This window comes from Tachysurus fulvidraco, chromosome 12 (assembly GCF_022655615.1).
Source record: "Tachysurus fulvidraco isolate hzauxx_2018 chromosome 12, HZAU_PFXX_2.0, whole genome shotgun sequence".
NCBI lineage: Eukaryota > Metazoa > Chordata > Actinopteri > Siluriformes > Bagridae > Tachysurus > Tachysurus fulvidraco.
Window position 1 is genome coordinate 8,945,985 of NC_062529.1, and position 113,153 is coordinate 9,059,137.

The 113,153-nt window shown below is 36.5% G+C and overlaps 11 protein-coding genes across 19 annotated transcripts; 7 read left to right on the forward strand and 4 right to left on the reverse strand.

The window, feature by feature from the left end:
* Positions 1–8,119: 8,119 nt before the first annotated feature.
* Positions 8,120–25,599, reverse strand: rpap1 (RNA polymerase II associated protein 1). Of its 2 annotated transcripts, none has more exons than XM_027172724.2 (25): positions 25,513–25,599; positions 24,545–24,739; positions 23,674–23,816; positions 23,501–23,593; positions 23,234–23,366; positions 22,330–22,485; positions 21,957–22,166; positions 18,514–18,629; positions 18,282–18,380; positions 18,052–18,153; positions 16,472–16,639; positions 16,192–16,371; positions 15,541–15,675; positions 15,103–15,273; positions 14,825–14,979; positions 14,216–14,386; positions 13,909–14,104; positions 13,590–13,699; positions 13,271–13,454; positions 12,898–13,044; positions 12,347–12,489; positions 10,388–11,156; positions 9,371–9,547; positions 8,476–8,532; positions 8,120–8,390 (listed from the first exon to the last, which is right to left on the reverse strand). In XM_027172724.2, the coding sequence occupies exons 2-25, from the start codon at positions 24,729–24,731 to the stop codon at positions 8,253–8,255; spliced, it is 4,140 nt and encodes a 1,379-aa protein (XP_027028525.2). In that variant the 5' UTR covers positions 24,732–24,739; positions 25,513–25,599; the 3' UTR covers positions 8,120–8,252. The 2 variants fall into 2 exon arrangements, with proteins under 2 accessions (XP_027028525.2, XP_047677671.1); XM_047821715.1 differs by lacking the exon at positions 25,513–25,599 and adding an exon at positions 25,023–25,041.
* A 1,981-nt stretch (positions 25,600–27,580) lies between these two features.
* Positions 27,581–32,707, forward strand: si:dkey-13p1.4 (transmembrane protein 151B). The gene is made up of 2 exons (XM_027172234.2): positions 27,581–27,775; positions 31,151–32,707. Exons 1-2 carry the CDS (start codon positions 27,671–27,673, stop codon positions 32,705–32,707), a joined length of 1,662 nt encoding a protein of 553 aa, XP_027028035.1. The 5' UTR covers positions 27,581–27,670.
* A 2,244-nt stretch (positions 32,708–34,951) lies between these two features.
* Positions 34,952–41,988, forward strand: heatr4 (HEAT repeat containing 4). The gene is made up of 15 exons (XM_027172577.2): positions 34,952–35,700; positions 36,303–36,490; positions 36,593–36,751; positions 36,939–37,145; positions 37,740–37,889; positions 38,127–38,303; positions 38,898–39,067; positions 40,138–40,242; positions 40,331–40,449; positions 40,541–40,721; positions 40,809–40,875; positions 41,057–41,246; positions 41,466–41,544; positions 41,671–41,825; positions 41,898–41,988. Exons 1-15 carry the CDS (start codon positions 34,952–34,954, stop codon positions 41,986–41,988), a joined length of 2,787 nt encoding a protein of 928 aa, XP_027028378.2.
* haus2 (HAUS augmin like complex subunit 2) lies at positions 41,435–44,400 on the reverse strand. Of its 4 annotated transcripts, none has more exons than XM_027172573.2 (7): positions 44,186–44,397; positions 43,786–43,937; positions 43,606–43,701; positions 43,427–43,496; positions 43,212–43,344; positions 42,978–43,086; positions 41,435–42,368 (listed from the first exon to the last, which is right to left on the reverse strand). In XM_027172573.2, the coding sequence occupies exons 2-7, from the start codon at positions 43,870–43,872 to the stop codon at positions 42,267–42,269; spliced, it is 597 nt and encodes a 198-aa protein (XP_027028374.1). In that variant the 5' UTR covers positions 43,873–43,937; positions 44,186–44,397; the 3' UTR covers positions 41,435–42,266. The 4 variants fall into 4 exon arrangements, with proteins under 4 accessions (XP_027028374.1, XP_027028375.1, XP_027028372.1 ...); XM_027172574.2 differs by having other exon boundaries at positions 44,085–44,349; XM_027172571.2 differs by having other exon boundaries at positions 43,786–44,397.
* A 242-nt stretch (positions 44,401–44,642) lies between these two features.
* On the forward strand, positions 44,643–50,458 carry adprs (ADP-ribosylserine hydrolase). The gene is made up of 6 exons (XM_027172570.2): positions 44,643–44,984; positions 47,117–47,213; positions 47,299–47,506; positions 48,937–49,124; positions 49,568–49,668; positions 49,825–50,458. The coding sequence occupies exons 1-6, from the start codon at positions 44,798–44,800 to the stop codon at positions 50,181–50,183; spliced, it is 1,140 nt and encodes a 379-aa protein (XP_027028371.2). The 5' UTR covers positions 44,643–44,797; the 3' UTR covers positions 50,184–50,458.
* Positions 50,459–55,964: 5,506 nt separating this feature from the next.
* Positions 55,965–58,127, forward strand: LOC125138375 (cyclin-dependent kinase 2 interacting protein). Of its 2 annotated transcripts, none has more exons than XM_047821816.1 (5): positions 55,965–56,112; positions 56,750–56,909; positions 56,987–57,116; positions 57,329–57,458; positions 57,767–58,127. In XM_047821816.1, exons 1-5 carry the CDS (start codon positions 56,106–56,108, stop codon positions 57,967–57,969), a joined length of 630 nt encoding a protein of 209 aa, XP_047677772.1. In that variant the 5' UTR covers positions 55,965–56,105; the 3' UTR covers positions 57,970–58,127. The 2 variants fall into 2 exon arrangements, with proteins under 2 accessions (XP_047677772.1, XP_047677773.1); XM_047821817.1 differs by having other exon boundaries at positions 56,990–57,116.
* Positions 58,128–58,312: 185 nt separating this feature from the next.
* LOC125146068 lies at positions 58,313–65,380 on the reverse strand. The gene is made up of 4 exons (XM_047821814.1): positions 65,357–65,380; positions 63,179–63,938; positions 61,383–61,552; positions 58,313–61,240 (listed from the first exon to the last, which is right to left on the reverse strand). Exons 2-4 carry the CDS (start codon positions 63,914–63,916, stop codon positions 60,244–60,246), a joined length of 1,905 nt encoding a protein of 634 aa, XP_047677770.1. The 5' UTR covers positions 63,917–63,938; positions 65,357–65,380; the 3' UTR covers positions 58,313–60,243.
* Positions 65,381–67,509: 2,129 nt separating this feature from the next.
* On the forward strand, positions 67,510–69,789 carry LOC113659311 (cyclin-dependent kinase 2 interacting protein). Of its 2 annotated transcripts, none has more exons than XM_027172005.2 (5): positions 67,510–67,667; positions 68,305–68,464; positions 68,542–68,671; positions 68,885–69,014; positions 69,323–69,789. In XM_027172005.2, exons 1-5 carry the CDS (start codon positions 67,661–67,663, stop codon positions 69,523–69,525), a joined length of 630 nt encoding a protein of 209 aa, XP_027027806.2. In that variant the 5' UTR covers positions 67,510–67,660; the 3' UTR covers positions 69,526–69,789. The 2 variants fall into 2 exon arrangements, with proteins under 2 accessions (XP_027027806.2, XP_027027808.2); XM_027172007.2 differs by having other exon boundaries at positions 68,545–68,671.
* Positions 69,790–69,828: 39 nt separating this feature from the next.
* Positions 69,829–76,777, reverse strand: LOC125146069. The gene is made up of 4 exons (XM_047821815.1): positions 76,720–76,777; positions 74,766–75,513; positions 73,023–73,192; positions 69,829–72,878 (listed from the first exon to the last, which is right to left on the reverse strand). Exons 2-4 carry the CDS (start codon positions 75,489–75,491, stop codon positions 71,882–71,884), a joined length of 1,893 nt encoding a protein of 630 aa, XP_047677771.1. The 5' UTR covers positions 75,492–75,513; positions 76,720–76,777; the 3' UTR covers positions 69,829–71,881.
* A 5,677-nt stretch (positions 76,778–82,454) lies between these two features.
* On the forward strand, positions 82,455–87,437 carry c12h1orf115 (chromosome 12 C1orf115 homolog). Of its 2 annotated transcripts, XM_027171972.2 has the most exons (3): positions 82,455–82,821; positions 86,540–86,677; positions 86,708–87,437. In XM_027171972.2, the coding sequence occupies exons 1-2, from the start codon at positions 82,519–82,521 to the stop codon at positions 86,675–86,677; spliced, it is 441 nt and encodes a 146-aa protein (XP_027027773.2). In that variant the 5' UTR covers positions 82,455–82,518; the 3' UTR covers positions 86,708–87,437. The 2 variants fall into 2 exon arrangements, with proteins under 2 accessions (XP_027027773.2, XP_027027774.2); XM_027171973.2 differs by having other exon boundaries at positions 82,456–82,821; positions 86,540–87,437.
* A 14,419-nt stretch (positions 87,438–101,856) lies between these two features.
* On the forward strand, positions 101,857–107,326 carry alkal2b (ALK and LTK ligand 2b). 2 transcript variants are annotated; one of them, XM_027172073.2, is made up of 6 exons: positions 101,857–102,664; positions 103,184–103,507; positions 105,419–105,472; positions 105,581–105,661; positions 106,016–106,089; positions 106,572–107,326. In XM_027172073.2, exons 2-5 carry the CDS (start codon positions 103,240–103,242, stop codon positions 106,078–106,080), a joined length of 468 nt encoding a protein of 155 aa, XP_027027874.1. In that variant the 5' UTR covers positions 101,857–102,664; positions 103,184–103,239; the 3' UTR covers positions 106,081–106,089; positions 106,572–107,326. The 2 variants fall into 2 exon arrangements, with proteins under 2 accessions (XP_027027874.1, XP_027027875.1); XM_027172074.2 differs by having other exon boundaries at positions 103,189–103,507.
* The last annotated feature ends 5,827 nt before the right edge of the window (positions 107,327–113,153 follow it).

The window sequence follows — 113,153 nt, forward strand, 5'->3', positions numbered from 1 at the left end:
CTGGATCAACGTTAACAGGGCAGCATTCGCCTAACAGACAGTTCTGACCACCGTGTCACATTTTTCCTACTCGTTAGCCTGCATTAACCCCACGCCTGTAGGCAAGTCCTAACAGGCAGATGAGGGTGCTGAGGAGAAAACGATGTTAAACAATTATCCAATTAGCAGTCTCTCACCCAAAAGATTTTCTTTGTATTTGTAGATAAGCTTATAAATGTCACCTGGAGTGTACTGTTGTTAGCAAATAGGAACCTGAAATGTGGATCCTGGCATGTTTTCAGCAGGGTGTTTGTTTGAGTATTTGTGTCTTTGCACATGGGAAATTAAATGGGAGTTCTGGTGTGAACGTTGTAAGGATTCTCACAGTAATTGTTGACAAATAGGGCTTGATATTGCTAATCCTGTGATGGCTCAATAACTCAGAATGAAGTCTTTGGCTTGTAAAGCAAAGCACATATTGATTGCACCGTGACTTAGACCATTAAATCAGAGTCACAGTTCTGGTGAGTTTTCGCATCTGATTGGTCAGAAGGTGAATAAATTGCTTTAATTTAAATCACAGGTTTATTTTAATTCACTTGTACTAATACATTATTATGTCTATAACAACTCAGTCACTTTTAAGGTGGATGCTACTCGCAACTCTCTTGCTAATAATAAATATGATCTGAAAATGTGTTATTTTTGGACAAAGTAAAAATGTCTAATTATTGATACGGTAAGGTTTATTGTAAGAAGCCATTATTTAGAATTTCTCAGCCATCGTAACAGGAAGACAGAAGACATTTTGCTTTTTTTCCTGGATAACAATCTGCATTTTTTTTTTTTAATTATAAGAAGAAGAAAAAGATAGAGGCTGGTGAGTAAATTACTTTTATACATGACATATTGCACAGACATTCCACAATATTAAATGTAACTATAAAGTATTAAAGTACATCAGACATCAATAGTCTAAATTCTTATTGCTTTTGTATGAGCAGAATAAATATACCAGGATTTATTTACACCACAAATAAATGTTTCGTTGATTATTTTTTTACAGCAGCATGCCCTGTTAAGTTTTATTCATTAATTAATGAACAGTTTAAGCTGCAGATGTTTAGTTATAATTAATATTATTGACTGTCATAGACTCAGATGAACAAAATGCATAATTTCATGTAACCTTGGTCTCAGCTGTGGTCCAAGTTAACGCTATGTATAGAATGATTCACCTTAATGCCAACATCATAAAATCATGGAAAATTTGGATAAGATACTCTTTAAAGATGTCATGTAAAGTGCTGCATTAATTTTCACTTGTCATATTGTAATCAATGATGCAGTATAAATTAGCAAATGACCTTTACTGCCGGTTCTGTTTAAGATGAATCAGTGTGCTCGCTTACTCTTAGTAGGACTCAGCTTTGAGCATTTCTCCTTCTCCTTAAATGTCACGAACATGCTCTAACATAACAGTTGGCCTTTGGAGTGGCTTATTTAATTATTCAACTCAATTCAATTCAAATTTATTTGTATAGCGCATTTAACAATGGACATTGACTCGAAGCAGCTTTACAGAACATAAGAAACACAAGTTCAAAAATGTAATATTATATAAAGATTAATATAATACACAAGTTCCAGACTAATATTAGACTTATATTTATTTGTGTTTGTATTTATCCCCAATGAAAAAGCCTGAGGTGACTGAGGCGACTGTGGCTTGTTCATTGGGGATAAATACAAACAGTAATAAATAGAAGTCTAATATTAATCTGGAACTTTTGTGGAAGAAGTTAGTGGAAGACACCTTGAGAGGAAAGAGACCCAAAAGGGAACCCATCCTCTTTTGGGTGACATTGGAGGGTCTGATTATAAATATACAGTCCAACAATTGTGTATTGATTAGGAGGTTGTTATTCTCAAAGACCACATGCAGTTGGCATCTCCTCTTAGAATGTCTCACCTTACCTGGTACATCTTAAGATGCCTCAGGATCCTCACAGGGTCACATCTCAATGAAGGTACAAAATCTTCATGCCACCAAACACTACTTGAACCGGTACAACTTTTATTATACGTATTAAAGTAACTACATCCATCTCCAGTTAAAAAATGTCTATATTTCCTATATATGAATGGCTATGTTTCTTTATAACAGTTGTAACTCCACAAAATCAGATCAGGCTAGTTCTATCAGCAGGAAACCATGTCAAAGTCTACCATTTTGCTTCCTATAGTCTACAAATCCACATTGAAAAAGTAATGAGTACACACACTCTAAACACAGAGATCCCAAGCCTGATCCGGCCTGCCAATGTCACCCACTATAATAATACTAGTCGGTGTGGAGGAGCTCAATTTCTCTGAAGTCAGTGTGTTGAGATAAATGCTGTGCAAGACACATCCTTTAAAATGGAACGGTTTGATACCTGTATGACAAAAATAACAAAACCTTTTATTTGCATTTAAACCAAAAGGAAAGAGTGAATGTGAGAACTTGTAAAAAGTTTCCGTGTATTCATGTGAAGGAATGGCTTGTTTTGTACATATACAATCCTGCAAAGATCAAGGTGTCTCAGTTTGAGCTGTAAACTGTGTAGTAAATGGAAAAAATCCTTGATTATGGTTAACCAGTGAAACAAATAATATAGATGATAACAACAACACATAGACTTTCCCAGGTTCTCCCCATGTCCATGTAGATTTCCTTCACGTTTTTCAGTGTCCTTCTACCTCCCAAAACATGCCAGTTGCCGAACAGGCTACACTAAGTAAACTATAGGTGTGAATGAGTGTGTAAAAGTGTGTATGGTGTCCTGCAATGGACTCGAATGCGATTCTTGTCTCATTCATTGTTCCTGGGATAGACTCATGGATTCACTGCAACACCAGATCATTACAGAAGATAAATGAATGACAACCAGGGCCAAGATGTTGAAAATCTATAAGAGGCAGATATTTCAAAGGACTTGAATTGAATAAAATGACAATACAGTTACAAGCAATACAGTTTTTATCCTTTAAGAAAATGTGCAAATGTTACTATACAGAACATATTTCTATTTTCAAAAAGTGAACTTACTTCTATTTCTAAATAATAATGTTTACTCATTAACATTCCTTATAGGATATATAAAACAAATACAAGTTGTCTGAGTGCTCTCAATTTCCATTCCATTTCCAGTTCCTATAAGAAATACTTTCAATATTAAACATGTTCAAATAAAGCTATACAACCCTCCAATGTGTTTTGTTCATTATTTGCTCCTTTTCCTGAAGGGTGTTAATCATTTTGGAGCTAAATGTAACTCATTCATGTTATATTTATGGGTTTCTTTATTTGCTGACCTAGGCCAACAGGCCTTTGTGTTACATGTACACTTGATAAATAAAGTGCACGAATAAGACAAAATCTATGAAACACATCTACAGAGGATAAGGAAATCAATACAATACTAATAAGATGTCTAATAGTCAGTCAATAGGAAACCACAGCTCCGCTCTCTGATTCACTTCCTCTTCTTTTTCTGGTAGTGTTACATGACCAGGCAACTCGACCCTCAAGTTCTACTTCCTTAGTCGAATTGTATTACTTTTTGGCTCAGGCTAATAATATACTAGGGCAAACACCCAGAACAAGATGTCTTTTTCTACTTTCCACACACTGGGAAGAGACATTAGGATACGTTTCTTCTTCAAACACACTTGTGTGAAATAGCCTGCAGATTCTGACAGATGTTATATTCTCTTTGTAGTTTTGGTGGAAAAAACCCCCCCCAAACAAACAGAATTTCATCACATTATAACTTGCAGAGCTGTGTGATCCGCCTGCATGTTCTCAGAGGGTTACACAGGTAAATACTTTCAGGAACATTTTGCTGCCAGCACATTTTCTTTGCCTTTACGCTTGTTGTTACTTTTATGTCAAAATGTTCTGCACTCAATGTGGGTACTGTCTGTGGCTCGAAAAGTCTCCAGAGTACCATGTCCTTTGTAATGTAATAAATTTCACTGAATTACTGCTACACATAATGACATTACAACCTGGTGACATCAATTTAGTTGCTTTAAGACAGGGATCTCATTCTACCAGCACTCACTATTTGTCACAGCTGCTGTTTGGGGAAACTCACAGGGCACCTCAACAGCGCCTCCAACTGCTTGCACGTTGAATTGTTCTGTTCTCTGTTCCATATCAAGCCATCGGGCTTCTCAACACCCAGAACTGAACTGCATCAAACTGACACGCATACACAAACACACTCATTCCATAAATATATGTTTACACCACCACCTAAACAACCACTGAAAATGTCAGACACTTTAGTGCTGTTTTGCAGAAAAATTCAATGCTGTTATTGAAAGTGTACATATGTTTACAGCCCTCTTACTGTTGGTTTACTAATCTCTATTTGCACAACGCTAACACTCTGGTTAGCGCTATATTTTATGTGTCTGTCATGTAACGTATTGGATCTAGCGTATCTGTCTTGCACTGTTTTATGTAGCTAGGACAATTTACTCTTTAGTCTTTAGACCTAGGCCCTGTGTTGTTTATGTAGCTCTATGGTTGAAATGACAATAAAATGATTATAAAAGCTTCTTGACTTGACTTGACTTGATTATACCGAGACAGACAAAAGGCATGTCTTCCAAACCATCAATGTTGGTATTCTACTAATCCACCTGATGGAAAAAAGGAGAAAGCATAGCAGATCAATGATCAATCACTTTAGGTGGTAGAGCCAGAGCCTATCTGAGGAATAATGAGTGTGTGGTTTGAAAATTCTCCCTGGATAGGATGCCAGTCCGTTGCAGGGCACCATGCACACACATTCACACCTATGGAAAATTATACATAGCCAGTCCAACTAACAGCTAGTAGGGAGGAAAATGGAGAACCCAGAATAAATCCATGTGAATAGGATGAGAACATGTTAAACTCCACACAGAGAACTGAGCTGGGCTGCATAAATAGTTGTCCGAGTGATATGGAAAAAAGAAATAAATAAAGGATATGGATGAGAGGTAGGGAAAATGAGTCGGCTAGAGACAAATAATAAGACATGACATGACAAAGCTTCTAAAAGATACCATCCCTCTATCTGTTCATGCTGCATCATCCAAAGAAAATTCAAACACCTTATAATGTTTTTTTTTAGGTATCATTTTCGCTCTTAAGGTCTGATTTCAATTATACACGAGTGTCTGTTATTAAAGTGGCCCTGCTTTTATTTTTCTCAAACTCTTCACCCTGTTTTAGTAGATGAATCAGAAATGATTCATATGGAGCAAATGAAACACATGCGATTCTGTAACATTTAAGATCTATTTTTATCCAAGGACAGGAGTGAGTTGGAGAGTGTAGTTGATTTCCTTGTTTTTTATTTATTTGCTATAAACCTTTTGATAAAAATCTAATAAAAAAAATTAAAAAGGCCCTGCCCACAAGCTCTCCTCATAAATATAGATAAAGTCAGATGTGACGTGACACACAGCTAAGTATGGGGACCCATACTCAGAATTCGTCCTCTGCATTTAACCCATCCAAAGTGCACACACACAGCAAGGGCACCACAGTCGTGGCTGGCCCGAGACTAGAACCCACAACTAGGCCACGACTTCCCCCTGACACTTCCTGCTGCAAATTAACTGTGTTAAAGAAAAATGTTTAGTGCAGATTATGTGCAGTTTGTTCAGTCATGATTTACATGATTTACTTGGAATATATTTAAATATTTTAAGGTAATACTTTTTCATATGGCAACAAACCGGTGTGTGTGTGTGTGTGTGTATTATTAAATTTGGTGCAATTTCTGGCACTACAGCTGAAATTTAAGTTTTTTCTTTTTTAACATGCAGATTAGTAAAGTAAATGAAATAGTTGGATTCTTGCTCAACATGACATGGGTACAATTGACCACTTAAGCTCATGTTTCATTGGGTTTTGAGAGATAAAAAATGATTCAGCTTGCTGTGGAAATTAACATTATTGTATTATCCACAAAAGTAAGAATTCCCTTAGGTGCAAAGAATTTGTTTCTGCCAGCTTTAACAAAGATTATAGTCATAAAAGTTAAGGGAAGTGGGTATTAATCTCTACTGTTTCTTTGCAAAATGGTAACCAAGTTAGGCTGGTAGGCTGTGTAGTCTGTTTTTAAATCTTTAATTGTTGGCTCTTAGACATGTGAATCTAAAAATAAATGCAATATGAGTGTATGTATAATTGTATGTTTTTTAATGCAGCTGTGATTAGTTCAAGAAAAATTTCCCCCGAGGCAACCATAAAGCTCTGTTGCATGAGGGTTGAACGCATTTCACACAGGAAAAACAATGCTTTCTTTACTTTATTTCTTCTTGGGTTTTCTGGATATCACTGCTGATTATTTTTGCTCCTTTGGTTAGAGGGTTTGTATGAATTCATACATGATCTGGTGGGATGTGGCTCTAACTGAGGTTTATGCATTTTATGGTCTGGATCTGAGGGTGAGGGAAATAATGAACGCAATCTTGTCTATACATGTCCAACTGAACTGATGGACCTTTGGTTTCATTTAGAAGCTGGTGCCGAGGATAGAAAATCAGTACAATGGTCAATGTTTGTGCTTTGGCCTTTGGGATGTTAAGGGATGTTACGGGATGTCCAAAAGATAGGACAAATTCAGATCATTATCCTATTCAGAAAGAAAGAAAAAAAATTTGTTTCAAATAATCAATCAGTATAAAATTTACAATACCTAACTGTTGTGTATTCCAAGAAACATTAGAAATGCTGGTCAGAGTTGCATGGCCTAAGACAACTAACAACAAAATCAGTTGCTAAAAGGTTTAAACAGAAATCAGACACATATGGAAGCACTTGAGTGCAGCCTGTGCTGCAGTTTATCTAAACCTTAGCAATTGGGAATAAATCAAAGGCATGCCAATGTCCAAACACACTGTCCCAATCTTGTTTAGAAATATTTTCTAGTCTATAAAATCAATTTCACAGCAGTTTATAACGTGTAGCATCTGACTTCCATTAGGCCTAAAATGAGTTTATTCCCTGAAAGATTCAGAAACTAATTAAAAAAATTTGCCTAAATGAAATTTGAAGACAGAAAAAGCTTTAAGAAAAAAAGATTTTTGGATGGTTAATATTCATATTGTCCATATAAAATAGCAAGAAACTTTGTGCTGCTTTCATACAAGACACTGTTGAATTGATGTTTGCTGAGCAATGCTTAACACCAAGTGTGTTGAAGAAAGAATACAAATGGTATCTAAATAACAAATACGTGTAAAAAAATGTTACTGTCCAAAGCACAAATACATGAACAATTGATGGAAAATCAGTTAGAGACCATGTTATGCTTCACTTATTCTATTTATGCGAGATATATTAGAAAAAGTAGAAGAAACCGGCTATATTATGTTTCAGAAAAAGTTCTATGTGCTGGAGAATGAGTCATATCTACATCATCAGAAGTCCCAGAGCTTTGGATTCAAGAGCAAACAATCAATTAATAGAAGCTGAAACTCTGAGCAGTAAAGATGGTGTTAAAATTACCCAATGATCAGTGGTGTAATTTATGTCTTTTTGGTGTAGACTTTCATATAAAAGTATTTTCTTGCCTTGGCTTCCTGGTTGGAGAAGATCCAAAGACAAAAAAAGCCATGGTGTGAAACACAATAGACACATGGCCACGATTTTTTTTTCTCCTGAAAAAACACATCTTAACACAAGACCAGAATAGCTTTAGACTGACAAGCTGAGAGCTTTCTTTGTAACACCCTGTGGCCATGTTCTAAATATGTTTGTCACAGGCAATGGTCTAACCTCCAGTTATAGCTTAGCAAATTAAATCAAGTCTTTGTGGCGTTTGGCTCATGGGGCACCAATAAATGGAAAGAGAACATCGAACTGATCATGTCTCTCCAATGGATTTTTTCATTAACGCGATATATGATAAATCTTCTACGCTGTCCTGAATCAAAGCCACTTGTCTACAACAGGGAGATCTTTATTTCCTTGTTCAATTCAGTATCGCTTGTTTCACCACAATATCAACTTCAATCTAAAATAACGAGCGAATGTGTGATACCACTTCTGAACAAAGTCCACCTGACTTTTAAAGGAACAACTCTGAGATGCAATTAAATGACCTTTTTTAATGCGAAATTCAAAACACTTTTAAAGAACTAATTTCAGTCTTAATTTGTCACAGTGCCTTGAAGGCTATGGATTTGCACCACAGAACTGAGCCTGTGCTGGCTCATCTGTCTTAGTCATTTCCTTCCTTGGCTTTTATCACGCTCTGGAGCCTGCCGGCACGAATGGACGTCAGCTGCTCGTATGTGCTGAAGCCCAGCTCACTGTGTTGCTGGGGTTGACGGAAAAGCAGCAGGTGGCTCCTCAACACCTAGACCAGAGCAGAACATTGTATCAGAGCGATAAAGAAACATACACGCACATAGATGTGGAGATAAATCACAGCAGGGATGTACCTCGTCTGTCAGGTAGTATGTCTTTCTCAGCAGACTCCGGCGAGCAGTCTCTACTTCCTAGAGGAAAAAAGGAGAAGAAGACCGATGACCCGTATGGTCATACATCAAGCGCTAAAAGATGCAATCCATCAAGTTCACCTTGGAGTAAACATAAAAAGAATCTACTCTGTTAGGAATAATACACTGTAGCTCAGTCTATGACTGTTCCAAGGTCATTTTACTTACAAAACGTACAACACACATTTCAAGTTCAAGGGAACTGGCTAAAATATGTGCGTTGTTCACATCTGGATCTGTTTTGTCAAAGAACATTCTTAAGTGTTGACAAGAACCCGCTACTCCTTAATTACAGAGCATAAACATCAATCAGCAACTATATGGCTCGTATGATCTCACCCTTCTAGTCAACTGGTGGAAACTGGACATACTTTCACCAGATGAACTGGTAACATTTTAGAATTGATCCAATGAGAATTTCAGATGTACAAATTAGTACCAATAAGGACTTGACTTGCAGGCAAAGGAGGGAACCCGGTTGACAGCATTGCTGGTGGGTTCTACTTGTTTTGTTAAATAACAATCTGCTATAAATCCATTAATATTAGCAACAGATTATGTAGTTTGGCTGTCATACAAGTCTCAATGAATGCACTGTTACAACAGAATTACAACAGAACTATTCCAAACAACAACTGTAAACAAATCTGTCAAGAAATTAATTGACCTTCAAAAGTAACCATGATCTGTCAGGAAATGAATTGACCTTCAAAAGTAACCATGATGAACAATGACAAGTTTTCCAAAACAACGGATTTAGCATAAAACCAAAGCGGAATGAGGAATTGTTAAGTATTCGTTGGATTGGAACGGCGAGCTACTCTTAACACTCTCGTACCTGTGGAGCAGCTTCTTGGGAGAAAATAAAAGCATTGAGATGGGCGACAGCGACAGCGTACAGTACAGGGCACCAATCCCTCCTCAGAGCTTTTGTCACCAGAGCTCGGAAATACAGCCGCAGCAAAGGCAGCGAATTCTCAGCAGGGGAAGTAAATTTCTCCAGAGCAACAGGTAGCTAAGAAGAAAAAAAAACACAAATCATGAAAAACATAAATGTGTGGGTGAAAAAAAATACACACAAAAGTTTAGATTTTCAAAATAAACTTTGATACTAATTTCTGCTCTCTGAGTTCCTCCAAGTTCTTGTTCAGAAGCAGCTAATATGGATATGGTAGCCTAAGGGTTAAGGTTTTGGACTACTGATCGCAATCCCAGGTCAACCAAGCTGCCACTACTGGGCCCCTGAGCAAGGCCCTTAACTCACACTTGCTCAGATGTATAAAAAACAAACAAACAACAAAAAAAAAACCGCAAGTTGCTTTGGATAAAGGTGTTTGCCAAATGCTGTAAATGTAAATAATATTGCATTCAATTAATCAGATTCTGTAAACCCGGAAACACTTAGTTTTAAGGTTGTCTCCCGTATCTCTGTATAAATGTAAATGTCATTGCAAAAGCATAGATTTGGCACTTCTGCACAGGGAAAAAAGTTATATGTAAGAAAAATGACACGTAGCAGACCAAAGTATGATACTAATAAAAATCCATAGGCTTTCTACAGCTGTTTCTGTCTGCAGCCGAGCGTTTATCCATCATGTTTTTGCAGATTTCAGATCCGTACATTTTATTAAATTAGATGTCTTAAATGTTGTCACTCTTTTCATTATGCCACGTTGATTATCTCTCTTTAAAATATAAAATTTAATCATGGAAACACACAGCACTTCGTTTTAGGGCCCTGCTTCTAAACTTATACACATGTAGATGGAAAAAGAGCTTGTATACAGTATGTGTCAGAACTACCTCACTGCATTCCATCACATGACAGTTATACGAGTGTGCATTGGCTCCCCACCTGCTCCAGCGAGACCCCGAGTGAGCGCAGAATGGAGACATGCTCGCCAAACACGGCCAGTCTCATAGACACGCTGTACCGTCTCTGAAGTGGCAACAGTATGAAGCAGCCAAAGAGCGAGTCGCCGAAGGACACGGCCTCATACTGAGCCAGCAGTGCGGAGTAGAGGTCATGGAAGGAGGCTAAACCTGGAGGCGGTAAACTCAGGTCCAGAGCTTCTAAACGTCCGGGTCTAGTCATCCCATGCAGGAGCGCCCATGTGAACTCCTTCACTGGTCTCTCCAGAAAGATATCACTAGAGCACAGGAAGACGCAGGCCAGACGTGCCAGTTTGGCCACAGGTGGCACCAGCTGCAGCGCTCGCTCCCTAAAGTTCTCGAGTACAAGAAGCCACTGCAGGCAATACGTAAGTGACTGCACTGAGCCAGGAGGTAGCGATTCGGCCCTTAGCCCACCGCCGTGAGACACTCCTACACGCTCGTAAAGGCTGATGAGAGGCAGAAAGGCCCAATCAGAAGGCAGTGAGGGGCCTGAGAGTTCAGGGAGGAGCTGAGAAGAAAGCCAAGGGTTACGACCAAGGTGCCGCTCACGGGACGTGATCACAGCAGGCTCCATGTAGGCAAGCTGGGTGAGGTAGCAGGCACGGATTGAGGGAAGCTGGGCTAGGGCTTCACGGAGGAGGGGACCAGGGCTGGGTGAATGACTAGACGTCTCCTGAAGATGCAGCTCTGCCAGGGTCACTGCTTCTGGACCTCCACTACCAGCCTCACTGCAGAAAACACACAGAGTTACACTTAATATCTGTATCTAAATCTGTTATTGCATTTCTTTTTGCTTGCATACTGAATTTAATAAAATATCAGATAGACAGATACCAGTTTAACTATTCAATCCGTTTTTATTTATCATATAACATTAAAATAAGGGTCCAAATGTCCGATGGTGAAAAAAATAGAGACCACACTGATTAATTTTTTTCCATTTAAAACCGAAACCGAATATTTTACATTTTTGAAATATTTTTAAAAAAAGTAAATGTTCAATATATCGCATAAATAATATTCAACATTTTGCACTATTTCTAGTTCCCTGTTTAAATCCACACAAATGTCTGATATTAATCATGTTAACTGCTTTTGTATAAAAGGTCAGATCTTCCTCGTGTGTTTTGAAGACAACCCGATGGATTTAATCTATAATGGGCCAAAAGGTGTCCATGATAGCTCAAGTGCACTTAGACTCATTCAGACCTTCAGCATTAAAACAAAAAAGGGACATACCGAATACCAAGAAACTCTGGAATCCATATAAATATTTCAAATATGTTAGAATACTTCTGACTAAAGACTTCTGATCCCTAATGAATGAGTACTTTACACACATAATTGAACAAATAAAGCGCACAGCCCCACATTCTAAATGGTATTATTTAAAAATCATATTCTGGCTTACTGTCATGATTCTGAACCATGTTGTAAAACCTACTATAAACACAGAGACAGTAGGAACAATGTGAAATAACTGCTAAGAGAAATGTCTGCTACAAGAAGTATAAATTGCTGCCCTCTTGTGGAAATATTATGTACCTGCAGCAGAGACAGTGACTGAAAAAAATGTTTGTGCCTATAAGTAAAAATGCTCTAGATTAAAAATAACTGTTTAGCTCAAATTTCTTTATAGAACGCTGCAAAGAATAATAAAAAAAAAGCTTTAGCTTGAGTAAAAGAAATGATCACACCAGATGTAAGTTTCAATGAATGAATTTAGTAGGTGCGCTAAACTCTAGTATTTATTTAAACTGCTTACTCGATCCTCTAGCATTATAATTCTACTGTGAATTAAATTTGATTAAAAGTGATTGAAGTAAACTGTATACAGATTGTTATAATAGTGGTTATTGATGTGTTGATCAGAAGGCTGGCTAAATAGAGGCATTGAATCGCTAACAAAAAAACTCACGGAAAGAGATCGTGATTGAAGATCATAGTAGACAAAAGTTCATGTGCCAGATATTCGCTTCCAGGCAACAGCCAGGAGATCAGAGCCAAGGAAACTTGGTGAAAAAGTGAAGCATGTTTCTTCACCTCTGGATGAGCAGAAACCTAAACATTTTAGCCACAAGGGAAAAAAATAAACGACACAAAAATTAGCCCATTAGTACTGACACCCAAACTCACACATGCTTCTTCTGTACTTCCAAGAGTCTATACTCAATTAAGATCGGACAGAACAAGTCAATATGAATAATTAAATATTGTCATTAGGAAAGTATGAGTGCTAAATAAAAGTCTGGTGGGACAGTGTGTGGGGGCATATTTTTGAATCTTGTAGGAGAGAAGAACAGGTTGTGACCTTGTGAGGACATTTGGCTGAGGACTAGAAAAGCTAAATTAAAAAAAGCCACAAAATTTGGCATGGCATTAATTAGGCACATTGCAAACTCTCTGTCAAAGTACAGTTCTAAAAAGGCTAAAAAGACAAATGTTTGGCAGTGTAAGAGCTGCAGTTACCAGCCTGTGAGCCAGTCGGAGTATCCGATAGAGAAGGTGGTGCTCATGGCGCAAAATCCAGGCGCTGGTATGAGACACTGAGGGTGTTGCTCCAACACAAGCCTTCAGGTAGGTCAGAATGGAGTCCGAGAGGATGAGAGAGCTGAACTAAACAGACAGGTATAGATCATCATCAGCTCTGGAAAATGAATTCTCATCCAACTGACATCACTAATCTGAGCGCATTTAAAAACACCACTTGAGAATATATTGTAGAATCATTACTATATACAATTCTCCTTATTCAAATGTAGATATGTTTACAGTAATGAGGCATTTTCCCTGCTATTAGTGTGCAATAATTTTTCATATTCAGGGTCTGAAAGTGACTAACACTCTTAGTTAAGCCTCGATGGATGGTCACGATGATGTCCAGGAGGTAGAAGAGTGCAGTGCAGAGAGGGAGAGGAGATTCAGGTCCTAACAGGCTGGTAAACCTGTTGCCGCCCAACCCTGGCAGACTGGGAACATTCTGGTCTGAAGTGCTCATACCAGGCTGACATGTTACTGAACTGGACCTGCAGCATGCACAATTTTTATCAGAACAATATAAATCAGCACAGGATCATTGGATAGAATAATGCTTTATATTTTTTCGAATCTCTGCTCATTAAACAAGTCACTGCATTTGAATATTCCAAATAAAGACTTACCTGAGGCTGTCTATCATGCAGTGAAAGACCTGAGTAGACACGAGAGGCAGGAGCACCTCTTTAGACAAGGCCTCTAGTTCCTCCAGGCACTGCACCGACTGGAATGAACTCTGTCAAATCACACAGCAGTGCACGTCAGGTCACACAGTTAAGATCACGTCACCTCCTCCTGACGTTATTCTGACCGGTGCATCACAAACAAAGCTTTTACTCTGCATTGTTATATCACAGTTATATTATATTTTCAAAGACACATCAGTGTTAAAAATGATCAATGGTGCAAATTTTAAAAAAAATTTGTTTGCCGTTTTTTGCCTACCTGCAGTCTGAGCTGAGAGTAATATGCTCCCATGTAGATTAGGAAAGATGGCAGGAGGTTTAGGGTGCTTGACCGATGGCTTGGGTCATCCAGCTTTCCCATGCAGCCTTTCAGTATGCCCATCACAGTGGGCTGCAGCCCAGACACATGACTCCACATCACTGGGGGTGGGGGGAGACACTCAGCTCCCTGAGAGCTGTCAAACAAATATACTTCTCAGAAAAGGCTTGAATTAAAACAAACAAACAAACAAACAAACAAACAAATAAATAAAAGTCTCTTGTCTGTCATTGTAGTGTGTTTTTACCTCAGCAGTCCACTTTGTATCTCCTGGTGGCAGCCAGCAGTGTGTGTGACCTGAGTGAGCAACACGAGCAGGGACTTGACTCTGTAGCGCTCCAGGACCAACAGAGACTCAGAGGGAGCACAAGGCTTATGTGCAGCCTGCAAAGCCTTCACCAACACCGGGTACAGGTCTCTGGAGACGCAGACAGACAGGGCAACATTATTACAACAAACTTACTACATGTTTTCATTGTACAATCCTGTCTCAGTATCTTGATATTATATATATACGTATATATATATATATATATATATATATATATATATATATATATATATATATATATATATATATACACATATATATATATACATACACATATATATGTATATATGTGTATGTATATATGTATATATATGATGACAACTATAGCTGATTTTACATGGGGGGATCACGGAGACTCTTAAAACTGACACAAAGAGTGGCGATGAAGGTGATACTCTTCATGGCTATTTTAATATTTTATTTAGTAGTCCAACGCCTTAACCACTGAGCTACCACTTCCCTACAATTAATACCATTAAGCTACCATTAATTCCATAGCTACACATCAGGAAGAGTCTCTCTTACTTGTATAGGCTACAACCCTGGCCATAGCTTGCAGCCACAGCCCAAAGCCTCAGAGCCTCGGTGCTACAGCAGATATTTTCCTCAGACTCCAACAAAAGCTCTGAAGGTTCCACTGACAAAAACCGAGACAGACGCTCCTTTCCACATAGATTGAGCTGAGACAAAAAATAAATAAGGACACACTAATCTTCACCCACAATGCGTGCTTGAAATATAATTCTGTAATATAATTGATTGAGTTCCATTAGTTCAGGTTTACTGAGTCAGACAATACTCACTATTCTCGCACAGGTGTACCTGCCGGTGCTTCCCAACACTCGCAGGAGCTTCATTGCCTTAGAAACAGGCAACCCATATAAAGAAGGTTTGGTTGATGACGTCTGTACGCTCCATGAGCAAGGCAGGAAATTTGCCATCACGGTCGCCATTAGCCGGGGGCAATCAAGGATCTAAAAGTTGTAAACACCATAAGCATGGGGTCATACAGAGGACTGCAATGTCTTTTCATTTATATGTCACAGACCGACACTGGGGGAAAACAGATATTATTGAGATTATTTCAGTCGCTAAAATTGAAATTACTGAAGAGAATTGTTTTCCTATTTAAAGTAGCAATAAGCGAGGCATGTCCACATAATTAGATATGAATAGATAAAAAGATAACATCTCCATAACCTTAAGTAAAGGATTTTTAGCACAGTAAAGTGAAGGATCACCTGTGCAGCTGCAGAGACGGAATGTCGAGCGATTCGGATCAGAATCTCCAGAATAGCGAGAACTGTTTGGGGTGAAGGTTGTACCACCTCGAGAATATAGCGCATTCGCTGCAGGAGCTGCATCTTCAACAATCCCTGAGATCAGGAAATATAATAATATTAACCATATAGTAATAAAGAGAACTCTGATATGAGAAAATGCTTGATAAACTGATTCGTGCTACATGGTACATTTATTAACATTAAGAACATGTGGGAGTGAATTTATTTCTAGTGTTTTCATGTATAGGCTATTACAGTATAACTCTAAGGGTCATTTTGGACTTTGAGTCATGTAAACCTGTTGTAGCCTTCAAAAGATACTTTATTGGGATACATTGGATTCACTTTTGCCAAGAAATACTGTTAACAAATCAGGATGGATTTAGTGGGAAAGCACTGCATGAAACAGCCAGAAACTTTATTTCTGAACTGGTCCAAATTTTGGACGTTTGTCCTGTTCTTCATCTTGGTTATTTTAAGCTTTTCCTTCCCTTGTTGCTGAACTGTGTTAATGGTCTAAATCCCTCAGCTTGAAAGGTGTTGCAAGATATATTTCCTTCAAGCTGTCATCTCCTTTATTCTTTTAACTTTGCACCACTTTTTTCTCACCTTGAGAACATCCTGTTGAGCGACACTGTGATCTAATTTTCTCTCTTCTTTCTCTTTCTCGGTTTCCTTTTTAGACTCAATCAGACCTTCGTCGTCTTCATCATCCTCTTTTTGAAGCTGAGGAACCAAGGGGAAAGCTGCCATCCCTAGCATCCAGGAAAACAGATTGTCCAGATTCTCCTACACAACACAAACACAATCCAAGATGTTGACTTTTTTTTTTTGCCCTTTTTATACATGGCATTTTTATTTGCTTAAAAAAATGTAAAAAATTAAAAACCTCATCTTCAGTGGAAACTAGCAACGCTCGCAGGGCACGCACAGCTGCAGACATTACACTCTCAACGCTGTCATCCAGCGAGAATCGCAACAGAAAGAGAAGTCCAGCATCGAGCAAGGAGGTCAGCACATTGCCTTTTAGGCATGACGAGTACTCCCCAGCACGAGCCTCGGGAAACACAGGCACGTTAAACATAATTTAACTGAGAGAAAATTTCAATTTCAAATATAATTTATATCCTGAATTAATATTTATATACCTATATATTATATACTCCTGTAAAGCAACAACGTCTATTATAGAAATACAATTTACAAATTACAACACAGCTAGATTAGGTTAAAAAATTATAGCACAAATTTAAAATAAATAAATAAATAAATAAATAAATAAATAAATAAATAAATAAACCACAAATTCAGACAACTCACATACAACAAAGATTTTTGTGAAGAAAGATCTTTTATTCTATAACATTAACACCGTTGTACTAAATCCCACTGTACCCAATTTATATAAAACAGTTCTTTTTCCTGTTAAAATCAACTCTCATGATTATAAAGAACGCTCTTCATTCTTTAGCTTTGTTTAGCTGATAAGGTATATGTCATCCACGCTGTTTTCACCATCAGAATCGGAAGGTGGCCTAATGGTTAGAGAGTCTGAGTCTCGGACCGGACACGAATGAGGTGCTCATCCCCCCCAGCCCACTGCTCCAGGTGTGTGTTCACAGTGTGTGTGTGTTCACTGCTGTATGTGTGTACTATGGATGAGTTAAATGCAGAGAACAAATTCTGAGTATGGGTCACCATACTTTGCTGTATGTCACATCACGTCACCACCATCCGATTATATGTTTAAGCTTTACTGCATGTGCTTACACGGTCATGTCCACATGTGTCCACAAACACAGACTTTGGCAGGGTCACTAGTTGGTGTGTACAGACGTAGCGGCTCAACGCTCTCCCTTTTAGTGCTCTTTAAGTGTGTTTTTGCCCATTTTTTATATTTATGTGTAGATATTTTTCTTTTTTACTGATGTATCATTCCTTTATCATTCCTTATGTTTACCTTCTGCTCTATGTTTATGTTCTGTAAAGCTGCTTTGAGACAATGTCTATTGTAAAAAGCGCTATACAAATAAACTTGAATTGAATTGAATTGATGTACGCACCATAAAGACTGACACTTAATTTTGTAATAGTAGACAATAAAACATCCATCCATCCATCTACCCATACATCCATCCATCCTTACTTCCTCATGGCCAGTTTGCCCCTGAATGCAACCTTTAAAAGTGACTAATTTTTAAAAGCGCTATACAAAAAAAAATAAAAAATGAAACTGAACCGAATCTTGGCAGTTTTCAGGGTCAGAACAGCACATTTTGAACAGCGCTCTGAAGACATTTATGACATATGATTCAATCACAGGGACTCCTGCTGCTTGTTTTTCTTTCAGTAAAAAGGAAGGATGTTTTACTCCCACTACATTTTGTCCTGTTTTTGATTTGTAGCTGTACTCTGAAACAGCTGAAGGCAATTTAAAGAAAGTCAAGTGAAGTGACTTTATTGATTTACCTTTGACAGGATGTGGGCCAAAGTGTTCAGAGCCAGACTCCTCTGCTGGGTCAGCTGACTGCGGGAAAGGAGAAAAAGCTCCTGCAATGAGTAGCCTGCCAACTAGAACCCAGAAAGAGAAAAAAGAAAAAAGTTTGTTCTGATTATGTTGTGAACATGAAGGCATTATGACATGAGCTGAAATTAACAGAACTGAATGCACAAAAACGAATGTTTGGGAATTAAATGACCTCTGGCTCCTCCCCATGATGATGAAGGCCAAGATGAGTGGGTAAGTCTTCTGTGGGGGGAAGAAGGGTGCCAGAAAAGTCGAAGCGTGCCTGCATGTCCTGGCAGACAATACAAGACTCTGAAGTAAACTTTTGTACAAGCTAAATAGAACATACAACATTTTTTGCTCTGTAACATCCACAGCATGACCCTAAAGACTTGTGTTATCATTTCTCAGACTAGAACTTTTACCTTTTTGGTGGCCTGCTTTCTAGGGGCGGGCAAATCTCTCATCCACTCCAGTTTCTCCGGTTCCAGTTTGTCCATGTGTAGCCACTCTTTCTCAGGCTGGATCGGAAGCTGTTCCGCTGCATAGACATTACATTACAAACATTGCACACATCTGCACTTTATTCCCAATACCTCCCCATAAATGTACTGTTCTGCAGTAATCTATTCATGCTTCTTTATATTTTCTATATACATTCCCTTTGCTTGTACAGGTAATTCGATTCCTATTTTTATTGTAACTATATTTCTTCGACTTTTTGAACCCAGACAGTTGCTAAGTGTGTATGTGAAAATAAAATCTGAATTTGAGTTGCATTCGAATCATCATCTATCGTGTGTCTACAACACTTGCTGACTAATGTAAACATTAACACTGAATAAATACAACAAAACATGTAGCATGCAAATGTATAACCTGAAATATGACCATGCTAAGTTTCATAACAACATCGACGTATAAAAAAAATACTAAACCATTTTGTGCATCCAGCATTTCATACGGCACAAATACGATATTATGGATGATATGTAATAAGTCAAATAAAACATATAGTGAATAATACGTAATAGGTGCAATGCAGCCAGAAAAACTAAAACGGAATAATCTTCTGTCCACGTCACACATACTGAGGCTTATACTTGTGTTCTGCAATCCTTCCATTATCTCCAATCCTTGAAGACATATAAGGGCATGCTCTGGCTTGCTTGCACTAATCAGGCTAATAGAAATCGATGACTGTGCACTGGCAGGCGGTTCTTGCAGCTCAGCCGAACTCTCTCTGCCAAATGCACATTAGTGCATACATGCAGTTATCTTTTTTGCTAAGACAAGGAAAATAAGAGATGGAAATCCGCCAGATCGGATCGACCGACCCTTTGAAACTCGCTGGAGCCGAGAGAGGAACATGAATGGAGTATGCAATGTCGTGAACTTCTGCTCCAAATACTGGGTGAATCTTAAGGAGTAGGGTTCAATTTACATTCTCTCTACTACTTCACCAAACCGGAAGCAAGTTTGAAACAACTATGTAAAAAAAAAAATTAACTGCACACTTTTAAATTACAAGTAAAAATTGGTAAGATGATGTTTTTATGGTTAGGTCTTTAGCAAAGTACCTACTGAAACATTCTTCATATAGATGTTTCTTTTATGACTCATATAGATTAAGATCCAGCCCATTTAGGAGAACGTGCTAGTCTAATGATCAATCTACAGTACAAACATCTTAATTCAAAGCATTAGGCTATAATAAATTGAATCCCAGTGAAGCAGATCCACAGCTTTGCTGGAATTCATCTGAGGGTATTGATTTTTCCCTCATCATCGCTTTTACCCAGTTGTCCTCATACGACTTCTTTGAACTTAAAAGCCTCTCAGACCATTTCACTCGCAGTGCTATAAGTCAAGACTGCATGGCAGGGCATCTCCTCTCTTTATAAAGCCTTTTATGGCTTCCTGTTGCACTTTTGGCTGTCTATGGCACATTCAGCACTACGTCTGAAATAAGTTCCAAGATTTTTTTCACCTCCCCTGAACTGTGAACTCAGCTTGAGCGTTTTTCTACAGAAGCGTGAAATGAAAATGGTTCAGTAATCGTCCAGTTGTATACAAACCCAATGTATAAAGAGCAGTAAAATCCCATATAACAGGGGTGTCATGAATTTCAGGCCACTATAAAGGTTCTACTCCAGCCCATAACATTAAAATTGGGTCACAGACACAAGAGTTAAGCTTTCCTATTGCATTCGGGAGCAAAACAGCGCAATAAATTCAGGGCTTTAAACATAATAAACAACTCATGTATATCTGATAGAGAGATTTAATTCTTCAATAGCCAGATGAATATTTGATGCTGTAACTATGTCTTCATCCAAAGGAACTAATTTAACATACACAGTAGGGTCAAAAAGTCTGCTCGCACATTGAAAATTTGGGGAATTGAAGGAAAAATCCTAAACATAAAGAAAATAAGTTTGCATACTGTTGCATATCTGATATTCAAAATTTGCATAATTTCTAGGTACGGATTTAAATGTACACAAATGTGTAATATTTATGATTTTAACTGCTGTGTACAAAAGGCCAGATTTTCCTCATTCCCAATATTTGGTACTGAAGTGATTGTTCAGTTGATACCAGGATAGATTTGATCTATAATAGATCATAAGCTTTTGCAGATAAGTGTGAAGTCCATGCCAGCCCACATGCACACGGTCATTAAAGGTAAAAAGGGACATACTTTGAGATTCAGCTTTTTATTTCAATCAAGTTACCATCAGTAATATAATTTGGAATGAAAATTCATTCATTCATTCATTTTCTACCGTTTATGCGAACTACCTCGGGTCACGGGGAGCCTGTGCCTATCTCAGGCTTCATCGAGCAAAAAGGCAGGATACACCCTGGATGGAGTGCCAACCCATCACAGGGCACACACACACACACACACACACACACACACACACACACACACACACACTCTCTCTCTCGTTCACTCACACACTACGGACAATTTTCCAGAGATGCCAATCAACCTACCATGCATGTCTTTGGACCGGGGGAGGAAACCGGAGAACCCGGAGGAAACCCCCGAGGCACGGGGAGAACATGCAAACTCTGCACACACAAGGCGGAGGCGGGAATTGAACCTCCAACCCTGGAGGTGTGAGGCAAAAGTGCTATCCATTAAGCCACCGTGCCCCCGGAATGAAAATTTTTGTAGTAAAATAGAAGCAATTTCACTAGTGAGCTCAATCTTTTGGACCCTCACAATGTTCTGTTGGTTTCTGCAATCAGACCCTACATTTCAAATAAACGCAAATGTAATATAATGTTCGGCTGCCCCCTATTCGGTGTCGAACATTATACTTTGACTTTACACAGGTTTGATGCCGGATACCTGTCCTGATTCTTAGGACCAGCTAATCCTTCAGTGGCTGGGTTGGTTTTCCATGCACAAGGAATCAAACCTAGGCCACGGAGATGTGAGCACAGGAGCTTGCTGCTGGACCATCAGAGATTTTTAGATAAAAGTAAATAAGTGAACATATTTAGGGAGTTGCTGCTGTATTATTAGTATGCTAAATTGTTCTTGTACACTACTAGTGTAAAAATTTAGGTTAGGTCAGGTGAATCCAGTCTTATCTACAAAGAGCTGCCAACCAATCAAGCTACATCAGGGTCCACCTATTTAATCAGATTATCCTGGCATTCATTTAACTGAATTCATTAAGGTGTGGCTCTTTGTTAGGTGTAACAGAACCTTCAGCCACTCGTGCCCTTTGCAGATAAGACTGGTCACCCTTGTTTTTTCTAAGCCAACATTTTTATTTTTACAGCTAGAAAAGAGAATAGAAGTGTTTTCCTCGATTCAGGGCATGTAGAAATTAAATAGAGTGCACACCAGTGATTGGATGATGATTAGCAGGTTTAGTTTCATCCTCTTCATCAGTATCCATTGCCACCTCCTGCGAGTCCTGTGCTGTGTCTGAATAGTGAGGTGCTGAAGCTTTGTTCTCGGTTAAAGACTGGACAGGACACGCTGATTTATCGATAGAAGTCAATGAGGCGTTCTGATTTTTCTGTGACCTTACAAAGTCCACCAATCTTGAATCTGGGGGAAAAAATGAGAAAAGGATCTCAATAAGACTTAATTGCAAATGATTACAATGAGCAAAACAATCCTGCAAACATGTTATTCTGTTAAATTATATGCAGGTAACAAAGTATATTAAATTAATAAAGTTTTTTTTTTTTTAAAAAGGAGTTAATTTCACCTAGTTGGGCCAACAGCAATTTCTGCTCCTCCAATATCTCACTCTGGGACATTCCTTGGAGCCTGGCTTGGTTCTCCTGGTGGATCTTTAGTGTTTCCATGGTGCTGCCTGGACCAAGGCCCTGACCTGACACCAGTAAGGGACCCTCAGCAGTGCCTGAAACACACACAGACACACACATCACAATCACCTCTTTTGACTTCAGGCCTTCTGTTAAAGATTGTAATAAAACCTAATGTACTACTTAGACGATATACCACAAAAACTATTGCTTGATGTGCTAATATGCAGTTTAGAGCCAATAAAGCTCCAGTGAGAAGTTAACAAATTTAAAGTTCTTCTTGATGAGGTAGAACTTTAACTGTCATTTGAGAGTAGACAGTGACTCAACTATTCTGACAAGTTCAGAATGTAGATGCATTCATGCATGTCCTCCTCGTATCCTGAGATATGGCGGGTCCAACTGAGCTGTTCTAGAGGATCAGAGGGATCATGGCACAGTAAGTGCTTTAACGTAGTTAAACAATGGCCCATTTTATTTTGGATTTTTTTCTGTTGTGGGCAGCTACAGGAAGCCAGAGGTAGGAGCATAGCAATGGGGTCACATGGAAGAACTTGAGGAGAAATCTCAACATCCATGCAGAACAATTTATCTAGGTGATTTTCACTATCTCTGGAGGTTAGGAGGGTAAAACACAAACCAGTCAATATCAGACATCAGTGTGTGTGTGTGTGGGTGGGTGGTGGTTGGGTGGGTGGGGTCCTCTTTATATTTTAAAAAATCAGTTAACACTAATAGCTTTTTTATTCTCAATAAAATTAATTAAATGTATTTATCAACTGGAAATAATTCATATTGATAATTAATCCCAACACTTTCAAAGACATAAACAGAGACACCAACCATGAACAGGTCTGGATTCAGATTTCTGTGTGTTGCCGATTTTTGCCTCGTTCCTCTCTCCAGGTCCTGTTTTAGCCTTCTGTGCAGCAATATGTCGCGCAAAAATACTTTTCCGACCTCCGGGTGCTGTTTCCTGTCCACGGATGCAGAGAAAACACATCTCAAACTGTACTACCACTTTCTCTAGGAACAATACAGATTGTGTGTGATCCAATTTCAGTTAGAAACCAAGTCCTATTAGAAAATAGCTGTGTGTTGCAATCATACCTGCTTATTGACTGTAGAGCGATGTAGGACTTTGGGGAAAGCTGTGTTTGTGAAGGCTGGGAGTAACACAGGAACAGCACTAGTGTCTCTTTCCTACAGTCCAAACAGGGCTCAATGTAACCAGATATGTATTGTGAAATAAAGTCTAGCAAACTAACAGGAATATAACTTACAACAATCTTTGAGAGAACGGCACTGATGTGAGTGTCATGCCTGTCCAGAAGTTCCTCTGGATCTTCATTCTCAAACCTCACTTTTTTGGAACAAGTCTTCTTGGGTGGCACAGGAGTCAAGTCAGGCAGCTCGTCAGAAAGATCTGCACAATATGTGGCATTTCTTTCAGTCAGTAATGTACTGCACAGTAGATAAGGCTGACATGAGCCACGTTTACTGGATCCTACTTACATTTACACATTAGATTTTTACATCTATTAAACTGTACCTCTACTAAATTGGACCAAAATTGTATACATGATCTATCTTTAAAAATATAAATAAAATACTAACAAATTTATGTAGTGCTTTTCAACACAGGATTAACCAAATGTCAGTTCCATATGACATTTTCATATCAAAGTAATTACCCAAATCTTTATTAGAACGTCACGGGATGCCTTCAGATACTTCAGCACACAACTCTTATTAGACTGCATTTTAGTCATAAAAAAACCTTGGCATGAAAACATATTCTGCAGCATCTGAGGTCATTAATATTCAGCTAGTGACCTGCAGGATATAGTTAAAGGTAACATTCCATATGGCTTTCTGGAGGCATGTATATTTCTAAAGGGAAAAAATAGTATTTAAACTTAGTTCTAGTGAGTTTTATGTGCTGCCCTTAAGATTGTAATAGCCTTATAATAAATCATCACTTTAAGTTATTCTAGACACAGAGGGCTTGTATTGTCTTGTCTGTTGCTCCAGGAGAGAGACACATAGTAAAGGAACGTTTACAAGCTTAGTACCTGTTTATCTGAGACTGTCCTAATCAAGACAACACAATCAAAGAAGGGTTCAGTAGCTGATTCAGTCAGAAAGACGCACCTGCTATCGTCACAACATCTCTTGGATTCACAGGAGAATCATCACTGTCTGCTGAAGCATTGTCCCCTCTACGCTTGTCTGCCCTCCGCGTCACGGTGGCCGCCGGTGTGCTGCCAGAGGCTAGAAAACACTCCTGCTCCTGGAGCAAGTCCACCTCTGAGTCTGTGGGCTTGGGACGCTGCAACATCCCCAAACCTGTGAAGAAGATCAGTTTATGTCTCAGGGGGGAAAAAACAAAACACAAAATAAAAAAGAAACAGAAGCACAAATTTCATGTGCTGTAAATACATTCTCAATATGAAATAATAATGGAAAAAACAATAAAACAACAATAATAATGACATCATTATTAAAAGTAAGAGAATTCGATTATAATCAGTCGTTGTGATTCATAGTGTCTTTAATGTTTGTTTTTTTTTTTTTTCCAAGAAACACTTTAAACATAGGAATCTGAATGCAGAATAAGATCCATAATGACCAAGTCAAGAAGGGACAGGAGGAGAAACCTGAAGAAGAAACGTTCAGAGGAACCATGTGAGACACATTGGGCAGCTGAATTATAAATCAATACTCATTATAATTCTTCTTCTTATTATTATTATATTGCACTGTCTCCTGTAAAATACGTGCAAAATAACAAACAAAAACTACTCAGAGATCTACATGTCAGTTTCAGCTCATTAGCCTTCATCTCTATGTATCTAATATAGTGTGTGTTTATCTTCATCTCTATGTATCTAATATAGTGTGTGTAATATAGGCTATGTGTGTGTGTGTGTGTATATATGTATATATATATATACATATATATATATATATATATATATATATATATATATATATATATATATATATATATATATATATATATATATATATATACACACACACACAAAGCGATGTTTATTACAAAGCATTCAATGGAATGCGCTACATCTGAAAAACGTCAAGACGAAATAGATATTTACTTTCTCCTCTCTTCTGTATAACAAATACAAAGCCGTCAACTTGCTAAGAGTCCACATGCACGTTCAACCCACTTCCGGGTTGTCGACGTTAGTTCCATTTCAAAATAAAAGCCTGAAAGCCTTATATAACTATTAGTTTTGTTAAACACAGTTACCATATATAATAAATAAATAGATAGATAGATAGATAGATAGATAGATAGATAGATAGATAGATAGATAGATAGATAGATAGATAGATAGATAGATAGATAGATAAACATTATTAAAACTTCATACATAGCTGTAAATGTAACTTTATTTACAATGTGTGTGCAACCGTGTCCAGGATAAATGCTATTACTAAAGATAAATAAATGAATAGATGAATTTTAGACACCTCCGTTTCAGAAATAGAATAGACTTTTTTGGCACTTCAGTCACTAATATTGGTGACTATATATATATATATATATATATATATATATATATATATATATATATATATATTTTAAATATATATTTATTTATAATATATTTATAATATATATATTTTAAATATATATATATTTTATATTTATATATAAATATATATATATATATATATTTTAAATATATATATATATATATTTTAATTATTATATATATATATATATATATATACATAAATATAAATATATATATAAAATTATACCAGATATAATTTGAAAGGCAGACAATATATAACTAATAATATTAATCTTTCTAATATCATTATTAGCAATTATACATAATATTACTGTAACAACCTTTTTTTTATATATCTGGGAAATCAGGACTGATTGAATTATTAAATATTTAGTTATAATGACTATAGTAATCAAGAATAGATTGAAAAGGGCTAAGTAAGAAATAATGTATCACATCACCTTCATGCTCTCAAGTGTTTTATTCCTCTTATACCACAGTGATTTTACAACATTCTGCCTATGATTAAATGAAAGACATGCTATTTATAGTCTCCATTTAATGTTAGAAAATATCTTTGATACAAGTTAGATCCTGTTATCAATTATGATACAGTAGCTACAAACAGCCATTCTCTAAACAGTGTCTTTTTTCTCTCTCTTTTGAGGTAAATAAGACTCTCCAGTGGTGGAATAGTTGCTAATCATAACAAAGTGCTGAAACTGGAGACTCCTTTGCTAAATATTACAAAAAGACTTCTTACAGAATGCTTCACTATGCCAATGACTACACATTTTATTTTAATCCTTTGTTGTTAGCCTTATAAGGCATTACCTTATAAGTCCCTGTGTAATAGTGTACATGTGAAATATTGAACCTGATACAGTTTACCCTTATACGTCACTGTGAAATAATTACAATTGAAGCAGTAAATTATTTGAAATATAATCTTGTCATTTAAAATACAGGGTACTACTTTTTACCAATCAGAAACAAGAAGTCAACAGGGCAGTATTCTAAACTTAAGAGAACAACTGAAAAAATGTTAAATAAAATTAATTTAGGATAACATAACCATAGTGCCTGAGGAATAGTGGCTTTCCTCACACCTTCATGGTTCGATTCCTGTCTCCGCCATTAGGGGTTTCCTTCAGGCACTATGGTTTCCTCCCCAGTCAAAAGACATGTCTGATAGTGAGTAGTGTGTGAATGGTGTGGGATTGTACCCAGTGATGGGTAAACACTCCCCAAGGATTATGATGCAGACTTGTCCCCTGAGGCTCCAAGATTCCCTGCAACATTGTGTAGGATAAACACTTCAGAAAATGGTTTGATGGATAAAACAACAACAGACTGTTGCAGTGGTGTTATTACGGTTTATTATTAGGGTTATATAAGTTTGTATCTACTCTGCCGTTCAATTATTTGACATGTGCCTTAGTTTTTTACACTGGTTTACATTCAGATAATAAACAAATCTGTTGTAAAGTGAAAGTGAATGAAATCCTGAACCCAGACCCGAGTGTGGTATAAAAGCACTGCTCCTCCCCTCCCCCCTCCCTGTCTGACCGAATGGGATCTCCTACAGTACAGTGGGATCTCCACACGCCTTGGCTGATTTCCCACCATTCCCGCCCTGTGCTGCTCAGCAGTGCACGCGGAGCTCATTTTCCCTGAGGCAAGCAGCATCTCAGAGGTCCAGCGGGCGAGCTGACTGAAATGTCAGGTCAGGATGGTGTCAACCGATGAGGAAGCTGATAGGAGTGTGGAGGACACAGTGCTGAACAGGCCCAATGATGGTGCGGAAACACCGGCCAGCCTCAATACTATAGAGGAGGTGAGATAACCTGCACACCACATGCCTTCCTTCCAGATTGAATTAACATGCAGTTTGTTGTTTTGTTGTTGCTGTATAGTTTCTACAGGACGCAGCCTCACAGGAATGTTGAGAACAATTTTGAGATAATTCTCTTTATTGATCAGGACTTGTACTAAAGTCTCTCAAGCTCCTCTGTTCTCACTGATAATACAGTAAATTCCAGCATTATTGATTGTCATTGATGCTGAGACCTATTTTAGTCCTTTGCAGCACTCAGTGTCACATAAGATCAAACTGCAGGCTTTAAGCAAGTTTGAAAAATCTCTTACTAATCTCTTATTAAGCAAATTAAAAAAATAATAAAACATCAACTAGGTTCCAAAACAATTTATATTAAAAAATATTTACATGTTTATTGACAATGTTTACTAACATGACTTATGAAGAAGACAGGAACTACATTTTAAACAGGTGTAGTAAAGTACATTCACACTTAGACTTAGTTCATGTAGTAGATGCCCTTATACACAATACTTCTGTAAGTCGGTCTGGATCTGCTACATTCATACTTACTGTAGTCTTAGTTCATGTACTGTAGCAGATGCCCTTATCCAGACCGACTTACAGAAGTATTGTGTATCTCCCATAAAAACAAATGCTCATGCTAGGACATTAGTTCAGGGTGCAATATTAAAATAAAAAAATATTTTAATTAAATGTACACATAACATATTTAGATTGTAAAAGCATGTAAAGAAATATAAATTGTCTGAATAAACATTGATATTCTGAAGATAAATGGTTTTAGACATTCCTATATTCTATGCAGTACTGTTGGTTCTTTAATGCATATCACATTTCATGTTTTCCTTTATATTATACAGCTTATGACCTTTACGATCAGCAAGAAACTAAATATTTAAAGGACAAACTTGTGAAATGATCTGCAGTTGTTTTTTTTGTATAGAAAAGTGTCAGAACTCCGTACAGGATCTGATAATGATACCCATGCTGCAGATGTATATATAACATTATTTGGACACATAATACGTACAGCCTCTTACTACTGTTTTTCCATTATATGCACCAGATGTGTGTTCACCTGCATTTCAGCCTTATAAAACTATAAACAGAGAATGTCCACCATTGCAAATAAGATCATTTATTAGATCATTGACAAAACTATGGTTTAACTGTAATACATTATATATATATACGCATGCATCTGACAAGAAAGGCTTTGTTAAAACTGCATGTTTTAGCAGTTATCTAATTAGAACTATTTCATAACCACTTAGCCATTTGCATGGATAGTGAAGAACTATTTTCCTATTTTTCCTATTTACTGACTATCTGACCTGCTGACTTCCATACATGATAAAGTGTTCTGTTTCATGTGGGTAACTTCATTATTGATGGCTCGTTTTCTGCTTCCTTCAAATCCTGTCAGCTCTTATAAATATCCAACATTTCATTGTGCATATTCACTGTTCCTATTTCATAGACTGTATAACATTACAACAGTTTATTACTAAAACTGACAAAAAAACATTGTATTGGTCTTTTAGGAGTGACAGGCTTTTCTTCATGTGGTCAGAACTAATATGCATAATGACAAATGTGTTATTAGCAATTCTAACCTTTGTGTAATTTCTTCTGAATATATTTGCTAAGCTGTCTTTTTGAAACATTACTACCAATATTCGTCCATTGTGTTCCTTAAAACGTTTTACCTCCTGAAACCTTTTCTTCTTAATGAAATTTCAAGGACCCCCTTATAAACCCAACACCATTGGTTTTATCAAAATTGCTGTTAGAGTTAATTTTATCCAGCTTTTTAGTTTTTGACTTTTAGTGTTCATTCATTGCGTAAAATTGATTAATTATTCACAAAGGTCTCACCTAAACAACATTCAGCCTAGGCATAAACACAGAGACTGTGAAGGAAGTCCAGAACACTAATTCTAAACCTGTTCCATAACTGCGAGGCCTTGTAGGAGAAAGCTGCCCCCTTCTGTAGTATTCATTATTTGGGGTACCAACAAATAGCCTGCACCTTTTCATTTACTGTAAGTAGGTGTGGTGGATGATAGAAGACCAAATAGTAGTATTTTGTAATCAGTGCAAAATTTGATTGGGAGCCAATGTAATGTGGAGAGTGGAGATGTGGTTATATTCAATGGTTCTAATAAGGACTCTGATAAGCTCAGGAGGCTTTTTTGATGTACTTCTAATTTACTAAGATGCAATTTACTTTTGAGTGGCTTGTGTTAAGGGGCATGTGTGATTGAAATGCCAGAGTGTTTTTTTCCCCCTCTAAGTGTTTTTTTTTAAATGATTATTATAGAAGCTACATTAGTGTGGAAGAACTTTGACATTATTTATTCAATGACCTGATCAGGTTTTTTGGAGTCTGACATTATTCAATCTAAACTTTGGGAGAATATTGTTAAACCTCAGTTGAGTACAATATGCAGAATGCAGTAGATAATGCGAATTCATGTTTGACATGGTAGCATAGCAAAGTGCATATATTATGACTAATTATGAAACATTTTAAATGTGTAAGGCAAGGCAAGGCAAGGCATTAAATCTGAATGTTCATATTAGATTAAGAAAGTGACCTTCATTAGGAATGGGTTCTCATTCACACGTGCTGAATTTAGAATGGACACAACCGCTGTTCTCAGAGATTAGTGTCTTCCAGATTTTTGAAATGAATATTAATGTCACCAACAGTTAGGCCTAATGCTTGTCTAGCTAATAGACTAACGAACTAACAAGGTAACCTAACTACTCTCTTTATAATTTTTTTCAAATGTGTATACGGCATGTGCTGTAGTGAACAGCAGTGGAAATATTTAAATTAAATTATTCAGTAGTGAAGTAGACCTCATAAACAGCACTATGTCCTGGTCATGTTTTGCAAGCAAAGACATTCATAGCTTTTCTATTTGCCAAGCATATAAAATTCAGACAACACAAGCAGTAATGGTTTGTCTAGGACTACTAAATAAGCTAAGCTAAAAATGAAATGTTATGTGATACAGTGGCATTTAATTTTGCCAATATTAAAGCTGCAGACACCATGTTTTTCAACAGAACTTAATAGCCATCAAAAATCTCTATCCAATTCCTAATACTATCTTCAGTTGTCCCAAGCCTAGCATTGAGGAACATGCAATTCTCATTTCAAACAGTAACTGTTTTGAACATACTTTTTAGCAAATCCCTGGAGGGCGGTGATAATCTACTTCTGCCTTGTGAGTTTTCTAAGAGACTGATTCCATCCTTGTCTTGCAGCTTTTTTTCAGTTCACAACAATTGAGCCTGTTCTCGGTGGCTTTGGGCAACATCTACATCCACTTTCTCTCTTGTCTTCTGTTTCTGCAGCAAAGGCCAGTGAAACAGTCCCTGAGTGCATCTGTGAGACGCGAAACACACTGGCGTTGTTTCCTCCTCTCCTTGCTTATGTACTGTTGCCTGGGTGCTGTGGCCTGGTGCCAGTTCACTCGTGTCACCAAGCTGACCTTTGGTTCATCCAGTACCTCATCCTTGACTGCCTCTGTAAACTCGCTACGAGGTGGAGGAGGGCGCTCCATGATATATCATGACAGCCCCTGCTCTGATGGCTACTTTTATATCCCTCTTGCCTTTCTGCTAATGCTCTATGCAGTCTACCTGATGGAGTGCTGGCACTGTCGTGCCCGCAGTGAGCTGCAGTACAAAGCAAATGTAGACAGTGTCTATGACAGGGTGCTACGTATGCGTCAGGCTCGGCCATGTGTGTGGTGGAAAGCCATAGGCTACCATTTTGTACGGAGGACACGGCAAGTCACACGTTATCGAAATGGAGATGCTTACACCACTACACAGGTCTACCATGAGCGGGTCAACACACAGGTCGTGGAAGGTGAGTTTGACTACAGCCATTGCGGAATGAAGGACATCTCTCTGGACCTACGTGGCCTGGAGTGTCATCCAGCTACAAGGTTACGCTTTACCAAGTGCTTCAGTTTTGCAGGATCGGGACCTGAGAATGCCTATCTCAACCAACGGTCCAGATTTTTCTCAGAGATTGAGGGCTTGGATGACTATATGGAAGCATGGGAAGGCATGCAGCTAAAAAATATTGATTTCCGAGAACACCTTATAGCCTATGTGGATCCTGACCAGCTACCCTGGTATTCTTCTCAGGTGGCCTTTTGGCTGGCTGCTGTCCTCATGCTATCCTGGCCATTGCGGGTTTGGATAGAGTATCGGACAGCCTACGTACACTACCAGGTAGAAAAGCTCTTTGGGCTGGAATACAACAGCAGCAGCCCATCTTTAGACGAGCTTCCATCTACAAGGAATACTCACTGTGGTATCCCAAGAGGGGAAACTGTAGACAGCACAGAGCTGGAATGGCATATTCACTCAAACCGGCAGCTTATCCCTAGCTACTCTGAAGCCATGCTGATGAACTTGGGGAACTCTAGGCCAGGACAAGATAACAGCAGAGCATCAAATGGCTTCCTATTAGATGACTCCTTAAGCCAGAGCTATGGCACTATGCTAGAAGACTGTGATCGTTGCTGCCAGCTTGAAGGAACGCGCCGGACAACCATCAGCTCCAGCTGTTCCTCCATCTTCTCTCGGCACACTTTCCATTCATGTGTGTCTCAAGACACCTCTCGCTTTTCACTGTGCCGGATGTATGGCTCTAGCCACACGGTGGGGCTGTGGAGAAGCCATAGTAGCACACTGACTGAACGCTGCTGCCTGGACGAGCAGTGCTGCAGGTCAAACTCCAGCCAACTAGCACTTAATAACAGCCCCCCTAATTACCAGGATGCCCGTTTCTTTCCTGTCCTTATTGTACACAGATCCGAGGGATGTGGAGATCCTTCAGAAGTGAGAAGATACTATGTCCGTAGGAGTTCCCTCTGCTTGGAGACTTCCCTTTAGAACTTTATACATTCTGGCTTTATTGATCAAATATAGTGATCTGAAAGAATGTATAAAAAATTATTGCCTTATTAGAACTGGGATGGAAATATGCACGGTCATTTTAATGAATGTGGTTGTAACCCAAGTGCTTGATGTGAATGATAAACAGATTAAAAGCCTTAATATAATTTAAATACATATGTAAAAAAAAATATATATATATTTGTGCATCACACATTATATGCAGGTTGATTAGTATTGACTCTGTTGTAGTGCAAAATTTGCATTCTACAAAACCATTATTTTTTATTGTTGAAATATATGTTCAAGATACAAAAATGTAATATCCTGAAAACTCTTGTTTTGGTATATTTCAAGTCATTTTTTAAAATATGAATATGAAATATGTAATATGCAAAAGGAAAATGAAATGACATTTTCAAATGGATGATAATGAACTGTTAATTAACTGTTATTTTCAGAGTAAGTTTCAAGGCATTATTTCAAAATGTACATTGTAATGTTTTTTATTGTTTCTTTTTTAAACAGTTGTTAGACTTTACGTTCTGATCAATAAAGTTGATGCTCTATGAAAAAAGTGAACTCTAGTCCCAGTGAAGATCCCAGTCTCTGTAATCAGGATTTAAAAAAATGTCACTCTTGCCTGTCTTCAAAACTTGAGATCCCTGAATATATCATCAGAAATAAGCAGCTTATGGCTGTTATAACCAAGAAATCCAAACATATGAGGAATAGAAATACATCCAATGATGTTCTACACCAATTTAACCAATTTGCATGAAAAAAAGAAGGTACAACACGGGTCTCCCTTTTTTGTGGTAAACTAAACTTTTGCTACAAGATTTGTAGTCAAGCTATATTAGTTTCAATCTACAGTATCAAGACCTAATAATGAAATCTTTCTGTATTATTGTTAACTCACCAAGAATCAAATAATATTGCAATGAAGCCATAGCTTGGAAATCTACATTATAACAAACTCTAGTATACAATTATATGTATGTGCTGTGGGTAATAATATCAACAACATTACAAGCTAGCCATAAAACTGTAATGTATTGTGATGTATATTCTTTTTAAACAGTGATCTGTATAGTCGGTGTTATAGATTTGATTGATCGTGTATAATCTTGTATGATACGTTAAATTCACATGGCTGCAGTTGTAAAATCTATTAATGTTTAAGTTACCTCTTAGTAACCTATCATAGTAGTCGTATCTTACCTCTTATGACTCAGTTATAAAGTCTGATATTTTATCCATTGGTTATGTGTTTGTTTAGTAAGAACTAGAATGTTACAGATACTGTATTAGCATGCTTTGTTACACAGAGAGAGAGAGAGAGAGAGAGAGAGAGAGAGAGAGAGAGAGAGAGAGAGAGAGAGAGAGATGGATTTAGTTTACTGATTGTCCTCTGGTAGTATCTTTCCATTAAGAGTATCAAATAACAATGTTAAACATGGTGGTGACCCTATAGGTAAAAACAATAGACGTGGTAAACTCTTGAGTGTGTTATGTTGTCATGGTAACTTAAATCTGGACAAGTATAAATCAGAGTATGAGCCTGCTTTAGCATTAGCTATCTCTGACCATGAAAAACACTTAATTATATACCAACGTCATAAAGTTAACCCTCTGAACTTGTGAGTAAATTTTGTACCTTTATGTATTTGACAGCAGTTGAAAGAATTGTCGTGTGGCTTTGAACGTAGTTCAGTATCTAGAACGACTAATTATTACTTCCTGTATAATTAAGCTACTGTAAGTTTTTCCCTTTAATTTAGTTTAGGCATTATAATATACAATTCTCAACATTTACATGGAAAAAATGTGATTAAAATAAAATCCTTCCTATTTCCATGTATACAGTATATTAAGGACTTTATTTCAGTAGATGTTCTTTGTTCATTTGTTGGCAAAATGCGTTTAAAAATATCTTAGGATTATTTTCTGGCAAAGTTACATGATACAGTACATCCTTTGAAAGAAGAAAATGAAATAAAATAATAAAAAATAATAAAAAATAAAATATTTATTTTGTACTGATCAAAATGACCACAATAAACAGCCACCCTAACTGAGACAACTGCAGTGTGAGAGGAGAAAAAAGCTATAAACAGTACGTATGTGAGCATGTAGAAGAAATGTCAGCATCTTTAACTTGGATTATGTTTTAACTACAGTATATATCTTCATGTTAGTAACTCTTGATTTGTACCTGGTGTCTAGCCTTTAAGACTCATGGATTTACAGCAGCAGTTAGGCATTGACCAGTGTCTTTCTCGCAGAAGGGAGCAGCTTTACAGGCGGCTGCTTACTAATGCCTCTAAGGGTTTAACTTTCTCTCAAGATGTCATGTGGGAGAGAGGACCAGATGACATCCCATACAGCAAAGCTGATTTCACATGGCTTTTTTGTGCTTCTGGCCCATTGGCACCAATCACTGGCTCAAAGAACCCAAAGCAAGAAAGAAAGAAATTGTTGCTGCATCACGTTCAACACCGCGACTATGTGATGCCTCCTTTACCAGCCTTGCCACCATTGCAAACTGTACATCGCCATTCACTGACCACTAAGTCATTTATTACAGAGACTGACCACCAGGATGGAGAATTGGACTCAGTTAAAAGGATAGGGTTGAGTGGAGCCTTAAACATGTACAGTATAATTCCATACCAGCTCCCTACCATATTAGAGGAGGAAGAGCTGAGCAGGACAAACAAGGGAGATGAATCTGTGCTGAAGAAGCTGACTAAGAATACTGCTCAGTGTATTGTTAGTCAGCAGATTTCTAGAGATTATCAGAATAAAGCAAGGCTGCAATCACTGCTGGATGATCAGTATGTGTCAGCCAGTACTATCTATCTGGGAACTGATGAGTCCAAGGGTAAGGAGGATTTCTGTGACACCTGTAGTGTGCCCAAATCCAGCAAAGATCCCAAACCACCGCAGAGCAACAAACCTGAGACACCGCTACCAGTTTATTACAGGCAAGTAAATACAAGTTACAACTGAAAGTGTTGTTCTTCTTTATATACAGAAAAAAAAACACTTTGCATCATGCTCTTTTATTAAAATAATGCAGTGCCTGGTGTGCTTATGGCCAAATGTATTATACAACACCAACTGTTGCTTTGTCAGCATTTATAATTTTTACTGTTATTAATTAAAACTGTTTGCTTTTTAACCATTTAGAAGAAGCAGTTCCACATTATAAAGTATTAACAGTGTCGATATCAATAAACCAAGCCATTATTTTGCCAAAAGTATGTGGATACCTTACCAGGCTTCTCACTTGGCATCAGTGCCCAGCTTGTGGCTATATAAGCATATACAGTATCCCCACAGCCAGGCTCCAAAATTTAATAGAAAGCCTTGCCAGAGGGAGAACAACTTTTAATTCCCATGGATTTCAATGCTCAAATGTTAAATCAGTAATTGTGTGCACATCCCACCTTCTGGCAGGTGCAGGACAAAAGAAACTGTTAAAGTAAAAATGCTCAAATACCACATTAATTAGACTATATATCTGTGTAAAATAGACAAAAAAATATTAAAAAAGAATTAATAATTCTTTAAACTCTTCTCACAGGATGCAAGGTTACAGTGTCTCACCAGTTTGCATAGATGAGCAAGGTGGGATCAATAGGACTGCGAATGAAGTGGTCATAAATCATATAGAGACACCAAAGCTGCCTTGCCTTCAGGACAGCCTGAACCCACATGCTGGAAAATATGTTTATCACACTGAGAACAACTTTGAACTGGAACTATACACAGGTATTAGCACCCTGTTTGCCTAAAAAGTTTATTTAAGACAAGAATCTAACTAAAAGCCAGTGTGCACATTACATAAAAAGACTGTGCATTTAATACCTTTAGGGATAGCCAAACAAGTGCATCAGCCAGGCAGGAAGAATCAAGACCGCATCATCATGGACAACAACTCAGAATACCAAAAGAACCTCCAGGACAAGTTTCCATGCGGCCCAGAAAGGTGGACACATTTCCCATCAGCTGACTTGCAAAGTGTGACCAAAGGTTGGTGTTTTTATGTGAGCAAAAAGAATGAAAAGAATGTGAAAAACTATATTTAATAGCTCATTTAATGGCTAAGTTATATTTAGTATACAGTATAAGCTATGTTTAAAAGTGCATTATTGTGAATGTAGCATATATTAGTATTCATTTGCTTACCTTTTTTTTTTTTTTTTTTTTTTTGCCACAGCAGAAACGAGTAGACCGGACAAAGGAGTACGACGCTGGGTGGGTTTGCCTATCAAAGTTGACTATGCTACAGAGCTGGGGCTCAGACCTCCTGATTACAACAGACAAGACAGAAAATTACCCAAAGAGCCAATTAATTACAGCCCAATGCCAGGTCTTTCATCCCTCCGCTATGCAGTGGAAGGATGGACGGATTCCTGGAAGATTAGTGAGTTTTGTAACTCCTTGCATTTTGGTATTCAGCAAATTAGCACTTTAATTCAGTCATATTAACATTAATGATTAATACATTATCATTATTAAGTGATATGGATGCATAGCAAAGATGCGTGTGATATGATTAATAGATATTCCACATTTCTCAGCTATTTCTACAATATATGCACAATGTGTATCACTGTACTGTATGCGAACTATTTCCTAGCAATAAGGAGGTGTTTAATAAAAACAGTTTTTTTACTAGATACAATTTATTTATATATATATATATATATATATATATATATATATATATATATATATATATATATATATATATATATATGATAATATATGATATATTATTGTGAAATAATTGATTATAATATTGATATTATATACTCATATTGCCTTGCCTTAACATCACTGCTTCACTGCTATCCTTTCATGCCAGTAGGTAGACTGGCAAATTTTAGTAAATAATCTCTAGCAGTAAATGAGTGTGTGTACGATGATTTCTGCCTTGTGCTTATTGTTCCTGAGGTAGACTTCTGATCCACCAAGACCTTTATAGAGTGAAATTTACATACTGTCCTTCTTCCAGAAACTAACTGGCATACTGTCACTATTGAGGGTTTGAAGAATGATCTCACCGACCTGCACTGCCAAGTGCGAGTGGCAGCTATTGCTACTTGTGCATCAGCAGCAGTTAATAGACCAGAAGTTGGTCCAGATCCAGATGAAACAGGTCTGGGTAATACATTTTTCTATGGCTGGTCAACCCAACAGTAAATACAAAATCAACCTATATCCAAATACCTTTAAACTGTATAAAATCTATGTATATGCATGTACATATGAATTATGCGAATATATCATGTGTATCTTGTAGACCACAATGCAGTTCTGTCAGCAATATATTTGGACAATTCCACCATTCAGTTTCTCTGTACACCAAACCACATTGCATCACTATTTGTTCTTCTGTTAGCTCAGTATGTTCAGAGCTACGAGGTCGAGGCAGTGCCTCCAGAACTGCAGCCCCTTCTTCTTGTTGCTCTCAACGACCCAGTGAAGAGAGTTCAGCTGGCAGCCGCTGTGTGCCAGTGTGCCATCGGGAAACCCAATGCCCGTGCCAGGAATATACTTCAAAAAGCACTACAGCATGGTAAGTAGAGCTGGGCAAACTGACTAGACTAATACAATATTCATTCATTCATTCATTTTCTACTGCTTATCCGAACTTCTCGGGTCACAGGGAGCCTGTGCCTATCTCAGGCATCATCAGACATCAAGGCAGGATACACCCTGGATGGAGTCTAATACAATATTAATAGTGATAAACTATCTCATAAGACAATTCTCTGATATTCTGAGAATCTAATATTGTTAATAAATCCTTTAAGTATATAATATATAATATTTGTATATATTACAGTATATGAATGTTTCATTTTGCTGTTTGTTAACAAATGTGTTTATCAGGATGCATATTATGTACCATAAAAATATCTTCAAGAATGGTGATTTTGTATATAACACTCTAAACAACAATGCCACAATACTCAGTACTGCTGTTCATGTAAATTTCATGTTTGAAAAAATTCAGTACTTATATAAAAATAGTAGTACATTCATACCTAAAACGTATTTTTTTTTTGTATTATACACAAAAAAAAATTGACAAACCATATATGCTCACATATAATTTAGTAGTAGACTTAGTGCCTTACTGATTGGGGCCATTTGTGTGGTTTCACAGATTCTTCAGGAACAGGAGCAGATGGCTGGGTTGCAGCTCAGTGTTTAGCAATAGAAGGGGAGGCCAGTCAAAATGTAATAGAAAGGTTACTCTCCCAGCTCTTTCTAAGCAATGCTCCATCAGACCAAGAACAGGCTGCCGCCCTACTAGCCAGCATTAGTAGCAAGACTGTGAGTGTACTCTTGTGGTGTTTTCACCTATATGTTAGATATAAAAAGCCTACACACCCCTGCATTGCAGGTTTTTGTGATGTAAAAATTGTAGCCAAAATAAATCATACTGAAACATTTTAAGAAAAGAAAAGAAAAATTCAATAATGTGGTTGCATACTGTACATCCCTTAGCTAATACTTTTTAAAGCACCTTTTTTCATGTAAGGTAGCACTCAGGTCTTTTTTGGGTAAGAATCTACCAACTCATCTTAATTTGACACTTTTATCCCAATCCTTTATTTTCTTGGGTTTGTGTTTTTTGGTTGTTATCATGCTGAAAGGTGAAATTCTTTTTTTCATGTTCAGATATATGAAAGTCTTCAGGTTGTGTGCCAAAATAGTTTGGGATTTGAAGCTCTCCATGATCACCTCTATCTTAACTAGAGCCCAAATCCCATCTGAATAGAAATATTGCAGCAACACGTTGCTGTCACTTTCATTCTTCATTGTGGGTATGGTGATCATGGGTGATAATGTCTTATTTCTGCTCCAAATACATTTTTAAGAATTATTCCATAAAGTTATACATTGGTAGCATTAGACAAACATATCTGGAAATTTTGTTTGGGCCTATTTAGGTGGGCTTGGATTTATTTATTTATTTTGATTTAGGTATCTAGTGACCATGATATAACCAGAGTTAATGTCAACAAAATCCTACAGAAATAGTTGGCCTTTATAAACAAGAATCACTTTATTGATTATGGGTATAATTATAATTATTTCTAAACAAGTTGAATGAATTTAGATCATTCTAAGCACAGTCAAATGGTGTGCAAACTTATAGTTATAAAGTCTTATTTTTGTTTCTAAATTGTTTTTAATTTTCACATGGATTTTGTTGGTTGCTTCTGTATATCACATCGAAGGTGGAAAATGATCTGAAATTATTTATCTTGGCTTTATTTTATCCAACACTAGGTGATATCATTGAACTGTACCTTTAATTTTTTGATTGTTTAATTTTTACAATATAATTTGCAATGAAATTCCAACCAAAATTGCAAAAGTGAACTGCTTCTCTTCAGATTCTAGTGCGCTCACTGCTGGGGGAGCATTTGAACTGCCCTGAATGGAGAAACCGAGTTCTGGCCTGCAAAACCATCTCAGAGCTTAAATGCCCAATAAACAAGGTACTTACACCAAAATTGTGCTTAACTGAATGTATCATAAATACTGTATTGTAATCTAATTTGATTTGTGACTGTCGGTCTTATATAGGATCTGACCAACAAGTTGCTGTACTTGATGTGGAATGACTGGAGCGGTTTGGTGCGTCAGGGAGCAGCACAGGCTCTGGGCAAACTGGGCTTAGGCAGTGACATACACAATGAATTATGGTATCAGATAAAAAAACATTCATTGCCACAGATTATTGTGTTCCCACCATGTTTGATGTTGATTTTGTTTGTTTTAAATCTCTCTTGACAGCGTCAAACTACATGAGGGACCAACACCTTGGAGGGTGGAGGCATTGGTTCTTATTGGTCAGTTGAAGATAATGACAGCCAAGCTACTGCCAAGTTTCTTGAACTGCCTAAATGACGAGTTTTCTGTTGTACGCAAACAGGCCTGTTCAGCTGCTGCATCTCTCATGATCAAAGACGAGATGGTAAGGCCATGAATTTTGTTTTTCTTTACTGAGCAACACAAACTGAGAAAGTTTTAGGTATATATTGGATTTTTGTTTCTTTCACAGATCCAGAATCAACTATTACAATTAATGCAGGATGACTTGTGTGATGTGAAGGTAGCAGCAATAAATGGTGAGTTTGACTCATAATACAATAGTGAGCTTAAGTCATAATGTAATACAGACCTCACTACATTCTACATGTAATACATTTGATTTTTTTTAAGGCATTTAGAAATAAAAATAGCATTGCTTGCTAGATGTAGCACTGATGCTGGTGTGAGCACAAGATAACTCATGAATATTTTATACAGCTCTGGGAAGGATTGGTTGGTTGACACCAACGCTCCAGGAGATCTTACTGTGGGCGCTGCAACATGAGAAGGACCCCAGTGTGCGCATTGCTGCCTGTGATGCCCTGAAGGTGTTAGGAGTTAAAGGAGCTGAGCTACAGAATCTTCTGCAGGAACGCTTTGCCTTAGAAGCCAACGCTCAAGTTCACAGGTCAGCAACTAAGCAAATAAGAGGCCAAAGATAAAAGAAAAGGGCTGTCAAACAATAATGTAACCAAAAAACAGTAATATAAGTAATATTAATATAATACTGTAAACATAAGTTTCAGTTTAAAACAGAGTTTCCTGTTCATGAATGATTGTTTATGAATTAGTATAAATGAGTTACATTCACATTGGTTATATGAACATTTCATTTTTTATTACAAAGGCACCTGGGGGATCATATGCAACACTGTGGCTACAGCTTAGTTGGGGACAAGGACAGGGGCCACATGATAACAGAGCAAGTCAGTTTCAGTTTTTTTGATTTGACACTTGAGATCATTTTATTAATAGTATACACCAAGTCTTATTATACATATGCATAAAGCTTTGAGCTTACTACATATTTCACTTACTCTGATGGCATTTAGGCACAAAAGCTCTGCACAAAGAGCAATATCACAGAGAAACTGCTGCAACTAGATGACCTGAAACAGCAAACACAGAGGAAGATGCCAAGGAAAGAAAGCTGGCCAGAAACTGCAGTGCTGTCTGCACTAGTGCAAGAAAGTTTAAGAGGTTGGAAGTCATATCTTTCACAAATTTAGATTAAATATATTGTGAGAGAGATTATGCTATGCATATTTATTTATTGCAGAAACACGCTCATCAATGAAGAATTGATCGGCAGACGGTCCAGACATTTAGGTATTATCTCAAGTTACCATGTCTTGGAGAGCTCATCTTAGCATTTAAAAAGTGACATTTATTTAAACATTAAGAAACAAACCTAAACCTCCCAACCATATCACAAAGCATTAACAGAGAATGTGTATTTTCCTGTACTTCAACACCTGATTTAACTACTTAACATTCAGGTGGAATCAGGAACCAACAGCGTTCATACTGTAGAGTATGGAAGTGTAAATAAAGCAATGATTAATGAATTACACTTTTAATGTGATCGAAAAGTGACAATTAAAGTGTCATGCATTTTATTGGCTGGGCCCTGCAGTCTACCATTATCTCAGTTGGACATTGCTTTTGGGTTGCGACTCTGCTGAAGAACTTGCTTTGTCAGACTCTCCACCTCTGTGACTTGAGCCAGGAGCTGAGTCATCCCATTACTCTGATTAAAAGATAAAAAATAATATGTATACACAACATTCTTGCAACAAAACAGTCCGTTAAAGACAGTTATGATGAGCGATTACTGAAGATTCAAATACATGTTATATTTGGGTTGTTTGGGCTTAACACACCAGATTCAGTCAAAGAAGTGTTATTATAAACTGATCGAGTGCCTCAAATGAAACTGTATACTTAATGGTATAGGCTTTTAGGTATAACATGTTGCAGCTACATTTGTCCGTAGCGTCAAACATCTACCCTATTTCATCCGTTTTCTCTTTTTCTAAATTGGCATTAAATTTTTCAGCTCAGTTCAGTCTCATAATAAAATCAAGTTATTAATTGAAAATAATAATACTTAATCATATAAATCCATGCTGGAAATGAATGTTTAATAATGACTTACAATAATACACTAACAAGACCATAAAACATTTTCTCTTCACAATATAATTTTATTTATCCAACCTGAAAACACACACACACACACACACACACACACATATACACACAAACTGACTCGTTATGTGAAACAGGAAAAAACTCAACTCCCACTCTGTAAGAGATTTTCATGGCACCACATGTTTTAACCAATATTATTACTTACCAGATTATGTATAGATTCATCAGTTGTTGGAATTGAGTTCACCATCTTAATTTTCATTTCCAAATTCTCAATAAACTCTACCACCATGGCCATGAGCGTGACTACGTATCTATGATGAAATAGAAAAGCAGAGATTAGTTTGTAGTACTGGGGTTATAGACACTTACTATTACATTTAGCATCAGAGCACAACATAAACCCTCCATACTGATCGAAGCTCCCTTCATTGCTTACCGCTGAAGATTGGCCTGAATAGGTAGGTTCTGCTGGCAAAGAGGTTTCATAAGCCTTTGGCGCAAACTGGTCTGTTCTCTCAGCACTTCCTGAAGATGAGACGTGAACCGCTGCAAAGACGCAAATCTCTGACCTAAAAAAAAAACACACAACTTCAGTTGTCACACCTACTGAATACAAAAAATTACAAAAAAAATCTTTTGCACAGTACTTACATAGATGATAACTATGAGTAACATCTGCACTATTTTTCTCAAGTCTTAGCAGCTCCAAGTCCAATTTCACCTGCAATGCATACATTTATGACACGCTTGATGTTATCAGTACTTTCAGGAGTATGAACACACACAATATTATATATTGAACCGAGGCTCAAAATAGGATGTTTTTCAACCTGATCAATCTCTTGTTTGATTTTATTCATTTGCTCGGTTTGAAGCAGGAGAGAAGAAAATATCTCTGGCTCTCGTGGTACATCATCAAGCTCTTTCTGTAGAAGAAAACTGAAATGTGTTAATAAAAAAATCTCAGCTATAGATCACATCAGAGTATAAATCTAAATGCAGCTGCTCACCTGAGACATTGTGCCTGAGGCTACACATCTCGCCAGGACTTTAGCTGCCGGAGTCACTGAGTGAGGATTTAGTTCCCAAGTGTCCATGAAGGAAGAATATGATTTTTCTATTTTAACCTAATCTGAAAGCGGACAGTCTGATGATCCGAAGTCTGTAACAAACAATAAAGTCAGTCTACGGTGGTGTTGTTTTTTTTTTGTGGTACTTAAAGATAGCTAGTTAGCTAGTTGTACTTAGCTGTAACTAGCTAACTTACTGACTTTATCCGCTACACAGTCAATATGCAGTTAAATCTTACTTTTCTTCCATCCACTACAACATATTTTGAGTGTTATTTTGACGCTGTTTACAGTTTTTATGTCACTTTAAAACATTGCAACAAAAAATTCTCGCTCAAACCTGAAGCGCTTGTTAGACAAAGTAGACTTTTGAATGAACCCGCCTATTTAGGCGTCTTCAAAATGTCAAATCTGCGCAGCGCACATCTCACTCAGAGTTGTGAAGATATCCGCACCTAAAGCCCAAAGCCCAAAGTTAATAAACCCAAATAAAGTGAGTTTACTTGGCTACATTAAAGAAGAATGTCGTGGACGTTTTGTATGTATTGTGTAATGAGAATCTGCGCAGCACACAGATCTGGAGACCTTTTTTTGACGCGTTAGCTACCGTAAATCATGTTGTAAACGCACCTACTATTTTTTAACCTGCGCGATTATAATATTCAACCGCCAACGCATAACCTCGAACCGAATTTACTTTGAAACCATTTTCCACGAATGAAATCATGTATTACTAAAAACTTACTAGAGTCACAGAAACGCACTAAAGCTACATTTTAATGCCGCGCGTATTAGAAGTCGTGCGGTAAACAAACAGGTCAAACAATGACAACACATGCGACAGGAAGGAATTCTGAATTATTGCTGAGGACATAATGATTTAGTTGTACGTGTAAAACTGCAGCGTGTGTACGCATTAAAATAAAGCGTGTGTAGAGCGATTAGCTGAAGGATGTCAGGAGCAGCACGGTTAGCTGCAGCAGGAGCTTCGGTGTCGCAGCTGTCGCGGTTCTGCGGCTCTCTGGTCGCTTCAGTGGTCGGTGATTGTGTAGGCGGTGAGTTTGAAGGAGCTGAAGATGTTCCACTAGACCGAGTTCTTCAGCATCTGAGTGGACTGGAGGATGAAACCCGGGGTGACGGTGAGCACTCTTTAAGCAAAACAATTATAACATCAGGTCAAAAAAGCCGAAGCATTTATAATATATATACACACATAATATAACCAGTATGTCCAGCAGTGGGATTCGAACCTATGACGTTCTGATTAGTGGTCCAACGCTAAAAAGAGCCAAACGGGTCCGAGTTGCCAGGATTGATACAGACACACAGTTAAATAATCATGCTTTACAACCGTGGTGAGCAAAAAAGCATCTCAGCATACTCTCAGCATCGACCATTCACTTGGATGTGAAAGCTGTCAGCCAAGAAGCTGTCATCTGTCAAACTGTTTACATGAACACTTTTTTGCTCTTTGCACATGCTGTCTCACATTTCAGTTGATTGCTGTTTTGCACAATACTTTACAATCTCATGGAACTGCTGCTATAATACTGTGTTCATTCCAGTATTTATGCACATGCAATATTGATTGAACATACAGTATTTACAGTTTTTGTTTATTGCCATTTGTGTATTGTCTTATATATTTTGTCTGCACTGTCTTTTGTCCTGCACTGTCTTGTCTGTCTTCTTGTCTTGCACTGTTTACACCAGGTTGCACAGTTGCACTTTATGTATCTAGGACTGACTTACTAAGTCCTTATAGCTCTGTCTTTGTTTTATGTAACACCACAGTCCTGGACAAACGTTGTCTCATTTCACTGTGTATTGCAACAGCTATATATGGTATGAAATGGCAATAAAAGCTTCTTGACTTGCCTTGACTTGAATCAGAGGCTGAATCACGAGCACAGACTCATCCAAGTGGACAGTTGAAGATTAGAATGGAAATTTAACACCTTTTGTTTGTTTCAAAATAACAAACCTAAAGTTATGAAATGTTAGATTTGTACTTGACTTGTATCTGTATGCTTTTATGCATTGTGCTGCTACCACATGATTGGCTCGTTGAATAACTGCATAAATGTACTGGTGTTCCAAACCTAATAAAGTGGAAGGTGAGTGTATGGAGCACAAGTGTGTTGAAAAACCTGTTTATGTTTTATACAATCCAATCATACTACGTACTTTAACGTGGAACAACACCCCCCCCCCCCCCCAAAAAAAAAAAAAACAAACAAAAAAAAACACGATTGTCAGTTAGCAGAATTACCCGTGTTTCTGCTTTATTGTAATGGCAGTTTGTATAAACCACTGAACTGTTTGAATGCCTGGCTTTTTTTAAGCGAATCAAGTAAATACATTTTTATCAACAACAAGTAAGGCAGTAATCTTCATAAGCAGTCTTTCCATCAGTTTATAGTGATGTCATGGCAGTTCTTGATATTAAGGGTAACTTGGTAACTTCAGCTGGATTCTTTGGCCTTATATTATGGGTCATATGTTGTATCTGTGGACCATAGTGGGAAGCAGGTTTCAAGGTGTTAAAAAAAATCATTGCAATGTTGTAATACTCTTAGTTAATAGATAGAGACATAATCTGGTCTCATCTTGACTAATGCACCTTTAAGGGAAAGCAATGACATTCTAAAAGGGAAACTGAACAGGATGAAGACCTGACCAATTTGCTTTCTTGTGAATTTTTCAGGTTTCTAGATTACATGATTGCAATGGTAGTCTCAAGTCATTGCCCAGGTCAGTCCCTTTAGGATTTTGTGGACAAAAATGGCCAAAATCGATTTATTCGGCTGCATCAAATTTCTAAATTTGTGTTGCAAGTTTTAAACTCCTTCCAATAAAGACACATATGTGATTACTTTCGATGATACTTTCTGCAGACGTGAATCGAAAAGAGCTGAGGCTCAATGTGTCTTGTGATAAATTATCACAACGCTCCTCGGCCCAAATCTGCAGAAAATCTGCTGTAATTTTGAAAATTTGCAAGATCCTCAGACTAGTGCCTAGTTTGCTCGATTCTTATGAATTTCTATGATCTCAAAATCATGAAACCATGGAGGGACTCACTTTTATCAACTTATCACTGTTCTGATACTGCTACAGATTGATTGATTTGTCACAGTTTTAAACCTGATCTGATACTGTTCCAGCATTTTAGGCTGGTATAAGTCTCGTATGTTTAATAGAGCATCCAGAACTAAAGCAGTATAATTAAACTTAGAGGGTGTGTAATTGTTGATGTGCTCCTCCTCAGGTATACTGCAGTACAGTGATGACACAGCCATGATGCGCTGCGTTGCCCAGTCACTTCTTACCAGGATGGGATTTGACGAACAAGACATGGCTCGCAGGTGATTCTCAGATATTATAAACGGTTGTGTTTCCTGTGTCTGCTGTGTGTTTTCATGCATCCCTTTTGCTTCCCTTGCAATACAGATTTGCAAAGGAGTATAGCCTTGCTCCAGGTCGTGGCTACGGAGCAGGCGTGGTTCAGGTTCTGCGAAAGCTTGCGTCGCCTCAGCTCAGTGACGTCTTTCAGCCAGCACGTGCTCAGTTCGGTGGACGAGGCTCATTTGGGAACGGAGGAGCAATGAGAGCTGCACCCATTGCTCTTGTCTTCAGAAATATCGCTGATGTGAGAAAGGTGAGGGCAAGGCTCCAAATCTTATTTTACTCTTTTATTTGAAGTCAGGAAATAGAATTAAACAAGTAAAAATATATCGAATGTAAAGGAGATTTTTGCAGTTTTTGGTGTTTTTGTTTTGAGACTCACAAAATAAACTGCCAGCCAATCACCATCCAGTAGGAACACAACATAGACTTCATCCAATCTGTAATCTGTATACTGTAATACTTCTGTGGAGACCAGAGTTAAAGCTTCAATAACTTGAACTTGTACTGTAGATATTCTTTGCTCCATGAGGGTAATAAACCTGTAACCTGAGATTCCAGCCAGACATAGGGCATCAGGATGGATCAGGCTGGACCACATAGCAGAAGGGGTCAAGATTACTCGTATCTCAGGAGTAGCGTATGAGAGGGAGATTGCGAGGAGATTGAGAGAGAGAGAGAGAGAGAGAGAGAAAGAGAGAGTTCAATAATAAACTGAATCACTAAGTGTAAAAGGTGACTGAAGGGCAGCTAGCAGACATATAGGTATAGGTAAGCTTAAGAAATTGTCTCTAAATTTTGATTGTGTATTTGAAGTAACTGCGAAGTGTAAGAATTGTTGAGCTGTAAATGTAAAATAAAATCATCGTTAGCTAAAATGTCTAAAATTTGATGTCCAATACCTCAAAAACACTCTTTACCCAGAGACGTTGTTTTAAATGAATAGAAACACACAAATTGTACACATAGTAGAAGAAACATTGAAACATTTGATATGTATATACAGTAAAGAAGTCATTCTTTGTGCATCTAGTGTTTTTCTCCATTATTTACCCACATATATAAACACTATGGTGAACAGCTGCTGTTTTGTTTACATCAAGCCAGTCTGCTTGAACATCAACAATAATTGTCTTCTCACTGCTGAACTATAGGCCACTGAAGAACATCTGACCTATTTGGATTTGTATGTAGTGAATTGTTGTGATGGTTTTTATCTGTTTATTATCTTCATTTGAGTTATTAGGTTTTTGTTTTAATGTTAAATATAGAGAGGGTCATGTTGGCGGCCTGGTTGTATGGGCCTTAAAAATGTCATTAAGCAAATGCTGAATTAGATGAAATTGTAGCTAGTGAAGGTTTTGGCATACTGTATGTATAGTATTTGAGTGCTAGTGGTCTGATTTGCACACTTCTAGTTGTTTTACAGGGCAGAAAGTCTGATGCACAGGCTTAGTGCATGATTTACCGAGCACAATGTATAGGTGCCATGCATGACCGGTTAAGTTCACACCTAAGGCATAGGGAAAGACAGTGTCCTCTGTCGGATGTCGGGGTCCGCTACTGGGTGATCACGAGCAAATATATCTTGAGCCTTTATATAGCATGTATTTTCAGATTTAAAACTGATTCTATACCAAGCTGACCCTGTGTCTGTTTCCTCTTTATTTGTGTCACTGGTAGTATGCAGGGTTTGGTGCAATGCTCACCCACTCCTGCTCTCTGGGCTACAATGGTGCTGTGCTGCAGGCTCTCGCAGTTCACTTGTCGCTGCAAGGTGATCTGGCCTTACCACAAAACTTCATTAATAAACTTATTTTGGAAATGGAGGAAGTGGAGAAAGACGAGACAGCCCGCAGCGACGCCAAAGTGTGAGTCGTCACTTCATTCACACTTTTTATCAAAAAGCATGTTTGCATGAAACCTCCAGCATTGGGAGTTTGTAACCTACTTCTGACCTCTGCCGTGTGTGGAATTTACATGTTCTCCCCGTGCCTTTGGGGTTTCTTCCGGGTTCTCCGTTTTCCTCCAGTACTACTGAGACATACATTGCAGGCTGATTGGCATCTCTAAATTGTACATAGTGTGTGAATGGGTGTGTGATTGTGTGTGCGATGTTCCACTTCAATAGACTGGCATTCTGTCCTTGGTGTATCCTACCCTGTGCCCCAAGTCTCCTGGGACACACTCCAGGTTCCCAGCAACCCAGTAGGATAAGCATTGTAGAGAATGGATGGATGGATCTATGTTAAGTGAATTTGTCAGTGATATTTTGTTTTATGGTTCTTTTTGCACTAACTGGTTTGTTTTGCAGGCTTAATTTAGTTGAGTTTCCATATTGTGCACGTTTGCACAGAGTCAAGGAGCTCATGGAGAAGAATAGCGTGAGCATTGAGGAGGTCATTTTAGAACTTGGTTAGTTGAATTTTCTTTATTTTTTTTAAAGTAAAGTTCTTTTTTTTTCTCATCCTCATTAATGTTATTTGCATCACTGTCACTGGTAGAGTGATAGCTGCTCATGGAATGCAGAGAGTATATGAATGTTTAGTGATTACATTTTTCTGTGCACAGGGAATGGCATTGCAGCCCTTGAGTCTGTGCCCACAGCTATCTTCTGCGTGCTGCACTGTTTAGAGCCTCGGGAGGGTCTGCCAGAGCATTATGGTGGCCTGGAGAGGACAATAGCTTACAGCTTAGCCTTGGGAGGTGACACCGACACCATCGCATGCATGGCAGGTGCAATTGCAGGTGCCCACTATGGCATAAGTGCCATTCCTCAGAGTTGGCTGAAGCGCTGCGAGGGTGCAGAGGAAGCTCATCATCTGGCTGAGCGTCTTTACAAACTCTACGTCACGCAGACAGAGGAAGTCAGGGTGACTACGAGTGACGCCGATCAGCCACGAGACAGCCATCCATCTGAAAAATACTGACTGATCCATTGCACATTACTACAGATATATATGCATGGGATATGTCACACAAGCATAAAAGTCAGAAGAATCTAAGAGTCAGGATCCTGAGAAACTGTTGTCTATGTCTGTCTATGTAAATCACAATAAAAGAACTAAGTCAGTTGATATTGTCTGTTAAATGGTGTAAAGTTCCTTTTAATAGTTAAGAAACTTTTGTCAAATGGCATCTGATATAAATTTCGGCATCTGATATAAATTTCAGCATCTGTAAATAAAGCATCTGCTCAAATGAACTCCGGTCTCTGTGGTATTTTGGGCTTCTTAAACTTAGAAACTAAACAACTAATGTTATTTCCAGACCACTTGGAATATGTTCTGTATCTACAGCGTTTTTGTTCATAATGTTTTTTAGGCTATGTTTATATTTTACTTTTTTACAATATTTTTATTTATATATTTGGACTAACATCCACCAGAATCACTGGCTGCACATTTAATAAATTGATAAGCAAAAGGTCAGTATAATTAACTATAAAATCAGCCAAAGATCAGCTTATAACTTTATAAAGACAACTTATTAATGATAAATACAATAATTTAATTGAAAAAAAAAAAAAACCCCAGACATTTCTCAAGGTGACACCCACTGTGGTGTTACCGTCAGCGATTTCCTTTTGAGTTAACCAGGCTTTTGCCATGGGCCTGCAGGAACACGTGATAATAAATGACTGCTAGACAGCAAAAGAGCATTAACAAAGGTGGGTGCTGTGTTTCACTGTAGAAAAACGCACAAACTTTGTCGGACTTTTGTGTAATGAGCTATAACCCTGTCCCTTAGTGACTCTTGTTTTCGGATTGCGTAGGAAACCCTTCAAGTTCAACTATCAGAGTTGGTCTTACCTTGAATGGGGTTGTCCTTCAAATTCCCCCGGTCTTCTAACAAAGGATCCTCTTCGAGTTCTTCTAGCTAATCTATTGTTTGAATCTTTAGATGAAGGAGTCAGACTAAGACCTTCTTGTCTTTTCAGGGTCCTCACAATGGGAGGCCTTGTTTTAATTAAAAGCAATGTAATACAGATAAATGTGTGTAATATACTATATGTAAAGTAAATTAAAAGAAAATTACAAATAAAATCTTCAAATAATCAAACAATTTTAGAATAAGTAAAAGTAATTAAAATGCAAAGATAGTAACAAACCAAGAAACACTTTCCAAGTGTATGCCAGCGTTTGTTCTCTGATGCACACTAAATAAGCAACAACCGAGTGCAACATGCACTGAGCTTGCCTACAATAGAATGCACACTGTATGTCTCTAAGCCCATGCCTATATACAGTCTTCTGAAATCCTAAACTCACATTGATTTTTAGAATCCACTTTTCTCTTCTACCTTTTGTTGTTACCTCATCATTTTGCATCCTTCGTCCTTCTCTAACTTCCTATAGCCATACTGTATATGGTTATGTGAGCACAGTTAAGTTCCTGCCTGGTGGTTTCGCGTCGAGCTTAGAACATCACTATATGAGTGTGTGAAAGTTTAGTACAATATAGTCAATATCATAAAAAGGATTACATGAATACAATAAAAGAAAAGTTCTCAGAGTTCTCTTGAACCACTAAAAATAAAACGCATTATATTATTCATTCTTTCAAGGTCTTCTTCCAAATTTCTAGGTACAGTGCCCGGTCCTTTTGCTATTCTGCAGTTGTTTTCTTCGGTTATGCAGATTCAACATTTTTAATTCATCAACCAGGTTTCCTAGCTTTAAACGGTTTTGATCTATTTTCAATTGTTTTCTTTCTCTTTGTCTATCTCTCCTTCCCTTATGTTTCTCTCTTTTAGCTTGGTTTATTTCACTTTGTTTTCGTATGCCTCACGTCTCATTGCTTACTGGGGTTGGTATGGTCATGCGTACACTCCCCATCTTTGGAAGGGTCATACAGATCTTTAGGAATCAGATGAATAACATTATGGTCTGACCGGCCAAGTGGGGCTCTGCAAACACTTCTATAAGCCCCAAGCACATTTCCATAACACAAATCCAGGGTGTTATTGTATCTGGTCAGGCATGTGATTTATTGCTGTAGGTTTCTCAGGAAAAGAGTGATGTCACACCTGTTGAAATCACCCAACAAGAAAACAGGACCACCACCAGACCTCACCAGAGCATCACAGTAAATATGAGTGATGTCAGCAGCAGCTTTATCAAAATTAGGCCCTGGTACATAAACATGGATGAAGGTGAGTGGTGAAGCATCCTTAGGCTGGTCATGTTGTATAATGGACACAAACATTACCTCATAGTCTGGGGTATTCCTGATGTGTTCTACCTTCACATCACTTGCCCAGTCCTCTTTCACAAGCATTATCATTCCCCCTCCTCTACGTTTTTGAGTAAGCTCTGCATCACTATCAACCCGGTAAGATGCATATCCATCCAAGCTGATTTGGGGTGAGTTGTTATTTAACCATGTCTCTGTGAAGAACATCACATCACTGGCTTAGTTATCTGACTTGGGTTTATGCCTAAAACCAATCTTAAAGGCAATATCTTTTTTAGATATGAGAATAAACTTCTCTATCTTCCTGTCATGCTTTTTGGTCTGTATATACTCCATACAAATGATACCTTGTGTGTATCTTTGGTTGCCACACATCTCTGTAGCCAAATCAATGTGACACCCAGTTTCAGGGATTTCACTGAGCATCTCTCTGGAAGATAAATATAGGTGATGAAAGACAGCAGTTGATCCAGACATTGTGTTATTATTGTAGTCTAGTAAGCAGTTCTTATTCATGTTGCTTATTCAATATATCATTTACATGAAATGATCAAACTGCAATTCAGTCAATGTATTCTTTATTGTTTTCACGGCATCACGCATTTCATCAGCTTTTCTCCTCAGGTATCTACAGTATTACATTCTGTCTCATGTTTGTTTTTAATCAGTTCTTTACAGTTGCCAATCAGTTCAGGTATTGTGAACGCCAGGACAAGAGCTCCTCCTGCGACCTGCAAAAAAGTTTTTTTTTATTAAAAAATATTTATATTGATTTGTTGTAATTTTAATAAGATAAACATGATGTTTAAAAAAAGGTGTAATATAACAAAGATATATAATTAATTATTTGTTGAATGTTCCTGTTAGGAGCCATTTATGTAACTTTTATGGAAGATTGTCAGCATTTTGTAAAATATATTGCTTTGTGATATATTCATTGCTCATTGGAAGACCAGTGTTTTTTTCTCAAGCACATCTTTGCCTGAAGGACCAAAGACTTAACTAAATTACATCAATTAGCCCAAGCAATAAAGTGAAGGCTAGCTTGTATGGTCCATTCCCACAGAAGAGCTACTGTAGGACAAATCGCATAAAACTTCATGCTGGCTATGATAGAATGTTGTTAGGACACACAGTACATGACAGTTTAGCTGGAGACCGGTCAGAGTGCCCATGCTGTTTCCTGCTGCTGAATAAGGTTGAATTTGCTCACCCTTTTCCACTGCTGAAAGCTGAACTATGGAGCAAAGGAAGAAGGTGGCCTGATCTGATGAATGACATTTTCTTTATCATTATGAGGATGGCCATGTGTGTGTATTGCAGTTTTTTGGGAAACACTAAGCTATAATTCTTACTAGAATTAAAATATTAAGCAAAAATGTATATAAAAAAGCTCATGTTTCTACAAAGTGCTCCTGTCAGGAATCAGCCCGGACATTTGGCCATGTGCTTTTGTTGTTGTTGTTGTTGTTGTTGTTGTTGTTGTTGTTGTTGTTGTTGTCACGTGCCTGCCCCACCTTCGTTCACTCCTCCCTTCACTCATTGTTATGTATATATAAGCGAGCCGCGTTGCCGATGACAGCGCGGCATCATTAGTTAAATGTTCCCGGATGTTACAGCCCCATTTCCTTCTTAGATTTGCTGCAGCCAGTTTGCAGGCTTAAATGCAATCACAACAGTCAGTTCACAAAGCAGCCAGAAGAAGAAAACGGAATAATAGAATATAGCATTATTATTATTATTCTATTATCTACAGATATAGGATTTGTGCAGGTATAAAACATGTAAATGAAAATCAGACTTACACAATAGAGCAGATAAACTCACAGGAAATTCCTACTCGAAGGAAACGAAGGAAAAGAGTTCCACTTTCCTTTTCATGACTAACTAACTTTGTGTATGGAAACAATTACCATGCAGGCAAATATGAAGTTTCATAAACAGCAGTGCATAATGGCTGTTTCCAAGATGAAAAATAACATAAAATGCAAAAAAATGCAACCTCGAAACAAAAATGTTTGCATGTGCATTTAAGGCTCTTAATTCATCCAACACCATTTTTATTTCACTACACACAACAGAGCTGCTCAGCTCTGTGCTGAAATGATTTATTATCTTACAATAATGACAGTATTGCCAAAATGCAGGGTACTTCTCTTTTCTCTGCTGCATGGTAGTTTCCACAGTTTCTACAATCTGTTTGCGGATGGTTTTGTTCTGTTCTGGGTTTTTGTCTTACACATTGATGCTGCTTGCTGGAACCTGGCAGCACTGTATCCACATTGGTGGTCAATATTTTGCTTCTCTCCTCATTTCTCGTATGCGACATATCTGAGTTTATTCATCGATTACAGCTGTGGCCAAAAGTATTGAGAATGATGCAAATATCAATTTTCACAAAGTCTGCTGTCTCAGTTTTTATTATGGCAATTTGCATATACTCCACAATGTTATGAAGAGTGATTAGATGAATTGTAATTAATTGCAAAGTCCATCTTTGCTATGAAAATAAATTTAACCCCCCCCCCAAAAAAAAAACAAAACAAAAACAAAAACAAAAAACATTTCCACTGCATTTCAGCCTTGCTACAATAGGACCAGCTAACATCATGTAAGTGATTCTCTCATTAACACATGTAAGAGTGTTGACAAGGACAGTAGGCAGGTGTGAGTGCATCTGCATGTTTGGTATTCTGCAAACCAAAGCGATTGGACTGCTGAGGACTGGGGTAAAGTCATTTTCTCTGATGAGTCTCCTTTCCAATTGTTTTGGGCATTCAGAAAAAGTCTTGTCTTGGAGAAGAAAAGGTGAGCGCTACATTCAGTCCTGTGTCATTCAACAGTAAAGCATCCCGAGACCATTCATGTGTGGGGTTGCTTTTCAGCCTCACTCACAATTTTGCCATAGATAAAAAATAGTACAAACACATCTTCCGAGAGCAACTTTGCTCAACCATCCAAGAACAGTCATGTGACAAACAATGCCTTTTCTAGCATTATGGTCAAAGGCAAACGTGATAAATAAGTGGCTCGGGGAACAAAGCATCGAAATTTTGGGTCCATGATCAGGAAACTCACCAGACCTTAATTCGATTGAGAACTTTTGGTCACTCCTCAGGTGGTGGGTGAACAAACAAAAATCAACAAATTCTGACAAACTCCAAGCATCGATTATGCAAGAATGGACTGCCATCAGTCAGGATGTGGAACAGAAGTTGATCAACCACATGCCAAGGTGAATTTCGGAGGTCTTAATAAAGAAGGGTCAAAAAAAAAAAAATTAACTCTTTGCATAAAATTTGCGTAATGTAATTGTCAATAAAAGCCTTTGATGTTTATAAAATGCTTCTAATTATACCTCAGTATACATTAGTAACATCTGACAAAAAGATCTAAAAACACTGAAGCAGCAGACTTTATGAAAATTTATATTATTGCCATTCTCAAAACTTAAAAAAAAAAAAAAAAAAACCTCTATAGCTGTCGCAGTGCTTCTTTTCCAGCAGGTGGCAATACTGAGTGTTTCAGCGTTTTATTTGCCACAGAGAAACAATCCGCGTTGAAGACGATCAGCATGGCTCATAAGCAAGATGTGTCCACATAAGTGATTGTTTACAGGTTTAGTGTGTTACATTTATGACAGAACTAAGTCTGAAATGGAGGGTAAGTATTATTCTGGAGATCGATGTGCTCTGTAAAGTAACCTGCTGTCTGAGTTCTGATAGTAATTTGATTATTAGTGTGTATTTGTTCCTGATTAGATGAAGTACTTTGTATCACTGGTAATAAACTAATAACAAACAAGAAATTAATGAAGTTTGACATTTATTGTGTTAAGAGTTGACAAGGTTTGTTGGAATATACTTTCTTTATCACATAATAAAAGGAACAACACAAATACAATGCACTAATGTTAACCTATTAATAATCAACATTATGGTGTAATTCCTCCCTCATAAACACCTCAATAAATGGTAAAAATTGGTTTAAAAAACAGCATGGCTTTGTTTCTGTTGTTGTTAAAGCAGTTTTACAAACAGGAAGGAAATTGACATTGTCGGAAACATACATGGACATATTCAGTACTGTGCAAGGCATGTTTAAAAAAAAAACGACGTTAAAAATTTACAACATAAAAAACATGCATTATTTTCTGACATGCAATTAAATTTTTTTTCCATTTATTTATATAACACCTTTATTTTGCCTCTAAATTATAACCGTTATTCAGATACAGACTGCCTGTTTAACCCTCATAAAGATTGTTTTTTTATTTAAGATTGTTTTTTTATGTAATCAGATGCCACAACCCCTGGAAGAAAAGGCAACTTAACAGGAAGTGCCAGAAAACTGAAGGATAACGCAGCAGACTGGCATAATTTAATCCTGAAATGGGATCGTCTGTGTGACGAAGGATCTACCATCGCAACCAAAATAGTCAACTTCAGACTGAGCAAAGAGTAAGACTCACAACATTTAAAGTGAAAGGTTTTGTTAAAGCTAAATTCTGTTTTTCCCTCATCCATGTTCTCTGAAGCAGGTCTGTGAAGGAGCCTGAGGTTATGATGGAGGGCCAGATTTCAGCTGCTGCAGAAAGAAGTGCATATTATAGCAACCCAGAGCTAGAGGAGGAATGCACCAAACTACAGAATGTTGTAGACAAAATGGTACGGGTTGAGTAACCAAAATGTCAGGTTCCATTATATATTACAGTTTCAGGTCCAGTGTATACTGCTTCAAGAGAACTAATCTAAATTGTAAATGGATATTTGTTACTGATTAGTATTGAGTTAGTCATAGCGAGTGTGGTTTATGACAGTGCCTGTTACATACACATAGAGTCAATGTTTGTTTTTGTTTTTGTTTTTTTTCTGTAAAGGCCCACATTCTGTCTAAAATGGAAAGAATGGTGTCTGTTGAGAAGGGGATATGTGAACTGGAGACATTTCAGTATGGAGAGAAAGGAAGACCAAAACCACTGTTTCACACTTGGTTTACAAATCATTTTGGTAATGTAATGATTTTCATTAAAAGGATACTGACATGTCATGTGCTACCACATAGGATTCTTTGGAGTAGCTGGTAAACCCTTAAAGATTTAATTGAAGAACCTACAAAAAGACTTTCCCATTTAGACAATGTTAATCATCCAAAAAACCCTTGATGAAATCTTTTTATTTTTATTACCCTGGTATTATATATATTTTACCATATACTTTACCAATAATATATATCTAGTTAGTGTTTGTGAACAAATTCATAGAAAATATGTTCAGCATAAAATCCAGTTTCTAACAATGTTTTTTTACACTTACAGCTGAAGTGTCTTCTGAGCTTTATGAGGCGTACAAGCAGGAGCTGGCCCTTAAGAGCACCATATTACGGGAAGTGGCCCACACAACAAACCCAGATCTCTGCATGGTGTATCTGTCCTGTTGGCTCTATCAACCCTACATCCAGGATAACACCAAACTTGTCCTAGAGAGCTTACTGATGGAGACTGGCTACAGAGCTGTCTAATTTATTTATTTGATTTGATTTCTGATTCAATGAAACATGCCAGTCTTTACGTTTGTACGGTGGTCAGTGTAATAGTAAACAAATGTCTACCATTTATACAGTTTCTTGGTTATGGTATAAGCATTTTCTAATATTAAAATGTGTTTTTTGAAATGTCATTGGCATTAATTTAATTCATTAATTAAACCATAGAAAATGTTGTTTACATGCAATTATATCCTCTACAGGTACAAATTAAAACAAGAAGAAAATGACATTTCCTCATAAAGAATATTTAATGAGGTGTCCTAATATTTTCACATGACTATGTATGTATATGTATATAATGTGAGAGAAAGAGACATACAGACAGTATTTTATTTGACACAATATTACATACTTTTAGATTAGTACTCAAACAATTCACATGCAGTTAATAATAATCAACCTATAGTAGTATACCGTTTTATAATTTACACAAATTAGACAATTGACACCAAATCACAAGACTTTAGCACATTGTTTTTATGATGTTATCGTGTCAAAAATTTAAATTCTGGGGCATGACTATTGTCTTTTGTACAAGGAGATAAATGAGAAACTTTTTATTATGTAGGATGCAACTGAGTGTGACTCTGCCTTAAAAAAAAGGGTTATGCAGGCTTACCTTATCTACATGGGGCAGAGGATGTACAGTAGCCAGAGTCCACACAAGGCTACACAGAGGATCCAGCTGTCTTTATAATGTCTTACTACTGAACAAAGTGCATGAGGAGTGACAATATTTTATATGCAATAATAAAATGATCCAGTATAATGCAATGGCATTACAATACTATTACAATATCAATTCACTACGAACCACAATAAAGTTAAAACAATTAATGTGACATATATTTTTAGTAATCAAATAACTGAATAATAAATGAATTCTTTCAGATCATCCCTCTGTCACACTGGCCCACCAAAAATCTGAGTATTTTGAAGATGAATACATAAATATTAATAAGCAAAAAAATGGTGCAATATTGGTTAGTTTTTACCATAGTAAATAAATGTTAGTGTAAATGACTCGCAGCAGCAGTAAAAGTGCTATTGGTATTTTGAATGATAAACAATAAACATATTTAAATGAATAAATAAATAAATACACACACCATCATAGGTCTTGTGGATTCCATGCCTCTACGGCTCAGAAAGAAGGATTTACCCAATAAAAGGCCAGTGGATTTGATGTTAGGGCTGATTGTGTATGTGTGTCTTGGTTTTTTAAGAAATTTTCTTTCTGTGGTTTTCTCAGTTTGAATAACAGAAAAATAGAATAATTAAAAATGTTGATTAAATAGAAAACACAAAACAACAACTGCAACAAAATCACATAGGTTGCTAAGATTAATACTAAGTGTAGTACTCTAAAATCATTCTTATTTTGTATGTCATTTTAAATATAATTATAACATTAGATATAATATATACTGTAGACATATAATAATAGCAGTAACCTATAATAAGATTTAGTGCTTGGATAAAAGTTATAGTTAAGTTAATTTTAACACGATTAGTCAGCGTAGCATGCATGATTACATAAAGATTGCTTAGTGATTATAAATAGGTTAACTCATATTAAAAGGAGTCTACTAACATTTACTATAACATTTAAATAACAGTGATGATTTGGGCTGCAATTGGTTTCCAAGACCGGTGACAATGAACATAAAAGTAAACATTTTCCATTGTTTGTACGGTCACCAGATAAGAACATTTTTGAGCCACTTTGGGGTGAGTTGGACAAGTGAGTCAGGAAACCACCACCAGTATCACATAATGACCTGTCCACTGTTCTAGAAGAGAAATAGCTCAAAATCCCTCTAAACACTGTGCAGGGCTTATACCTGTGATTCCCAAGACAAAATTATACTGTGGTGGCCACAAAATAGAGGCCCTACACTATACTATATACATGAAAATGACTTTATGTTACAGTTAACAGATGTTTCTCAATAGGCTATGTTGTAGTAGCTAATGTTAAGGTATTGCTCCATTGTTATCTAAACATTCAAAATGATTTTAGGTCACTGGCATGCTTTCATTAACACAGGTGTAACTATATTATAGTTGTGCATTTGATTCTTATTGGAATTTTGGTCACGAGCAACTTAAAATTTCATTCCATTTCACCTTTCTCTCAACAAATATAATCCTTTCTCCTTTTTCAATGCTTTTTCTTTTAGTTTATCTAAAGCCCCCTACATCTATAGGACAAAACAAGCTATCAATAATAATATGCCTCACGTCTCATTGCTTACTGGGTTTGGTATGGTCATGTTTACAATCCCCATCTTTGGGAGAGTCATTATGATCTTTAGGAATCAGATGAATAACATTATGGTCTGACCGGCCAAGTGGGGGTCTGCAAACACTTCTATAAACCCCAGGCACATTTCCATAACACAAATCCAGGGTGTTATTGTATCTGGTTGGACATGTGATGTATTGATCCAGGGTACCCAAGAAAGGAGTCATGTCACACCTGTTGAAATCACCCAACAAAAAAACATGACTATTCGGCCATATCTCCAGAGCATCATAGAAAAAACCAGCTATGTCTATGGCAGCTATCTTAAAGTTAGGCCCTGGTGCATAAACATAGATGTAGATAAATGGTGGATCATCATGGTTGTGTGGTATAATGGACACAACCATTAACTCACAGTCTCGGGTCATCCTGAGGTTTTTCACCTGCACTTCTTTCGCCCAGGCCTTATTTACAAAAACGATCATTCCCCCTCCTCTACGTTTTTGAGTAAGCGCTGGATCGCGATTGAGCTGGACAGAATCATATCCATCCAAGCTGATTGGGGGTGAGTTGTTATTTAACCATGTCTCTGTGAAGAACATCATGTCACTGGCAAATAATTCAGGATCCTCCACCATTTCTTCAATATCCTCCATTTTGTTTGGAAGAGAACGCACGTTGGACATGGTTATTGTAGGAAGGCGAGATTTCTTTCCTCTATTTTCCTCTTCTTTCCCTTTTTCTCCAGAATCATTCCCCTCCTGTTTTTTGTTGTTATTTGAATGGACAGCTGATTTCTGTTTACTTGTGTCACCAGACTTGGTTTCACACATGTCTTTTGTGGATAGGAAGAAAAACTCCTTTTTTCCCCCCTTCTGCTTTTTGGTCTTTTTAGACTCCACGGAAATGATGCCTCTTGTGTATCTTTGGTTGCCACACATCTCTGTAGCCAAATCAATGTGACACTCAGTTTCAGGGATTTCATTGAGCATCTCTCTGGAAGACAAATGTAGGTGATGAAATCCAGCAGTTGATCCAGACATTGTATTATTATTGTAATCTAGTAAGCAGTTCTTACACATGGTGCTTATTCAATATATAATTTACATGAAATGATCAAAGAAACTTATGTACTTACTGCAATTCAGTCAATTGCTTTTTAATTTTTTTGACAGCATCACAAATTTCACATGCTTTGTTCCTCAGATATTTGCTAGCTTCTGTCTGATTTTTGTGCTTAAACAATGTTACACAGTTGTCAATCAGATCAGGAAGTGAGAGCACCAGGCCGATGGCTCCTCCTGCGACCTGCGGAGAAGTAAAATTTCTTTTCATATTTCAATTTTATATTTTACATATTTTTAAAGATTAGGGTCTGTGCAAGCCACTTGTTTTCTTTCATTCTAAATTGGCAAACCATGTCTTCATGCTGTTTTCACAGGTGCATTGTCATGCTGGAACAGTTTTGGGCTTCTTAGCTCCAGTGAAATAAAATGTCATGGTTACAATATACAGATATATACCATATATTCTATACAACTGTGCTTTCTATTTTGTGGCAAGAGCTTGGGGAAGCACACCATAAGGGTGTGATGATCTTGCACATTTGGCCATGTTTAATGTCAATATTGTCATCTTTCCCCAAAATTAATTCAACATTCATAAACCGTGTATTAATTAAGTGCACGCTATAATTCAGTAACATAGTAATGTTGCCTGTAGGAGTTTATCAGTCTCTCAAATCATTTAGAGAGATTTTGGCCTTTATTTTTTTTAAATAACTCAACAAATATTGCTTTACTTCATTAATAATTAAGGGAATTTGTTTGTGCACATCTCTTTTGAGGTCCACAGCATCACAATTGAATTGAGGTTTAGATACTGACTTGACCATTCCAACACCTTTTACTTTTTACTTCATTCATTAGATTTTTTTAGGTGTGCTGAGGATCAAAGTCTTACATGTGTTAAGCCAAATAACATGTCACATTTGTCCCAAGAATATTTTGGTATAAAGTGGGAGTTCATCATTGTCTTAATGACTGAAAGTTTCCCAGGATCTACACTATGGCTGCAAAACAAATCCTCAGCCCTTCACCACAATGTTAGACAATTCATATGAGGCTCTCCATTTATCAGCAAAACTTTTCACAGTAGAATTGTCAGGATCTAGCACGAAATTTGGCCATGTGCTTTGTGTTTACGTTTCATGTTCATGTGTCTGCCCTGCCCTTGTCTATTCCTTTCTGCCTCAGCACACCTGCTCCTTATGTGTCTAACTGTCATTAGTATTATTATCCTTGTCTTTTGTTTTGTCTTGTCTGGTCTGTGGTTTTATTAATAAACCATAGTTTTATTAAACTTATTATTATTTTTATATTATTATTATTATTTATTAAACTTACTAATTTTATTAAACCATAGTTTTATATAAACTGTGGTATCCTGCATTTGGGTCTGTTTTTTTTCCTGCGTTCTGTGAAAAGAATGATTAATTTCAAATTGGATATAGCCTTATAACACCTTCCCAGATTGATGAGCAGCAACTGTTGCTCCTCTGGAGTCGGGACTGGCATAATGTTTTCTTGGCATAGTATAAACACACACTTGAGTGCCCCAGAAAATCTAAATTCTAATAGAGATAATAATTTAATAGAGATAGTCTTAATACTTGCTGAGCTTTTTGTGCATTTCATTAGTGTTTTTAAATGTTGGTTTTCTTTTGGGGAAAAAATATGACTACATATTGATGTGTTTTTTGTTGTTGTCAAGTTATTTGTTTGTTTATAGATGTTCGAGATGGCCATTATAATGCTAAATAGGCCCTGTTTTACAAAAAAAAAACAAAAAACAGTAACTGGAGTATGTGTGTGTGTGTGTGTGTGTGTGTGTGTGTGTGTGTGTGTGTGTGTGTGTGTGTGTGTGTAGAAATACCTGGCTTGTTCCTTTTAACAAAGTTTTCCATGTTTTCGATGAAAGAGCAGTTATAACTTCAGTAATCAGAAAACGTGGAACATGTTTTGCTCCTTTTCTAGATGCTGTTTTTAGAAGGATGTCGTAAAATCCAATTAATAGTAGCAAAGTAATGCCACCCATGACTAACACATTGCTCTGAAAAAACGATTGCTGTGTATGAAAATTCGTGTGATCATTTCTCAAGAGGTAAGTTAGGCGACTTTGGGGCAGATCTCTCCCATTCCGTTTGGCCATGGCTCTTAAGATTCTTGCTGTGATTTCACACTGCACTTCATTGAAGTCATTAGTCAATTCACACTCCTCTGATAGTTGTTCCTGGAGACTTTCAATATGCTTCCAAATCTTTTCAACTTCCCCAGCAGTCTTCTCTGCATTTTTCATTGTTTTACTGGATTTCCAACTCTCTAAGAGCTTACAAGTAACACTGGTTACAGTACCAACTCCAGCTGTAACACCTGCTGTTGCTGTGACCAGCAAGGGTGCAGCCAGGCCTCCTGTCAGCAAAGTTGCAATGCCTGTTCCTACCAGGACAGCAGACCCAACCACTGCTGCTGTGTTTCCCACCAACTGGCCGACAGTCATAACTTCCGTCATGCCCTCCAGTTCTTTTGCCAATTTCATGAGAAGTTCCGCATATTCCTCCTGCTTCTCCATCCATTGGAGTAGCTCACTGATCAGTTCGTCTTCCACATCCATAGTAGAAGAGAAAATGAAGGAACTGGAATTAGAAAAAATATGCTTAGAGTTATTTAGATTCTGAAAAAGTAATTTGAGTGTCGCTGTCATGACTCAGGCCACGTGAATCTGTTTACGTTCCTCGTCACGTGTCTGCACCGCCTTCGTCTGCTCCTCTCTGTCGACACACCTGTTTCCTATTGTGATTACCCTGTGTATTTAACTGTGCCTCGTTGCCTTGTGCAGCGCGGAATCTACTGTTGTCTTTGTCCTGTCTCTTCTCAGTGTGTTTTTTTTATGTCCTTTTGTTATTAAACCCTGTTGATTTGGCTATCCTGCGTTTGGGTCCGCTTCCTTACCCCGCGTCATGACAGTCGCATTGTGTAATGTCTTATGGGAAGGCATTTTAAATTGCGGTTATTAAAATCTCATAGATTTGCTTAAACATCACGTCAAAATTATGGCTGTTAACTGAGATTGTGCTGATTATAATAATATGTACCACAGTGAAGTTGAATTTTCAAACAAGAAGCTGTTGATTTAAATATTAAACATGGATCTAAATATTTTTAACTGCAGCATAAATGATGGGTTAATATTAATAGGGTAGTTCTAATAATTTACTAATAATTTCTCCTGTAGCACCACATTCGTTAGGACTTGTATGGTGGCTGAACCACATAGTCTAAGCCTAATAATAAACAGATTACAAACATGTAATCTAACAAACAAAAGCATATATACATTTATTTCTTTGTTTGTAAGTTTCCTTACATATTCATTGCTCATTGGAAGACCAGTGTTCTTTTCTCTATCACTTTTTTGCCTGCAGGACTAATTTCTCACCCTGTTTTGTTTATTTTATGTAAAATTGTTTAACCAACTGCTACTGCAGAACATCACAGACAACTTGTTATCATGAAAATAATACAATATTAATACAATTAGAAAATCTGAATCCTGTTAATCAATTTAATCATGCATTAAAGAAGATGTAAAATAATGCATTAGCTAAAATAATTTAATATTTTGCAAGCTGGTAAAGCTAGTAGGAAATTTTTAGCAGCTTTTGAACCACAACATGTATTATATTTCTTAAATAAAGAAATAACATATTTTTTAAATATTAACATTAACTATTGGCACCTTCAAAGCTGAAATATCTTTGGGAAATAACAGGCTAAAATCCTCACTAGAAATAGAATCTTTAGGAAAAATAATAAATATATTAAAATGTTATAAAAAGCTCCACAAAAATATTCACAAACAGCTGCATTTCCTCCTCAGACTTCCTGTCTATTTTGCAGGCTTACCGGCAAAAACAACAGAGCTTTCAAATGGCAGATAGATACAGCAACCTATACTTGATACATGATTAATACTTTCACATGTAGACTTTCGATCTGACAAGAAGAATTGTTGAGATTTGTAATATATAATAAAAATGTAACACAGACTTACATAACAGAGCTGAGATGCGCAGTGAATCAGTGGAACAGAATGATTTCACTTTTGTTTTCATGACCTAAAATAACTTTGTGTACGTGATTCATGATCATGATCCATGCTTCTAATTCATAATCAGAAGAGATCATAATAACAGTTGTTTCATTCTATGTTTCGTTTTATATTTTATTTTACTTTCTATTTTTTCTTATTTATCTCAACAATCAACACTAACAGTTAACACGAGCAAAACTCTTGTTACATTTTTCTCACATTTAGGTACTATTCAAAATGAAAATAAAATAATAATTATTGAAATAACATTTTTCAACAGTGAAAAAAAAATAATTTAAAATATGTCTAGATAGATTTTAATTCGCATTTCTGTGATGCTCATCTCTATGCATCTTACACCTAGGCGCCTCCTGCTGGATTCTGGTTGCACTGCATCCACATTGGTGGTCAATGTTTTACCTCTCTCTTCCTTTTTTCGTATGCGACATATCGAGATAGATTGGTGTTAGATAAGTCACTTGTGACACAACTCAAATGTTCATACCTTATATAAATATATATCTCACAGGTAAGTCTGTCAACCCTCAATGCAGAATAGGTGCAATATATAAAAACTTATTCAACAATTTCCCCTGTCCTTTACATTAAGTGGAATATAAATATCCATCCCACTTATATCCTTAGAAACGTTTGAAGATGTACATGGAACTTTTTATATACCTCAACTCTCATTAAGCAACCATTAATACTTTATCCCTCTGTTCCTCTCCCTCTTTATATAGCTAACAGCTGACATGGCCATACCAAACCCAGTAACACCCTCTTTGGAAGGGTCATACTGATCGTTAGGAATCAGATTTATAATATTATGGTCTGAACGGCCAAGTGGGGCTCTGCAAACACTTTATGTGTTACACATACTGTATAAGCCCCAGGCACATCTGGTTGGGCATGTGATGTATTGCTGTAGGTTTCTCAGGAAAGGAGTGATGTCACACCTGTTGAAAACAGGACAAGAAAACAAGACCACCACCAGACCTCACCAGAGCATCACAGTAAATATGATATAGGATGAAGGTGAGTGGTGGCGCATCCTGAGGATGGTCAGGTGGTATAATGGACACAACCATTACCTCATAGTCTCGGGTCATCCGGGTTTCCACCTGCACTGTTTTCGCTGTGAAGAACATCAGATCACTAGCTATAAAACATCACCACATCACCAGCTATAAAAGCTTTAGTGAAGTCAAGCGAGATATTCTTAAAAAGATTTTGGCTCTGTGCAGGCCACTTGATTTCTCCCATTCCTGGCAAACCATGTCTTCATGCTTTTTCACTGGGGCATTGTCATACTGTAACAGTTTTGTACCACTTTAACTTTAACAAATTTGTGCTACCCTATTCTTTGTGAAGAGAAGGGGCTTTTTTCTAATCACCCTTTCATGGAAGCCACATTTTCTCAGTAGCTTTGATTTCCGATCTGTTGTTTTGCACATGAACATAAACATTTAATATTTTTTCAGAAGATTGTAGGTCATAAGGTCTTTGGATTTCTTTAAGCATTAAATGATCTACCCTTGGACTAAATTTGCTTTAATGCCCACTCCTGTGAAGCTTGTGAAATTCATAAAGCTCTCCATTCATAAACATTGTAAAATAGTGACTTTCAGAATGGTTGGAGATGGCCTTATAACCCTTGATAGATTGATAAACAGCAATAATAGCTTCACTGAAGTCAGGGCTTTTGTCATTTATTCTTGGCATTATGTAAACGGACACCTGATTGCCCCAGAGCACCAAACTAACTGCCAAAAGTTATGTTTTTATAGAGTTAGTCAAAAATCTTCCTAATTAGCTAATCTTGTGCATTTCATTAGTAACACCTGGCTGCTAATTATTCCCTTAATGATGAGTCAAAGAAGGGTCAACAATGCAAATATTAACTCTTTGCATAAAATTTGCGCAATGTAATTGTCAATAAAAGCCTTTGATGTTTATAAAATGCTTCTAATTATACCTCAGTATACATTAGTAACATCTGACAAAAAGATCTAAAAACACTGAAGCAGCAGACTTTATGTAGATTTATATTATTGCCATTCTCAAAACTTAAAAAAAACCTCTATAGCTGTCGCAGTGCTTCTTTTCCAGCAGGTGGCAATACTGAGTGTTTCAGCGTTTTATTTGCCACAGAGAAACAATCCGCGTTGAAGACGATCAGCATGGATCATAAGCAAGATGTGTCCACATAAGTGATTGTTTACAGGTTTAGTGTGTTACATTTATGACAGAACTAAGTCTGAAATGGAGGGTAAGTATTATTCTGGAGATCGATGTGCTCTGTAAAGTAACCTGCTGTCTGAGTTCTGATAGTAATTTGATTATTAGTGTGTATTTGTTCCTGATTAGATGAAGTACTTTGTATCACTGGTAATAAACTAATAACAAACAAGAAATTAATGAAGTTTGACATTTATTGTGTTAAGAGTTGACAAGGTTTGTTGGAATATACTTTCTTTATCACATAATAAAAGGAACAACACAAATACAATGCACTAATGTTAACCTATTAATAATCAACATTATGGTGTAATTCCTCCCTCATAAACACCTCAATAAATGGTAAAAATTGGTTTAAAAAACAGCATGGCTTTGTTTCTGTTGTTGTTAAAGCAGTTTTACAAACAGGAAGGAAATTGACATTGTCGGAAACATACATGGACATATTCAGTACTGTGCAAGGCATGTTTAAAAAAAAAACGACGTTAAAAATTTACAACATAAAAAACATGCATTATTTTCTGACATGCAATTAAATTTTTTTTCCATTTATTTATATAACACCTTTATTTTGCCTCTAAATTATAACCGTTATTCAGATACAGACTGCCTGTTTAACCCTCATAAAGATTGTTTTTTTATTTAAGATTGTTTTTTTATGTAATCAGATGCCACAACCCCTGGAAGAAAAGGCAACTTAACAGGAAGTGCCAGAAAACTGAAGGATAACGCAGCAGACTGGCATAATTTAATCCTGAAATGGGATCGTCTGTGTGACGAAGGATCTACCATCGCAACCAAAATAGTCAACTTCAGACTGAGCAAAGAGTAAGACTTACGACATTTAAAGTGAAAGGTTTTGTTAAAGCTAAATTCTGTTTTTCCCTCATCCATGTTCTCTGAAGCAGGTCTGTGAAGGAGCCTGAGGTTATGATGGAGGGCCAGATTTCAGCTGCTGCAGAAAGAAGTGCATATTATAGCAACCCAGAGCTAGAGGAGGAATGCACCAAACTACAGAATGTTGTAGACAAAATGGTACGGGTTGAGTAACCAAAATGTCAGGTTCCATTATATATTACAGTTTCAGGTCCAGTGTATACTGCTTCAAGAGAACTAATCTAAATTGTAAATGGATATTTGTTACTGATTAGTATTGAGTTAGTCATAGCGAGTGTGGTTTATGACAGTGCCTGTTACATACAAAACGAGTCAATGTTTGTTTTTTGTTTTTGTTTTTTTTCTGTAAAGGCCCACATTCTGTCTAAAATGGAAAGAATGGTGTCTGTTGAGAAGGGGATATGTGAACTGGAGACATTTCAGTATGGAGAGAAAGGAAGACCAAAACCACTGTTTCACACTTGGTTTACAAATCATTTTGGTAATGTAATGATTTTCATTAAAAGGATACTGACATGTCATGTGCTACCACATAGGATTCTTTGGAGTAGCTGGTAAACCCTTAAAGATTTAATTGAAGAACCTACAAAAAGACTTTCCCATTTAGACAATGTTAATCATCCAAAAAACCCTTGATGAAATCTTTTTATTTTTATTACCCTGGTATTATATATATTTTACCATATACTTTACCAATAATATATATCTGGTTAGTGTTTGTGAACAAATTCATAGAAAATATGTTCAGCATAAAATCCAGTTTCTAACAATGTTTTTTTACACTTACAGCTGAAGTGTCTTCTGAGCTTTATGAGGCGTACAAGCAGGAGCTGGCCCTTAAGAGCACCATATTACGGGAAGTGGCCCACACAACAAACCCAGATCTCTGCATGGTGTATCTGTCCTGTTGGCTCTATCAACCCTACATCCAGGATAACACCAAACTTGTCCTAGAGAGCTTACTGATGGAGACTGGCTACAGAGCTGTCTAATTTATTTATTTGATTTGATTTCTGATTCAATGAAACATGCCAGTCTTTACGTTTGTACGGTGGTCAATGTAATAGTAAACAAATGTCTACCATTTATACAGTTTCTTGGTTATGGTATAAGCATTTTCTAATATTAAAATGTGTTTTTTGAAATGTCATTGGCATTAATTTATGGTTTTTAATTAAACCATAGAAAATGTATAAGTTGTTTACATGCAATTATATCATCTACAGGTACAAATTAAAACAAGATCCGAAAAATGACATTTCCTAATAAAGAATATTTAATGAGGTGTCCTAATATTTTTACATGACTGTAGTATGTATGTATGTGTGTATGTATGTATGTATGTACTGTATATGTATATATGTGTGACAGAAAGAGAGACATACAGACAGACATTATTTTATTTGGCACAATATTACATACTTTTAGATTTGTACTCAAACAATTCACATGTGGTTAATAATAATAACAAACCTATAGTAGTATAGCATTTTACAATTTACACAATTACACAAATTAGACAATTGACACCAAATCACAAGACTTTACCACATTGTTTTTATGATGTTACTCATGTGTCAGCAATCTTTAAGATGTTTTAATAAATAAATGAAAACAATCCTGGCTGTTTTTAGCTTTTTAAAATTCTGAGGCATGACTATTTTCTTTCGTTCAAGGAGATAAATGAGAAACTTTTTATTATGTAGGATGCATTTAACAAAAAGGTTATGCAGGCTTACCTTATCTACCTTATCTACATGGGGCAGAGGATGTACAGTAGCCAGAGTCCACACAAGGCTACACAGAGGATCCAGCTGTCTTTATAATGTCTTACTGAACAAAGTGCATGAGGAGTGACAATATTTTATATGTAATAATAAAATGATCCAGTATACTGCAATGGAATTACAATAGTATTACAATATCAATTCACTACGAACCACAATAAAGTTAAAACAATTAATGTGACATATATTTTTAGTAATCAAATAACTGAATAATAAATGAATTCTTTCAGATCATCCCTCTGTCACACTGGCCCACCAAAAATCTGAGTATTTTGAAGAAGAATAAATAAATATTAGTAAGCAAAAAATGGTGCAATATTGGTTAGTTTTTACCATAGTAAATAAATGTTAGTGTAAATGACTCGAGCAGCCGTAAAAGTGCTATTGGTATTTTGAATGATAAACAATAAACATATTTAAATGAATAAATAAATAAATACACACACCATCATAGGTCTTGTGGATTCCATGCCTCTACGGCTCAGAAAGAAGGATTTACCCAATAAAAGGCCAGTGGATTTAATGTTAGGGCCGATTATGTATGTGTGTCTTGGTTTTTTAAGAAATTTTCTTTCTGTGGTTTTCTCAGTTTGAATAACGGAAAAATAGAATAATTAAGAATTTTGATTAAATAGAAAACACAAAACAACAACCACAACAAAATCACATAGGTTGCTAAGATTAATACTAAGTGTAGTACTCATTATTATTTTGTATTTTATTTTAAATATAATTATAACATTAGATATAATATATAGGCATATAATAATAGCAGTAAACTGTAATAATAAGATTTAGTGCTTGGATTGAGTTAAAGTTAAGTTCATTTTAACACAATTAGTCAGCGTAGCATGCATGATTACATAAAGATTGCTTAGTGATTATAAATCGGTTAACTCATATTAAAAGGAGTCTACTAACATTTACTATAACATTTAAATAACAGCGATGATTTGGGCTGCAATTGGTTTCCAAGACCGGTGACAGTGAACATAAAAATGAACATTTTCCATTGTTTGTACGGTCACCAGATAAGAACATTTTTGAGCCACTTTGGGGTGAGTTGGACAAGTGAGTCAGGAAACCACCACCAGTATCACATAATGACCTGTCCACTGTTCTAGAAGAGAAATAGCTCAAAATCCCTCTAAACACTGTGCAGGGCTTAAACCTGTGAATCCCAAGACAAAATTATACTGTGGTGGCCACAAAATAGAGGCCCTACACTATACTATATACATGAAAATGACTTTATGTTACAGTTAACAGATGTTTCTCAATAAGCTATGTTTAGTAGCTAATGTTAAGGTATTGCTCCATTGTTATCTAAACATTCAAACTGATTTGAGGTCACTGGCATGCTTTCATCAACACAGGTGTAACTATATTATAGTTGTGTATTTGATTCTTATTTTGGAAATTTGGAAACAACTTCATTCCATTTCACTTTTCTCTCAAATATAATCCTTTCTCCTTTTTCAATGCTTTTTCTTTTAGTTTATCTAAAGCCACCTAAATCTATAGGACAAAACATGCTATCAATATTAATAAGCCTCACATCTCATTGCTTACTGGGTTTGGTATGGTCATGTTTACACTCCCCATATTTGGGAGGGTCATTCTGATCTTTAGGAATCAGATGAATAACATTATGGTCTGACCGGCCAAGTGGGGGTCTGCAAACACTTCTATAAGCACCAGGCACATGTCCATAACACCTATCCAGGGTGTTATTGCGTCTGGTTGGGCATGTGATGTATTGGCATAGGAGGTAGTCTATTAAAGTAGTGATGTTACACCTGTTGAAATCACCCAACAAGAAAACACGACCATAACCAGACCTCGCCAGAGCATTACAGTAAATACGAGTGATGTCAGCGGCAGCTTTATCAAAATTAGGCCCTGGTATATAAACATGGATGAAGGTGAGTGGTGGATCATCCTGAGGATGGTCATGTGGTTTAATAGACACATCCATTACCTCATAGTCTGGGGTATTGTCAGTGTATCTTACCGTCACATCACTTGCCCAATCCTGTTTCACAAGCATTATCATTCCCCCTCCTCTATTTTTTTGAGTAAGCACTGCATCACGATCAACCCTGTAAGATGTATATCCATCCACATCGATTGGGGAGGAGTTGTTTTTTAACCATGTCTCTGTGAAGAACATCACGTCACTGGCAAAGAATTCATCATTCTTCAACTTTTCTTTAATCTCCTTCATTTTGTTTGAAAGAGAACGCACGTTGGACATGGTTATTGTAGGAAGGCGGAATTCCTTTTTTCTTCTTTCCTCTTCTTTCCTCTTTTCTTCATTCCCCTTCAGTCTTTTGTTATTTGAATTGACAGCTGATTTCTGTTTACTTTTGTCACCAGTCTTGGTTTCACACATGACTTTTGTGGATATTAAAATAAACTCTTTTTTATTTCCATCATGCTTTTTGGTCTTTTTAGACTCCACGGAAATGGTGCCTCGTGTGTATCTTTGGTTGCCACACATCTCTGTAGCCAAATCAATGTGAATCTCGATTTCAGGGATTTCATTGAGCATCTCTCTGAAAGATAAATGTAGGTGATGGAATCCAGCAGTTGATCCAGACATTGTATTATTATTGTAGTCTAGTAAGCAGTTCTTATTCATGTTGCTTTTTCAATATATCATTTACATGCAATGATCAAAGAAACACTTATGTACTTACTGCAATTCAGTCAATTGCTTTTTAATTTTTTTGACAGCATCACGAATTTCACATGCTTTGTTCCTCAGATATTTGCTAGCTTCTGTCTGATGTTTGTTCTTAATCAGTTTTTCACAGTTGTCAATCAGATCTGGAAGTGAGAGCACCAGGCCAAGGGCTCCTCCTGCGACCTGCGAAGTGAAATTTCTTTTCATATTTTAATTTTATATTTTACATATTTTTAAAGATTAGGGTCTGTGCAAGCCACTTGTTTTCTTTCATTCTAAATTGGCAAACCATGTCTTCGTGTTGTTTTCACAGGAGCATTGTCATGCTGGAACAGTTTTGGACTTCTTACCTCTTAGCTCCAGTGAGATAAAATGTCAAGGTCACAATTTACAAATATATTCTATACAACTGTGCTTTCTATTTTGTGGCAAGAGCTTGGGGAAGCACACCATAAGGGTGTGATGGTCTTGTACATTTGGCCATGTTTACTGCCAATATTGTCATATTTCCCCAAAATTAATTCAACATTCAGAAAGCATGTATTAATTAAGTGTATGCTATAATTCAGTAACATAGTAATGTTGCCTGTAGGAGTTTATCAGTCTCTCAAATCATTTAGAGAGATTTTGGCCTTTTTAAAAAAAAAAAAAAAAATCCCTTAACAAATATTGCTTTACTTCATTAATGGTTAAGGGAATTTGTTTGTGCACATCTCTTTTCAGGTCCACAGCATCACAATTGAGTTGAGGTTCAGGCACTGACTTGGCCATTCCAACACCTTTTACTTTTTACTTCAGCCATTCATTATATTTTTTAGGTGTGCTGAGGATCAATGTCTCACATACGTTAAGCCAAATAACATCCCAGCAATAACTGGTGGACAGATGCGTCACATTTGTCCCATGAATATTTTGGTATAAAGTGGAGTTCATCATTGTCTTAATCACTGAAAGTTTCCCAGGATCTACAGTATGGCTGTGAAACAAGCCAATCCTCAGCCCTTCACCACAACGTTAGACAATTCATATGAGGCTCTCCATTTATCAGCAAAACTTTTCACAGTAGAATTGTCAGGATCTAGCATGAAATTTGGCCATGTGCTTTGTGTTTACGTTTCATGTTCACGTGTCTGCACTGCCCTTGTCTATTCCTTTCTGCCTCAGCACACCTGTCCCTTACAGTATGTGTCTAACTGTCATTAGTATTAGTATTCTTGTCTTTTGTTTTGTTTTGTCTGGTCTGTGGTTTTATTAATAAACCGTGGTATCCTGCATTTGGGTCTGTTTTTATCCTGCGTTCCGTGACAAGAATGATGAATTTCAAACGAGATAGCCTTATAACACCTTCCCAGATTGATGAGCAGCAACTGTTGCTCCTCTGGAGTCAGGGCTGGCATAATGTTTTCTTGGCATAGTATAAACACACACCTGAGTGCCACAGAACATCAAAAGTTCTAATTTAATAGAGATAATCTTAATTCTTGCTTAGCTTTTTGTGCATTTCATTAGTGTTTTTAATTGTTGCTTTTCTTTTGGGAAAAAATATGACTACATATTGATGTGTTTTTTTTGTTGTCACGTCAAGTTATTTGTTTGTTTATAGATGTTGGAGATGACTATTACTGTATAATGCTAAATAAGCCCTGAAAACAAAAAACAAAAAACAAAACAGTAACAGGTGTGTGTGTGTGTGTGTGTGTGTGTGTGTGTGTGTGTGTGTGTGTGTGTGTGTGTGTGTGTGTGTGTGTAGAAATACCTGGCCTGTTCCTTTTACCACAGCTTTCAATGCAATAGCAGCCATTCCTTCAGTAGTCAGAATAAGTGGAACATATTTTGCTCCTTTTTTAGCTGCTGTTTTTAGAAAGATTTCAGTAAATCCAATAAATGCTAACAAATTACCGACACCCTTGAATAACCCTTCGCTTGGAACAAACGATTGATGTGTATGAAAATATGTGTGGTCATTTCCCAAGAGGTAAGTTAGGCGACTTTGGGGCAGATCTCTCCCATTCCGTTTGGCCATGGCTCTTAAGATTCTTGCTGTGATTTCACACTGCACTTCATTGAAGTCATTAGTCAATTCACACTCCTCTGATAGTTGTTCCTGGAGACTTTCAATATGCTTCCAAATCTTTTCAACTTCCCCAGCAGTCTTCTCTGCATTTTTCATTGTTTCACTGGATTTCCAACACTCTAAAATCTTACAAGTAACACTGGTTACAGTACCAACTCCAGCTGTAACACCTGCTACTGTGGCCAGCAAGGGTGCAGCCAGGCCTCCTGTCAGAAAAGTTGCAATGCCTGCTCCAAACAGGACAGCAGACCCAACCACTGCTGCTGTGTTTCCCACCAACTGGCCGGCAGTCATAACTTCCGTCATCTTCTCCAGTTCTTTTGCCAATTTCATGAGGTGTTCTGCACATTCCTCCTGCTTCTCCATCCATTTGACCAGCTCATTGTACAATATGTCTTCCACACCCATAGTAGAAGAGAAAATGAAGGAACTGAAATTAGAAAAAAATATGTTTAGGGTTATATAGATTCTGAAAAAGTAAATGTCTTTGACATTTAAAACCAGAAAGTAATCACATTGTTTCACAGAAGCAAAAAGTTACTATGCTGTTGGGGCTCTTGGGGGAGCATGAAAATGAAGGCAGAAAGACTGTGATAAGTTTATATGCCACCAGCAAGATCCATTTATGAACTGTAATGCATTGTAATAAAGACATATACAAAGATGGAGAATTTCTGCTGTTGGGGAAGCTAATAGTAATTGAGGACATGGACAGTGCACTTGATACAGATAATAGAGTACATAATGTGCAGAAATGTTTCTTCCTGAGATTATACAATGTCATGCACTCAGGAGCAGAAATATGGGAAGGCATTTTACAGTACACTGGGGTTACTAAAATCTCAAAGATTTGCTAAGACATCATGTCAAAATAATGGCTGTTAACTGATATTGTGCTGATTATAATAATTGTACTTCATTTAAATATTAAACATGGATCTAAATATTTTTAACTGTAGTATAAATGATGGGTTAATATTAATAGGGTAGTTCTAATAATTTATTTAGCACCTCATTCATTAGGACTTGTATGGTGGCTGAACCACATAGTCTAAGCCTAATAATAAACAGATTACAAACATGTAATATAACAAAGAAAAGCATAGGATACATTTATTTGTTTGTTTGTAAGCTTCCTTACATATTCATTGCTCATTGGAAGACCAGTTTAGTACAAGACTCTTCTCTGTTCTGGCACCAAGGTGGTGGAATCAACTTTCCCTTGGGGTCCGGACAGCTGAGTCACTGGCTATTTTCACTGACCTACTTATTCAGGAAACACTTCAACTAGCACTTCTTTCCCTATCTTTTGCATTTATAAAAAAAACAAACAAACAAAAAAACAAAAAACAAAAAAAAAACTTTGACACTTTTTCAAAATATTGATGTATTTAAACATTAACATTAACTATTGGCACCTTCAAAGCTGAAGTATCTTTGGGAAATAACAGGCTAAAATCCTCATTAGAAATAGAATCTTTCGGAAAAATAATAAATACATTAAAATTTTATAAAAAGCTCCACAAAAAAAAAAAATAACAGAGCTTTCAAATAGTAGATAGATGATTAAAACTGAATAACAGAATACAGCAACCTATACAAAAATACAGTACAAAGAAAAGTAGCACAGACTTACATAACACAGCTGAGAGGCACAGGGAGTCAGTGGAACAGACTGATTCACTTGTGTTTTCATGACCTAAAATAACTTTGTGTACGTGATTCATGATCATGATCTATGCTTTTTATCTAATTCACAAACATAAGAGATCTTAATTACAGTTGTTTCATTCTATGTTTTTTTTTTCTTTCTTTTTTCTTATTTATTTCAATAATCAACACTAACAGTTAACACGAGCAAAACTCACATTTAGGTACTATTCAAAATTAAAATAAAATTATATTTATAGAAATAACATTTTTCAACAGTGAACGAAAATGTGTTTAAAATATGTCTAGATTTGTATTTGCACTTTCTGTGCAGCTCCTCTCTATGCTGAAAGGATTTATGATTTTAAGGTTATGAATGTATTGTCCAAAAGCACAGAACTTCAATTTTTTTTTGTTATGTTGGCTTTGTAGAAGCCAACATTCTGTTTTTCTATTTAAGCTTAGACAACAATTTATAAAGAGTTACTCCTCCTAGGGCTTTCGAGCCACATGCACCAAATTCGGGTATGTTGTAGATCCTGGTCTGAAATTTATTGCTTTTCTAAGCTATCTGACTCCTAGTACTTCCGGTACCGGGTCTCAAATTGGCCTTTTTCCCCATTATAAACCTTGGAGGTTTATAACTCTGCAAGCTTTCAGTGTACCGACTGGCCTTTCTGTTGGGCAGCAGCCCCGCCCCCAATATATGCAAAATCAAAAAAAAATTTTTACAACATGGACATGTGACATATCAAAACACTCAGAACAATGAGGGGAACTTTCTCACAGGTATTCTGGTCACGTCACGTGACGTCACATGAAAAAAAATAATTAGCATAACATGGACATGTGACATATTAAAACACTCAGCCCAATGTGGGGAACTTCCTCAAAAGTATTCAGATGACGTCACATGCTCGTCTCCACTTACATCCAAATGTTTTGGCTCCCTAGCTTTCTGTCTACTTGCTTCCAAATGTAACACTGACCCTTATGTCAACTCGCCTCCAAAAAGCACCGGCCTTTGCGAATAATTCCATCGTCAAAGCCAACATCAAAGTTTGTCGCAACAAACTGTTTTTTTTTTTCTGTATGAAAACACATTGCACATTTTTTTTCCACTGTACATACAACTGCCTATTATATATGTGTTCATTTCTTATCATTGCCATTCTGATTACACTGTGGAGCTCCTGTAACAGAAAAAATTCCTCGTACCTGTATGTGAAAACATACTTGGCAATAAAGACCGTTCTGATTTCTGATATACACTTTGGCGCCTCCTGCTGGATCCTGGTTGCACTGCATCCACATTGGTGGCCAATGTTCTTCATTTCTCGTATGCGACATATCGAGATGGATTCGAAACATAACTCAAATGTTCATACATAATATAAATATATATCTCACAGGTAAGTCTGTCAACCCTAAAGGAGAATAGATGCAATATATAAAGACTTATTCAACAATTTCCCCTGTTTTTTACATTAAGTGGAATATAAATATCCATTCCACTTACAGTATATCCTTAGAAACGTTTGAAGATGTTTGATAATGTTTTATGTACATGGTACTTTTTATATACCTCACCCCTCATTAAGAAACCCTTAACACACTATAGCTTGGTTCCTCTCCCTCTTTATATAGCTAACAGCTGAGTAGTATTAAATAAATAAAATAGTTGTAAATAAACTCATAGTTTACTTTAATAAATGTTTTCATTTGCTCCTATTACAGTCTCCATCAATCCATCCATTTTCTAATTCTGATTATTTTAGTCATTAGGATGTCTATATCATTTTCCTTGAACATCTGCATGAAGAAATATGCACTTTAATAAGATCTTATTTGACCCTTGTAGAACTAAAAAAGAAACACAAACAGTATGAAGCAATTAATAATTTATTATAAATGGTTGCTAAGGTTAAAACCCAGTGTAATACTTAGGTGATTCACAAAACAAAGTGGGCTCTCTTAGCTGTCTCTTTTAGATGAATGTTGAGTAAAATGGTCATTGCTACCGGTTAGATGGATTTGTAATCCGTATACATTTTGTCGATAAACTTTGCAATAGTTAAAGTAAATAAAAACCTCACATGGTATTACCTCAAAACTTGCTGTGTGGCACCTGCTAATCTACAGGTCTATATTATGAACATATTAATTTTCTGATTTATGAACCACAAATTTTATATTAGCACCATATAATAAGAGTAGTAATAGTAATAACATCTGTGACTAGGACAGTAAGTCTTTGTGGAATATCAAGAGCCACAGCATCCATTTGACTGTGCCATAACCTATATATAGTGTGCTGCTAGCTATTGAGAAACATTCTAACCGTAAAATGTTTTTCTACTGTAAAAAGATAGCAGTAAGTTACAGTTAACAGATGTTTCTTAATAAGTTACATTTTAGCAGCTAATTGATTTGAGGTTTGGCATTTAATAAACCTAGGTGTAGCTTTATTATAGGTATATTTTTGATTTTTTGATTTTTTTTAAACATTACAGGTACAGTAAGTTTCAAATTTGTCCGATAAAATAAATTCTTCCTTTCATTGCATGATTTTTTCAACCCAAAACACGTAAACCTGTGGGCTTAGCATTTGAGTGTTTTTTTTAATGACCAAAAATTGACATTGTCTAAAATTCATTAAATTTGCAGAATATCAAGACATACATTGTGGTTTGATAAGTTGTGGCACAGAGCAGGAGTTACGTGATGTTAGGCAAGTGGTACAAGCAACTTCTCCTGTGAGACTCGATGACCAAGAGGATTAAAACAGATGAGAACTTTTGTTAAGTATAACTTCCTCAGTTAATTTCTTAATTCAGTTTATTCACACAAAACAAAAACAACAACAACAAAAAAAAACAATCGCGAAATTCTAGAACTACTTACATGTGCAAATTGTCATTCTCACACAAGAATGTCACTAAAACAAGTAATCACACGATCCCTCACAGCCCAGCACCTGCAGTCCTGTATGCGTATTGTGCTGACAACATATACACACGATTTTTTAATGTTTGCCAATTATTGGGATGGCTGTTGTTGTATAAGTAGGCATAGTAAAATACTTAATTTTGACAAAAAATACCATGAAACAATGTTACTTTCCTTATTGTGAAAATTTTTGTTTTTATTCTGTGCCCTTAAGTTTCTGTTAAATTATGATGATATGGCTCGCTGATTTACCTATTTGAATGTAGAAAAAGTCTATTTTGGCATCTTACAATGCTCTGATGTTACGTAGTTTCAAAATACAACACAAGCATGTTTAAATATAAGGGAAAAAAGCTTCCTTGTGTGTCTTATAATGCAAAAATACAACATATGGGCTCTTATATTGTTGTTGTGTCATCCCTCATATTGCAAGCCATATCTCTCTGGCTCCTCATTTGGGATTCTTTTCATGAACTGGTCTCTATGACTAATTGAATATCCTTGACCTAAGGACAGAAAAACATACTTTTTTAGGGACATTCTTAGTATACAAAAATATACATAGGGACACTCTAAGCTCAGGAAATCAGAACTGGGGACACACTAATGATACAAAAACAGACATGGGAACCCATAAGGACACATATATTTTGACACCTGGTGACACAAAAACAGACCTGGGGACACTTTATGGGCACAATAGAATACGTGTGGACAGCCTAAGGACACTAAACAGACCTGGGAACACTTTAAGGACACAATAGTATACCTAGGGACACAAGGACACAAAATGGACCTGGCGATACCCCAAGGACACAAAAACTTAGCTGAGTGCACCCTAAGAACAAAAATAAATTTTCAGGGGACACACTAAAGACACAAGAACAGACCTGGGGACACCCTAAGGACACAAAAACAGACATGGGGACACCCTAAAGACACAAAAACGTACCTGGGGCACACAAAGAAAACAAAAACAGTCCTAGGAACACACTAAAGTCACAAAAACAGACCTGGGGACCTTAAAGTATCCCCAGGTCAGATTTTGTATACATACAATTTCTGTGTCCTGAAAGAGACCTGGAGACACTATATATACAAAATCCGACCTGGGGATACTTTAAGGACACAAAAACAGAGATGAGGACAGCCTAAGGACACAATAACATAGCTGGGGACACCCTAAAAATACAAAAATATATTTGGGAACATTCCAAAATAAAAAAAAACAAAACATAACTTTGGACACCCTAAGGCATGCCTCACGTGCTACAAAAAAATCGCCTGTGCAATTTACCACTGTAGCATGCATGTGATACAGTTTTGCATGTTCATAACACAGCCGTAAAGTGATTTTGTTGTGCTTGTTTGTGTGTGTGAAATGGTTCACTGCTATTAAACTTGGTAGTTGCAGTCTATTGTCTGATTAAAACTTGTGTCGTGGCTTAATTGAGTCATTTTGTCCAAATCTAATTAAAACTTGGAAGAGTGGCACCACTGGTTTGAAGCCTGGGGACACCCTAAGTCCCTATTTAAATAGCACGCAAGGTGAATTTAATGAAAAGTGGATTCAGATGAATTTCTCAGTCCAAAAAATTTAGGTCAGTCGATTTAGCGTTTTTTGGCCAAAAAACTGACATTGTCTGATCTTCTCACTCTCACTCACTCATTTTCTACCGCTTTATCCGAACTACCTCGGGTCACGGGCATTGTCTGATCTTTCCTAAGTTAAAAGATTAGTATCAATGAATATGAGCTCGTTGTCTTTGCTAAGAAATGCTCTAAATTTAAATTTGGTCTTTTAACATATATAAATATATATACAGTGGCATGCAAAAGTTTGGGCACCCCTGGTAAAAAATCTCTGTTTATGTGAATATTTAAGCAAGTGGAAGATGAATTGCTCTCCAAAAGGCATTTATTTGAACATGAAACTTTTTGCAAAATTTTAAGCAACAATTTCAGTGTATTGTTTATGTTACTTTCCAACAAATTCTTGTAGCAAACATAACACCATCTGTAAAAAAAGCTGAAGTTGAAAAGAGAATGACTTCTACAAATAGTTAATGATCCTAAACACACTTTAAAATCCACGATGTACTAACTCAAGTGGCGTAAGCTAAAGGTTTTGCCATGGCCCTCACAGTCTCCTGACCTATACATGTGGATAGATGCCTCAAAAAAGCAGTGCGTGCAACATGGCCCATTAATTTTACAGAACTAGAAGACTTGTAAGGAAGAATGGGCGAAAATCCCTCAAACAAGAAATGAAAAACACTTGGCTGGTTACAAAAAGCATTTACAAGCTGTGATACTTGCCAAAGAGCTAGAAAGGGTCAAAAGGTACAGTACTATTGCCATAGGTACTACTATGCGGGGTGCCCAAATGTTTGCTGCGGGGCCTTTTTCTTTTGTTATTTAGAAAATGTAAAAATAAAAATGTTTTTTTTTTTTTTAATATAAAGGGAATGTATCCTCTGTCATTATGCCTTTTTGAAATCATCTTCCAGTTGCTTAACTGTTGAAATAACCAGACATTTTGACCAGGGGTGCCAAATCTTTTACATGCCACTGCAAATAAGCCATTACCAACAAGTTAAGATGAGGGCAATGTGTAAATGTTAACAATAAGGCGTGCTGTAACTTTTAATCATGTCTGACAAATCTTTAACATGTCTGTCAGATTCAAACCAAATTTCCAAATAGCCAACTTTTCTGTGTTTATTTCTATATCGCGTTTTGTCTCGGTTTATAAGGTGCGCTGCACTGCGCATGCTCTTAAACTTTAATTACGTCAGTAAAGTAAGACAACGGGTTCATTTAGTTGGGTCCGAAAATGCCGCGGAAGAAACTTAGCAAATCCAAACAGAAATTTAAAAACAAAAAGAACGACACGTCGAAAATCATCCACTGCGTTGAGGAAGAGTCTATCGGAACGATGCGTAAAGAGTTTCCCGAAAAGCCGCATGTGTGTGAACGCGACACACACAAGCAGAAGTGCGCAAAGTCCACTGGCCGCAAACAGAAGACATCTAAACAAGTGCATTTCGCTGTGATGCCTGACAAATACGAGCCTCTAGAGGAGGACACAGACGAAAACCTCAAGAAAAATCGGGAGAAACATAAAAGATTCAGGAAAGTATGTGTACTTAAACCTAACTTAGTAGTTTAGATTTTCTTTCTGAATAGTTTTTTTTTTCAGGCTGTTTGGTCTTAAAGTTACTAAAGAATGAATTTTCTGCACTAGTTGGGATAGAAACAGTGAAAGGAGGCCAGTATAAACGTTTCTTAATATTGGGGCAGTGATAAGGTTATATTTCTGACCAATAATTATAATAATAAGAATCGTCAGGAGCTTGATTGCCAAGTGCGCATGCGCATTCAAGGAATTTGTTTTAGTGTCAAACACTTCCAGTATACAGAGATGACAAATTTCTATAAAGACACATATGTAAATACTTACAGTATAAAAAAAACAATCAATTGAAAAATAAATAAATTGCATGTACAGTTGTGCTTTAGATGATTTAGATGTTGGAATTGAATAGAATGGAATGCAGGGATATACTAGGATTATATATAAGATTATTGTTATTACATAATCAGGGAAGATTTAACTGTTCATGAGGTACATTGACTGGGGGAGGAAATTGTTCTTGTGCCTGGTTGTGCTGGTATTTGGGGCTCTGTAGCACCGGCCAGATGGTAAAGGTTGAAAATGAGAATGACTTGGATATGAGGGATCCAGATTGATTTTCTGAGCCCTTTTATTCACTCTGGATATATTCAGTTCTTGAAAGGTAGGCAGGGGAACACCAATAATCCTTTGAGCAGTCCGAACTGGTCTCTGATTTTGTAGCTGAAGTCCCCGTCTGCTTCAAACACTTGAACACCAACATCGGGGACAGCTGGTCAGCACAGGTTTTCAGATAGGCTGGTAACACCGCCTGGGCTTGATGCCTTTCTTCTTTTGTTCTTTCTCAAGACCTTTTGCACATCTTCAGTGATCTGGAGTGCAGCAGAGGGGGAGAGGATGGTTATTGAAGAAGTTAAAGGTTGTGTAAAAAGATGGTCAGAACAGGTGTGGGGGGTTCCGAATGTACAATAAAACTCAATCAGAGAGTGAAGAACGGTGCCATGCCATCTGTGGCGCCATTACAAGAAATTATTAATAATAATAATTTATAATAATTTTATTTAATAATGTATTAATTAAATCAAATGAATGATAAAAATAAATGTAACCCCTTAATCGCAACAAAACCTATATTTTACTTCCTTGACTTAGGTTATGTTCCTTGCTTCTATGTCAGCATGCAATACCACTGACATGATATAAACAATATTATTATTCAGAACTGCAGACACTAGTAATACTTAAGCTTTTGTTTATAAATGGGCAGTCATGGCCTAATGGTTAAAGAGTCTGACTCGTAACCCGAAGGTTATGGGTTCAAGTCTCGGGCCAGCCACGACTGAGGTGCCATTGAGCAAGGCACCGAATCCCCCCAACTGCTCCCCGGGCGCCGCAGCATAGATGGCTGCCCACTGCACCGGGTGTGTGTTCACTGCTGTGTGTGTGCACTTTTGGATGGGTTAAATGCAGAGAATGAATTCTGAGTATGGGTCACCATACTTAGCCGTATGTCACGTCACTATCACTATTAAATTGATTTAGCATATATATGTATATGGTTCGGATAAGCGGTAGAGAATAAATGAACGAATGTATATGCCAGCATTAGTGACACCAATACTTCTAAATAAGATTGAAGTATTAAGATTAATATAAAATATTAATAAAAAGAAGTAAATGGTTCAAAACTACTTTGGGCCATAAAACATGGAAAACATTTGTAAAATGTAGAATGTAATTTAAAAATAAAAAAGAAAGAAAAAACTAGAAACTCCAAACAGACTGTAGACTGAGTTCATGGTTGAACTTTGTACCTTGGAACTGCACCAATGTTCCATGCATCTCTCATAATATTTTATTATGAATTATGAAATATTTCCATTTCAAATGAATTGTCAGTGCTAATTTATAAGCTTTCTTTGCAACTTGAGAGTGATTCTTGTTGGGCCCGTTGTGCAAAACCTGTTTGCAAGCACATGTATTTTAAAATGGCTATGTTAGATAATGCAACGGACCATTGGTTGTCATTGTATATTTGACACATTGAGCATCTGAATTTGCTCAGAATACACTATATCGGGCATCACCAAATGGCGGCCCACGGTCCGGATCCGGACCGAGTGACGGGTCTGCCCGGACCCATTAAAATTCTAATATTATCATATTAAGCATCTCCTTATTATAATCTAATATTATAAGATTATATAATCTCTTTGATATTAATAAAAAAGATCAATCTTACGTTCATGCGCAGTTAATCTAGCTATTACGAGAAGAGTGTCATCAAAAGCCAAGCCAAAAACAGATTTTCTGTTCCATACTCCAGAGCAGAAGGTGGCAGTAATGCACCTAATTACGCTGGCAGGACAATTAATATTCAAACTGCTGGCAAGACAGTTACAGGCCCATTTCTCTCACTAGGAACGAAAGGGAGTAAGGAGAGGTGGAAAGGAGAGAGGAAATCAGGGACCTGCCCTGTACTATTTTACTTGAAATGTTCTTTTGCCTAAGGTTCCTGTGTTATTAATGTAGTTAATGTTTAAAAAAGGGGGCAGCTCAAAAGTCTTTTGTTTGATTTTTTTCTTAAAGATTAAAAGCACTTTTATTTTATTCAGAAGATTCTGAATGTTTTGCATTACTTGAAATATAGGCCCTAAGTTCAGGCTGCTCAAAGCTGTGTTTGCACTTTTTATTTATTTTATTCAGAAGAACTTCAGTGTCTGTTACTTGACATGTAGTAAAGACAACTACAGGATTGTTTTCCATTCAAGTGCCATACAAGTTTAGACTTTGAAAACACTTGAAATTTAACAATAAATTATATAGAAATGTATGTGTTATTGATTTTATTAACATGAGGGTACACTTTTTTAAGTGACAGTAAAAGATTCGGACCTTTCCTGGGAGGAAATTTTACTAACTTGACCTCTTTGAATTTTAATTGAATACCCCTGCACTATATGATCCCACAAAGTTGGAAGCACTGAGCTGTCTGGAAGCACTGTGATGTTTAGAATGTCATTGTGTGAAGCATTACAGCTAACCATCACAAAGGGGCTCAAACACATAAGCTCAATGAATATGTGTTTTTTCCAAAGGTGAAGTGAAAGAACTTAGGTGGCCTGCACAAACCCTGACTAAACCCCACTGAATACAACTGGGCTAAATCTGAATGTCAGCTGCGCATCAGGCCTCATTGCTAACATCAGTGCCTGACTTCGTTAATGCCCTTTGACAATCAGCCATACAGCCATCTTCCAAAAACTAATGTAATGCTCTGTGAATATTATGAATACATCTGCGTGTAGTTGTAAGGCTGGTGAGATGTATTATTATATAAAATATATACATGTGTAGGATTATATAAAATTAGTCTTCCTTTGACAAAAGCACAATTTGGGCTTGACCTACACTACAGACCTTGACCTATGCTCTTTCCTATTAGGGGTATTTGTATATTCTTGCTTTTATTCCTGGAGTGAAACTTGAGAAATCCATCTAAGCTTTTTTTTTTTTTTTTTTTTTTTTTAAACACAATCAGATATATATTTTTAAAATAATTAAATTATTGTTTTGTTGTCATCTTGAAGGAATTAACTAAAACTGATTTAGTAATCTCTCTCTCTCTCTCTCTCTCTCTCTCACACACACACACACACACACACTCCCCCCCCCTCTCTCTCACACACACTCTTTCTCCCTCTCTCTCTTTCTTTTCAAGAACGTTTCAAAAGCTCTTCGCTTCACCTGGAAGTGTCTGGTCGTGGGACTGCAGAGTTTCAGCAAATCATACTCCGGGCCACTTAGTGTAGCTACCACACTGGTGCCTGAAATCCAGAGGACAAGGCCTAAAGCATGATGAAAAAAAATTGATAGTGAACCAACCCTCTATCAGTATCTTATGAAATGTAAAGGTACTATGCTTGACAGGATTTCTGTATCTTTTTTGATGTGATTGGTTCTTAAACAGTGCTGGTAAAATGTGAGTGTCACTCACAAATTGCTCCTGTTCATCTTAAACACCTACAGGTCTGAACTTAATTTCTCATAATTGATGACTAATCCTGTCACGCCTGAAGAAAACATACTCTGTGAACTGGATTAGAATCTTGTTTGTTAGAAAGCAGGAGTACTTCTCCTTTTTAAGCAAATAGCTGTGATAATATGAAGTTATTTTTCATCTTTTATTTTTTTGTGGTCGCTTGTCTTCATGTCAATCTTAAAGGAATACTCATGAATTTATACAGGGGTCGTGTAAACAGATCATTATCAAGTCAAGGATGTGATTTTTCTCCTAGTGACACTAACCTAATCTGTAAATTTGATTTCATCTGTTAATCATCACATTTCATTATAAATGTTTAAGTCTACTATAGTTAGGAATTTCTTGCACAAAGGTATGTGTTTTGTTAGTTTTTTTTTTATATAATTATAAACTGGAAACATTTAGAAATACTAACATTGCCATAAAAATTGTATAATGATAGAAAATATGTCTCTATTTCTAGAGCTGGGAATGTTTACTACAGATGTTTTGCTGCAATCTTTTAAGCAATGAAAAATCTCGCTTGAACATTTAATGCAAACCTTATCGTGTCATAAAATGGGGTGGAACTGTGGATTTGTTGTTTTTTTATTTGTTTTTGTTTTTTATTTAATTTGCATATTCATTGATTCTGAATTCTAAAAGAAATGGTCTTAAAAACAAGTTTGGATGATTTTAAAAACTGAAGTCATTGATTGCCTACAATGAACATAGGTACATGTGCTGCTATACATCAACTACAAATAATAGTGTTGTTTTTTTTTTTTATTCATACTACTGATAAGTATTTAATCAACTAAAAATTATGACTTAATTAAATCAGTTACAGTCACAGTAAAAGCTTTGTTGAGGGTGTGTGGATGTTGTGTACTTATAGGGCATAACGAGCTAGTGTTTACAGAGTTAGTGAACATTTATAGAGTGGCATGTAACATATAGATTTTAAAAAATATATTTTTGGTTATTAATGTAAATAAAATAAAGTGTAATGAGCTTCTATGGAACAAAAATTGGACACCAACCGACTTTTTTAAGACAATAATTTTTCTTAACATGACATTCATTTTAAATCTTAACGGACTCTTGTTTAGAACATGTGATTGTTGTAGCCAGTTCAATTCAGTTAAATGTTAATTGTAAATAACACTTTTAGAAACTGGCTTTATAGAAATGTATTAATTCAAAATAAAAATTTTACATTATGTGCAGAGTGCAAACAGTAACACCAGCAAAGGAACAGCCAGCATGGAGATTATATGAGTCTTGCTGCTTCACCTTCATCAAACTTAAGGGATGAGAGCAGGGCGGTGGGTGGAGGCTGTTATGGCATCCAAACATCCCAGTTCACCTAAACACTCCTGTGAACTTTTTGTGAATAATCACAAAAGGCCTGACTAAAGAAATAGATTTTCAGCCTAGAACTGAAAACAGAGTCCTGAACATGTGCTTGTACTTTTGGAAAGCTATCACTTTGGGAATCTGTTCTATAATTTACGGTTTGTAAGAGAAAGCTCTGCCTCCTGTTGTAGCCTTTACTCATCAAGTTTCCAACAAACATCCTGTGCATTCTGATCGAAGTAGGTGCAACATGATGAACCAGTGTCACCTACGCATAAAAAAGTATAGAAATGTTCTTAGTTTTAGTCTGGCTATAAGTAGTTACAACACTTAAACTCCCTTTTAGTACAGGTTAGAGTGACATCCCTAAAGGGCTGATTGTTAATGCTTAGCAATTCTCAGCTAACAGTTTCTCACATGCACCCCCTCTCTTGTTTTTGATGTTTTCTAGCCTGTAAGCGTTCACTTATTTATCTGTTTCATTATCACATATCACAAAAATATCACTCCATCTGACATATCTACCAAGGTTTTTCCTTTTGGTACAAGTTCATGTATTAACATCACTATGTAGTGCTATGTAGTAAGAGGTTTTTATTTACCTTAGTAATATTTTGTAATTATTACTAGCTATTTTAAGTGAGCAGTTTTACGAGGCACGTTCAGAGTGCATGACTAGAGTATGATCTTTGACCTAAATGTGATATCACTTTACATCTATATTAAAGACATTCACTCCCGTACAGGGTGCAAGATGGCTCTGGATGTCTGGTGCTGATTTCATAATGATAAGATAAGAACATGCTAAGATTATGAGTGGATTAGTGAGTCAGGGTTCTGTTAAATTTGAGAAAGAAAACAGTGTTTAACCCTGTTTAGCTCCACACAAAACTGTTAATAACAGGGTAGAATGAAAATAACCTCATTCTGTAACATCATGAATCCATTTTTAGTAAACACACATTTGTCTTACTATCCTTGACAGTTATTCATTTGTTTTCTTTCTTTCTGAGTGTGAAGGTATACATGTGTCCTCCTGAAACAACAAGCTAATCACAAATATTTAAACTGCCGCTTATTGTACATCTTGGTTCGGAATAACTTCCACCTACTAACTACTGGGTCGTAATAGCGACTGTTGCTGTGCAATGGAGAAAGTGTTCCTCCAGCCCTTTAAAGAGAACAAGGACAATTTTGCTTTCTAAGTCGCCCAGTCCCATACGGTTGTGGCAACTTGTGATCCATTGACAGAATTATTAAGGCACCTAATTAATACTATGGCTACACTTTAATCTAAACTTACTTGCTTTACACTGTGTGTTTTTTTTACTTCGATTATAACTTGTTACACTGTACAAGATGATCCCAGGAAGAATTCTGTAACTGACTGCATTTTTGTATTTCGTTTCACTATTGTGTTTGTAGCTGTTCCATGAGTTCTGTGTAATCATGTGTTTAGCCGAGTGTCATAGTAAGAGCCACAATCTGGACAAACCCAGGCGATAAAGGATAGGAACACAGTGGAACAGAGGAGCAGGTGTGTAGAGGCGGGATCGGGTGGGGCAAACACGTGTGAGAACACAAAAACAAGCCAATAGAAAACAAACCAACAGGGATTTGTCCAAGCCACATGACAAATGTGACCCCAAAATGTGTTTTGTTATATATTCAATCAAAACCTGGTTACAGAAATAACTCAAATTGTGTTCCATTCGGATTAAAACATGTTTAACTGCTTGATGCATGATGTCTTCCCAACTGTGGAGACTTAGTTTAGCTGAGTTGTAAAAAATAAGTTTAGCTCTTCAATAAGAAGGCCCATATTCTAAGAAAATTCTTAGAAATGTGGGTGTTTCCTTTTAAAATGAAAGAGAAGATCGTGGTAAATACAGTATAATAAGTCATTTTGTGGCTTTTCTGATACTTTTGCCCTGTTCCTATTTTTGTGACTTCATTATTAATAAGTCCTGCATTTGCATCTTACCCTGTGAGTCTAATTTGTGACATTCTGGGACAATCTGTTTACTATTTACAATTTATTGACTTAATTTGATTTCGGAAGGCAAACAGCACTCACACAACCTTAATTGCAATTTACTGTATATTTGCACATGTCTATAAGTAACGGAACATTTTGTCACATAAGGAAATAAATTAAATAAAATACAATATGATATGATATGAGAACAAGTTGTTTTTCTATTTCACGTTAGGGCAAGACCAGGAAAAGAACACAGGAAAATATGCATAAAATACCAGCAACCTCCATGCTCAGATGCTTTACAAATATATACAGTACTGACCTGTCAAAGACTTATCTGACAAGACTTTATTATTAAGAGGGCTACATATACAAAACTGCACATGCACCGTATCAAAGGCTAAGCTTTGTTTTGGCCTGCTGTCTGTGCTGCAGGTTAGGTGATGATATGGGAGGTAAGCAGCACTTGGAATTTTCCCAGGCCTGGAGCAGTGCCACAGATATGGGTTTGTATCTTTCATCATAGTTAAGTACCTTCTCCAACTGTCTTAGAGGCTAATTCAGGTTGCTGAATTGCAGTGAAGTGAAGTGAAGTGAAGTGAAAGGCAAGAGATCTTCGGTGACTCAGTAAATGAAAAGATTTCATTATCTTAGCTTGAAAATCAAAAGCATGAATGTTATTTCAGAAACCTCTTCTGATTAGATCACTGGCACACTTTTACTGATTTACCGATTATATTTTCATAATATTCAATCCTTGGAATTCACCAGATTTGTCTAAATAACATGAAAAATACATATGCATAATAAATCTTAGTCTTTTGTGGGTTTTTTTTTATGAATTCATGTGTTTATGAGCACAAAAGGATGAGAGTGATCAAGTGAGCATATAGAGTATTTTTTGGTGCATTTAGACCAAGAACAAGATTCTGGTCCAAATTTACTTCAGGCCCCTAACCTGGGGATGTTTTCCTTTTAGCAGGATATCCTCCCAAACAGGAGGCCAAAGCAATACAAACTGCTTACCCTGATGTATATAACTCTGTTGCAGTTGATATTTGGTTGGTTGCAAGTAAGTTTCTTCTGTTTGTGTTCAGTTGCTATTTTTGTGTTCAGAAATGAAACTGTGTGTGCCTCTGTGGGAGGACAAGCACAACTCAGGGTGTAACACTTGAAATCTGCCAGGTATTTTCAACCAACTTTGAGACAAATTTCCTAAAATTACAATCATTCTCAAACAAGATTAGTTTTAGCCATGAAGATAAAAAAGGAGGACTCTTTGTATGATAAAAAATGTTTTCAGCATTCAATAAAGCACTCACATCACACCACACTTCATCACACACACCCTACTCCTGGTTGGAGTCACATCGCCTGGCGGTACATTGTGCTGGGGAAATATCTACATGGACAGCCACAATGGGATTGCTGTGGATATAACCACTTGGAGACTATCACACCAAATTTGAACTACTGTGCAATGGTCAGCTTTGTGATCGGGTCTTCCTCAAGGAATATTTGAAGACTTGGGTAGGATAGAATTAATGTTTAGTCTATAATGAACCTCAAAATTACACTGATGTATTACTTCCTTAGGAGCTCTTGGTTGCTTAATTCCACTCATCTACAAACTGTTGTAGAAAGGACATTATTTATATGTATACGGTAATATTTACTGTACCATGTCACTCAAATGAGGATGGGTTCTCTTCTGAGTCCGGTTCCTCTCAAGGTTCCTTCCTCATATCATCTCAGGAAGTTTTTCTTTGCCGCCGTTGCCTCGGACTTGCTCATTTTGGAAAATATATAGAGATATATAGTAACTACATTTAAAACTTTGTATTCTGTTTCTATATTTATGTAATGCTGCCCTGAGATGATGTAAATTGTTAAATGATCTATACAATAAATTGAATTCATGGAATTCCTCCCCGGTCCAAAGACATACATGGTAGGTTGATTGGCATCTCTGGAAAATTGTCCGTAGTGTGTGAGTGAATGAGAGTGTGTGTGCCCTGCGATGGGTTGGCACTCCGTCTAGGGTGTATCCTGCCTTGATGCCCGATGACACCTGAGATAGACTCTGGCTCCCCGTGACCCGAGAGTTCGGATAAGCGGTAGAAAATGAATGAATGAATGAATTGAACAGTTGAGTTAGTTACAGTGGTCTCGTTTTATAAATGTCTGGTTTCTACTGACCCTAAGAACCATTTCCTCGTATGAAACAGGAAGCAACACGAATGCTTGAACAATCGCATTACTCATACGCAGCTGTATTTTAACGTTTAAGTAATATACTCATACTGGTTAACACTTTATACATTAATACACATGAAATACTGTATATAATTAATGCTCAAAGCACTAAGCAATTTTTTAAACAGCTTGACTTGCTCTCATGTACTGTATATGTAGAATGTAACTTATAAGGTGATAAAAATGGTAAATTTCATGGTATTTTTTTTGTTATAGGTGTTTATTTGTTATAAACTTTGTTTATAACTTTGTTATAGGTGTTTATTTTATGACTTCTGCATTATTTATTCAGTCCAAAAACATTTTAGATGTTCATACATTACTTTAAAAAACTAAATTTGTGTTACAAAAGCAACATATGACATTGACCACTTTTCAGACAAAAAGCATAATACTGTTAAAAAGAACTTCAGTGCTTATTAAATGATCAAATCCTAAACATTTTATCTTCAGATAAGTTGCTGTAGAGTAGATTTATTGTGTACACTGAGGTGGTAAGATGCTCTCAAACGTCTTATGGAAATGTTCTGTTTTTCACGCTTATGTTGTTTCATAATTTTTAATGACCTAACATTAATTAAATCATATACAGTTATGCTCAAAAGTGTGCATGGCCTGAAAGAAATTGTTATACATTGCCATTTATTTGGAAAATATGACTGATAATGCAAAATAATATTTTCTTATTTAAGGATAGTGGTCACGTGAAGTCATTAATTATCACATAGTTGTTTGACTCCTTTTTATAACCTAACAATATCTGAAAAATCAACTAAAGCAACCCTGTTTACATGATTGGTCACATTATAAACATACAGGTTGAAACACAGGTTTACATGGCCATTACACTGCCAACGGGCTGTGTAATAATGTAGTTAAACTTTATAAAGCAGGGAAATGATATAAAAAGATATCTCAACACTTGAAATGCCAGTCAGTACAGTTAAAACTTTGATAAAGAGGAAAATAAGAGGTTCTGTTGATACTGAGCTACGGTCAGGTAGTCCAAGAAACTACTACTGCCAGAAGAATTGTTCTGACAGTAGTGTAGTTGTAATTATAATATTAAATTGTAAAATAATTGAATGAAACAACAGAAGAGATTCTGACATTCTCTCACAACTCCGTTTTTAAATCAAGTGGGGTCTCAACTTTGGGGTCTCAACACCTAGCATTGGAAGCCCTGTAACAGAGATATCTCATATAGAAAATCATATGAGTTAAAGGTTGTCCATGCCACATAAACAAATACAACGTTCCTTACTTTGTAATCATGTATTTATAAATATAAATATAAATTTACATTTAATGTATAAGAATATATGTATTCATAAAATATACATTTTCTTGTTCATTTGGAACATGTCAAGCTGTAAGTTCATGACAGTCAGACAAGACAGCAACTTTCCACAGGTATATTTTTGATAGTTATATTTATGTGGTTATAGAAGGAAGAACTAAGTTGAACCATTTTGGCATTATTATAGCAAACTTTTACAGTTGAAACAGTTAGGAGAAGAAAAAAGACAATACTTGCTGCCATTACAATAGATTAATCATAAACCTGATTTTCACTGATAAACGCTGGCCATGATTAAAATAGGAAGACACCAATCTGACAACATTTTAAGGCATTTTAGACAACGCCTCTGTGGGTTGATCCATACATTAAAATCAGACACATCCCTGGGTCACATCTCATTTAATGGGGTTGACCTCTCCTGTGCTTTGAATCAGTTAGCAACTATACAAATAACTGTTCTGCTTAAAGGTGGGGGTGTACAATGTTTGAGAAATGCTTCAGAAAACTGAGTCGGGCCGACAAACAAAACAAACTTGTTGCCAATGAGCATAAAGGGACGTGTCTTCTCAATATGCTGCAGAGAGAGTGTTCAGTGCACATGTCTGACATTAGCAGAAAGCGATTGAAACATTGACATGGCAGATAAAAATTAAAAGCGAAAAAAGGCTTATACGATAAGGCAAGAAGTAGGACCCTTGTTAATAAAAGATCAGCTTTCCAGCGCTGGAAAGAACTGAAGGAGCGGGATGGATTGGATGCCGAGGTTGCTTTTTTCCTTTTTTTTTTAGGTGAGAAATGTTGGTTTTGCTTTGTTTTACAGAACTAATATATGCCGTCCTTTATGCTTGTGTGTCAATTTAACTTCTTTGTTTATGTGCAATCGTATTGTTCTTCCCTTCAGCTATGATAAAGATACATTTCTTTCCATTATTTGCCTGGGTTACGTATGTACAGTATGTGTGGGCGCAGCTATCAATACAGGGGTTGGACCCAATTGCGTTGGGGCGTGTTTGTTTTGGTGATTTCAAATGTCAACATTGGCTTTCAAACATCGTACACCCCACCTTTATTTTAAAAAAAGAAATGATGAGAACAATTATTTGTTTAATTTACTCCACCTGATTCTTCTTATCATCTCTTTAATTGTATTTTTAATTTCCCTGTGAAGCCCAACTGGACATAAACAAAGAAGGAATAATAATATTTGATATTATTATTTTTTGGCAAAGATATTGTGATCTAAGATACTAAACTGCACACACAGTTTATATTAATGTGTATAAGTAAATTTGTATAATATTGCACACAAGCTTTTTGTCTTGAGAACTGGCTTCTGTCTAGCCACACTATCTCAGACATACTGTATGAAGAATAAAAGATAGATTCTTCTAACACACAGAAAGTGACCATCGTGCAATACAGATTAGATAAGATTGAACTTTATTGCCATTGTACAAAGTACAATCACACGATGTACAAACCCTATGAAATTACCATGAAGTTAGCATCTATCCAAATGTGCAGAAGTGGAATATTTTCAAAAATGTCCTATGTACAGGAGATGCAGAAAGTATAATAAATGGAGATACAGTATATGTGGTCTATATATGTATGTACAGACAATGTGCAGTGGTGAAGACATATTTCTATTTTGTTCTCAAAATATATTATTAAACCTATTTCCAGATATATTTGTCTATATATAAGCTTTGATTTTTCTTGTTCTATTATTGTATAAATTTCAAGCATTCATTTGTAGAAAGAAAATGTTAAAATGAAATAAAGAGTACAATATGCAAAAGAAATAGGCTTAATCTTAAGGTTTAGTGTAATCTTTCTAATCTACAAAAAATAGATAAATTAGAATTCATTGAAGATCTCTTGCAAAGATGTAATTTTTATCCTTTCATCATTTATTAAAGTTGCAGTAAGGTTTTTTTTAAATAAAATGGTTACAGATATAAATACCTAGCCAGCTATTGTATAAAAAATGTCGAGGCTATATTTATGGCTATAATATCAATACCTGACTTTCTTACATAACACAACTGTTTGTGAGGTTACTATGCAGCAAAAACAAAATCTCACTATGGTAACAGCACATTCGGATGCACACCATGACAACAACACATTCCCCAAAACTACCCAAACTTAAACAGCACAATGAGCTGAAGTTCCAGCATGCATCTGAATGATGCTGGAACAGGCACAGATCGCTCCTAATCAACCGCATGCTGTTTGGACACTTAGGAAAGCATTGGGAATTTACTGACACATCAGGGCTTGTTGCAATGTTGCCTTAGTGGCTTACGTGTGTGTAGAACCTGGGTGGAGACGTGATAAAACTTTTATCCTAACCGGGGAAAGATGGTATTTTAGTTCTCAGATATGATGTGCTACAAACAGCTGCAGTCACTGACACTGTTGACTTTGGCTCCGTGTTCTTTAATTCCGTGCGAATGAGTATGTTCAAAGCTATTTCTACACAAAGCTGTTCACCATGTTATCTGCCTTACTGATTGACTAGACCACCAGACATCCATGCAAACCATTTTTCATAATACCTTTTTTGTATAGCATGCACTAAGAGTCACAGTTTCCTCCAGGATTAACGTAAACCATCTTGAAAATGAGTAAAAATGGCTGTATATATATAAATCACTCAGCATTCTTCAAACTAAGTTTTTTTAAGTAGTGAAAATTTCCGAAAAATAACTACTTTGAACATTTTTGGCACCCTTACAGTTAATATTTTTTGATGCTGCTATGGTGAAGGTAGAGAAGACTTGAGGTCCAGTCCTCTATGCAAAACCTGCATATTGTTAAGTTTGGGAATGTGCACTTCCTGGAACATTTAATGCAAACTTTATTTTGCTCATAGTCTTATCAAAAGTTCAATATATGAGCAAGTTTAAACCACTTAAATACCTGATATAGGCAACCAGGTCACATTTTACAGTGATGGAACACCTCCTTTTTTTTTTTGCTGAACATGATGATCATGAAAAACATTTGATTATGGTGCATCTTACCACAACATAGAGTGAGACTGTGTAATGAGGCTTTTGTTGAGGTGCTTTCAGGCTTCCTTGTTGTTTCGAAAGGCTTTTAAAAGTTTGTTTTAAAACCAGACACACATACAAGTGTAATCTTTATGTAAGAATATCCTTTTATGACTACAACAAAATGAAACTGAATGGAAGATAAAGTGCATGCATCACCTTCCACTCGTATCAATTGTCAGTTTTGAGGATATCATTCTCCATTTCGTTGACTATCTGTTTCAATTGAAATGACATCAATACATCGAATAATGATGCATTATTATAAAGTTAACCTTTTTTAAGGGGCCAAGCACTAAAGGTTTGTAGACTCCTTTCAGCGATTGTATGTATTATTATTATTATTATTATTATTATTATTATTATTATTATTATTATTACACTTTGTACATTTTTCTTTTATTTGCTTAACACTGAAAAAGTCCCAGCAATTGTCTAGTTAGAATTAGGTTAAGGGTTTTAACACAAACATTTTAAAATTACATTATTTTTTAACTGGTGCATGGATGTGAAAAACTGGATATGATAACATTTTGTGTTTCACTGTTACAGATGCAGATTTGCCAAAAAGTCTCATTTATTAATAAAGCCCCAAATTGATATTATAGTTTACTTTGATACCCTCCATCATATTTAATAGTTCCCATTAAAATCCACTTGTGTAAGAAGTAAAAAGCTATTTTATACAGGGCTTTTAAAGGACGCAGAGTGGATCATAATTATCACGAAAACATCTGCAATATCTGAAGACCATAAACTCCTATCCAAAGAAAGTTAAGTAGGCCGAATTCATGTTTCATTCTGTCTGATTAGTAAGATATGATTGAAGACTTTTACCCAGATACCATTCCTGTCATCAAATTTACACCTCACAGACTTTATAAAGTGATTTTGTTTAAGTGTGATTAAGTGATTTGTGTATGTGTTTCTGTAGAAGCATGTGTGTGTCTGTTTGTGTGTCTTTATGTGTGTGTATGTGTATCTGCAAATAAGACTACACTATCTGTCCAGTATCTCTTTTTAATAGCTCAGTCAAAAATTCTTAATTTTTTACCTTACAACATGTAAAAGATGTAGAAACATCCACATACAGTACAGTACTTTTTTCCCTGTAGACATTTTCTTCATCTTTATTAACATTGCTTTTTTCCATTGACTGTTCCTACATACATGAATCATGTGCATTTTCATGACTATTTTGTTAGTATTAGTGTGTACAGTATATTCCATGTTAGAAAAACATAGCAGATGTGTTTGGCATGTCTTAATACGTGTCAACACGACATGCCTTTATCGACTTATTATAGCACAGGCTGTGTCTACTATGCCTCTGAGACTGCCGATGTCACACGCCGTGAAGGAATGATGTTTGTTTAAATACTTCAAGGTTTATAATTTCACTTATTTTTACAATAAAAAGATAAACTTCACAAATTAAGCATTACATAGTCAGTCTTGTTGATACAGGCAATGTTTTGTAGCTGTAAAGAAACTTTACCATAATGTGTTTTGTCAGCTCCCCACAGCACCCGGATCTTTACTGTTATATTCTATGTAGAATTGACAACATATAATTTTTAGTATTATTTTCAATCAGAAGCTACAGTATTCCAGGTGGATGAACATGTAGTCTATTGACACATACAGTACACACACAAACATAATACTGCACTTAGCATCAGAGAATCAAATGGCATCATAATACATTATTCTACACTTTTCCCTTCTGGTATTTTGTTCTTTATTTAGTTGCACAAACTGAGTTTATAATATGCCATTCAATTTATGGATTAGAGGTTAAAGTAAAGTTAGATTTGGTTAATTCAGCACCTCAATTATTTGTCATCATGCTAATTGTATTTGTATCTTTATCACACATTTTTTCATTGCACATTCTGACTATAACCTTATGCACTTTGTCTGTATGCAGAAATACCAGGCCATGGAATATGTGTTTTTGCATAACTAATAATTATCTAAGATACCTATGAATAGAACTTTCATTCATTCATTCATTCATTTTCTACCACTTATCTGAACTACCTCGGGTGACGGGGAGCCTGTGCCTATCTCAAGCGTCATCGGGCATCAAGGCAGGATACACCCTGGACGGAGTGCCAACCCATCGCAGGGCACACATACACTCTCATTCACTCACGCAATCACACACTAGGGGCAATTTTCCAGAGATGCAAATCAACCTACCGGGTTGACCGGGGAAGGAAACCGGAGTAACCGGAGGAAACCCCTGAGGCACGGGGAGAACATGCAAACTCCATACACACACAAGGCAGAGGCGGGAATCTAACCCCCAACCTTGGAGGTGTGAGGAGAACGTGCTAACCACTAAGCCACCGTGCTCCCTGTTAATAGAACAATATCGGCATTTTAAGTCAGTGGAGTACATATAATCCAGTGCTACAAAGATTCACAATTTATAGTCAGTTCAGATTCTGCACTTGTTCTCAGTTGTGAAGAGTAAATACATTATGCAGAACTATGGTATAACGCTTCAGAGTGAAAAGCCTGGGAATTGGGAATCACAGAAACATCTGCACACTGGAAATCACGCACAAATTTTTGCACAGTGAATGATATATATGTAAATGAATAAGTGTATTGAGTTAAATTATCACAATTAGATTTCATACCTCCAATATAAATGAATCACGTATATAGTCAAAATACTGAATAAAATTGAACCCAGAGCTTACACATGATTATTGTGCCCACATCAGACAAACTGCTGTGCATGAAAATCCCTGGAGATCAGCCTTTTCTGAAATAATTAAACCAGCTTGTTTGTCCTTGCCACTATTGACTCTGGCTCATTAGGGGTAAAAATAATACCATTTTGAATTTTCATTATAAATTTTTTATTCGTGTGAAATTGCTTTAAATCAATTGTTACAAGCTCTATACAAATAAAATTTAATCAACTCAGTTTTATGCATTGTGCTGCTACTGTATGACAATTGCATGAATGAGCAGGTCCTTGAAATGGTCAAATTTTTGCTCAAAGAACAGAGATGCTACAATACAACTGTCCTGTGTTGTAGATCAATTGAAATCTACCAAGAATGCTTTAAATGTTTATATATGTTTAAATTTCTGTTTAGATTTTGACACTGATAATGACACTGCTATATCCTAGAACAACTAGGACGATAATAAAAATTTGGGTTTATTTATCTTGCATTATATAGTGGTGAAGGAAGGTTGTGAAGGAAGGGCTTGCTAAAAAATTCTGGAAAAAGCTGAAATCTACAAGTATGGCCATGTAAGGTTTGCTGGCTTATGCAAGATGAGGCGTCAACTGATAAGCTTATGAATTTCCATCAATATCTGATAAGATAAACTGATGAAAACTGTTGTGAAATCTGTGTATGGTATCAGCCTCGGCAAGGAGTTCAGAACAGATTAAAGCTGTGGATAGAGAACAGGCACAAACTGACATTAACAAGTTAATGACTAAAAAATGATGAGAATGTTCAGTTTTGCAGTTACGTGATTTGTGATGTTTTCTGATTTCTGTATTTTCTGTTGTTTTGTTTTTCCTTAGTGTTCTCCTGTGTTTGTTAGTTTTTAATTATTTATATTATTATTATTATTATATACAATGTCAAAAGAATGTTAGAGACTAGACACTAGAATATGTTTGCACATTCTCCCTGTGTTATGGGGCTTTCTCTGGGTACTCTGGTTTCCTTCCCAGTCCAAAACCATTTGTTGTTGGCTTATAGGTATCTATAAATTGTTGTATGTGTGATTGTGCCCTGAGTTTCCTGAGATAGGTTCCTGGTTCCCTGTGACACCCCTGTTACACAAGAAACAAATGTAGTGAAACACACAAAGCAGGTTAAAGTTCAATGTACAATGCTAAGTGTTTAAAGCATGAATGTACATGCGCTATTTGATGTTTTTTTTTTCACTTTTGTGGTTTGTCATACCTGCTTTAATAAATACTTGAAATTACTACAGAAGCCAGTTTCATGGAGCTTCAAGCTTATAAAGCATCACCCCTATAAGAGCACAGGTGAAAAAATAGGGGTGGCAGGAAGACTTTATTTCAGAAGAAACACTAGCTATATCAATACACAGTGAAAGTATTTTAGCATCACTGAAAAATAAGGGAAAATGTAGGTGGGCAAATGGAAGTGAAAACTTATTGCAGAGAAAAAATGTGAAGGATTAAAATAATAAAATTCAAAACTTATAATCGGTTTTACCTCTGTTACTTTTAAAATTCAGCATCACTTTTCAACCTGTGTCCTGTGATAAATAGATATCTGTTTAGCATAATTTATTATAGGCTGTTAATGCAAGTCAGCGGGGAAAATTATTATTACTGTTGATAATATTTCAACAATGATTATTATTATACTAATAATATTTATATAATATTTCACCCGCTTCGAATGTTACAACGTCCATTCAATCAAGTGACAACATTTGAAGTGGGTGAATATTTGTAGAATGTTTAACTTTTAACATCATTAATAAACCAACAGAAAATGGTCAGTTAGCTAATCAACCAACTTTTGCATATAAGTCTATAGCATAATAAAATGCATAAAACAGAAAGAACCTTAGGATTCATTCGGGGACATAGTAGTTGTGCCACTGTGTCACCCACATTATTACTTTTAATAAGATACAAACATGATTGTGGAGACTTTAAGAAGGTTAAAACCATTACTGACTGTATTTAATTTAGGTTCAGTACAATACCCAAGGATCTTTCATGTTTTCAGGTCATGGAACATCACCTACACAGACTCACTATGTGGCACTGTTGATCCACTGTTCTATATACAGTACAAGCCTACTAAAATGCACTGTTAAATCTGCAGCACTCCACCTAGGTGTAATAATAGTATCAAAGCTTTATAATCCTGATTATGATTACCTAAGGGAACTGCTATGTTAACGTGATTCCTCTTCGGTGACCGTTTAAAGGGAGGCTAAGAAAAACAGGGAGGAGAGTAAAATATGAGTGGACATTTTTTGCATGCTTAAAGGGAGTGGTAAAGTTGGGATGGAGTAAACGAAAGCAGATAAAGTCTGGCTTTTCACTCCTCGGTCCTTGTGCTAGCAAATTATAAATTTGTCGCGTCACATGCGGGTTCTTGCTCCAACGCGCCACACGCACATGCGCGTATTTCAGACGAATTGCGCCTAATTACGTTGTCTATAATGACTTTCTCGTAATGGTCCAAGTCAAATAAATGCGAATCGATTGTGGTATCCGCTACTGGAAGGAGAGAGAGAGAGAGAGAGAGAGAGAGAGAGAGAGAGAGAGAGAGAGAGAGAGAAAGCCTATTCAACCACAGTCCATGTTTAGAAACAGATCCAGAGATTCCCGTTTAAGGGAATGAAAAGATTCTTAGTAATTGGAGGGGGACACCACTTTTCCTGAGCCACAAGTGGATATATGCAGCAGTTATATTATGACCGGATTAAGTGAAAAGCATTAAAATGCGTCTTTGGAGGCGCACATCGACATGCCGGGACAATCCGCATGGGACGAGTCCTTACGTCTGCAGCACAGGATAAAAAGCAAGGGATCTCATGCCGGATGAATGTGACCCAAACATCACCAAGAGAAGCGACGGAGGAGAAGGAAGGAGAAGAAGAGGAAGAAAAAGGAAAAGTCGCCGGCTGTCAGTCGTCACTCACTGCACAGTTTAGTGAATGACCACAGGCGCCTATAAAGAGACTGGGCTCTCTCTGTGCCATGGTGCAATAGATCTCTAACCTGAGACTACCTGAAGAGAGGAACCCTAGCAGCTCCTACATTACTATATTAAACTGCTAACACATCTGGAGGACACCGAACCAGCGTGACACTCACAAAACAGGTAATAAGGCTTTGGATCTTGTGCGTAAAATGCGTCTGGCTTCAGAGTTCTTTCAGATTTTTTTTATTTTTTCTATAAACACTTCTGCTTATTCAACTATTTTAAGTACGTGCATATGTATTGATGCGTGTTGCTACAAGTCGGACACCGGTTCGGGCGTTTTATTTGAGATATATGAGATTCTAACAATTCCTTCTCTGTAGTTTTGCAGCCAATCTTTGGCACGTCAACACTTCATGCCAAGTAGGAGCAAAGGAAAGACATTGTTGGGGCGTAACTTCAGCTAAATTCCTTAGAGTCATTTCTTCAGATTGCACTGTGTCATTGCAAAATAAACTTTCGAATTAGCTATCGTCATACTGATGCGCGCGCGATGGGCTAAATACGCCTGAGCGTAATGGGACGCTTAAAGCTTTGCCCACTTGTGTGGACGTGTGGTAAAATCCTGGTCTCTGAACGCAGACTTTTTTTCATTAAGGTGTCTCCATCGTGTGTGCTTTGTGTTTTTATTCGTCCAAGGGCAGAAGTTCACACGCCTCAGTGGCGAGAGAGGCACGCTCCAGTTGCGCTTCAGTATGAGCGGCTTGCGCGCGCCAGTCATTACTGCGCTCGCGCTGCTGATCGTGAGCGGCGACTACGGCGGACAGAGCGGCTCTGCGTCCGCACGCGCCACCACCAGCTTGCTGCAGCTGCTCGCGGCTAGCGGGAGAGACGAGCTCGAGCATTACGCGCAATCCACCGAGCATCAAGCGCACTCTTCGCTTCCCATCAAGACGGAATACTCCATCGAGTCGAGGGAAGGGAACGAAGTCAACAAATCCAATCAGCATGACCAAACTCTGGGTAAAGTAGACCGTTCTACTGAATACATTAGGATATTACTTTTAAAGGACACATATCGGTCCTATATACACATGTTTTATAGGATACATCTGAGATACGGATCTCAGACTGGAATCATAAACAGGGAACCTATGATTGTTTTTGTTTGTTTTTGTTTGTTTTGTTACAGAGGTGGAAACCCATCACTATCAGAGTTTGTTTTGTTTTGTTTCGTTTTGTTTTGTTTTGTTTTGTTTTTGTTACATAGGTGTAAAACCCATCACTATCAGAGTTTGTTTTGTTTTGTTTTGTTTTTTTTATTTTGTTTTTGTTACATAGGTGTAAAACCCATCACTATCAGAGTTTGTTTTGTTTTGTTTTGTTTTGTTTTTGTTACAGAGGTGGAAACCCATCATTATCAGAGTTTATTGTTATTCATCATCATTATTATTATTATGAGGTGTTATAATTAACCTATTTTGTCATCTAAAATGGCTAATTTCTAACCTCAACTCTGAAATATGAAGCCTATAAATATTGTTTGGTTCTAATCAAGTCTATTGCAGGAAAGTTCAGGAAAAAAAGAGCTTTATTATCACACAAATAAATAGGAAAAATATCACTGTACAGAAAGAGGCTTCATATTTGAACAGTTGTGTTACGCTAACAGTCAGTTTCCTAAATCTGCCCTAAATGTTGATGCCAGGGCATCTGAAAACAGGAAAATATTCCATTGTAAATAAATAAATGTTCGTAGGATTGTAGCATATATTTATCTTCTTAACGCAATTCAACTCATCAAGTAGTGGCCACATTAATCACTTGTTTATAGGAGCGTTTTATAACTCAATCAAATTATACACTATTAACATGCAGTTAGATTAAAAAATGATGTTTGGATAAAGTCAATTAATAAATTGAGCAATTCAATAATACCTATAATAAATTAACAAAATATTCACATCGCTTTTCTTTTCCAACCTATGCCAGTATCTTCTGAGAATATCACATGCCTTTCACCATCACATTTTTTTCCACATCACCCATAACAGTACAATAATTATGCACTATATCATCACTGACCACTTTATTAGAAAACCTGTAGATCTGCTTATTAATTCACTTATCCAATCATTCATTAACGTTGCAACAGTACAATAGATAAAGTCAAACATGTCAAGAGCTTCAGTTAATGTCCACATCAAACATCAGAACAGTGAAAATGTGATAATGACTGTTGGTAGATAAATGAGGGACAGTTCTGTGGAAATGCCTTGTTCATGGGAGAGGTCAGAAGAGAATGACGAATGTGGTTTGAGCTGACAGCAAGGCTACAGTAATTTAAATAACCATTCTAACAAAGGTGGTGATCAGAAAAGCACTTTAGAACACACAGCTCACCAAACCTTGAGGTGGATCCCCAACACTTCTGTCAGTGAAGAGCAGGATTGCTAAAACCTCGCCTACCTCTCCTATTGACAAGAGTGGAAACTCAATGTCATCTTCTACTGTTGTAACCCATGTGCTTCAAAGTTTGACATGCTGTGTGTTCAGAGACACTGCCATATGGATAATTGGAGAATATGAAGCTTTACAAGATTTAATTCCTAACAGTGGGTATAAATATACTTCCACATCCCTCTCTGGGAAAATCATTTAAATCATTTGTATCACTAAAATTCCAGTGCCTCAGGCCATTCTTCACAAATCCCTTAAGGTTCACCTGTTCTAACTTTGATCACCATGAGATAAAAAACACATTTAATCCGTTTATTTCTGATTATTTATATATCTAGATGTCATCAAGTAATCAGGAGTGTTTGGTGGCATTCTTGAGTATTGAAACAGTTATAAAATGAAGTACTGTTTTAAAACATAAACTATTATCAATAATAGTAACATAACTAACAGTTGTTTGTTGATTTTTGACAGACGTCATTCCTAGAGATCTGCGGCAGAAAGAGAAGTTCCTGAAACATTTAACAGGTAAGCGAAATTCCGGCATTCATGTGTGTTGCTGTCTATGAAGTGAAAGTATGCATATAATTGTTGACTGTGTGCCAGCATCAGCTTGACATGTTCTGTTTGTTTCAGGGCCTCTCTATTTTAGCCCGAAATGCAGCAAACGCTTTTATCGATTATATCATAACACCAGGGACTGCACAATACCAGCCTGTAAGTGGATGGCCCTACATGACATTTATTTATGAAGTTCTTACAAGAGAAATCCAGCTTTAGTATAGTTGTGTTAGTTTTCCTGATCTTGTCCTACAGATATTAACATGTAATTAATAAATATTGATTATTCTGTGTATATGAAGATATTTTGAATGTTTTTTTAAATAAATAAAAAAAATATAAATAATTTTTTGATGTAAAACCTTTATATATTCAGTGGCATGTATATAACATGTTTATGTTGTAAAAATGTTATTCTAATGCAATTCTAGGGTTTCAGTTGATATGAAATCACAATCCAGAATTGCCTCTTATGTATTGTTGCTAATGTTAAATCTGTACACACTGTAGATTATAGAAGATGTGCTCGGCTACTCAGAAGGTTAGCAGAGAGTCAGCGGTGTTCAGAGGGATAGTCGCTAAAGGTAAATTTTTAACTCGAAGTATTCTGTGTATTACCGACACTCTTGTTCGTTTCAGTGTCATGTCAGGAAATGTTTTCTCAGAGCACAAATCGACATGTTAAACATTTATTGTCTTATCAGGCACACGGATTATCAGTGTACCACTTATTAACTGCTGCATTCCTAAAGCAAAGCAAATGTATCCCACTAGACTTACAAATAATCTAAATGGATATGAAATGTCATAAAGCTGGTTTAAGATGATCAAACCAGATCAAAAAAGAAAAAAAAAAAACTAAATCCTTATGTAAGCTTATGCAATAGCTTATGTAAGTATTTGTTTTTGTTACAAGGGGTAAATTTATGTAAATATAAAATGATATGAAATCATTTTACATTTACTGAATTCTTTTTTCAGAGCTCATAAAAAAATTGAGTGTGTCTGAGCAGGTTACAAAAGTTATCCTAATCAGGTTCATTAAATGTAAATTGTCTCTTCACAGATTTCAACAGGCTTAAGAAATAAAAGAGGACCAAGAATAAAGTGCCTTGGAAAAGAACAAGGGGGAAAAAAACACCTTGAAAACCTTGAAGCATAATTTGTCATCACATTTTTTTTTATCATGCTTCTCCATAGAGTTTTACATACAGTACCATGGAAGTCTTATTGACTGACAAATCAATGTTATCACTGAACTTTTTGATAACATGAATGGTGCAAGTGAAGATGCTGTTTTACAAAAATAATCCTACTGCCAAAATCTGTAGACAGTACAGTATAATGCAAATACATTTACGTTTATGCAAACATCGCCGTTGCTGTTCACTGTGTTTTTCAGTAGTTGTGGTCGGTAATTAAACACAGCTTCTAGTCTGACCACCTTTGCTACACAAAATCAATGATTGAATTATGAATTGTATTTATAAGACAATTGTTGGAGAGTTTAGGGATGAAGTTTGCTTTTGTATAAGAAAAAATTATATCAGCATTCTCCCTGAATATGAATGTTATATATAATTATATACTCTATTTATATATTCAAGTTATTGTCAGTTGCTGGTGTAAAAATTGTACACATCCCAGCTAGAGTGCAATATGTATATATTGTAAATATAAAAAAAATCTATCTTCAAATAAAAACTTTGTTATATAATGTTATGTTGTAAAATTGCTTAGATAAAAATGTGGTTTTCAGGTGCAAGTGTAAGGACTAGAGGGCCATGCAAAATAAATAAATAAATAAATAAATGAAAGTTCCATCACGATTCATACTAGACAGTCACAATTACAAAGTATGATTTGTGTGATAAATGATCATGTGACACACAAAGCAAAGATTTATAGCAGACAACAGGCACAGGAATAGCACATGATTCTGTTCAGACTTATTTTTCAAAACTTTTCTCGCATAACAAATGTTTTATTTACTCAAATTTGTTTTTAGACTAATATTGCTATTTGTGACTAGATGCATGTCTGCCAGAGATAAAACATGTAATGAAGCCAAGAGAAGCCTGAGGAAATTTAATCAGTGGTCACAGGCCAACCAACATATTTCCTCCTCTGATTTGATTGAGTAACTACCTCTAAACTTGTTTCAAATGTTCTCCTCTTTAACTTCTGAATATATGGTTTTCTTTTGGCAGACTTTAGGCCCCTAGCCCATAGCACCCACACACATATTGTGTAATGTGCCCAGACATGCCACTGTAGTACTCACGCTAACAAGTTTACAGAAATTCTTCAATCAAAAGTCAACCGAGAAAAACGCCTCAGAACAAACGTGCAATTAAGCACATTATCGACTAAGTCCACCAGTCAAATTTGCTAACAGGTGTATATGCATGAGAAGGCACATCAAAGAATTATCGCGTGTGAAGGTAACCAGCGATGAATGAGTAAATATAAATAAAGCAGACACGCAGCTAATTTGTTTAATTTAGGAATGTACTGTAGACAAAATGAAGGTGGATATGAGGAAAAAGTACCTCTTGGATTTATGATTTTTTTTTTGCAAATGAAATTCCTTGCACTGCAAACAGATTAAATTCTATGCAAATACAGTATGTGCAATTGGAAGTTAAATGAAATGCAGTTTACGTAACAAATCGCCACCATGTCTTCAGTGCCATTTAGTGATTTGAAGGTATGTATACAGTATAAGTGCATGTGTTAGCGGAGAATATCTGTCAACGGAGGCAATCTCATTCCCTCCACATGGGAAACTCCCACAACATTTAGCTGCCAACACTGTGGTTTAGCTGGTCTGACTATCGTTTTGGGTGGCAGCCAAATCAATGTAAGAGGGTAAATCAGTGAGTGTTTTATATATAACGTATACTTCATGGCCAAACGTTTGTGGACACTTGACTATAACATCTTTTTGAACATCCCTATCGCAATTTAGTCCTCTTTTGCTGTTATAATAATCTCCACTGTTCTGTAAGTCCTTTCCACTAGATTTTGGAGCCTTTGGAAATTTGCTCATTCATGTGATTAATGAGGACAAGTACAGATGTCTGGCTAAGAGGCCTAAGGTTCATCCCGAAGGTTTTAAGTTGAGTCATTGCTCTGTGCAGGACACTCAAGTTCTTCCACTCCATCATTGGTAAAACATGTTCTCACTTTGTGTAAAGGGACATTGTCATGCTGGAACATGTTTGGGCCCCTTAAATCCAGTGAGAGATACTATGACATTTGTACATCTCTCTGCTTTCAACTTTATGGCAAAATTTCATCACAGAGTATCATAGAAATTTAGTGTATCACACTGATTGACAGATGACCGTTGGAAAATAATAAACATGTTTCACAGTTATATTCAGTTATATTTAACACTTAATTATGTCTGGGAGAGAAAACTGGGAGAAAAAACTGTATATTATATAGTTTTACTCTCATCTGGGATGAAAGATGGCAAAGAAGAATGTCCAAAGCCAAAAGAATTAGGAACCATTTTAAATGAATTATTTATTAACATGTATTTATGTTGTACATGATAACAGCAGACCTGAGAAAAATGGAAACCTGAGGCAAATCTTCTTTTAGAATCTAAAAACCATAAACCAAGAGCTTCTTTTCCTGTTCACCAATTTTCAATGATGTTTAGTATCATATTAATGAGAGATCCCAATTAGAAAAATTGGAGACAGCAAAAGGATGGACTAAAAGTTCTAGAAATCAGTGCACTTAGTTGTGGAGAGTTATAGCAAAGACTGGACTCAGCTATTTAACAACCTACGAGATGACAGTCAAAGCTTTGGATCCCTAAATGTTCAAACATAGATTCTAGAGGATGAGGTGAGAGAGCTAGATGGAATAATGGCTGCTGCATCAACGTCTTTGCATAAAAATTCCCAATTCCCACTGGCACCACAAGTACTGGAATGACATTGCGGCTAATGTGGGAAGCCAATAACTTACTGAAAATAAACCAATATATCAAGCCACTACAACACTCCAACATTACACTTAAACAGTAGGCTAAACATTTCCCTCAAACATTTTTCATGAAAAGTCCCTTCAAATTTGCAATGTGCATTTTTTGCCCAGAGGGTAGGGCTAGTGAGTAAATTAACCCCAGTGAACAAAATTTTATGCAGAGCTTTTTCTGAAAACTGTTTAAGAATTCACTACAACTACCATTTTTTATCAAATATAATGATTTAGATTTACATTTACAGCATTTGGCAGACGTCCTTATCCAGAGCGACCTAAAAAGTGCTTTTAATTCTCTATCGATGAACACATTAACACAGGTTCACTAGGTTACAGACTCAGGATACCATCAACCTAAAACTCTGTTCAGGGGTTTGTTTATTGCATTCTGTTAAGGTAGGATTCTGACTTTTGTGTAATATCTGCTTTTGTATTTGACTCAGAGGACGAGTGACACATCGTACAATACATCGAGGACGAGTGACCTTTTTATAGACAGCCCTAACTTTTTAGCCTATAATTTTCAGAGCATTGCTTGTAAAGGGTGTGCACAGCTATTTTATATATAAAATTATGGATTGAAAGCATCGAAAGAAACTATAAGAATCTCTGCACATATAAACAGAGCATAATTTTGGAATCATATTTTTCAGTCCTGATGATACGTATAATATTAAATTCTTTAAAAAGTGGATTAAAGATCATGTGCCATTACTTCATAGGCCACAAAATTGTGTAAAATTTGGTGAGCAATGCCTGGTGTAAAATATATGTTTGGGCATGTCCTTTAACCAGTGCAATATTTAATTACATCGGTTACTTTCAGTGGCAGAATGTAATGTGCTCATGTAAGTAAAGTGGAAAAATCCCTGTAATATTTATTCATGTACCTATAAAATACTTTATAAAAAAGTAGCCTAAACTCATGTTGCCACAGTGGTCTTACTGCCTGAACACAATAGTACTGTGAGGACACTTTATTTTGCCTGAGCTTGAGTGTAGCCACAAAAAAAAAAGTTAATATTTAACATTTAATGTTTACATTGGTCTTTATCTAGACACAACATAATGACATTCTCAGCTTAAAACATTCTGTGCTTCCTCTCATTTGACTTTTCTCACACTAGTCATCCACCTTGTGGAGAACATTTATTCTCCTCAAAGTGACATGAAGCATTCAAAGAACTCCATAAGCTCATTAACTCAGCTAAGGGCCTCAACACATGATCTGAGAATGTTCAAAGGTTTATAAATTATAAAACAGCATAGTACTGACTGCTAAAATCTTTGCTGGATTATACAGAATCTTTAATCTCAAGGTTAATGATGTCAAATAAGGTCAAAATTTCCATCCAACAAAAATTACAGTTTAGGAATCAGGAAAATATTTGCAGATATTACATTCAAATAAATTGAATAACAAAAATTCTGATCTGCTTATTAACTTTCATGGCATCTGTAATGCTTACCAACTTCTACATGGTGTTAACTCATTTATTCCTTCATTGGATTATATAGTTACTGTATCGTGATCTGAATAGTGGTGAATCAAGGTGAATCTGTGGAACGCAGGATAAAAGCAAGGACAAAGCATGGACAGGATGCTAGTCCGTTGCAGAATAACTTGCACACAAACATTTCCACAGTTTTTGTACATTATTTTTTACATAACTAAATTAGTTATAAAATAAATATTCAAAATTCAAGATGAATTCCATTCACAGGCACTTAGTAAATCTACCCTAATCTTCTAATAAATGGATTAAATACACTCATTGCCCAGGTGAAAAGCCCGCTAACAGTCCTCTCTAGGATCCTCTAGTTTGGCTCCACATTTTGGTGGGTTATGGACTTGAGAAAGTAAAGAGTGTTGAGGGTTTGACTAGACCATTACTGAGTTGCCTCTGTTTTTGGTTATGCAGATGTGCCATTAATGAAAAGGTGGATTTGTGGCATAAAGCTGCTTACCAAATGATTTCCTAAAGTCTCCTTATGTTAAAAATTGGAGTTTTGGAAATATGACTAAAGCAGTGGCTTGGACAAGTGGAAATTTAGACAATATCCTACTGGTTTCTACAGTAAGTTTGGTTAATTGATGAAAACTAAATCCTCCATCGTCCTTTAAGTACCTGAGCTCCATATAAAGCAGATATTTTAATTTCACATCATAAACACAAACAAGTATAGGTTTAGCCTTGGTGAATGGTACCCCAGAATACTCCCATGTCCTGCTGGAACAGCCTCACAGTATCCTCAACTATACCCTTAACACCATGATCTCAAGATAAATGGAATATTTCATGTTTGAACTCTCCCTAAAAAAAAGAAAGTCTGAACATCTTACATATAGTATGGTTGATTATGAACAGTACTACATTTTTATTGACCACTATGCTGCAAAACAGGATTAAGACAAGATGAATAAAGATGAAAAAAAAAACTCAGTTACTTGTCTTAAATGTAATTGTTAAATGTAATTCACATTATTCAAAATTTTCAGAAGAACTGTTAAAAATTCATAACTGTTATGTAAACACATGTTTTTAATATTGGAAAGCTTAAATGATGGTAGATACTGACAAATTCTAAATAACATCATGACCCTACAAAAATGATAATAATATTTATATGTATTCATACATATTTTTATTTACACATTATACAAGTATACATTATACAATATAGTAATATTATTTGGTATATACTTTATCTTTATCCACCCCTAAAATTCCAGGCTAAACAGCTTGTCCAAGGCCAACCCTGCCTGGTGTCCTAAAGGACACGGTTATATTATCGTCTGTTCCAAACTACTGATGGAAGCACTGAGAGTTATATTTATGAGATAGAGTGTTTGATCTGGGTCACACAATGGAGGTGGTGAGAAGAAGCTTCATTTTAGACTCCACCTATTTTTTGATTTTACTGGCTGTGCTCTAAAGCACGGTACGTTAATTACTGTGACACAATACATTAATTACTCTTCTAAGTAATTAAATAATCCAGGTGTGACTAATCAGGGTAAGAGTAGATATTCTTGATAATGGACTGTCCTGACCTACAGGGACAAGAGCCTCTTGATAAGTTAATAAGCCATTGAATATATAAAGTATATCAGATATCCATATAACCCCTTCTATGAATATAACAACCATGTATTTTACCAGAAATTAGCATGAGGTTATTATGTGCAGCTTAAAAAATGCCCTCTAGTAGGATCTGTGCTCATAGGCCAGCACTGTAAGGAAAGTTATGTTGCTTGCATCATCATCCAACATGACGCAGCAGTGTGCCAGTGATGGTCTGGGGAAGAGTATCCATTGTCAGACCTTGCTCTGGTGCAGTGGGCCCTGGTTCCTCCTGGTGCATGACAGTGCCTGACCTCATGTGGCCAGAGTGTGTAGGCTGTTTCTAGATGACAAAGGTATTGGTGCCATTGAGTGTCTCTAACGTTCCCCAGATCTAAATCCAATTGAGAATTGTAGCGGAGCTTCCAAAGTCACCAAGTGCCACCACAGACTGTCTAGTAGCTCACTGATATCCTGATCCACGTCTGGGAGAATATCCCCAGGACATCATTCACCATCTCATCAGGAGCATGCCTAGACATCATCAGGAGTGCATACAGGCACGCGAGGGTTATACACAC

Bases quoted from the DNA above. Each gene is read 5' to 3' on its own strand.
- LOC125138375 (XM_047821816.1), top strand. The intron at 56,910-56,986 runs GTAAGACTCACA...TGTTCTCTGAAG, and splicing joins AACTTCAGACTGAGCAAAGA to CAGGTCTGTGAAGGAGCCTG. The intron at 57,117-57,328 runs GTACGGGTTGAG...TTTTCTGTAAAG, and splicing joins AGAATGTTGTAGACAAAATG to GCCCACATTCTGTCTAAAAT.
- c12h1orf115 (XM_027171972.2), top strand. From the start codon at position 82,519: ATGCCGCGGAAGAAACTTAGCAAATCCAAACAGAAATTTAAAAACAAA. The intron at 82,822-86,539 runs GTATGTGTACTT...TTTCTTTTCAAG, and splicing joins AACATAAAAGATTCAGGAAA to AACGTTTCAAAAGCTCTTCG.
- alkal2b (XM_027172073.2), top strand. From the start codon at position 103,240: ATGAGCGGCTTGCGCGCGCCAGTCATTACTGCGCTCGCGCTGCTGATC. The intron at 103,508-105,418 runs GTAAAGTAGACC...GATTTTTGACAG, and splicing joins TCAGCATGACCAAACTCTGG to ACGTCATTCCTAGAGATCTG. The intron at 105,662-106,015 runs GTAAGTGGATGG...TACACACTGTAG, and splicing joins GGACTGCACAATACCAGCCT to ATTATAGAAGATGTGCTCGG.
- LOC113659311 (XM_027172005.2), top strand. The intron at 68,672-68,884 runs GTACGGGTTGAG...TTTTCTGTAAAG, and splicing joins AGAATGTTGTAGACAAAATG to GCCCACATTCTGTCTAAAAT. The intron at 69,015-69,322 runs GTAATGTAATGA...TTACACTTACAG, and splicing joins TTGGTTTACAAATCATTTTG to CTGAAGTGTCTTCTGAGCTT.
- haus2 (XM_027172573.2), bottom strand. From the start codon at position 43,872: ATGGACACTTGGGAACTAAATCCTCACTCAGTGACTCCGGCAGCTAAA. The intron at 43,087-43,211 runs GTAAGCAATGAA...ATTTCATCATAG, and splicing joins ATTCAGGCCAATCTTCAGCG to ATACGTAGTCACGCTCATGG. The intron at 42,369-42,977 runs GTAAGTAATAAT...TCTTTTAATCAG, and splicing joins ATGAATCTATACATAATCTG to AGTAATGGGATGACTCAGCT.
- LOC125146068 (XM_047821814.1), bottom strand. From the start codon at position 63,916: ATGGATGTGGAAGACGAACTGATCAGTGAGCTACTCCAATGGATGGAG. The intron at 61,553-63,178 runs GTATTTCTACAC...ACTTCTCCGCAG, and splicing joins TGTTAAAAGGAACAAGCCAG to GTCGCAGGAGGAGCCATCGG. The intron at 61,241-61,382 runs GTAAGTACATAA...TTTGTCTTCCAG, and splicing joins AAGCAATTGACTGAATTGCA to AGAGATGCTCAATGAAATCC.
- LOC125146069 (XM_047821815.1), bottom strand. From the start codon at position 75,491: ATGGGTGTGGAAGACATATTGTACAATGAGCTGGTCAAATGGATGGAG. The intron at 73,193-74,765 runs GTATTTCTACAC...TTCACTTCGCAG, and splicing joins TGGTAAAAGGAACAGGCCAG to GTCGCAGGAGGAGCCCTTGG. The intron at 72,879-73,022 runs GTAAGTACATAA...TTTATCTTTCAG, and splicing joins AAGCAATTGACTGAATTGCA to AGAGATGCTCAATGAAATCC.
- rpap1 (XM_027172724.2), bottom strand. From the start codon at position 24,731: ATGTTGCAGCGTCCCAAGCCCACAGACTCAGAGGTGGACTTGCTCCAG. The intron at 16,372-16,471 runs GTTTTTAATTTT...TGTGTTGTGTAG, and splicing joins TAGTTTCCACTGAAGATGAG to GAGAATCTGGACAATCTGTT. The intron at 8,533-9,370 runs GTACGAGAGTGT...TTTTTCCTCTAG, and splicing joins CCCAAGAAGCTGCTCCACAG to GAAGTAGAGACTGCTCGCCG.
- si:dkey-13p1.4 (XM_027172234.2), top strand. From the start codon at position 27,671: ATGGTGTCAACCGATGAGGAAGCTGATAGGAGTGTGGAGGACACAGTG. The intron at 27,776-31,150 runs GTGAGATAACCT...CTGTTTCTGCAG, and splicing joins GCCTCAATACTATAGAGGAG to CAAAGGCCAGTGAAACAGTC.
- heatr4 (XM_027172577.2), top strand. From the start codon at position 34,952: ATGGATTTACAGCAGCAGTTAGGCATTGACCAGTGTCTTTCTCGCAGA. The intron at 36,752-36,938 runs GTTGGTGTTTTT...TTTTTGCCACAG, and splicing joins CTTGCAAAGTGTGACCAAAG to CAGAAACGAGTAGACCGGAC. The intron at 39,068-40,137 runs GTGAGTGTACTC...GCTTCTCTTCAG, and splicing joins CCAGCATTAGTAGCAAGACT to ATTCTAGTGCGCTCACTGCT.
- adprs (XM_027172570.2), top strand. From the start codon at position 44,798: ATGTCAGGAGCAGCACGGTTAGCTGCAGCAGGAGCTTCGGTGTCGCAG. The intron at 49,125-49,567 runs GTGAGTCGTCAC...TTTGTTTTGCAG, and splicing joins GCCCGCAGCGACGCCAAAGT to GCTTAATTTAGTTGAGTTTC. The intron at 49,669-49,824 runs GTTAGTTGAATT...TTCTGTGCACAG, and splicing joins GGAGGTCATTTTAGAACTTG to GGAATGGCATTGCAGCCCTT.